This window comes from Mus musculus, chromosome 9 (genome assembly GCF_000001635.26).
Source record: "Mus musculus strain C57BL/6J chromosome 9, GRCm38.p6 C57BL/6J".
NCBI lineage: Eukaryota > Metazoa > Chordata > Mammalia > Rodentia > Muridae > Mus > Mus musculus.
In genome coordinates this window covers 90,000,627-90,143,047 of record NC_000075.6, presented here as the reverse complement: position 1 = coordinate 90,143,047, position 142,421 = coordinate 90,000,627, and the positions used below count along the sequence as shown (strand labels likewise).

Below are 142,421 nucleotides of genomic sequence, written 5' to 3'. Positions count from 1 at the left end.
CCTCAGGTGAACTGGAGAAAAGGTCCTCCAAGTAGAGATTTCTACTGCACAAAGATCTTGGTAGGAAAAGGTTTTCTCTGCTCTCTGAGGGGCAGCAGGGGCGGCCACTGTGAATGAAGCCAGGCACAGCCAGGGTGTGGAAGTTAGAAGAAGCTCATGTAAGCTATCAAATGTCTCCTTCTCTCGCTGCTCCTGGTCACAGATATTTGGAGACGTGGATTAAAGGGAAGTGTGGGTGAGAGGAGCCATCGGTAAGGACAAGGAAGAGAAATGTCTCTACCAGGAAACAGAGATAGAGGTGAGAACCAAGGAAGCAAAATTGAGAAGGCAGAGGGGTCGTGTCAGCCCCTTGAGTCTGAACTGGAGAAGCCGTCTTCCATCTTTGTTATTCTCAGACCTGCAGTGGAGGTGGAAGGGAGCGCTGCCTACAGAGACAGAACTCCCCCATCAGCTGCCTGGAAAGACACCGATCTGTGCACACTTGGGAGAACTGCAAATGTTTGCTCTCCCTGGTCTTTGGGGTCTCACGTTCACTAGCAGAAGGATCCCAGTTCCCAACTCGATAATGGGTGAAGAAGCAGCTGACAGAAAAAGACCTGGATACACTTAGATTGGGATTATGTGTGCAGCCAAGCAATTGCTGGCTGGGAGGACCATCCCAACTCCTGAAATATTTGGGAAGGGTGGGGGTGTGGGGTGTGGAAGTGCTGTAGTCTCTCTTCAGTTTGTTACTGCCTACCAGTTGGCATCTATAGAAACCCGCCAATGGTGCCAAGGGAGCATGCTTCGCTGTTGCTGACTGGATGAGGTGGGGTACTTCCTGTTGTTGGTTCTCCCCTTGCCTAGAGTCGCTGCATCGCCAACGGCCTAGAAGCATTAGCAGGCACTAGTAGTTCGGGGGATGATCTCTAGAGCCTAGCAGCCCCTGAGCACTGGTGGGCCAAGTGCTGGTGCAGTCTCAGCAGCTGCGGTGTCACTTGCTGCTCCGTTACTTCCTTCTCAACCTGGCAGCCATTGCAGACATCCCCGCTCTAGTCTTCAGCTGGCCCTATAAAGGAGTCACGTCACGGTTTTGCCCACGGAACTCAACATGTGTGTGAAGGTTCTTCCTCAGCTTGGTGAACATGGTTTGCTGTTGCACGGTGGCTGGGGCACTGAACCACTGCCTTCTGGCCACCGTTACCCACTGCTGTTTGCCACTCTGGCTATCGTGGGAAATGGGCCTTTCTATTTGTTGCGATCCCCTAATGGCAGTCCAAAAGCATTAATGCCCTATCGCCCACAAAAGATGACAATCACCTTCCTGCGGCCTCTGGCCCTGCCTGGAAGCTCCTCATGGCTGCTGTTGCTCTTCTTGCTGGCAGTCAAGAGGCCTGCCCTGATGGGCTCCTAATCACTCCCGCGCTGGCCCATTGGCTGCTTAACCAAGTTTGGGGTAGTGGGAAGAGAGGGTGTTCACCAAATAAATGTCAATCCCTAGGACTGAATCTACTTGCTAGCCCAGGCCTACCTCTTTCTAGTCTCCATCTGCCTGGTGCTCTCCGAGAGCTCTCTCAAGCCACTGCTTTACTGTCTGCTGTGACTGACTTCTGCCAGGGCCGGAGAGATTTGTGTGAGGGTCCGGCAATCTCCCCACAGACCTACAAGTTGACTCTGACAACTGGGCCCCAGCATGGGTGTTCTTGCATTAGGCCTAAGCCAGAAGTGCAATAAGACCTACCAGGTGCTTCCCAATGTACCAGGTGCTTGCCAATCAGCCCACTGGGCAGATCGGGCTCTCTGGGGTCAGGATGACATGGGACCAGTATTCTGGGATCTCTTGGAGAAAGTCAAATGGCTAGTTGGTGGCAATAACTTACAGTGGACTCTTACCACTAGTCTTCTGTGTGATGCAGGGTGAATCCCTTCTGTCCTGTCCTAAAGAGTGGTGAGAACCAGAGAACCAGGAGGGCCTGCCGTGGCTGGCTGGCTGACTGGCTGGCTGGCTGACTGGCTGGCTGGCTAGCACTATTTCCTGGTGCAGCCTCTGGAAACTCTGCAGTTCTGCTCATCTCCCTTTACAGCCCTGCTTCCTACTTTCCTGCTTTCCTTTAATCTCACAGGGGGGCTGCAAGGAGGAGGTCTGAGCCATGTTTAAGAACCTAGAGTCGGGGAACCATGGGCTCAAAAAGCCCTTTGACGGACTGAAGACTTCTGAGTTTCTATCTTTTTTTTCTTTAAAGTTTTCTTTTTCTTTTTTTTTTTTCTTTTCTTTTTTTTTTTTTTTTTTTTTTGAGACAGGGTTCTCTGTGTAGCCCTGGCTGTTCTGGAACTCACTCTGTAGACCAGGCTGGCCTCGAACTCAGAAATCCTCCTGCCTCTGCCTCCCGAGTGCTGGGATTAAAGGCGTGTGCCACCACACCCGGCTTCTTTAATGTTTTTGTTTGCTTGCTTTGTACAATATATCTTGATCATGTTATCTTTAAAGACTGCTTGCTCTGTATCTTTCCCAGATCCCCAAGGCATGGCTGATCCCAAACAGCTCTGAATCAGCCGTGTGTTAACCCCGCACACGATATGTTACAGAAACGGAAGCTGTGAAGGCAGCCGAAGGGCCTGATGCCTTGGACTTTGGAGTATAAGGTGATGAGGAGAACTGGTCACCTTGTCCCCCAGGCTAGGTGGGACGTCAGTGGCTTACAAAACCATAGGTGGCAGGAACTAGAACAGGTGATAGGAAGCCATGAGAAACAGATTTCAAGCCCTAGCTATGACACTCTGCGAGCTCCTTCCCACTTCCCAGTACCTGGGGCTCATGAGGAAGTGAGCTTCCTGTCTTGGTGCGGATTCTATCAGAGACCCGCTGGTCACATACATTGTTCAAGATTGAAGTATCGCATCCAGCAGCTGTTCTCAACCTATGGGTCTCCCCACCCCTTTGTGGGTCAAAGAACCCTTTTACAGGGGTCACCTGAGACCATTAGAAAGCACAGATGTTTACATTACAATTCATAACAATAGCAAACCTACAGTTATGAAGTAGTAATGAAAGTAATTTCATGGTGGGGGGGGGTCACTACAACATGAGGCACTGGATTAAAGAGTCACAGCATGAAGGAAGGTTGAGAAGGTATAGAGTGATTAATCTCATCAATCCCTTTTAACCCGGAGACCTTGGGGCAGACATGGGACATGTGGAGCCTAGCATTTGTACCTTCCTGCCTAATGTATGCCTCAGCAGTAGGTGTCATCTCTGCTCCCCAAATGTACCTACAGGTAAATCTGAGGGCAGCTGACTCCAGTCCTTTCTGTGGTAGAAAAGCCTGGTTTTTCATACTAACACAGAACCTCCATTATCGTGCCGTCTCCACACACGTCACTTCAGACCATTCCGTGGGCAAGACCAGAATCTATTTATAATTTATACCTCTTTACAAAGGCCTGCTGATGAATCGCATGCTTGATGCTTCTAATGGACAAGACCTCATTCTTGAATGCAGAGGGAAAATCCATTTTTTCAACTGGGCAGTGACCAGTGGTGGCGCACGCCTTTAATCCTGGCACTTCGGAAGCAGAGGCAGACGGATTTCTTAGTTCAAGGCCAGCCTGGTCTACGGAGTGAGTTCCAGGACAGCCAGGACGATACAGAAAAACCCTGTCTCGAAAAAAAAAAAAAATCCATTTTCTCAGGTGGGTGTACCCAACTGGGAATCCATGCAGGAGCTTGGATCTACTCAAATGTCAGTTCAGAGGAGCCCAGCGTCCAGCCCATTTCGTAGCTTCTACTAGGTGCAATAAGAGTTCCTGGGCATTTTATATGAATGATAACATTTCTTTCAATCTCAATGGAAAGGAATGAATGATAATATTTTTTTCAATATCCAAGATAAATGAATCTTAGTCTCTTATAGTACTTGGACATGTAAAAGAGAAAACTTCTTTAATCCCAGCACATGGGAGGCAGAGGCAGGCGGATTTCTGAGTTCGAGGCCAGCCTGGTCTACAGAGTGAGTTCCAGGACAGCCAGGGCTATACAGAGAAACCCTGTCTCGAAAATACCAAGAGAGAGAGAGAGAGAGAGAGAGAGAGAGAGGGGGGGGGGGGGAGGGAGAGAGAGAACTTTTTTTTTAACTAGAAAAGTGAAATGGTGGGGGCTGGAGAGATGGCTCAGTGGTTAAGAGCACTGACTGCTCTTCTAAAGGTCCTGAGTTCAAATCCCAGCAACCATATGGTTGCTCACAACCATCCGTAACAAAATCTAACTCCCTCTTCCGGAGTGTCTGAAGACAGCTACAGTGTACTCACATATAATAAATAAATAAATCTTTTTTTAAAAAAAGAAAAAAAAAAGAAAAGTGAAATGGCTTACATCTATCTCCACACCCGATTTTTTTTCTTGTTTGAGAGTCACTTGCTACAGGAAGAAGAGGTCCCAACCCAACATCCTCCCTTATCTTCCTAAAGTACCCCCTCTGAGTTAGGACCTGCCCTAAGACCTAAGATCATGGCTACCCTCCCAAGTGAACCCTTGACTTATCTGGGAGCCGCACGCACTCTGAATCAGAAAACAAGAGCTTATTAAATAGAATGTCAGGGCAGTGGTCATGTCAAGAATAACAGGTTTAAAACTGACAAGATGGCTCAGAGAGTAAAAGCTAATACTTCACTGGCCTGCTGACCCAGATAGATCCACTGTGGAGGAAGAGGACTCCTGAATGTTGTCTTCCCATTCCCTTTCCCATGCCCACACTGTGACATGCGCATCAAACACACATGGAGAATTTAAACTTTTAAGAACATTGGTGCCGGGCAGTGGTGGTACATGCCTTTAATCCCAGTACTTGGGAGGCAGAGGCAGGCGGATTTCTGAGTTCAAGGCCAGCCGGGTCTACAGAGTGAGTTCCAGGACAGCCAGGGCTACATAGAGAAACCCTGTCTCAAAAAACCAAAGAAGAAGAAAAGGAGGAAGAAGAAGAAGAGGAAGTAGAGGAAGAAGAAGGAGAAGAAGGAGAAGAAGGAGAAGAAGGAGAAGGAGAAGAAGAAGAAGAAGAAGAAGAAGAAGAAGAAGAAGAAGAAGAAGAAGAAGAAGAAGAAGAAGAAGAAGAAGAAGAAAGAGGAGGAGGAGGAGGAGAAGGAGAAGGAGAAGAAGAAAAAGAAGGAGAAGGAGAAGAAGAGGAAGAACAAGAAGAAGAGGAAGAAGACCCAAGCATGTTTTGCTGCCTGGGTGAGGCTGAGCATGTAGTTCCGTTGCTAGAGTACTTGCCTAGCATGCTTGAAGCCCTGGCTTTGATCCCGAGCAGTGCATAAGCAGGCATGGTGGTGAATGCTGTGAGCCCTTCCTTGCCTCGTAGCAACCTCAAGGCCAGCCTAAGACATGTGAAATCCTGTCTGAAAAATAAATCAGCAAATGAAACACTCAGAGGCCTTCCCCAGGAGGGAGTCGGGGAAGGGGAACATTTCCAGTGGCTGGAGAGGTGGCTCAGCAGTTTAGAACACTGACTGCTCTTCCAGAGGTTTTGAGTACAATTCCCAGCAACCACATGGTGGCTCACAATCATCTGTAATGGAATCTGATGCCCTCTTCTGGTGTGTCTGCTACAGCATTCTCATATACATAAAATAAATAAATCAAAATCAAAAAAAGAAAAAAGAAGAGAAAAGAAGACGAAAGGAAAGAAAAGGAAAGAAAAAGATGTTTCCATCCCACGCTGTCTAGCTGTCATTCATCCGGACTCCCAAACTCTGGTCCCTGCGAGTTGTTTTCCCCTAAGGTGCTGGGTGGTTCTGTCTCTCATGAGCAGGGTCCCTTCCTTCACCCATTGAGCAGAAGGTTCTCGAAGTGAGGGCTTCCACAATCTGACTTGGTTGCATCCTCTCCCAATAGCCTCTGGCCTGAAGCAGGATCAAGAGGTTGGTTCCTTAAGGAAATGGAACTGCGTGTGGCCATGTCCCGACCTTTCCACATTCTGCTCCACTCTCCTGATTAAAACGTCCAGTAAACAGGCCTATCCAACCTATCAACCTATCAACCTATCAACCAGCTCTCAGTTTCTCTTGGGTGGGCGCAGGGGAGTGGGTCCTTCTGCTGTGACTGACAAGGACCTCCAAAGTGACACGCTTTATAAAATAAAAATAACAGTGTGTGTGTGTGTGTGTGTGTGTGTGTGTGTGTGTGTGTGTGTGTGTGTGTTTATGAGGTCACTTCTGCAAGGATCTAGTTGTCCCAAATGAATTTTTAGCACTTCCCCTGGGAGGCAGCAATATAGGCAAGGGACCAAAAATGCTGTTAATTGGGTCACCAAGACATAGACTCATAAACCATGGAATGTGTGAGCTCCTGAGCCAACAGCCTTGTTTTAGAGATGTCAACTAGGCCACACAGGCAGTTGATATCACAATCTGCCTCTATCAGTCTAGCAGGGTCCCAGGAGGATGGCAGCCTCCTAGCCTCTGGTGCAGGGTGACCAGCCTTCAAGTATATTCCTGGCCCTGAGAGGTTTCTCAGCATCTCAAACCCTCAGTACTAAAACTGAGAGAGGCCCAGGCAAACCATGGCGGTGTGAGCGTACCGCTGTGGGTCACGGCTTCTTTCTCCTCTCTAGCTCTAAAGCCTCCAGCCAAGTTTCAGGAAAAAAAAATATATTTTTTACAAAGTATCTGAGGCCCAGATGTGTCAGATGAACCCACTGGGATCAATGGTGCGGCCTGGCCTGGCAGGGAACTGGGCAGCTAGCCACCACCCTGCTGTGGACACTTCCACTACCCTACTATGGACACTCCAACACTGTGAGCAACTCCCCCCCACCCACCCCCCTGCAGCCTTGCTCTCTTTACACCAAAGACACGGTTTTCAAAGCTCTGTTGAGGCTGTTTGACTTTGATCTCGACAAACATCTCTTTTGATAAGTACCAGACCCTCACGTGATGCATGTTTGGAGAGTCTGTTTAGCAATATGCTTGGCATGCCTTTTGGTTGTTGTGGAGTTTATGGCAGCCTAGTCAGCTCTGTCCCTAGCTCTTTATGTGGCCATGAGCAAATCTCCACATACCCTGGAGTCTTGGTTTCCCGGTGTGAAACTTGGGAAGTACTAAAATCTGACCCATTGAATAGTACTGGAAATTGACGATGAGATGACTGGAGATTTTCCGGCACACAGTGAGTGCTCAGTAAATAAAGGAGCCTGAAAAGTCTGGGTCTAGTTTGTCCTTTCTTCTAAAGGTTGGGGAGTCAGGCAAGGGGTCAGTGAAGACACAGATTTGTCAGTAGCCAGGAAGATGGTGAGAATCCCGCTGGAACTCCGAAGGACGCTTTTTTTGTTTGTTTGTTTGTTTTTTGTTTTTGTTTTTGTTTTTGTTTTCGGTACCTGCAGTTGCCAGAGTATTGCGGTAGGGGGCAGCACAGGCGGGTGGAGGTGAAAAAATGAGCCCAGAGCTGGAGCTCAAGCCTTTGGTACCCACAGTTACATTACTCCACGGGCTGGCACAGGCAGATGGAAGTGGGATGTGTGCAAAGAAGTTGGACTGATGGAGAAGCCACTGGCCTAGGCATCAGGAACCGTGTAATGTGAATTGAGGATTTGATACTCTGAGCTTCCTCACTCCTTATCTAAGTCCAAATCGATGATTTTTGGTTTTTTGGTTTTTCGAGACAGGGTTTCTCAGTATAGCTCTGGCTGTCCTGGAACTCACTTTGTAGATCAGGCTGGCCTCGAACTCAGAAATCCGCCTGCCTCTGCCTCCCAAGTGCTGGGATTAAAGGCGTGTGCCACCACTCCCGGCTGAAATAGATGATTTTTCAGACTACTTTGTTTTAGTTTTTTGTGTCTGATTTTCTGAACCTGACACTGTGTTAGGTATACAAGTGAGCTATGTGTATTTGCATCGTGGGAAGTCATGGTGGCAGGAACCTGAAACATCTGATTACATCGAAAACAATGCACACGCACACACATCCACACACACACAAGGGCTGTGGAGAGGTACTGTGGATCATTCCTTCTTTTTTTTTTTTTAAAGATGTATGTATTTATTTATTTTGGTTTTTTGAGACAGGGTTTCTCTGTTTAGCCCTGGCTGTCCTGGAACTCACTTTGTAGGCCAGGCTGGCCTCGAACTCAGAAATCCGCCTGCTTCTGCCTCCTGAGTACTGGGATTATATCTGAGTACACTGTAGCTGTCTTGAGATATACCAGAAGAGGGCGTCAGATCTCTTTACGGATGGTTGTGAGCCACCATATGATTGATGGGATTTGAACTGAGGACCATTCGGAAGAGGAGTAACCTCTGAGCCATCTCTCCAGCCCCATGCCTTCTTTTTCATCCCTGGCTTTTAAAGCCTAGAAACAAGTTTCAGGGGGAAAACAAACAAAACAGAAGGGAGATTTAAAATTACGCATTTATTTGCAGAATTACCAGGGTTGAACCCAGGACCTTAAGCTTGCCAAGCAAATGCTCTCCCAATAGACTATCTCCTCAGTCTAATTTGAGATCCAGATACTAGCTCCTTTCTAAATAAAGCAATGAGCCCAGCAGTGGCTGTCCTTCAGATCAGACATAAAGAAGCCAATTTTAGAGGTACCTCTGGTCTCTTCTCTTGCCCATCCGGCTGCTTACTCTAGTCATAGGCAGACCTGGACACCAGAGTTCTTAGAATTGTACTTATGTCCCTTTTACCCAAACAAGAAATACTTCATAATGCTTCCAAAATGAAAGGTTCCATTCAAAAACTTGTAATTGAACTGCACATATGGCCAGAGTGTAGAGATGGATGGTGGAGTGCCTTATCCAAGTATGGGCTCCGCCATTCCCAAGCACTGTGACCTTGAGCAGTTTGCTTAACTAGTTTGCCCCAGCCTCCCCTCACTCTTCCAGTGATAACACCGCCTTCCTCCCAGCACTGTAACAAGACTGCTTGCTAACACAAACACAGTGCTTAGATTAATGAGGTGTCTGAGATGTGGAAAATGAAGGCAGATACAGGAGACTGGACTGCAGGTAACTGGAGGGTTTGAACGCGCCCAGGACTGGTTTGAACTGGAGGGTTAGGAAGCCTAGCTCAGCCATTTGCTCACTTCGAGTTACTGGACCAGCCTTTGAATCATCTAGGCAGAGGCCCTCATGGCACTTGAAATGCCTTCACAGAATAGAGACACTCCAAAGAGGACGGTTATGAAAGTGTTGCTCGATGCTCTTGGCTGGCTTCCACAGCATTCTCAAACCTGCTGCCCACTCCTAGAAGGCTGGAGGGCAGGGTGAGGGGTGGATATTGATCTGAAAGACAAAGAGATTCTGCTGGGCACAATGGCAGCATTGTGAGCCACAGAGCTCACAATTTCCTGTCTGTCCTTTCAACTTGAAGGAATGCCATTCTGGGCCTGAGTGGTGAGATGGGGGGGTGGGGGCAGCCCAACACTCTATCTGCCAGTTTATTTAGGGTAGACCAGGGAGGTAGGGATCTGAAGTATCTTTGTACAACAATCTTCTAGGTGAGAAGAAGAATCATAGACTCAGAGTGGGAAAGAGACATGCCCAGCCCTATAGGGACCACTAAGGATAGCACAGAGACCAAAGCCCAGGAGTTCTATGGAGGCTGCTAGCATGCCTACCCACCATGGCTCATGTCCTCACATCCCCGAAGGGCATTTTAAACACGTATGATTGAGAAATTTGACCTTTTATCCAAAGGAAGTTGTGTATCTTATCATTGATCTTCCTGAGGAGATGAAAAAGCTAACATTTATCTTGTAACTTAAATATTTAAGGTACATCTAAATTTCTATAATGCAGTCGTGGCTTTGTTGTTGTTGTTGTTGTTTCCAGGCAGGGTTTCTCTTGTTTCGCACTAGCTGTCCTGGAACTTGCTCTGTAGACCAGGCTGGCCTCAAACTTACAAAGATCCTCCTGCCTCTGACTCAGGAGTGCTGGGATTAAAGGTGTGCACCACCACTGCCTGGCTCTTCTTCCTTTGAAATAATAAATATGGGGCTAGAGAAATGACTTCATGGTTAAGACTTCACTGCTCTTAACAGAGGACCCCAGTTCAGTTCCCAGCATCTACATTAGGTGATTCACAACTGCTGTAACTCCAGTTCCAGGGGATTTAGCATCCTCTTCTGGCATCCTCAGGTACCTGCAGGCATGTGGTTCACATAAACTCACAGAAGCACTCACACACATAGACATAAAGAAAAAAGCAAATCTTTTGTAAAAATAAAAATAACAGGTTTAGAGCTGGCAGGATAGAGCAAGCAGGTACAGTTGTTTGCTGCCAAGTCTGGTGACCTGAGTTTGATCTTCAGGATCCACATGGAGGAAAGAGAGAAACGACTCCCAGAAGTTGTCTTCTGGCACTCACATGGTACAATCATTCCCCATACACAATATATGTAAATAAGTTAAAATACAGTAAAATAGCCTACATTAATTACATTATTCTAGCTATGATAAAACACCATGACTAAGAAAGGGTGTAAATGTGCTTATGATTCCAGAGAGTTAGAGTCCATAATGGTGGAGCAGAGGCAAGGTTGCAGGAACAACTGAGATCTTACATCTCATGTGAACTGCAAGCAGGGAGCAGAGAGAACCCTGGGCAGATCACTTGGCTCTTAAAGCCCTAAAGCTCACCTCCAGTGGCACACCTCCTCCAACAAGGCCACACCTCCCAATTCTTCTTAAACAGTTCTACCAGCCAGGGCCAAGGATTGGAACATATGAGTCTGTGGAATCTATTCTTGTTCAAACCACCACATAACTTTAGAGATAAATAAAATAAGCAGGGTGGTCATGGTGCATGCCTGCAATCCCAGCACTTGGGAGGCAGAGGCATGTGGATCTCTGTGAGTTGGAGAACAACCTGATCTACAGTGTAAGTTCCAGGACAGATAGGACTACTCAGAAAACCTTGTCTTGAAAACCAAACAAATACATATAGATAGATAGATAGATAGATAGATAGATAGATAGATAGATAGATAGATATGCAGATACAGATGTAAATGCAATCAGTTATGATGGAACATGCCTGTAGTTCCATTACAGGTAAAGGATTATTCAAGTTCAAGAGCTTGAACCCAGTGAGAGAAACAGAGTGAGATCCTGTTTCAAAAATAAAAGCATATCACAAAATTAGCCCCTTTAATCTGTGCAGTTCTCTGTGTGTTTACATATGTGGGTGTGCAGGAAACTGGAAAGGGAATCATGAAAGGAGAGGGAGAGATCTGAAAGGGGTGGAAAGCAGAGAAGGTTCTGCTAAGCAGTGGTGGCATGCACCTTTTACCCCAGCGCTTGGGAGGCAGAGGCAGGCGGATCTGTGAGTTCTCTGAGTTCGAGGCCAGCCTGGTCTACAGAGTGAGTTCCAAGACAGCCAGGGCTATAGAGAGAAACCCTGTCTTGAAAAACAACAACAACAAAAAAGAAAGAAAGAAAGAAAGAAAGAAAGAAAGAAAGAAAGAAAGAAAGAAAGAAAGAGAAAAGGAGAAAAAAGAAAAGAAAAGAAAAAGAAAAAAGAAAAACAAAGAAACAGAACCAAAAAAAGAAAGAAAGAAAGAAAGAAAGAAAGAAAGAAAGAAAGAGAAAAGGAGAAAAAAGAAAAGAAAAGAAAAAGAAAAAAGAAAAACAAAGAAACAGAACCAAAAAAAGAAAGAAAGAAAGAAAGAAAGAAAGAAAGAAAGAAAGAAAGAGAAAAGGAGAAAAAAGAAAAGAAAAGAAAAAGAAAAAAGAAAAACAAAGAAACAGAACCAAAAAGAAAGAAAGAAAGAGAGAAAGAAAGAGAGAGAGAAAGAAAGGAAGGAAGAAAGAAAGAAAGAAAGAAAGAAAGAAAGAAAGAAAGAAAGAAAGAAAGAAAGAAAGAAAGAAAGAAAGAAAGAAAGGGCTCAGTGTTTAAGAGCACGGTCTGCTCTTCCAGAGGTCCTGAGTTCCATTCCCAGCAACCACATGGTGGCTCACAACCATCTGTAATGGAATGTGATGTCCTCTTCTGGTGTGTCTGAAGACAGCAACAGTGTACTCACATACATAAAAGTAAATAAATGTTTAAAAGAAAAAGAAAGAAAGAATTTTTAAAAGAAAGAAAATAGGAAAGATAAAGGAAGTCCAGCATGGTGGCCCATGTCTTTAATCTCAGCACTTGGGAGGCAGAGACAGGCAGATTCTCTTAGTTCTAGGCTAGCCTGGTCTACAGAGTGAATTCCAAGACAGCCAGGGCTACACAGAGAAAGTCTGTCTCAAAATATCTAAAATTAAATAAAATTAATAAAATTAAAATTAAAACTTTTTAAGGGAATTGAATACATGCAATTCAAAAGAAGCCTGGGAAAACTGGGGGCAGGGGGAGGGGACGTGAGCAGGCACAGGGAAGGACAGTGGGGGAGGGGAGGGGCTGAGAACAGAATATACGGGATAGCACATATGTATGAAGATGCCGTCATGATGCAAATACTTTGTATGCTAACAAAGGAAAAAGAGGCAGAATCATTTTGAAGGTGGCTTAGCTGCTTAGAGCACTTGCTGCTCTTCAGGTGACCCAGGTTTGCTTGCCAGCGTCTGCATGATGGATCACAACCATCTGTAACTCCAGTTCCAGAGGATCAGGCTTCATCTTCTGACCTCCTCAGGTACCAGTCATACACGTGGTACAGTCCCAACACACCCAGACACGTAAAATAGTTAGTTTAGAAAGAGTGGCTGATGTGAATCTGAACCCCGGGTGGTTTTAGGTCAGTATCTTGGGGTACTTTCTCTCGACATCATAGTAGAGTCAGAAGAGAGCACAATCAGTGATGGATACATAGGGATGGGTCACTGGAGGAGAGGACTAGACGTGAAGCCTCTCGTTCAATGGTCACCACCACAGGGTGAAAAACAAGAGCCTCATCTGCCTGAGCTCCGAGCACATGGAGAAACCCAGTGTTCTAAGCACCTGGAACCCCGCCTTACCACATCAGGGTAGATAGCAAAGCCTTCCTGGAGGACGTGCCTCCCAACCAGGGGGTTCAGAGTGACACTGAGGAAGGACAGAATGAGAGGCACATCCAAAGGAACACAGAAGTGCTTTGGTTTTCCAGAGACTTGAAAGTACCTGCTTTTGCTGGAACATCTAGGATGGATGGGGGCTGGAAGTATGGAAGAGGTCAGAAAGGCTGAAGCTAGAGTGAACTGGATGTGGTAAGCTCTATTAGGGAGTTTGGACCTTGGGCTTCATCATAAGGCATCCCTGGAGGGTCTTGTTAGGAAGTTCAAGCTGGCTACTAAGATCCACACAGATCACTAAGGCATCTAGTATAGTTGTGACTGGTATGTGCCAAAAGGAGGAGGGGAAGGAGAAGGAGGAGGGGGAGGAGAAGGGGGGAGGGGGAGGAGGAGGAGGAGGAGTCCTACACCATGGAGCGTCACAGGTTTCCTCTCAGCAATCACCAGGGTGACACCAGAAGATAGTACAAGTCCCTCAATTGAAATCAATTTACTGAAAGCCTAAGTGCATGGCTCAGCTGGTAGACCAGTTGCCTCTTGCATTCAAAGAGCCCTAGGTTGAATGTCCAGCCCTACATAAAACCAGGCATGATGGCACATGTTTAGATTACCTGCACTCAAGAAGGTGGAGACAGGAGGAGAAGAGGTTGAAGTGGAAACTTAAGGGTTCTTTGCAAAGTCAGTTGGATGGTGTTTTGCTGGGCAAACCTGTGAAGGAACGTTTCGCTGAAGCAGACACAGGAGAGAGGTTGTTCTGCTAAAGCAAGCATGTGAAAGGACACATGAAGGATTCTTCACTAACGACATGCATGCAATCGGTCTGCCTTGCATTGTGTAGTTGTGCTGCATTTGTGGGACACCATAAAGAGAAATGCACCAAAAAAAAAAAAAAACTGCTGGTGGTGTGCTGCAGTTTCTTGCTGCTTCCTCTGACTCTGGCTAATGGGATACTCGAGCTGAGGTAAGGAACGTGGAGGTCACATGAGGCTTGGAGGGTATAAACGGGACTCCACAGAGTGACAGAGGGAGAGCTTAGCTTGCTGGTACAGCTAGCAGGGTAGTGCTTGAGAGTCTTGGGTTTTCAATGATCTTTGCTCCCCTGAGAGAGGCACAGCTGAAAATGTTGCCTGGTGTTCCTGTTGGTCCCTCTTGCTGATTCGTGATAAGGCTGAGGCCTGGCTGTCTCTGCTAGTTCATGTCACCACTATTGCTATCCCTATTCTAACGAATTGGACTGCTGGTCTATCCATGAAGTGTTTGTGAGTGGATCAAGCTGCCACTGCCTGCTAACCTGTGAACTGACTGCCAATTTCCAAACAGCACAGATAGGAGTTGCTCCAAAGAACCATTTTAAACAAGTCCACTACCCCCAACCCCTACCCTATCCCTGTATCCTTTCTTCCCCACTACTTCTGGTACGTAGTAGGCTACACAGGAGGTTAAAGTGTTTAAGATCCATCATTAACAATAAGACTAAAGTAGGGCATGGTGGTGCACACCTTTAATCCCAGCACTTGGGAGGCAGAGGCAGGTGGATTTCTGAGTTCAAGGCCAGCCTGGTCTACAAAGTGAGTTCCAGGACAAAGGTTACACAGAGAAACCCTGTCTCGAAAAAACAAACAAATAAACAAAAAAACCGAAAAAACAAAACAAAAAGCCAGATCTTGTTTTTTAGAATAAAAACAGACTGTTTTATAAACACGATGCCACGATATCCCTTTCACCCTTTTAATTTTAGACTGTTTTTCATGCATTCCTAGGTTACCCTTAAGCCCTATGTACTTGAAACCTTGAACCTCTTGTAACCATAATTTTTTCAAACCTTATTGGTTTTTTTTGTTTTGTTTTGTTTTGTTTTTGGGTTTTTTTGTTTTGTTTGTTTGTTTGTTTGTTTGTTTTTTCAAGACAGGGTTTCTCTGTGTAGCCTTGGCTGTCCTGGAACTCACTTTGTAGACCAGGCTGGCCTCCAACTCAGAGACCAGCCTGCCACTGCCTCCTCCTGATTAAAGCCATGGACCATGCCTGGCTAGTGTTTTTACTTAAATGCAAGATGGCATTTTATTCAGCAGTCTGCTCTCAGTAACTCATACATCTACACTTTTCCATTTCGGCATGTCCTTATCTTGTCTCTTACAATCAGACTATTACAATTCTCCAGCTAATCTCCATTATGTCCAGGTCGGTTACTACATATGAAAATTATGATCCTCTGGCTCTTTTAACCTAGCAGAAATCATGAAAAGGGATGCGATATTGTAGCTCGGCCTACATAGCTTGTCTAACATGACGATGAGTCTAGGGTTGATTACCAATCAAAACAAAACCGAGGCCAGATATGATGGGCTATGCCTTCAAACCCCGCACTCAGAAGGCAGAGATAAAAGGTCTCTGAATTCAAGGTAAGTCTGGCTCATAGTGAGTTTCTGTTTCAAAAACAAAAATAAGCCAGAAAGCAACAATGTTGCTTCTTCATGATATTATTTTTCTACCCCATACCCTTTCATATCCTGTAGTTAAAAGGCAGGTGGATCCAAACAAAATATTTCTGGTGAGATTAAATAGCACCATTGTTCTCAATAAATACATAGGTATCCATACGTTATGGTGTCACTGATGGTGACAATTATCTCACTGATGTTCTATTTCTAGATTAGGGTGACAGGCAGCACCCAACAGTTCCTGCCGGTCAAAATTCTTTATTTAGACGGTGTTGTGTAACTTTCCCTCCGATACACGAACAAACGTCTGCTTTGATAGGGCACCAGCCAACAGACTCATTGTACCCAAGCTCAGCTTGGTGAGTTTATTGGGATTGTTTGCAAGTGTGTGTGACCCAAAGGCAGCTAAGACAGGGAAGAGCCCACCCTACTCTGGTCTTCAGGAAAGCATAGTTGGAGCTCCTTGGGGAAGGAAGGGTCTTCTGAATCTTTTATCTTTCTAAGCTTCCTGAGTCTTGTAAATTCAGTTAGCTTCTTTTTCAAAGGTATTTTACATAGCAAGTGTGTGTGTGCACACAACAGTCAGTTCCCTCGTGTCTCGATGGGGATCCAGGGATGGAACGCAAGAAATCTGTTAGCTGGGGTTGGGAAGTTAAGTTCCCTTCCACTGAGCCATCTTGTCACCCTTTGGTATCTGCCGAGGCGCTCAAGACTCTCCGGACTTCGGTCCCGAGCTGCGTTGGTGCTCGCGCCAGAAACTTCTGGGTGACAGGCCCCCAAGCAGGTAGCGGGCCAGCTTCCTTACTCTGCTTTACCTAAGGGAACCGGAGACTCTGGCCGCTAGAGGGCCTTTTAGACATTTGTATTGAACAGCAGAAGTTTGCTCGCATGGAGGCAGAAACAAAATACAATTCATTTCGCAAGCAATTTTACAAAAAAAAAAAAAAAAGATAGAAAAGAAACGGAAAAACAGAGAAAAAGAAGCTCGGAAAAGGTAATTTAATATATGGTACACCACTTGAAACAAATTAAAATAATGTCATTCCTTTGAGGGGACCTAGGAAAGGTGACATACCAGCTGCCCGGCTAGCTCAGTCGGTAGAGCATGGGACTCTTAATCCCAGGGTCGTGGGTTCGAGCCCCACGTTGGGCGGTTTAGTTTTCGGTTTTCCAGGTCTCCGCGATACCTGCTTATGAAACCAAGTTACTTATTGTTAAACAATCCAATACTAAAAGAACCATAAAGATGAAGCTAGTATCTTGCTAATGGCTTTTGCCAACGTGGTTGTAAGGACAGAAATGACTACTACAAGTTATATCATATCCGCACCACAAACCCACAAACAACCAGCACCGACGTGATACGTAGCATTTAAATGAGAAACAGCAGGCTGTTTCGCCTAGGAAAACATTTTGCTATTTCAGTGTTCTGTTTTAGGGGCAGCCTAAAATGAAAAGTTGGGGGATATCGTGATATGAAAATTAATGAAACGTAGAGTTCACAAACACTGCGGAAGTGATCTTCAGTTTTTTAACGTGTTGATGAAAGTAAGCTCGAAGAGCAGCGCTATTGTCTTTTTAAACTATAAGACTGCGTTGGCTACGCGCAATCGGGAACCCACCCTTAGGATTTTTTAAAATCCCTAAAAATCCCTTTCCCTACCCCTTTTATTAAAGTTGGTGATTGAAATGGCAGGTTTGTTTTTTTGTTTTGTTTTGTTTGTTGGGGTTTTTTGTTTGTTTGTTTTTTTGGTTTTTTTTTTTTTTTTTTTTTTTTTTTTTGCTTCTGTCCTTTCTCCATAGGTTTTTCCCAAAACAATTCACATAGAGTAAAAGTTTGCTTTTATATACTGACAACTCCAAGTTCTTAGATATTTTCAGTCATCCTTCAATGATTCTTTTTGGTCTTGTTTTTAGTTTTTGAAGACATGGTTTCTCTGTGTAGCCCTAGCTGTTCTGGAACCTGGAACTAGCTCCATAGACCAGGCTGGCCTTGAACTCACAAAGATCTTCCTACCTCTGCCGGGCTGGAATTAAAGGTTTGAGCAACCACCGCCACAGGGTTCCCTCAGTAATTAATTTTTAAATGTCTTCCACAATTAACATACCTTATGATCATCAATTCAAAGAACAGTTTCAGAATGGAAGACAAAACATGGACACTTCCCACAATCAGCAAGCTGAGTTTTTCAAAAGAATAAGAAACAAAACAAGAAAGGAAGAGGGAGATGGGGGTGTGGGGGGGGGCGGGGGGGGCGGGGGGGGGGGAGAGAACAAAGGAGGAGGAGGAAGGACAGAGAATGGGAGGGAGGGGATGGTGGGAGGATCCTCAGGCGTTCTAATTACACAAATGCTCTCTCTCTAAGTGTTATGCAGAGGGATGGAATTCTTCTTAGACCGCAAAGAAGCAACTGTAAACTGATAAGAAATCAGTGAAAATACCATACATCTATTTAATACAGATCAGGGTAATGGGAAGGAGTGTACGTCCACCACGGCCACCTCCATTCCTTACAGCAAAGCCTTAATTCCCACGATCTCAGAAAGCCGTTTTATTTAGAAATAATGTCATAGATGGATGTAATTAGTCTGGATGACGTCGGAGCAGGCTCCTAATCCAGTATGACTACTGGCCTCTTCCCAAAGGAGCAATCTAGACAAAAACATCCGTTTGGAGCAATGGAAGGATATTCAGCCAGAGAACAAAGCGTTGTTTCTCTGAATTAAGGAACACCAGATCCTGTCAGCAAACAGAGGCTGGGGAGAGGCATGGAATAGATTCTTCCTCACTATCCTCAGGACCAACACCCCTCCCAACACCTTCATTCCAATCCCTAAGTTGTGAAATAAGCCATCCCGACTTAGCTTCTGGTGTTTTGTTCTGGCTGCTGCAGGGAATGAATATAATCTGCATTCTAGTTGGCTGGTAATGTTGGCTTCAAACTTACTGTGTTATGCAGTACGTCATAGACAGAGTAGAGAAACTCCTGGTTCTAAAAGAGCACTGGGTGGGAGAGCTGGCAGGTCACAGGTTCCCCAGAACCAACATTTGTTTTTCAAGAATATACGTTTGTTTGTGTCACTTGCAACAGCATCAGAAGCAATCCTACCCCACCCCCACCCCCTTACAAAATGACGACTTCTAAGCTCATGCGCAGTTGGGCAGAATGGGAACTAGGCCCTGTGTCCCTAGTTCCATCACCACATACCTAACTGCTGTGCGTTCTGCAGGTCGTCACAGCCTCACCCCACCCACCCAGAATGAAGGTCAAACTCAGCCTAATCCAAATGTGGCTCGCAGTTTAGGACCTGGAATACTAAGATGACCAGGATGTGTGGAGCAGCCCAGAACCTGGGCTCCCCCCCCCCCCCAACAGAAAAAGCCAGTCTGAGCCGTTCAGCAGGTCCCTGGTCAGGTTACAGAGAGGCCACACCTTTGAGGCCCAAGGCTTAGAATTGTATCAGCACCGGCTCAGCCACTGGGCAAGGGCTGGGTTTTCGAGAAGCAACACTTGTAAAAGCTTAATGTCCTCTTACTCTTGGCGGATGATTTGGGGATTAGTGATTCATTGCATGTTTTGCTTTTTCCATTGATCTTAGGTTTGAAGATTTTATGCTTAGTTATCTATATGTCAAACATTTTAAGAAAATCTGTTAATTCTGTGTGATTCACTTTCAACTATTAAGTGGCAAGTAAAAAAAAGTTAGAGACATCTCTAAATATATATGTATATATATATATATTTAGAGATGGTCTCACTATACTTCCTGTGCTGGCTGGCCCACCTCACTTTCCTGAGTTCTCCCAGACGGAGATATCTTAGCCAAATTAAATGTCTGACCTTTATTTAGATGCTGATTTGGTACGTATGAGGCAATCAGGAAATCTGAACATCCATTAAATACCTGAAAGACATAAAGGAATTATTTACTTTCAAATATTCTGTATGTGCGGAAGGGGCTTTTACAGAGTCATATTTAATCGTATAGAATAAAATATAGATATGCTATCTGCTATGTGTGGATAAATCTCTTTGGAGAAAGGATGAAGGAATATCTAAGAAACATGACTGGGTACACGCTAATAACTGTGGAAGCTGAGTAGTCCAATCTGCTTCTATTTTGGGGGGACGGGTGTTGCTAGGAATTGAAACGAGGGCTTAGTACACACTACCCATCCTCACCTCCTTAACATTTCTTTTAAGACAGAGTCTCATTGTGGAGCTCTGGCTGCCCTGGATATTACTATATAGACTACATCGGAGTCTTAATTGCTTTTCTGTTGCTATAACAAAATATCAGGACCAAGGCAACTTATAAGAGAAAGTGTCTAATTGGCCCATGGTTTCAGAAGGATAGAGTCCATGATGGCAGAGCAGAGGAACGGAGACAGGAGCAGCTGGGAGCTCACACTTGATCTGGAAAGAAGGTGCTTATGGAATGGTGTGAGTCTTCTGAAACCCCAAAGCCTGCCCGCAATGGTGTACCCCCTCCTCTGACAAGGCCACACCCCCCAAACAGTTCCACCAAGTAGGGGCCGAGTATTCAAACATAGGAAGCCGCAGTTCGATACAGGGTTTCTCTGTGTAGCTCTGGCTGTCCTGGAACTCACTCTGTAGACCAGGCTGGCCTCGAACTCAGAAATCCGCCTGCCTCTTGCCTCTGCCTCCCAAGTGCTGGGAATAATGGCGTCTGCCACCACGCCCGACTGCAGCAGGCATTCTCAATCAAACCACCACAACCAGGACCACACTTTGACCAAAAATGCTTTGCGCATATCTCTTGAAATTTTTTTGTTACATTTTAGTTTTGTGTATGTGTTATGTGCCTGCATGAAAAGAGGAAGGGATGGAGGAGGAAGAGGAGGAAGAAAAGGAGGAGCAAGGGGTTGGGGGGGGGGGGGGAGAAGGTGAGGGGGAGGGGAGAGGAGGGAGAGGTAGAGGGAGAGAGAATGCCACAGTGGCATGCATTTGGACAACTTTTGGGAACTGGCCCTCTCCTTCTACCATGTCGGTCCCAGGGATCAGACTCAGGTTGTCAGACTTGGCAGTGAATACTTTTTTGCCCACTTAGTTATCTCTCTGGCCCGGGTACACTATGTGTCTCTTTTCACTCTGCATAAGCCAAAACCTCATGTCAAAATCCTGATGATAAATTTCCCAGTGTGGCCACAATGAAGAAATGACTTGTCTCTGCTTTTCACTGCTATGTGTTTCTTAGGTTGACCTATCAGGGACAGGCTGAACCTGGCTTGTTCCAGCCGCCTGGGCCCAAGCTCTGACACTAACAGCCCAGTATCATCACTGATTATTCAAAAACAATGAGAGCTTTACTTCTTTAGTGCACAAGACAATCGGGCACTGTGGCATTCTCAAGGAGCACAATGAGAAGGGCACTGGGCATGGTGGCACATGGCCGTACTCCTGTCATTCGGCAAACAGAGGCAAGAGAGTAATCCTTGCTGATATAGTGAGTGTGATACCAGTCTGGGAAACTCTGGGAAACATGAGACCCTGTCTCAGAAATAAGGGTTAGGGAGACAGCTCAATGTAGCTTATATTAGGTTCTGAAAATAGATGAAGGAAGACCTCAGACATAGAGAGTATGTAAAAACAGAGTGTGTGATTTGTAGAAACATCTAGCTTGTGGGGGTCAAATATTTTCTCAAACGGTGTTCCCAGACAAAGGCATGTAGGCTTTTTTATAGGGAACTAGGAGAGCTCTCTAGAAGGAGTAGATAATCTAAAATTTCATTGGTGGGTGCTGGGGGGGGCGGGGTCGGGGTCACAGGTGGTCAGTGGTCTGCATTCCTATGTCATGAACTTTTAACCATTCTGGTGGCCCATTCTGATATGTTTTTCTATTTTTGTGGTTACCCCCAGGCTGTTCTTTGGGAAGGGGTTTTTATGATCTCGTTCTGGATTTTACGGTCTGTTCCTAGAGCTGATGTCTTATGACCTAGTTTCTGGGACTTATGGTCTATTCTTGAAGCTAGTGCCTTACGACCTTTTCTGAAATCAGGCTTGGTCCTTAAAATGGAGACAAATGGGGTCCTTAAATGGAGACAAATGAGGTTTATATTGCCCTTTCACTTGATGACCTCAGTTTAAATCCACAGAAAGCAGGAGGTAGGATCAAGTGGCTGAATTCCCAACACTCCTATAGTAAAAGTTTGTCCTTTGGCCTCCATACTCTGTAAGTGGCCCTCATGTGCCCTTACAAATACAACACCACACAAATACACATTTACAAAGATGGATAAATACAGAGATGAATAAAAGTCACATCAGACATTCAAAATAGCTCAGGTTCTACAGAATTAGAATGTCATGAACAAATAACAAATACTCTTACTACTGTTAATACAGGGTGTGAGTGTGTGTGTGTGTGTGTGTGTGTGTGTGTCTGTGTGTGTGTGTACACTATATTTGTGCCATAGGATACTCCTCCAGTCCTGGTGGCAGTCAGTTAAGCCAGCGAACTGGTTTCTTATAGTTTTCAGGAATATAAAATAAAAAGTATAAGCGTATAAATGAAAATAATTCTTTTTTTTTCAGTATTATCTTCCTTGTATTTGTAACATGTTAATACTGTGACAGAGATGGATAAGTCCACACTTTGCAGGAGAAACAGGCTTTGAGATGATCAGACTTTGAAGACACAAGGACTCCCACTCCACTAAAGCAAGTGTTCAACATACCAACGGAGATCTTAGTGCTTTACATGGGTCTGTCCTGGCAGGGAACAAAAGCAGCTAAAGGGAGGCTCCAAGAAATGGTGGAGACACCAATCACCATGTCAAGGTGAGAAAGTAGAAGCTTTACAGTTGGCAAAGTGTACCAATCAAGTGCTGCCCCAGTAGGCCATCAGAGGAAAGGCAACAGAGCAATCGCAGATGTACCATGCATGAAAGGTAATTACAATACATTCTTTAATGACCAGACAATCTATGAGGCAAATTTTACAGTCATTGGAACAAATAAACTAGATTTAATCACTAATGTCCTACCTACTGTCAGTTGTTTCAGTATAAAATAATGTCTAAAAAGTATATGCTTTGAGTATTTACTTTGGAACCCCCTTTGAGATAATAAAGACACTGTAACAAAATATCATTATCTTAATATACATTATCAACACCAATATGATACAGATATATAATTCTCCTTTTCTATATGTATGGTGGAAATACTGCAAAACCTAGAAAAAAGGATGAAAACAGACTGGCCAGAATTCAAATTATTGGACTAATCCATGATACAAATTTCCAAGGAAAACTTAAATAACCCATCATTGCTACATACACTGGCCTATGGAAAGTGCTGTCTGAAAAGAGAAAGAAAATGAAAACTCATTTTTGCTTCAAGTATTTGGTTTGTGCTCTGAATTTTTATTTTATTTTATCTTCACTGTTCCTTATTTTACTTTAATACAGGGTGTCTTGTGACTTTCACAGCTAGCCTTAGCCTCCCGGGCAGCTGGAGTTTTAAGTATGTTCCACTGTACCTGAGTTCACGATTTTAGTCATTAGTCAGATGTAAGAGGAAAACACTTCAAATGAATCATTTAGAGTAAGAATTCCAAACCAAGACAATGAGTGATGTCTCAGAGCTAACCCTGGAACAGTGACTCTCACAGGTCAGGTGCAGGTGACAGCACTTCTCATAGGGCCCCAACTTCTGTTCTCCCATATGTGCATTCTCTCTCATGGGCTATTTTACTTTACAAGTCCTTCTTTCAGTGACTGAAGAGGTGATGTCCAAACGTAACATGAATACACCTGCTAATCCTGAGATGACAGTGGTGGTGGCAGGAGTGATGGCGGTGGTAAACGGAAAGCCATGTCTTTTCACTCAAACTTCTGCTTTAGTTGTTTTTGGAAGATGGCTGGCAGGATAGAAAGAAGAGTCAAAACCATCAGAATAAATACCGAGCTCCAGGAAACAGCTTCCCCTGCTGTTGTAAGCTGACACAGAGTTGTTCCTGCCTTGATTGCTACAAAAGAAGGAGGTGCAACACCTAGAAAAGTGCCAATAAAAAACACTTTCAATGGTACATTTATCACAGGAGATGTAATATTAATAAACCAATTAGGAAGAAACGGTGTGATTCTCAAAAATATAATGTAGTTAATAAGATGTTCTCTGTGACGCTCTACCTGCTGTGACCATTTCACTGCCTTCTCTGTTAGGTATTTGTATACAACGGGTCTTCCAACTAAGTAGGAGAGCATGTAGCAGAATGAGGCACCAAGTCCGGAGCACAAACAAACAAGGAATAAGGCAAGTGGGAAGGGATAAAGGAACCCGGAGAGTATACTGAGGAATATGGAACCTGGGATAGCAAATGTTTGCAAAAAAATATATGTAGCAAAATAAGCAACCAGTACTTGTACATAAAAGGTATCCTTATATTTGGAGAGAACTTTTCCTAGAGCCTTGGCGTCATCCATATCTCTCGGAACCTTCATATTCACCCTCTCTTCCTCACTAAGCTGAGGAAAATTTTTATATACCAAAAACATAACAAAAGCTGCACATGAAAAAATGGACACCAGTATAAGGAGTGATGTTCTTGCTGATCCAGCTTCTGCACAAGGCTTTTCGTTCAGATGATCTTTGCTGCCAGGCGCGGCGGAACCCTGGGTCCTCACTGCCCGGTCCCCGGCTGGGGTCGAGTGCAACATTTCGGTGGGCGATCGATCAGCGACTCTGCCTTTCGCCATGGCTGCTGCGGGGGCCGCGAAGAGCTCCTACTGGTGCCGCGCCCCCTTGAATGACCAATGAAAATAATTCTATACAAATAAAACTATCAGGGCTAGAGAGATGGCTCAATGGTTAAGAGCACTGACTGCTCTTCCAGAGGTCCTGAGTTCAATTCCCAGCAACCACATAGTGGCTCACAACCATCTGTAATGAAATCTGATACTCTTTTCTGGTGTGTCCAAAGATAGCGACAGTGTACTCATATACATCAAATAACTAAATCTTTAAAAAAAAAATCACAAGACATTTAAAAAATAAAACTATCAAATACTTAAAAATATGGTAGGTGCATGCTTTGTCATCAATATATTAAATAACAGAATCTACATCAGGTCTAATAAGTAAATTTTTCAATATCCATTTTATTTGTAACTGTGTGAATATTTGTGTGCCCACACAGGTGAATGCAGATGCCCTCAGAAGCTAGAGGCGTTAGATCCTCTTGGAGTTGTGGTTACAGGTAGTTAAGAGCTGTCTAACAGCAGCTGGAAACACAACTTAGAGCCTTGTAACAGCAGAACATATTCTTAACTACTGAGTCATCTCTTTAGCCCCAAGCACAGTAATTTAAACGCAGTGTGAATGTAAATTATATTTCCGAGATATATGTAAGAACTATTACATGATAAGAAAGAAGCTTCGGCTGGGCGTGGTGGCGCACGCCTTTAACCCCAGCACTTGGGAGGCAGAGACAGGCGGATTTCTAAGTTCAAGGCCAGCCTGGTTTACAAAGTGAGTTCCAGGACAGCCAGGGCTATACAGAGAAACCCTGTCTCGAAAAACCAAAAAAAAAAAAAAAAAGAAAGAAAGAAAGAAAAAAGCTTCGATTTTCTTTCTCTCTTCCCCTTCTCTCTCTCTTTCTCTCCCCACTTGGTGATTTCCCTGGCTTCAGTCCTTGGGGCCAATCAACCTGCATTTAATATAATCTAAAAACAAAAACCAAACAACAAAAAACAAATACAAAAACAAAAACAGTAGCTTCATTTCTACTGGTGACAAAGTCATAGGTTTGCTAATTAGCATTGCCTGCCATCTTTATTTTCTTGTTTTAAAGTAATAGTATTCGTTTTATTAATAGTCTATTACATTTACTTGTTGTATATGTGTGTGTGTGTGTGTGTGTGTGTGTGTGTGTGTGTGTGTGTGTGTGAATAAGAGTCACTGTTTCCTTCTACCATATGGAACCTGAGACTAGAGCTCTGGTCAAAAGGCTTGGTGGCAAGACTTTACCCTCTGGACTGTCTCGCTAGCCCTATCTTTGTTTGTTTGTTTATAATTTTGTGTATAAGTGTTTGCCCTCAAGTGTATTTGTGTACCACATGTGTTCCTAGTGCCATGGAGGCCAGAAGAGGACATTAGATCCCCTGATACAGGAGTTACAGGCAGTTGTAGCAGCCAGGTGGGTTCTGGGGATTGAACCCAGGTCCTCTACAAGAGCAAGTAGCTCTTTTAACTGCTGAGTCATCTCTTCAGCCCCACTATCTTCATTATAAAGGAAACACTAAATTTTAGCTTGAGTATGGAGAAAACAATTGTGCTCATGGGCTTCTAGATTAAGCTCTTCTGATCTAATTTTAAAATGGCACAACAAATAATGACTCTTGTCTTGCAGTCCTGAAGGCTTGAGTTTCAGAAGGTGAGAGGAGAGAACCAACTCCACATAGCCTCCCTCTGCCTCACATGGGGGCTGGGGCACTTGTGCAGATACACACAGCATGCACACAGAATATGTTTAAAAAGAGGGAGGGGCGTGCACAGCTGGAACTGGAGTTTCCCTGAGGTGCCCTGTGAGTGATGGGAATTGAACCCAGGCCCTGAACTAGTGCTCTTGATTAGCCATCTCTTCAGTCCTCATAATGAAATCTTTTTTTAAAAGATTTATTTATTATTTATTTTTATATGTAAGTACACTGTAGCTGTCTCCAGACACACCAGGAGAAGGCGTCAGATGTCATTAAGGATGGTAGTGAGCCACCATGTGGTTGCTGAGATTTGAATTCCGGACCTTTGGAAGAGCAGTCAGTGCTCTTAACCACTGAGCCATCTCTCCAGCCCATAATGAAATCTTTCTAAACGACCATAAACATATTTTTGTTGAGCTGACTCCACGGATAAAAGGACCAGTTGCTAAGGTTAATGGCCTCAGTTCTATACCCAGAACCCAGATGATAGGAGTGAACTGACTCTTGCAAGTTGTCTTCTGACCTCCAACAGCTGCATAACACACAATAAATAAATTTTAAAATTTGTTATTAAGGTATAATGTAGATATGGTAAAGATTATTAATTTATGTGTATGTTTGGACATGCCCCAAAATTCACGTAATCATAAAAGATCTAAAAACCAAGATTCCTTAGTGCCCTTTTTTTTTTCTTCTTGTACTTAACAGGACTTTATTGGTTCAACAATGAACAGCAAAGGAAACATTAACTATCACTCTGGGGGCGACATCATGGAGACATCAAAGTTACCCGTGGAAAAGTACCTCTTTCATATTTATCTCCCTCTACCCACCCTGGACATCCAATTGAACGCTGTCCTGATTTTTTCTTTTTTTTCTTTTTGGTTTTTCGAGACAGGGTTTCTCTGTGTAGTCCTGGCTGTCCTGGAACTCACTCTGTAGACCAGGCTGGCCTCAAACTCAGAAATCTGCCTGCCTCTCAAGTGATGGGATTAAAGGCATGTGCCACCACTGCCTGGCTGCTGTCCTGATTTTGAATCAATGATGAAAATGTTCACTCTTATACCTAGCTTCTTCTGCACAACATACTTCTGTTGATTTAAAATCAGAGAGTGGAAATAACATGTGTGGCAAGGATGTGGGAAAACAGGTATCCTCAACTTGCTGGTTGAAATGTAACCTGAGAAAACTTTTCACAAAGTAGTTTAAAGTACATCAGAACCAGGTTTGGTGGTGCATACCTCTAAATCCAGCACTTGGGAGGCAGAGGCAGGTAAATGTTTGAGTTTTGGCTAGCCTGGTCTACAGAGCTAGTTCCAGGACAGCCAGGGCTACACAGAGAAACTTGGTCTCAAAAAAAAAAAAAAAAAAAAAAATAACTGAAAAAAAAATAGAGACAGAGTTTCAGGAGCTAGACACTGTGAGTTCATGGTCCTCTCAGTCTATATAGCCAGTTCCAGGCAAGCCAGGGTTAAATATATTTAGTAAGACTCTGTTGAAAAGAGAAAAGGCTTTGACATAAAGGTTTGCCTAGGATAATTAGGTAGCTACAAAGTGTGGAAGGGCTTCAAATATCAGGGTGACTGTTTTCTGACTTATCTCCCTAATTAACAGCTCTGATCCTTTGTGTGCAATTCATGTAATTTAGTGGGTACAGGGGTACAGTGTTATTTCACAGCAGAGTACATTAAGGAGTTTTTGAACATAGGAACAATGTGAAGAGAGGTTTTGTTGTTGTTGTGGGTTGGGTTTTTTTTTTTTTGAGTATACATCCAATACTACCCCAAAGAAATAAGATGGCAAAAGATGGTACAAAGGGGTTAAGTATGGAACCTTGACTTTGACAGCAATCCAGGTTTGCCCCCTTTAGTGAGACTAAGTACTTCAAGAGTCAGAAGCTGCAATCTACAAATAGTCATGGGAACCGGACCCCCACCCCCTCCCAACCCCCAACTCCCTCAAACAGGGCATGGCTTTCTAGACACCGAAGCTTCTGGAGAGGATCACCTTCTCACTCGCATCTAGCTTCATTTCTGGCTTCCAGCGCTCTCCTAGGCCAAGTCCTGGTGATGCCGTGGAACTCAGGCTGCAGAGACAGTCCTGTCCTCAGGCCACTTCAACACCCCACCACATTTACCTGGCTTCATTTCCTATCTAAGCATCTGCCCCCCTTGAGTTTTTCCCATCCTTTCGTCACTAGCTAGTGATTTACTTATTCCTTCCTCTTTGTCACCTACAGAAAATAAAAATCTGGGTTTTAACAAGCCTCTGGGGTCTGGATACTTAGAGGGCTGGGGTTGGGGACAGGGGCGGTGGTGGATCGCGGGCGTGGGGGGGGGGCAATTGTCTCCCACTCCCCTCCCCCACCCTGCTGGCGTCATCCGAGGTCGAACTACCAATCCCGGCATGCCTCTGGGCGGCACGGGCGCAGGCTTGTGTGCGTAGCGGTTAGCCGTTGGCTGAGGCGGCGGCTGCGCGGGTCGCGGTGCTGTGAGGTCAGGCGGCGCTGGCAAATCGCGCCCAGGATGTAGAGCTGGCTGTGGCCGACGGCGCGTCTGACGCTGAGTTGGGTGGGGTAGAGAGTAGGGGGCGGTAGTCGGGGGTGGTGGGAGAAGGAGGAGGCGGCGAATCACTTATAAATGGCGCCCAAGCAGGACCCTAAGCCGAAATTCCAGGAGGGTGAGTGTGCCGCTTTGGGGAGAGGCATCTAACGGTGCACGGGAGAGAGGCTGACTCAGGGCGCTGGAGGTTTGGGGGTCGGGGTCGGCGGGGCTTGCGGCCGGGGGAAACCGTGCAGGCCTTGCTTTGTAAGGGGGAAAGGCGCACTGCGGAGGGTAATCTCAGTGCGTCATCCGCGACAGTGCTCGGTGGCGCGAAAGCGAGCCCCCGGCCACGGCCAGGGCCGAGGGCATCTCCGTGCGTGTGGCAGAGCCTCGGCGCTTGTTTGTTTGTTTTTCCGAGAGCGGAGAAAGTCTATTGAAGGGAGGTGCCCGGCGGGCGGGTGAGCGATGGCGACGGCGACGGTTGGGAGGTGATGTGGCGTGGGGGAGGGGAGCAGCGGCAGCGCATCCTCCCCGCTTAGCTCTCGGCCGCGGGCCGCGCGGGCGACTGTGGGCCGAAGGTTCGAGGCTGTTGGACAAACGAGCGGCTCTGTCTCGGCGTTGTGTGGAGTTCTGCTGTTGGGAGGACAGGGGATGGGGGGTGGGCTGTGCGCCCCGCGGCGGGAGAACTGCGTTGTAAGATGGCCGCGGCAAGATGGCCGCGCCATCATGGCTGCCGGCGTCTCGCAGCTTACACGCAGCTTCGGGCCAGATGCAGCGCCCCCTGGCACGGCGATCACGCGCAGACCAGTTCCTCCTCTTGCCTCTGAGTGATGGGTGGGGACAGAAAAAAAAATAAAACTGGAGCCGCCCGAGCGAGTTCCTAGGCTTGCTGTTGCCTGAGGGCATCGTTTTGCTGTTTTTGGAGCTGTGCGCCAGGGCCCTTTAAGTACTCTGTGCTCTGCCGAGCGGTTCTCGTGGAAACAGTTTTTAGTTCCTCCTTAGGGCGTTTCCATCTTGAGATGCATGGCCTCTTTGTCATTTTTAAATACAGTAGTTGCTTGACTGGTTGTAGTAGTATTCGATTTTAATGGCGATTTGAAAGCTAACGCTTATTAGTTGGCTTTGACTGAGAACGTTGCTGATGAACGGTTACTGCTAATGGAAAGCAGTTACTCGGTTCTCACAACTCATCTGTCGAGGTGATTTACTGATATACTAAAGGAAATAAAACTATAAGCATAAAAAGGAACACTTTAAACTTGTTACTGCCAGATACGGCCGTCTGTGTTTATCATCATACATGCTGGGTCCAGGCGCTTGCGTAACTCCTGTTCTAGGATGTTTAACCAGTAAAGTGCCAGACTTTTAAAAGTCTCAAGTTCCAAATCGAAACGTTTTAATTAATCGATGTACAAGGACAGGCGGATCTCTGAGTTTGAGGCCATTCTGGTCTACTTAGAGCTTTTCAGGACATCCAGAACTATACAGAGAAACTCTTGTGTGTGTATGGGGAACGGGGTGTTGCTCTATACCCAGTGGAGGTTCAGGGAGTGTGGAGACCTGCGCAGGTGGATGGATCTCTGTTAGCTCATTGTCCAGTCAGCCCATGGGTGAGCTACAGCTAAAGTAATCGACCATCTCAAAAACTAGTGTGAAGAGTTAGCTACTATGGAAGACACTGAGCTGGCTGGTCCTCACTTGTAGATAGTGTAAGATGGTGTACACTGTAGTTTTGCCAACTCTGCGAAACAGTTGGTTTCCTTTGTAATTTGATGTTTTATGTAGCAGAGCATGCCAAGAGGCCCATAGATTTCTGATTGTCAGAGCACAAAAGCTTAAATCCTTGGTTGATGTTAGAAACTAGAAATCAAGAATGGTTGATAATAACCCAGAGAACATCTAGAAAGGAAACAGTGTTGATGGGATTATTTTGAAATCTTGGTAGAATTTTGATAGTGAAAGGTGGTAACTTTCCATTTTGTTGATGTTTGTGTTGCATTATTTTATGTGTGTGAGTATCCTCAGAAGCCAGAAGGCGGCATTGGATTTCCAGGAACTGGGCCTGCTGGGAATAGAAATGCTTCTCAGTTCCTTGTGTGTGTGTGTGTGTGGTGGTGGTGGTGGTGGTGGTGGTGGTGGTGTGTTCTTAAAAAATTCATCAGCCCAGGGCAAGATTTTTGTCATTTGAGAGTAGAGTGGATCTGAGGATGGAGAACTGCCTTCTTAATTTGTCCTTTCCACTTGTTAGACTGATGTACATCAGTTAGTTAGTTGTGTGTGTGTGTAAATTTTCATTATTCAAAGAGCCTTACTTAGTGTAGTTTTTAGCTGAAGCAGCCAATTTTAAAAAGGTATTTCAGATTAGTTTAAAAGATAACCTGGAGTGAAATCAGTAATCACAGATCTGAGCTTAGTGCTTCTGTTTAATAGTAGCATGTTCTACCCATTTATTTGGGTCTTAGCTTTGGACTGTTGGAAAAGAAAGTCTGGTCAATTATCCATCTTTATTCAATGTGGGCTTAGGTTTAGTGATGCTTTCAACAGTTGAGTGGTACAGAATTTTATAGAGCCATGATGTTAAAGTTACTGGACCTTATTCTAGAATTCTAACAGTAAAGGTCTCTGGTGAAGCTTATGAAAAAAATAGCTTAAAAATCACTCGAGTCTAAGGATGAGTTTGAAGAATGCTCCCATGGCATGCACAGATCATTAGATACAGAGTCGTTAGATATGGTGGTAGGAATCCAGAAGGTGGTCAGGATCAGCATCTCCCTTCTACTTTCACATGTTTGTTCTGTGTTCCACCGGTGGCGAACAACATGTATCACTACTTTTACACACTTGTTCCTGCTGTTTGGATCCTGCTTTGTGAACACTCACAAGGAGTTCTTTACTGCTTACTGGGAAGTAAGAGCACAGAAAAGGATCCAAACATTTGATTGCCTATGCATCCCTTAGTAATGTGAAATGCCTAGCACACAACAGAGCCAGCAAACAGATGCTTTAAGGGCACATTTTAAGAGTGAGGAAAGGGTCTCACCATGTATAGTCTTGGGTATAGAACAGACCGGCCTTGAACTGGAGATCTACCAGCCTCTCCTCCTGAGCGCTGGGATTAAAGTTGTATGCCACCATGGCAGGCCCATAATATATATTTTTATATTTTATAATGTAATTTTTTTTTGTTTGTTTTTTTGTTTTTTGAGACAGGGTTTTTCTCTGTGTAGCCCTGGCTGTCCTGGAACTCACTCTGTAGACCAGGCTGGCCTTGAACTCAGAAATCCACCTGCCTCTGCCTCCCGAGTGCTGGGATTAAAGGTGTGTGCCACCATGCCCGGCCTATGATGTAATTTTTAATGTGGTAGTTTTTCCAGCATTAGACTAGATTAAATTTTATAGTCACATACTTGTTTGGATACTTAAGTGAAATGTGTAGAAAGCAAGTAGGCTGAAAATAATGTAAAATAAACTTGCTATCATCATATGGGATCAGAGTCCAGAACACCTTCCCAATTTGTTTGGTGAGCACAGATGGCTACAAGTCTCAACTGTAGCCAGATTTTCTCTGGATTTGCAAGTGCTGATGATATTGGGTGTGAGTTCCCAGAACTAGGATTGTTTCTCTCTGCGGCTCATTGAAACAGCCTAGCTTTCAGAATACTGAGGAATAAGCATAGGATAACATAACAAATAAACTAAAAACAATTAACCATTCCATCTCCCATGTGTGCAATCAAATTTTAATGTGTAGAGAATATTCATTAAAAGGAAGTGGACAAGTGATTAAACTTAAGACACTTGAAAAAGAACATGTTAAAAGTTTTATTTCGGGGACTGCAGAGATGGCTCAGTGGTTAAGAGCACTAACTGCTGCTCTTCCAGAGGTCCTGAGTTCACTTCCCAGCAACCACATGGTGGCTCACAACCATCCATCATGAGATCTGACTTCTTCTCCTGGAGTGTCTGAAGACAGCGACAGTGTACTTACACATAATAAATAAATAAATAAATAAATAAATAAATAAATAAATAAATATTTTTAAGAAAAGTTTTATTTCCAGATAATTAGAACAAGTGAACTAGCCAAATAGTATGCCATAAGTAACTGCAATAGCATCTATTACGTGATTAAATAGAAATTTAAATTGGTTGTTGCTAGCCATGTGGTGGGGGCGCACACCTTTAATCCCAGCACTTGGGAGGCAGAGGCAGGCGGATTTCTGAGTTCGAGGCCAGCCTGGTCCACAAAGTGAGTTCCAGGATGGCCAGGACTACACAGAGAAACCCTGTCTCGAAAAACAAATAAATAAATAATTGGTTGTTGCTGATTTTGGATGCTAAGGATATGGTAAAATTTGTTTTGAAGTGTTCATGTATAGTCTTACTGTTTTCCCTACTTTTGCTGGGATTATTATCAAGTGTAGTGACTCTTGGAGTCACATCTTTCTGTACAGTAAAGGACTCACAATTAACCTGGCCGTTTCCCACTCTTTTCCCAGGCGAGCGAGTGCTGTGCTTTCATGGGCCTCTTCTCTATGAAGCAAAGGTATGGAACCTGCATTCTTTTGAGAAGGTGGTCAAAAATGTGGGCTAGATCAGACTTCCTAATATTGAATTACAGTATTTTCTTACTTGGATGTAAAAGGTATTTCATTTTTTCATAGGTTCATAAATCTTTCCATCTCTTTGGTACTGCTTGCTTGGTGGTGGATAGAGAGAATCCAGACTATTCTACTCTTCTGACTTTTCTAAATTAGTAGAAGCCTTTTGGTTAGAAATGGCATTAAAGTGATAGGTGAAGGTTTGCTGGTTATAACAAATAGCATTTTATAGTTAATAACTTCAGCAGAAAATAATACTGTCTGTTTGAGCACTTGTACGGATAGGTGTGTGCCATCTCACAAGTGGAGGTTAGAGGACAACCTCAAGTGTCAGTTTCCTCTTCCTGTCTTTGAAACCATCTCTTCGTTGTCCTTATACATGCCTATCTGACCTTCAGATTTGCTGCAGTTTTTATCAGCTTCCATCTCAGTGTAGGAGCGGCAGGATTATAATGAGTTTGGGGGAGTCTTATGAGTTCTGCACTGTAATCCGCTGAGCCATTTCCTCGGTGTGTGTGAGCACGTGAGTTTTACACTTGCTTGAGCTAGCCTCAGCAGTCCTCCTTAACCTCACCTCACGGATGGTTGCCATAGACATTTAACTTCCTATTTGTTAATTTGAATGGTAAACAAGGCACTTTTTTCTGTTTCATTAAGTGCTCCTCTCATATAAAATCTTTAAATTTAGCCAGAGATGCCTGGTGGTAGTAGCTCACACCTTCAATCGCAACACTTGGGAGGCAGAGGCAGAAAGATCTGAATCTCCCAGCCTGGTCTACAGGGTGCGTTCCTGGACAGCCACAGCTATACAGAGAAACCCTGACTGAAAAACAAAACAAAACAAAAAAATCCCAGAGATAAACAACAACAACAACAAACCATTTTTATTTTAATTAAAAATGTTTATAGTGCTTAGGCCTAAACCCAGGGCTTTGCATGTTTGGAAGAGAGCTACCACTGCAGTTACATCCACATGCCCTGTACAACAAACATATTTTACAGTCTAAAATTATTTCTACTATTTTATTTCTGATGACTTTCAGTAGAATTTAGGTTGTGGGTATCATGCTAGTACCTAAAACTGTAAACACTCCAGCCATTTTGTCTATCACTTAGCTATCTCCAAGTCCGAAAATTAACAGCTTCCCTAGTCCTTTGTTTTTTGAGACAAGGTCTTGCTATAGAGCTCAGATTGTTCCTCAGTTGATAGGTAGTTCAGATTATAAATCATGTTCTGACTACCTAAGGTTTGGGATTACATTCATTTCTTTTTATTTTTTAAAATGTTTTTGTGACAAGTGCTCACTGTGTAGCTGTCCTAGAACACACACACTTTATAAAGACCAGGATGCCTTGAACTCACTGGATGACTGCCTCTACCTCCTCAGGGCTGGGATTAATTTTAATGGTGTGTCTGGCCAGGCATTTATGAATTGAACATGAAGGCTGCTTGAATACTTGCCTACCATGATTCAGGCACTGAGTTCAGTCCACAATACTATCACCACTGCCCATGAACAAAACAAAACAGAAAAACACCCCACACATGCAATCTGAATGCTGACACAGGCCTATGGCCAGGGAAGTTGAGACAGAAAGGTTACTTGGGGTACAAAGTTAAGGGTAGCCTGGACAGCTTAGAGAGACCAAAAAAATCTCACAAACTAGTAAACAAGGTAGGGGACAAAGCTCAGTGGCAAAGCAGTTTCCATGAATGGAGCAGTGGCTCAGCCCCCAGTACAGAAAACAAAAGCCAAGCCTCTGGTTCCCTCTACCCCCCATTCCCTCTGTGTGTCTGTGTGTATCTGTGTGTATCGCTTAGAAACAATTCCCAGCAAATTTCTAGCAAATATAATTATGTGAAATAATAAAAATGATCACTCCTTGTGTTTTGAATGTTTATAAGTGAGTCCTTTTGATGATCTTGTTTGGTTTCCCTTGTTCGTTGTATAAACTTTCAGCAGTCATCTGAAGTGGCTGTTTTTCTCTGGCGGCAAAATATTCTGGTGAACATTTTTTTATTGGTGATTGGAGTACATATAAACTATTGTTTGATTTGCCTATAGTGAACACCCTTAAATCCAGGTAGCTAATCATCACTTGTCACAGCGACTTTCCTTTAATAATTTGTTTTGTTTACAAACTACATTTAAGAGTGCATTGTTTACTCACTACATTTAAGAGTACTTTAAAAGCTAATTTAAAAAAAGCAGCATAGAAAGCCGGTCGTGGTGGCACACACCTTTAGTCCAGCACTCGGGAGGCAGAGGCAGGCAGATTTCTGAGTTCAAGGCCAGCCTGGTCTACAGAGTGAGTTCCAGGACAGCCCTGTCTTGAAAAACAAAACAAAACAAACCAACAAAAAAAAAGGCAGCATAGTGTCATTCATGAGAATGAGATTTTTTTTTAAATATAGTTCTTAACTGGAGTTTGCAAAACAAAAATAGCTTTCATTTCTTGACCTTGGATAATAGATTTAGCCTGTTAATTTATAGTAACCTCTTGTTGATGCTGTGTATTTATTTCTAAATTACAGTTTTGTGACTTTATACAGAAAGGTGTACTCAGCACTAGGATTATAAAATCAAACTGGCTAACAGCTTTCAGTTCTCAGAGGCGCTCTGAAAGTTTTACACTATCAAGTAGTTCAACCAAGATTTCATTCTTCGTAGTAAAAAGAACACAGCTGTCATTAGGATGCAAATTTGCTTTTGTCTAAGAAGTGGTAAGATTACGTGTATACCAAAGACTTACTCTTTTTATTTCAGTGTGTAAAGGTTGCCATAAAGGACAAACAAGTGAAATACTTCATCCATTACAGTGGCTGGAATAAAAAGTGAGTATTAGATTTTTAAAAGTATTTTGTCTACTAATGTAACGTACATGTTGAAGCAAGGATGAGTCATTTTTTAGTATGATGAAACTATCAGGGAGAACTTAGCTATTTTGTATATACTTGAATCTTGACCAACTGTCTTGGTTCAGTTATGAGTAGGTGCATGTTTTAGGATGGCATGTGTTTTTTTTTTTTTTTTTGCCTGAGCACAAACTAAATGACTTAAAAATTGTTAGAGGAAAGGTGTGTGTGTGTGGGGGGGGGGGAGTTTTAGAAGTGACAGTTTATAAACCCATTTTATGAAGTTTTGAAACATGCTATTGAAAACAGAAAGTAGATTCATGTGGCTTAGCATAAAATTCTTATTTATAGAATTTAACTTTCTAGTGGCCATTGGAGCTCTTTGTCAGTAGTGTTCTCTTTGGGACCCAAAGGTAACAGCATCTAATAAATTATCCAAGCCTTTTTGTTGTCTGGAATTGCCTGGCTTATTATTTTTACTAGGGAAATTTTAAAATCATCTTTATTATTGATCTTCTGTATTTCAGAGATGGCATTTCAAGGAACTAGCCATTCAGGACTTACTCTCTGCTAACTTGTAATGCTTAGTGCTTTCTCTTGACACTCAGAGTCTGGCCCTTCTTTCCATGAGAGCAGACGCCAACTGTTAGGGTGGTTGCTACTCCTGATGGAGAGGGGGCTTTTGTTGTTGTTTTGTTTTGTTTTTCCTATTAACTTTACTGGCCCTATAACTTTGTTCTAAATTGTATTTAGAGTTCTTATCTGAGTAGCCAGCCAGTCAATTCAGTTTGTTAAAATAGACAAATGCTTTTTAGGTGAGATATACCAAACTTTTAACTTATTTCATTAGTATAATTGTAGAAAGGCCACAATTCAGAGTACACAAAAGGATATTCTGATAACTTGTGAACAAAGTATTTCTGATAGTGGTTAGTGGGTAATGTCAGTATTTCAGAATGATGCCAGTCTTACATGTATTAAGAAATTGGGTCAGGCAGTGGTGGCGCTCGCCTTTAATCCCAGCACTCAGGAGGCAGAGGCAGGCGGATTTCAGCCTGGTCTACAGAGTGAGTTGCAGGACAGCCAGGGATACCCAGAGAAACCCTGTCTCGAAAAAAACAAAACAAAAGAAAGAAAGAAAGAAAAGAAAAGAAAGAAATTGGGAGCTGGATGTGCTGGCACGTGCCTTTAATCCAGCACTCAGGAGGTAGAAGCAGGCTGGTATCTTGAGTTTCAGACCAACCAGAACTATATAGTGAGAGAGACCCTGTCTTAAAAAAATAAAAGCTATACATTTTGATTTTTTTAAGTTGATTATAAGATCTAGGAAACTGACATTTATGTTATGGCTTCTAGAGTATCTTCATATTAAAAAATGAATTAAACTGAATTTCCATCTTTAATAGTTTATGAGGCTTATATTTGTTATTTTGCTAATATCCAGATAAAATAATGTGACATAGACTCTTTCCTCTAGGAAGTAGAATGTCTTTATGCACATTAGGGATGTGAAAGTTAAAAGTCCATATAAAGTGTGAGAGGGAAACAGCACATTCATGGGCTGGGCTGACTTCCCCTTTCCTTGCACACTTCAGTTTAAAGTTTTACTTTAATAACTGAATACGGCTTTCATGCTTCACTCTTGTGTATTAAGTATTTTGTATATAATTATACATGAATATAATGTATCTGTACTTTAGGTAGCTGTTTTTGTTGTTGATTGCCATAAATTATGAAAACTAAAGCCACCAGTTTTCTAGTTTTTTTTTTTTTTTTTCTTTCCTCCTGGTTTTTTGAGACAGGGTTTCTCTGTATAGCCCTGGCTGTCTGGAACTCACTCTGTAGAAACCAGGCTGGCCTCAAATTCAGGAATCCTCCTGCCTCTGCCTCCCAGGTGCTGGGAATAAAGTCATGGGCCACCACTGCCCGGCCAGTTTTCTAGTTGTACTTTTTCAAAAAGTTTTTCCTTTGTTGGATTGTGGTTCATGACAGAAATAAGTGGTATATATAGTGTTATTTATTTAGATCTTGTTCTCTTGGGGAAATGAGGGGGAATGGCCATAGTAGACACTCTGACTGTTGTTCTTAGGAGTGATGTTGCAGTGCACTGAGGGAAACCAAGATATCACCAGTGTCTTTCATAGTTGACTTGCTAAGCGTGCCATTTTAACCTTTGGGAAGTCTTAGAGATGGTTCTTCATTTTCCTTTAAGACTGATTGTTGCTTTGTAGCTACTGGAACTTGCAGTCTCTTTCTGTCTACAGAAGGCTGAGATTGCAGGCTTGTGCCACCACATCTAGCTCGAGAGAAAGTTGTAAAACCACTTCAGAGGCATGCCTGTGAATGAAGTAGAGTGTGTGTGTGTGTGTGTGTGTGTGTGTGTGTGTGTTTGTGTGTGAGTGATTTGCCTGTGGGTTTGACTTTTGGGATGAGTCACAAGTACTTTGGGATAAACTGAGAGTTACACGCTTGATCTATATTTAAATTTGAGTGGCCCTTAATTATTTAGTAGAGAGTCTCAGAATGAAGATGTGTTTGTTTGTTTGTTTGTTTTTCAGTTTCATAAGGATTTTTAGATCTTTGCTTATAAACTCTTGGAGTGCCTTGGTAATTGGATATTGGTCCAAGTGCTTGTTTAGATGTGGTGTACGTTGAGGGGGACAGAATTTCTAAGGTTTTAGGGGTTTTTGTTGTTGTTTTTTTCGAGACAGCGTTTCTCTGTGTAGCTCTGGCTGTCCTGGAACTTACCCTGTAGACTAGGCTGGCTTCAAACTCAGATCTGCCTGCCTCTGCCTCCCCAGTGCTGGGATTAAAGGTGTGTGCCACCACTGCCTGGCGGTTTTAAGGTTTAAAAGCAGCTAAAAGTTGCATCTTTTGATTTGGGGAGGGCAGGGATGTAGTCATTTTTTTACAAAGGCCTTCCTGGATGGGGATGACGTTGGGTGGTGATTGTCCAGCGTGTGTGGAGCCCTGGGCGCCATCTCCAGTACTCACCCACCATATCCCCAAGAAAAGGAAAGAAAAACGATGATTTGTAGAACACTTTTATTCACTTAGAGAAACAGTGTCTTAATATGTAGCCCTTGGCTGATCTAGAGCTTGGTGTATAGACCAGGCTGTCCTGGAATTCATATCTACCTGTTTATACTTCTAGGGTGCTGGGATTTAAAGTATACACCACTATGCCTTGTTGTAGGACACCTTTTAAATACCCTGGTACAGCAAAATCCCCAGTTGTAAACTGGAATTTTTTTTAACATTAGTTTAAATTCACTTAAAAAATCAAAGATACTAAGATTTCTAAAATTTCAAAAAAAAATCATACTAGAATTTGTTGACACCGACATTAAAGTATTCCATTGGTAAATGAGTGGTGATAAAGCTTACACTAAATGCTGCACATAGTTACTGAGACTACTTTGTACTATGCTGTCTGTATCAGAAGTGCTGTGAGGCCCAGGCGCTCTGAAAAATCTTTGAAGACACGTGAGGATATTGTAGCCCTTTTTCCTGTTCCTGAAGGAGCTCCCTCAGTACACCACCCCCTCCTGACCTCTAGGTAAATGCATGTTTTAAAGTTTTCTTTAGGAAATCATGTTGAGGAATGTTTTTTATTTATTAATTTTCCTTTTGGCTATAGAGGTCAGAGGTGGGAATCATTAAGTAAAAAGAGTACTTCAAGTATACCCTTGATGGTGTCACGAATGGAGCTCCATCAGCAGGAGAAAAGACTCATTTTGCTCAAAAGTTAGTTTGCTTCAAAACGTCAGCATTCCACCAGAAAGTTTTGTTTTTCCATATAAGTTAGCAAAAAGCTTGTTTTGTGAGAAGCCAGATAGACTATTAGCTTTTAGAAAGCCTGTAGTCATCCTTGCAGGTTGGAATGCTCCCTTTGAATAGACGAAAGTGAACGGTGGGGTATCTTGGAAAACTGTCCTAAGCCCTCCCATCCTTTTTTAAAGATGTATTTATTTTATATATATGAGTACACTGTAGCTGTCTTCAGACATACCAGAAGAGGGCATTGGATCCTATTACAGATGGTTGTGAGCCACCATGTGATTGCTGGGAGTCAAACTTAGGAACTCTGGAAGAGCAGTCAGTGCTCTTAACCGCTGAGCCTATCTCTCCAGCCCCTATTCTGAGCCTTTTATGAACAGACTTAGTGGAGTCATCTAGGTGGTGAGTATTGTGGAGTTCATTATGTGTTCCTGATGCACCTTTAGCATGTGTGAACTGCGTAACAAGACAGTGCTGTAATTCTGAAAGGGTAATGAATGACCAAGAGACTCTTAGTGACTTTTAGACCTATGTAAAAGTGATATGAATGATCTACATACATAGTTTATTTTGGAATGCTACTTCTAACTAGGATACACGTTGATTAGATTTTTCTTTTAAGAATGGATTTGCAATGACAACTTGTCATTATTTTAGAAAAAGCATGGTTTCTGGATTCCTGTAATTACAGAATTTTTGAATACTCAGGAGGAGGATTAACATGAATTTAAGGCCAAGTTGGGATTCATTTAAAAAGGTCTCAAAAAACTAGAGTTGACAAGGTGGCTCAGTGGGTAAAAAGTACTTGCCACCAAGGGCTAAGACCCAAGTTGGATTCCTATGACCTACATGGTGAAAGAATCAACTCCCAAAAGTTGTTCTCTGGCTTCCACACACATACAAATAAATGTCAAAAGAACAAAATTAAAACATGTTATTTCAGGGAATTCCAAAGTTTTAACTCTTAAATCTTTAAACATTAATTGGAAGAAACCCTAAACTGTATTAAAAATGTACTTCAGTGCTATTTTAACTTGTCTTTTTCAGTTGGGATGAATGGGTGCCAGAAAGCAGAGTACTCAAATACGTGGACACCAATTTGCAGAAACAGCGAGAACTTCAAAAGGCCAATCAGTAAGTTTGATTTGAAAAATGAATTTAGAGATTTTTGGACATGGAATGAACAAAATGGGGTCATATTGGTACCTCCCTCTCTACTTTTGGTAAAATGGTTCTTGGTACTTGTTAATTCCAGTGTTAAAGCTTGCTTTCAAGTAATTACATATTATCTGGGTAAAAAAAATTCTGTTATTTCTGAGTCTGTCTCTAGCAGAGAACACAGTGGTGGAGCTGGGAGTAGTGGCACATGCCTTTAATCCCAGCACTCGGGAGGCAGAGGCAGGCGGATTTCTGGGTTCAAGGCCAGAGTGAGTTCCAGGACAGCCAGGGCTACACAGAGAAACCCTGTCTCAAACCCCCCACGCACCCCCCCCCCCAAAAAAAAAACAAGGAAAAAAAAAGAACACAGTGTTGGAAATTCTAGATGCAAACTCAGTATCTTTTTAACCTCTTCTTGGGTGCTGTAGAGGGCACAGTTAACTGATGGAGAAGCAAAAAGGAAGAAATATTTCCACCAATTAATATCTCTGAAAATACGTTGAGGAAAAGGGACTCAGAAAAATTATTTAAAGGGTAGTTATTACACTTGATTTTTACAATATTTAAAAGATTAAAATTACAACATGGAATCAAGAGAAAGTATTAGAACTGCTCCTGAATTCCCAACCAGGCATAGCACTGGAATTATCCGTTTCTGAGACCATATATTAGTTAATTTGTGCTACATTGACTTTAGTAATAAACTTCTTTTTTTCACTCATTTATTCCTTTGTATGTGGGCATGGGTTTACCATGATGAGATTGTGGAGTTTGGATGGAGACAGTCTTTTTTTTCTTTAATTTTTTCTTTTTTTGTTTTTTCTGTGTAGCCCTGGCTGTTCTGGAACTCAGAAATCCGCCTGCCTCTGCCTCCCAAGTGCTGGGGATTAAAGGCGTGTACCACCACTGCCCAGCCAGTTTTTCTTTCTTAAATGTGGGTTCCAGTTATTGACATCAGGTCAATGGGCTTGGTACCATTTGTAGCACTTTGACCTTTGTTTGGGCCAGCTCTCTGACTCCATATTAGTTTTTTTTGAATCTTTTGATTTCTGTCAGTCTTACATATTTATTTTATATGTATGAGTAATTTGGCTTTTATTTATATATAGGTACTTTGTGTGTGTGCTTGGTGCCTGAGGAAGCCAGAAGAGGGAATAAGATCCCCTCAAGTTACAGATGGTTGTGGGACACTGTGTGGGTGCTGGGAATGAAACTCAGGCCTTCTACAAGAACAAGGAGTGCTCTAAGCCATCTTCCTTGTCATTTTATTTTGTGTGCGTGCATGCGTGTGTGCATGTATTCACCAGTAGATGGCATCAGATCCCATGGGACTGCAGTTGTGATCAGCCATGTGGGTCCTGGGAATTGAATTCAGGATCTCTGGATGAGCAACCCTAGTCCTTAGCTGGAGGGCAGCTCTTTTAAGGCATTTTAACTCTTAATTTTGTAAATAGAGTTAATCTGTACAGCATAAACAATTTGGAACATTCTGAAAGTCCACTTACACTAACAAATAGACAAGGTGTCACTGTTCCAGTCTTGCTGGCTGGGAACCTACTAAGTCGATCAGGCTGCCTTGACCTCATAGGCATCCACCTGCCTCTGCCTCTGAAGCGCTGGGATTAAAAGCGTGTGCCACCATACCTGGCTGGGAAGCTCAGTTTAATACAAATTCTAGATGGAATCAAGCAGGCATAATTTGGTTTTTCTTTCATAAGTACTTCTGATGACTTTCTGATGTTGTTTTTGAAGGGAACAATATGCAGAGGGCAAGATGAGAGGGGCTGCTCCGGGGAAGAAGACATCCGGCCTGCAACAGAAAAATGTCGAAGTGTAAGATTCTCTTCACTCATTTAAACAATATTGCATGCTGTTTTATGGGTATAATTTAAATTTACTATTTATCATAATAAATACATATTTTGTCTCTAATGGACACTTTTAAAAGTGTCAGTGAAAGTCTTGATTCTCAGATGCCAGGTTATTTCAGTAAAATGGACATTGCCTACTTGATTTTCCTCAGCTTCTTCCCTTGCGTTAAAATCCATGCAGCATTAAAATGCATTTAGTGTGCAGTCAGTGGCAATAAATCCTTTTATAGTTCTTAATTTTGAAGTAGAATCTGTATACTCATACAGTTTTTTCTTACCAAGGAAGTAATGACTTGTCAGGTAGTTTTGAGATAATTATTTTGGTAAAGATTACTTTCTCAGTAGTGCTAAAAATACATGTGTAACGTGAGAGTGAAAGAAAAGTATAACTTGTTAATAACTCTGGAGTGGAAGGCTTCTTGGTACCTACAATATGAAAGTTGTGTGTACACACTGTGTCTAAAGGTTCTGTACCTGGAAGTGCCTGTAGAACGATTGCCAAGTACATGATCGTAAATATGAGTAATGCAAAAACATAGGCCACAACTGTTATTGAAGGGTAAGTTTTGTGTTCATGGCTATAGGGCCATTCAGTAGAACAAGGGTGGCCTACCAGTGAGCAAATCGCTAAAGAAAAATGGCTTGCTCTTCCCCAGCGGCTATAAACTGCCAGTGGCTCCTCACCTAAGGGCTCCTCTTGAATCCATGCTGGAATGCTGATTTGCACAGGTAACTGCAGTGCAACAGCCATGTCATGTCCAGAAGTCAGCAGTTCATAGCACTCTTACCCTATCCTGCTTTTACATTTGTTCCACATCCTCTTAGGCTTTGTTCTCCGAGCTACTAAGTCTACAGCCCGGGTCCTGTGGAAAAGCAGCCAATATTCTTAATGACCAAATCATCTCTCCAGTCCCTTAGAATATGTGGTGGGGTGTTTTTTTTTGTTTTGTTTTGTTTTTCAAGACAGGGTTTCTCTGTGAAGCCCTTGCTGTCTTGGAACTCACTCTGTAGACTATGCTGGCCTCGAACTTAGAAATCCACCTGCCTCTGCCTCCGCCTCCTGAGTGCTGGGATTAAAAGTGTGTGCCATCACCGCCCGGCTGGTGTGTCATGGTTTTTTATTTAAGGTTTATTTATTTTATGATGGTTGTGAGCCTTCATGTGGTTGTTGGGAATTGACTTTTTAGGACCTCTGCTTGCTCCAGTCGATCCCCTTTGCTCAGTCCCTGCTCTGGCCCAGGATTTATTTATTATTATAAATAAGCACCCTGTAGCTGTGATGTACCACAAGAGGGCGTCAGATCTCATTAAGGTGGTTGTGAGCCACCATGTGGTTGCTGGGGTTTGAACTCAAGACCTTCAGAAGAGCAGTCAGTGCTCTTAACAGCTGAGCCATCTATCTCTCCAGCCCAGAATTTTTTTTTTTTTTTTGGTTTTTCAAGACGGTTTCTCTGTGTAGCCCTGGCTGTCCTGGAACTCACTTTGTAGACCAGGCTGGCCTCGAACTCAGAAATCCGTCTGCCTCTGCCTCCCAAATGCTGGGATTAAAGGCATGTGCCACCACTGCCCGGCCCAGAATATTTTTTACGTTTATATTTTGACTATAGTCATAAGTTTTAGAACTATAATACAGAACACTGGCAATTTATTGTATGACTCCTACTGTACACTTGAACTAGCTTGCATATGTGTTTAATGGGTAGCATGTAAATAGAATAAGCAAGACTGTTGTTCAGGAATCCTCACTAGAGGAGGCAGTCGGATGAGTGGTTTTAGATGAGTTGAGCACTGATGCTCATTTTATGGTATAAAGCTCGTGGATAAAGGATTAAGTATAAGAACTGGTTCCTTTTGGTTCCCATGAATCATTAGCGTGCATATGCAAGTGAAGTAGTTCTTAATTTAAAGACTAGGTTAGTACTCGAGATCTGCCTGCCTCTGCTTTCCCAGTGTTGGGATTAAAGGTGTGCACCAAAACACCCAGCCTTTTGTTGTTAAAAAATTATTTTTTTTCAACTTTTAAATTGATGTGTTTTGTGGCTGTGTGTTCACAAATGTGCAGACTCCCACAGAGACAGGTGGTTCTGAGTTCAAGGCTAGCCTGATCTATATCTATCTAGATATCTATCTATCTAAAGATTTATTATGTGTAAGTACACAGTTGCTGTCTTCAGACACATTAGAAGAGGGCATCGCATCCCATTCTAGATGGTTGTGAGCCACTCTGTGGTTGCTGGGAATTGAACTCAGGACCTCTGGAAGAGTAGTCAGTGCCTTTAACCGCTGAGCCATCTCTCCAGCCCCTGACCTATATTCTGGAGTTTCAGGATACAAGAGTTACATAGTGAGACTTTGTCTCAAATAATAAGAATAAATCTAAACTCAAGATTCGTGTTTTGGGAAGCAGACAGATATAGTCACTGATAATTTTGGTGGACCATTTTTCTCTGAATTTACCACGCAAAAGAGTTGGAGCAGTTCTGTGGGAGTAATTTTTGTTTTCCTCTCTTCCCAGGAAAACAAAAAAGAACAAGCAGAAAAGTAAGTATAAACTTTCTTAAAACTGACCTATTTGTAATATTTAGATTGTGAGTTCACTACATTAAGCTGACAGCATGTGGTTTATTGACCTCAAGTAGAGATCTCACAGTAGTAGCCTTTGGAGATAAGGACAGAGTGGTTTTAATCTTTTTACCTACTATAAGATGTAGTTGTTTTCACCCACCTGCCTTTGACTTAATGATTCTTTTAGGAAGAAAGCATTTTCAATATGTTATCAAATGTTTCCTAAGTAAAGGGTTAAGTAAGTTTGTTTTTTGGAAATGTGATTCTGTAAGTTGAATTTATGAAATATCTGTAATAGGGAAATGAGAGCTTAAATACTCTTTACATTAAGAATTTGTTAGTTAACCAGTACCACCCCTGCCATGCATACACTTTGTAGCACCTGGAAATGGAGATGGTGGCAGTACCAGTGAGACACCTCAGCCTCCTAGGAAGAAGAGAGCCCGGGTAGATCCTACCGTTGAAAATGTGAGTTTTGTTTGCCTCTGGCAGGCTGGCCTAAGTGATCCTTCTCCTTTACTCCCCACTCCTTCCCTTCCTGTATTTGTGTTTGAGACAGGATCTTGCTATGTGTGCTAGTCTAGAGCGTAAAGATATCCGTGTTAGCTGTGCCTAGTGATGCATGTGGACCCAGGAGGCAGAGACAGGCAAATCTTGTGAGATTAAGGCCAGCTTTGTCTACATAGTGAGTTCCAAGACAGCCAAAGCTACATTGTAAGACCATATCTCAGGGAGCGGAGAAGGGGAGGAAAAGGAGAAAGTCATGTTTGGGATAACCATTTGGATATCAAGAGTAAATGTTCCTGGGCAGTGGTGGTGCACACATTTAATTCCCAGCATTTGGGAGGCAGCTGTAGGCGGATTTCTGAGTTCCAGGACATCCAAGGAGGGCTACAAAGAGAAAGCCCGGTCTCGCCCCTCCACACCCCCCACTCACAAAAAACAAAAAAAAAGTAGATGTGAAGAATCTGTTTAGCTTTATCAGTTCAGAACATTCTGTTTCCGGAAGAGGAAAAAAATGCACTAAGGGCCACTATAACTCAAGACCATCCTTTTCCCGGCTGTGTGATGTCATGGTTTTTTTTTTTTTTTTTTTTTTTTTTTTTGGCTTTTTCCCTCCTACGGCAATTCCTTCTTTTGAGTGGCTCCTTCAAGGAATTAGTGCATGCCTGGTGTCTTAAAGATCAAAAGAGAAGGAAGAAAAGTTTGTAATAACCTTTACTTTTCCTGTTTAGGAAGAAACCTTCATGAACAGAGTTGAAGTTAAAGTGAAGATCCCTGAAGAGCTGAAACCCTGGCTTGTGGATGACTGGGACTTGATCACCAGACAGAAGCAGGTAGCTTGAGAACAACACAGCTGTGGTGGCTTTTAAAGATTTATTATTATATCTAAGTACATTGTTGCTGTCTTCAGATGTACCAGAAGAGGGCGTCAGATCTCATTATGGTTGGTTGTGAGCCACCATGTGGTTGCTGGGATTTGAACTCAGGACCTTCAGAAGAGCAGTCAGTGCTCTTAACCACTGAGCCATCTCTCCAGCCCAAAACTTGTTTTTTTTTATTAATTTATTTTTGTTTTTCGAGATAGGGTTTCTCTGTGTAGCCCTGGCTGTCTCCTGGAACTCACTTTGTAGACCAGGCTGGCCTCGAACTTGGAAATCCACCTGCCTCTGCCTCCGGAGTGCTGGGATTAAAGGCGTGCACCACCACGCCCGGCCCAAAACTTGGGTTTTAATGCTCTTAATTATTGAGCTATCTCTTTGATCCCTTAAAATTTTGTTAAGAAAGTTAGAGGTTGCTGGAGCAGAAATCTCCAAAAAAAAAAAAAAAAAAACCTAATGACGGATACATACGTTTTCTACCTTAATGTTGGCATTAGAACGTTGTTACATGACATGATAACGGAGTATAGTAGAAAGCATGTGACTGCCTACAAGTGACCCTGAATGTAATTAAGGTCCTAGGGTTAATGAATCATTTGCAGAATGTTGTAATAACACTCCTCAGGGAGAGAGGCAGACAAAAGGGCCTTGCCCTAACATAAAACAGATGCCAACGGCAGAACTGCATGGCAAACCAGTGAGGTTTTGCAGTTTCAGAAGTAAGTATACCACTGAAATGCCCACTTCTAGTAAACCATGACTCAGCAATGAATGAATGTTGTATCCCTGGAGCTCCATCTTGGGTGTTGGGGACCCTGTGGATCATTCAAGCATCAGCTTTCTGGGTCTTGTTCACTGATTGATTACTTAGTTTTAGGAGCCTCTCTCCTCCCCTCTGAAGGGACATGTTCAAAATCTAAAGAAACTGGTTTCAAAACAGTCCAGAAAAACTGGAATGTTACTTAAGAGTTGGGTTCTCTAAGTCCAGATTTAGGAACTTCAGACAAACTATTTAAATTGACAAATGACAGATGCAGTGGGAATGGTGGGGATGAGAAGAATAATTGTTGTTAAAGATTCATGAAATTTGAGGTTTCATAGTCATAATTGGAATTTGGTTGATGTTATTTGGTTGACTTATACAGTTACATCTCCCTGCATAGTATCTGTAATCTTGAACCCACTCATCTACTCATTTTGGAAGGAATGTAATTTTTATAAACATTGGTATTCAATTTTTTTTTCTAGCTTTTTTATCTTCCTGCCAAGAAGAATGTGGATTCCATTTTGGAGGATTATGCAAATTATAAGAAGTCTCGAGGAAATACAGATAATAAGTAAGAATGTACCCTTTTTGAGTATACACAAAGTACTGTTTTAGGTATAACTGAAGGTATCCTGTAGGTGCTTTACAGTCGTTAAAAGTTTTACTATTTTGAGGCTGCTGCTGCTGCTGCTGCTGTTGTGCATGCCTTTAATCCCAGCACTCAAGAGGCTGAGGTAGGATCTCTGAGGCTGGTCTACAGAGTAAGTTTCAGGACAGCCAAGGTTACACAAAGAAACCTTGTCTTGAACCTCATTTCTATCCCATAGCCCAAAATTTCTACTATTTTGAAAGCATAAATGCGCTGAGCGTGGTGGCTCACGCCTTTAATCCCAGCTTGGGAGGCAGAGGCAGGCGGATTTCTGAGTTCGGGGCCAGCCTGGTCTACAAAGTGAGTTCCAGGACAGCCAGGGCTACGCAGAGAAACACTCTCTCGAAAAACCAAAAAAAAAAAAAAAAAAAAAAAAAAAGCTTGAAAGCATAAATGCCGCCTTACTTTTATATAACTTTGAAATTGGTTTTAGTTGTTAAGTCTGAGCCATACTTCTTTACCTTTACTCTCCTCAGAAGGGAAATATTTTGAAAGTAATGTTTTTTCTTTTTCAGAGAGTATGCTGTTAATGAGGTGGTGGCAGGCATAAAGGAGTACTTCAATGTCATGTTGGGCACTCAGCTCCTCTACAAGTTTGAGAGACCACAGTACGCTGAAATCCTCGCCGACCACCCGGATGCGCCCATGTCCCAGGTGTACGGAGCGCCACATTTGCTGAGATTATTTGGTAATAAGACTTTTAAGAAAAGTGATTTTTCTCTTTTTTCCCTGTTTTGAGCCTTTAATAATTGAGTTTTTGGTCCTTACTAAATGACAGAGTTAAAATAACTGACAGATGACTATTTCAGTTTGAATCTTTATTTAATATTTTACTTACATTTTTAAATGCCAAACCCTTCTTTGCAAAAGAAAAAAATTTGAAAAATCATTAAGACTGGGGAGATAGCTCAGTTTATAAAATCCAAGTGTGAGGTAATGGTGCACACTTGTGACCACCTAATATTGGGGAGCCATACAGGGGGACATTCTGTTTTCTCACTTGCTGCCTTGACTTAGTTGGTGAACCCCAGTCTGGTGTGAGACACTTAAGGAAAAACATTCAAAGGTTTTGTTTTGTTTTGTTTTGTTTTTTAGCTTAAAAGACACACACACTCAAAAGCATTTAGTTTCATGGACCCAGTGACAGCTCATTTAGTTTGTACATAGTTAATATGTGTTATATTGCTACTTTGAATATAACTAACTTAGTTTTTTGTTAAATAGTGCGAATTGGAGCGATGTTGGCCTACACGCCTCTAGATGAGAAAAGCCTTGCTTTATTACTGAACTATCTACATGATTTTCTCAAGTAAGTTTAATTGAAATCACAAACAGTGGGATGATACTTAAAATGTGAAAGGATAGATTACAGTGATAATTACTATAATAACGTATTTGTACAGATGTTAATAAGGCAATAAAACTATAAGTGACATATATGGGAATCTTACAGATGAAGAGTAAACATGTAAGTGCTGAAGGAGAATGGAGTGACTAAATCTCAAGCTATTAAGACTGTAAAAACATTGTAGGTTGATTTTGTAGTTTTTTACAGTGTTGAGAGTAGAAAGATTAAACTGGTCGGGGCAGGAAGATAAATTTTAAAAAAGGTCCTAGGAAGCATATAGAAATAGTGGTAATGTTTAATTAAAAGTTGAGCTGATGGCTCAAGCCTGTTAAAGCTGAGGCAGGATATTTGTAAGTTTAAGGCCAGTTGAAGTTATTATACTCTTGCACTGAGGCCTGTCTCAATGATGTAATACAAATATAAGTTAACAGTAGTTAACTTATCACTTTAGTTGAATTTAAAAGATTGAAGAAATGGTGATGAAGCAGTTCTAGCTTGAGTATCATGTTGAAGGGCATTTTTTTTTTTTTTTTTGGTTTTTTGAGACAGGGTTTCTCTGTAGTCTTGGCTGTCCTGGAACTCACTCTGTAGACCAGGCTGGTCTCGAACTCAGAAATCCGCCTGTCTCTGCCTCCCAAGTGCTAGGATTAAAGGCGTGCGCCACCACTGCCTGGCGAAGGGCATTTTTTTATACTAGGGAAGAACTTAAAATCTAACAGCTTTTGAAAATTACAAGATTCTCTAAATACACTAACAAGGATACTATGTAGCACTGTGAATTGAAGAAATCAGCTGTAGTGGTATGCATTATTCTGATTCTTGTTGGGAGAGAAACATTTTAATTTGAAAAAGACTGAGACTTCCAGAATATGGATCATAGATACTGTGAATTACTTCTTGAACTTGGTATTGAAGGAAAGATTGGAGTGTTCGATTATTTATGGCCCCTTTTCTACAGTGGTAAGCATTCCTTCAGAGTCCATTTGCAATATAGAAATGAACTACTGTTTCACATTTTGCATTCCTTTATTGTAGGTTTAGATTTGAAATACGTTAGTAGACAACCTTGTACTTAAATGGACAGTCTTGAAAAAGCTATAGACAGTGAATATTGTTTTAGGGTAGTTGGAGGCACCTGTCTCTGGTTTAATAGAGAATAACTTGAGGGGCATTTTTGTTTGTTATATAATCTTGCTGGATTATATATTAATGGTTTGGTTTTTAGGGGAGGCAGTCATCTATGATCAGCATCTATAAACGTTTTCACAATGAATTAACAATTTTCTTTTTAGGTACCTGGCGAAGAATTCTGCAACCTTGTTCAGTGCCAGTGATTATGAAGTGGCCCCTCCTGAGTACCACCGGAAAGCCGTGTGAGGGCGTGCTCGCCCTCTCTCCCTCGTGCTTGGATCTCTGTAAACAGTTTGGTTCTTAGTCCTTCTCTTGTACAAATGATGTACTTTGAAGACCGTTAGTGTATAACAGAGTTGTTTGTTTCCTCTTTGATTTTAAACAGAGAAAATAAAAGGAGTAACTGCTCCTTTTTTCTTCCTTTTTTCATTTCAAAGTTTCTACCAGTGTATCAGTGACGGACAACAGAGAGACATGCTGTAGAGTGTTTGCCTAGTTGACAAAGCTGCTTTTGAATGCTGGTGGTTCTGTTCCTTTGACACTACGCACTTTTATAATATGTGTTAATGCTCTATGACAAATGCTCTGATTCCTAGTGCCAAAGGTTCACTTCAGTGTATATAACTGAACACTCATCCATCTGTGCTCTTTTTTTTTTTTTTAATGGTGCTTAAAGAGCCCATCCTTTGCAAGTCATCCATGTCATTCCTTAGGCATCTTATCTTTGCTCAACTGTTAAAGAATGGTGGCTTGTTTTCATGGGTTTTGTATTTGTGTCTAATGCACGTTTTAACATGATAGACGCAATGCATCGTGTAGCTGCAGTTTTATGGAAAAGTCAATCTTGTAGGAGTTGTTTTTCAGATCTTCAATAAATTTTTTCTTTAAATTTCAAGAGATTGTGTGGCCGTGTTATCAAGATTTTGATTTTGACACATTGTATATTGTGATTGGAAATTGATTGCTTAGGAAACTGGAACTATCGTTTGCGTTGTTTGCGGAAGGAAAAGCTTACTTGGAAGTGGCGTAAACTACTGGTTGTAGGAATTTGTCATCTTGGGCTTGGGTCCTAGCCAAAAAGCTAAATGCCCGCATGGTAGATAGTGCCCTTCTTGATTCAGAATCTTGATATTTTTGAGCATTGGGGGCAATTTTTTTTTAACCTCTAAATATTGTTGGTAGTGTTGTTTAAGGTGTTTGTGAGAGAAATGAGTAAAAATCAGTATGAAACCTGCATTAGGATATTTGAAAAGGGAAACATTGCTATCTTTACTAGAGATATCAGTGATTTGGACGTAGGCACAGAACATTGGGAACAGTTCAGATGGCAAGATCTAGATGGGTACTGGGCTAGGAGGGATTGAGAGTGAGGTAAGTGATGGAATGGAGTGAGTCTCTTGAGCTATGATAGTAGTTAAGTAGTTAAGGATTTCCTTGTGGGGTGGGAGATAGCTTTCTCGTATTCTCGTAATTACCTATTGAGTCTTAGGCTCAATTCCTAGCACAGAATGGGAGTAACCTACCTGTTTATTTGATAAATACAAGGATGGTGGGTTTTTGTTTTTTGTTTTGTTTTTTTCCCTGTGTTTGAGTGCCTGTATGTAGGTGGTGGCAGGAGGGTCGCCGCACTGCACATGAAGAGGTCAGAGGACAACTTTTCAAGAAAGTTGACTCCTTTCACCTTGTACATGGGTTCTAGGGATTGACCACAGGTTGTTAGGCCTCTCCCTGCTGGTCCCTGGCCCCAGGGGTGTATGATAGTTTTCAGTCAAGATGGACTTAGGAGCCATTTAGCTTATGTACCTGTGCTCAAACCTTGTTGTTTTGGAACTTTTATTTTACTGTGTTAGAAGTAATGGCCAGATATGAAAGCACTAGGGAGTCAGGAAGGAGGAGCTCTAGGCACATCCTGCTCTAACATCTAGGGACATCCTGCTCTAACATCAAAGTAAAGTAAGCTCTTTCTTTCATTGACACACAGTTTCTCTGTACAGTGTCTGTTCCAAACTCTGCATTTGGGACTCACTCTATAGACCAGACTGACCTCTTTACCTCCTGAGTGCTGGGATTAAAGACATGTTACCCCTGCTGCCCACCCCATTACTGTATTAATCCTTGACTACAGAGCATGTTTGTTGGTAAGATTGGGGAAGGGTGCTAACCTTGAAAACTCAGTGACCCAAGTTTGAACCCCCAGAATATAAATCTGTGACCCCAGCACTCTTGTACGGAGAGAAGTTGGGGATAGGAGAATGCAAATTATGTGGGAGTTTACAGGTCATCGACTACCAGAAACAAACAACTTCTAGACTCAAAACACAAGGGAAAACAACCTCTCCCCCACCACCTCACCCCAAAAAAACTGGTCAGCTACAAAATGGCTATATTAAGGGTGCAGTCTAAGAATGTAAGACACACTGACCCAGGGTCTACAGTATCTGCTGCTGGGGAGACTGGGATAGGAGGGTCACTGGAGGCCGACCTATAGAGGATTCCCTGTCGAAAGATGAAAAAACTCATTCTATACATGTTACTACTTGAGACTGAAATGGTCCCCATAAATTTATTTGTTAAACATTGAGTCTCTAGCTGGTAACACCACTTAGGAGACCTGTCTGGAAGAAGTAGGCCCATCTGAATGGACTATCCCTCCTGTGCTTCTTGACTTGCCTGTATGTATGTAAGTAGGTTGCATCACAATTTCCTGCCAACATGAGCTGAACCATGCTTCCCCGTCCCTCTGAACTGTATGCCTTGAAATTTGCAGTTGGATTTGCCACAGCAACAAAGGAACATGTTTATGGAGAAATAAAGTTTTGTAGGCTTTAGTGATGCTACTGGGAGACAAAAAACCACAACCAACCAACCCTTAAAGTGGCTATTTAACTTCCTTGTGTGTTTGTGGCATCTATATAAACACCTGGTATCTTGCTTGCATGTAACAAAGTTTGTCCTATTAGTCTTTGTTGAACATAGCTGTACAGGTTGTACTGTTACTGTCTTCTGGCGCTGGCAAATGAAAGAGCAGCCAGTGAGTGCTCTGAACTGCTGAGCCGTCGCTAGGTTTCCCACTGCCTACTCATATTAACACCATTTTTAAAGTTCAATACAGTGTCCCCTGCCTGCCTTGTCTGTTATTTCAGCCAGTATTTTGGTTGGTTTGGGATTTTTGTCTCCCCTCTTGAGTTAGCTTTCATGTGTTGTTGAATGAACAAGGTACATTGAAGAATAACACAGTATATGTATATGAAATAAGGTACTTCCCAGGGGTTGTGTATAAGCATGTATCTACATTTAAAAGTCTAGACACTTAATCTTTGGCCCGTATAACAGATCATAAACCAAAAGACCTTACACTGTAAAATACCAAGAAATGTAAAAGGAAGTTTAACTTTGGGCATATATGCAGGGACAGAAAAAGAAGACAAATTTGAATGAAAATTCATCTGCCTTCAATGTAGATAATGAAATATCACATATAGTTTCAAGATATTTAATCAGAAGACAGAAATGATTCTCTCCACTGTTAGGTAAAAGGTTTGGAATAAAGGAACCCCCTTACCCGAAAAATAAAAGGTCCCAAATTTGATGCTCAAGGAATTCCAGAAAGCAGCCAGCACATGCCCTGGAGCAGAGGTCACACAAAGCAGGCAGTTTGACTTAACCCTTTGAGGTTTGGAGAACCAATTTCCCCAAAAAGCAGTTTGTTGTGCTCCCCCAGCCCCACCCCCACCCCACCCCACTGGACTATGAAATCCGATTCTTAGACCCTACACTGTGTCTTCCTGTTCCCTCATACTAAGGCAAGATTTGGAGACAACCTCTTAGAGCAATGAAGGTTTGTCTCACTGTTTTCAGTTGGAAGAAAAGATATTTAAAGAATAATTGAAAGGAACAAAATGGACGTAGATCAATAAAGTTATTCCCCTATTCCACCAGTATCAAGAACAAAACCATAGTGTGGTACACCCATATTTAATGCAGCTTAATGGGGCTGATGGTCCCCCTTTAGAAAAGTCCTCTTTAGAGCTATGTGCGGTGGTGACTTTCAGTCCCAAGACGACTTTTGAGGCCAAGCTGCTTTATATAGCAATACCAAGTTCCATAGACTATTTTTTCTACACAGTCTACATAGACTGTCTATTTTTTTTTTAAAGGCAAATGTGTTTTATAAAAAGAAAAAAGCCAAGGATTGGTTTGGTGGAGGCTCAGTATGGTGCTGGGGAAGGGGGTGCCTCTCTGGGCCCATGCTGAGGCATCCCAGCCACACAAGTATAGTATAGAATAGAGTTTACATAGATTATGGGGAGGGGAAGGGGGAGTAGAGATAGAAAAAGGGAGAGACAGGAGAAGTGGCTGTGGAGACAGGGAGGGGAATGGGGGAGAGGGGACTGGAAGAGGGGGTAAGAGGAAGAGGAGAGTGAGCAAGGCAAGCAGCTCCTTTTGTAGTGAGTCAGGCACACAGGGAACTTTGAGGCGGAGCCTAGAAATGCTGACAGGAAATACCCTTCAAGATGTAGATTTGTTGACAGTTTGCTGTTGTATAAATGGGGGATCCAGATTCTACCGTTGGTGACTCAAGCTGCTTGCATCTTACAGGGAAGGGATAAATCCTTCATTATTTTAGAAAAGTCATTCTGACAGTGTGAGACATTTATATACTTTCTGTATTCAAAGCTGAAAAATCTGCATTTAAACCACAAGGTTAAGTCCAAGAAACAATTGACAGTAAATAGAAACCCCAATCTGATACGGTAGCATAACCTGTTAGCTAGCATGTGCGGGTCAAGATCTCCCAACCCTGGGTATCTAAGAATGATCATTTCTTTTTTTTTTTTTTTTTTTTTCCATTTTTTATTAGGTATTTCGCTCATTTACATTTGCAATGCTATACCAAAAGTCCCCCATAGCCACCCACCCCCTCTCCCCTACCCACCCACTCCCCTTTTATGGCCCTGGCGTTCCCCTGTACTGGGGCATATAAAGTTTGCGTGTCCAATGGGCCTCTCTTTCGAGTGATGGCCGACTAGGCCATCTTTTGATGCATATGCAGCTAGAGTCAAGAGCTCCGGGGTACTGGTTAGTTCATAATGTTGTTCCACCTATAGGGTTGCAGATCCCTTTAGCTTCTTTGGTACTTTCTCTAGCTCCTTCATTGGGGGCCATGTGATCCATCCAATAGCCGACTGTGAGCATCCACTTCTATGTTTGCTAGGCCCAGGCATACTCTGACAAGAGACAGCTATATCAGGGTCCTTTCAGCATAATCTTGCTAGTGTATGCAATGGTGTCAGCATTTGGAAGCTGATTATGGGATGGATCCCCGGATATGCTAGTGTCTACATGGTCCATCCTTTTATCTCAGCTCCAAACTTTGTCTCTGTAACTCCTTCCAAGGGTGTTTTGTTCCCACTTCTAAGGAGGGGTATAGTGTTCACACTTCAGTCTTCATTTTTCTTGAGTTTCATGTGTTTAGGAAATTGTATCTTATATCTTGGGTATCTTAGGTTTTGGGCTAATATCCACTTATCAGTGAGTACATATTGTGTGAGTTCCTTTGTGAATGTGTTACCTCACTCAGGATGATGCCCTCCAGGTCCATCCATTTGGCTAGGAATTTCATAAATTCATTCTTTTTAATAGCTGAGTAGTACTCCATTGTGTAGATGTACCACATTTTCTGTATCCATTCCTCTGTTGAGGGGCATCTGGGTTCCTTCCAGCTTCTGGCTATTATAAATAAGGCTGCTATGAACATAGTGGAGCATGTGTCCTTCTTACCAGTTGGGGCATCTTCTGGATATATGCCCAGGAGAGGTATTGCTGGATCCTCCGGTAGTACTATATCCAGTTTTCTGAGGAACCGCCAGACTGATTTCCATAGTGGTTGTACAAGCCTGCAATCCCACCAACAATGGAGGAGTGTTCCTCTTTCTCCACATCCACGCCAGCATCTGCTGTCACCTGAATTTTTGATCTTAGCCATTCTGACTGGTGTGAGGTGGAATCTCAGGGTTGTTTTGATTTGCATTTCCTGAAGACCCAGAAATGAACCCACACACCTATGGTCACTTGATCTTCGACAAGGGAGCTAAAACCATCCAGTGGAAGAAAGACAGCATTTTCAACAATTGGTGCTGGCACAACTGGTTGTTATCATGTAGAAGAATGCGAATCGATCCATACTTATCTCCTTGTACTAAGGTCAAATCTAAGTGGATTAAGGAACTCCACATAAAACCAGAGACACTGAAACTTATAGAGGAGAAAGTGGGAAAAAGCCTAGAAGATATGGGCACAGGGGAAAAATTCCTGAACAGAACAGCAATGGCTTGTACTGTAAGATCGAGAATTGACAAATGGGACCTAATGAAACTCCAAAGTTTCTGCAAGGCAAAAGACACCGTCAATAAGACAAAAAGACCACCAACAGATTGGGAAAGGATCTTTACCTATCCTAAATCAGATAGGGGACTAATATCCAACATATATAAAGAACTCAAGAAGGTGGACTTCAGAAAATCAAATAACCCCATTTAAAAATGGGGCTCAGAACTGAACAAAGAATTCTCACCTGAGGAATACCGAATGGCAGAGAAGCACCTGAAAAAATGTTCAACATCCTTAATCATCAGGGAAATGCAAATCAGAATGATCATTTCTTAAGACCTGCATGCTCAGCTGAACCGCTCTGAGTTTGCCTGGGGTTTCTTGTGAGGCAAATGGTTGAAGTAAAAACTAAAAGACAGCATCGATGACTAGTCAGATCCTTCAAGAATGATTAAAAGAATTGTGTGTGTGGGTGTCTTGCTTGCAAGTATGTCTGTATCACTTGTGCTCCTGGTGCCTATGGAGGCCAGAAGAGGACATCCTGGGCTGAGACTACAGACAATTGTGAGCTGCGCTGTGGTGCTAGGAGTCAAAGCCCAATCCTGGAAGAGAGCTGCCGGTGCTGTTAATCTTGAGTCATCTCTTTATACCCAGAAATGATTTTTTTTCCTGCAAAAGGGTTTCATGTCACTGCCATCTAACCATGCGTAGAAGAGGTTGACCTTAAACTGATTGTCCTGCCTCAGCCTCCTGAGTGTTGGAATTAAAGCTTCAGCCATTACACCAAGGCCGTGGTTTTTCCTGATACCGAGGGTATAATGTACATGGTGCTAGTGCTAGGAATGGTATTTGAGGTCACTAAAGAAAAGACAAAATGAGCACCACAATAGTTGGGGTGCTGGCTGATAGCAAATGGGTTGAGTCAAGAAATGACAGCTGGAGAGATGGCTCAGCAGTTAAGAGCGCTAACTGCTCTTCTGGAGGTCCTGAGTTAATTCCCAGCAACCACATGGTGAGTCATTCAACTGGAATGGGATCCGATGCCCTCTTCTGATGTTTCTAAAGACAGCTACAGTGTATACATATACATAAAATAGTTCTGGGGGGGAAAAAGACATGACAGCCTGGCCCTTGTGACCAGTTCTAGAAATCTGAACTATAGCAATGTGTTTCCTTTTGATTTCTCCCTCCTCCCCTCCATTCATTCCGGAGGATTTCCTGGTCTGTAGTTCAGGCTACATAGATCTTTCTGCCTCCGGAGTTCTGGGGTTACAGGTGTCCAAAGCGAGAGCTGGGTAGTCTGATTTCAGCCTGAAGTGTTTGTTGACTGTTGCTGGTGATAATGTGTGGAAGAGTGTTAGGAGGGCAGTGACTGGGTTTATTACATAGATACTAGGCCTGGGCTTTTATCCTGTACTTTGTGACCAGGCAAGATGGTCGAGCAGGTGAGGAAAAGCACTTGTCCCACGTGCAACGAGGGTGCAGCCTTCTGGGCACATTTGGTGTAAGAAAAGAACTGATGCCGGGTGTGGTGGCGCACGCCTTTAATCCCAGCACTCGGGAGGCAGAGGCAGGCGGATTTCTGAGTTCGAGGCCAGCCTTGTCTACAGAGTGAGTTCCAGGACAGCCAGGGCTACACAGAGAAACCCTGTCTTGAACCCCCTCCCCCCCAGAGAAACAAACTGATTCCTGACCCCTCTCATTCTCTCTCTCTCTCTCTCTCTCTCACACACACACACACACACACACACACACACCCTCATAACTTGGTGATTTCTTCTGCAGTTGAGTCATTAGAGGGAACCTTGAAGAGTTGAAAAGCCTTCCGACTTGCTGCCTCTATCAGCTCTTGGCCCAAGACCTCATTTTCTGAGCCTAGGCAAAAGGAAGGCCTCTGCTCGCTCTCTCCTTCAGTGGACTCCTAGTACATCACGTGAGACACCTCTTGTCAGTGATGCTGCCCACTTAGCAATTTCAGACATAGCTTTGCTGAGGCAGACTCATGAAAAGACCATTTGATAATTAAGACAGTGGTGGTTAGATTTGCTGTCCCTCCCCCTATCCTCTTTTCCCCCACCCCTACCCCTCACTCCTCTTATCCCAGGCTGATCTAGAATTAAATATATAGCCTAGGCTTATCTGGTACTTGGGCCCCTCCTGTCTCTTGTCTTCCCAGGTGTGGAGATTATAAGTGTGCACGTTCCTAGTTTATTTTGATTCTTTGGGAAAGCTTTGTGAAGTGTATTTTCTGGTATTCTGGTTTGCTTCACAAGCTTACAACTGGGTAGTTTTTGTTTTTTCCCCTTTGAGTCAGGGTTTCTCTGTGTAGCCCTGACTATCCTGGATCTGCCTGCCTCTGTCTCTTGATTCATTAAAGCCACATATCACCACTACCCAGCACAACTCTATAGCTAAAAGCAACATCATTTTCTTTTTGGTTTTAGAAGTGAGTTTTCGGGGGCTGGTGAGATGGCTCAGTGGGTAAGAGCACCCGACTGCTCTTCCGAAGGTCCGGAGTTCAAATCCCAGCAACCACATGGTGGCTCACAACCATCTTTAAGGAGATCTGACTCCCTCTTCTGGAGTGTCCGAAGACAGCTACATTATACTTACATATAATAAATAAATCTTTAAAAACAAAACAAAACAAAACAAATGAACAGTAGGGTCGGGCATGGTGGTGCACGCCTTTAATCGGGAGGCAGAGGCAGGCGGATTTCTGAGTTGGAGGCCAGCCTGGTCTACAGAGTGAGTTCCAGGACAGCCAGGGCTACACAGAGAAACCCTGTCTCAAAAAAAAAAAAAAAAAAAAAAAAAAAAAAAAAAAAAGAGGTTTCTGTGTTGGCCCTGACTGTCCTGGAACTCACTCTGTAGACTAGGCTGGCCTTGAGAGATTTTTATGCTTATGCCTCCAAGTGCTAGAATTAAAGTTATGTGCCACCACCATAGTCCAGCATTTTACACTGGGTCATGTGGAGCAAATCTGTAAACCCAGCTCTAGGGAGGCTGAGACAGGAGACATACTGCATGATTAAACCCAGCCTGGACAACATAGCTTGAGTCAGGACAGGTGCCAAGGACCAGCCTTGGCTAGGTCAGGTTCCGGAGGGAGGGGTGTTTGGTAATAGCAAAACAAATGAGTCAAAGTCAAATTGTGGGTCCAAGCTGATGGCCTAGGTTCTGAGATGGCTTTCTAGATTGCTCAGACAGCTTTTTTTTTTTTTTTTTTTTTTTTTTTTTCTATTTAAAAAACTGGTTTGAGATAGCAATCTCTGCTAGTAAAAATTTTAAAAGCTATCTGGATAGCTCATGGGTTTTCTGACCAAAGTCAGAAGAGCTGCTATAAAAAATTTCTTGAATCTTCCCACCAAATCAGGATTCCTGTTAGAAAAAGTTCTTGAGCTGTTTTTATTTTTCCAGAGATCTTCAGATAGCTTTCTTCAGAGAAAAAGTTCTAAGAAAATACTATTGCTTTCTGCTAGCTCACCTCATGCAGACCAAAACCCAAGTTTTTGTTTTTGTTTTGTTTTGTTTTGTTCTTTTTTTTTTTTTTTTTTTTTTTTGAGACAGGGTTTCTCTGTGTAGCCCTGACTGTCCCCAGAACTCACTCTGTAGACCAGGCTGGCCTCGAACTCAGAAATCTGCCTGCCTCTGCCTCCCAAGTGCTGGGATTAAAGGCATGCACCACCACTGCCTGGCAAAACCCAAGTTTTTAAAAATTTATGTCAATTCAGTTATTTATTCCAGGTTTCCTTTTGATTCCCCTGGGAAGCAGCATCCAGAACCCCTACCCCTTTAAATCTTAGGAGACCCCAAGCACACATTTTCTTTTAACATTGTAAAAGAATTTAGAATTTAAGCACAGATGGTAAACTATGGTGAAGAGGGATACATCCTGAAATCACCATCTCTATCACATCTGGGCCTAAACTGTGTCCCAGGCTGACCTTGAACTCAGGTATCTGTCTGCCGTTGTGTCTTTCTGGAATGTCCTCTGTTAACGTTAATAACTATGATAAGCATAAGTCACCTGATGGTGGAAGTGTGGCTAATGTCTCAGCAAAATGAACCCTCGGGACTGCCCTTAAGGCTGTGGAAAAGAGCTGGGCATGGTGGCGCACACCATCAGTCCCAGCACTTGGGAGGCAGAGGCAGGCGGGATTTCTGAGTTCGAAGCCAGCCTGGTCTACAGAGTGAGTTCCAGGACAGCCAGGGCTACACAGAGAAACCCTGACTCAAAAAACCAAACCAGGGCTGGTGAGATGGCTCAGTGGGTAAGAGCACCCGACTGCTCTTCCGAAGGTCCGAAGTTCAAATCCCAGCAACCACATGGTGGCTCACAACCACCCGTAATGAGATCTGATGCCCTCTTCTGGTGTGTCTGAGGACAGCTACAGTGTACTGACATATAATAAATAAATAAATCTAAAAAAAAAAAAAAAAACCAAACCAAACCAAAACAAAACAAAAAGGCTGTGGAAAAGAAATCTAAAAAAAAAGCTCAAAATATATAATTTATCAACTATGCAAAAAAATAAATAAGGAGCTTCACTAATCGAAAGGAACAGATACAGCTACACTATGAGCCAGCTTACCAGAAAGACACAACGGCAGACATATACCTGAGTTCAAGGTCAGCCTGGGACACAGTTTAGGCCCAGATGTGATAGAGATGGTGATTTCAGGATGGATTCCTCTGAGGAATATGAAAATATGTAGGTTATTATACAAACCAACCTTATGCTCATGGCAGCCATTAACACTCTGGAGGTCCACATCAGCTGGCCTTGTCCCAAGGGTAGGAACTGTGTCATTATTTCCCCACCAAGGCCATGTGGGACCCAGCAGACAGGCTTCCTGGATAGTTCCTGTGACAGGTGTGATGTGGGTGCGGTCTTAGCTTTCTGCCATGCGAGGGCTTTGGCATGTCACACGTGATTCAGGGTGAAAATAGCTAACCCATTTAAGGCAGAGCCTCAACAGTTCATTTCAACACTGTGACCACCTAGGAGCCTGCAGTTACTGTTGTCCTCTGCAAAAAAGCTTCTCTTTATGGGCATGAACATAAATATTTTTTGTTAATTTTTTAAATTTGTTTTTATGTGCATTGGTGTTTTGCCTTTGTGTGTCTGTGTGACGACGCTCTGGAACTGGAGTTATAGAGAGTTAAGATCTGTCATGTAAGTCCTGGAAAGTGAGCCTGGGCCCTCTGGAAGAACAGCTCTTATCTGCTAAGCCATCTCTCCAGACCCCTAAATACAGATATTTAGAAGGCAGTTTTCATTTAGCAAACTTCCCCCCTGGTACCTATGGCCTCCATAAAAACAACCAAATTTTTGTCTTGTATATGTTTTGCTAGCATGTATGTATGTGTACTGTGTAGGCACCTGGTGCCCATGGAAGACTGAGGAGGGTGTGGGATCCCTTAAAACTGGAGTTCTAGATGTTTCTGAGCCATCACGTGCCTACCAGGAATTGAGCCCATGTCCTCTGCAAGAGCTGCCTGTGATCTTAACGGCTAGATCATCACTGCATCCCAGTTTTCTGAAAAAAATGACGTAATGATTTCATCACATATAGCAGCAAGCACACTGCCTGGTTTTATAATCACTATTCTGATTGCTATAGTCTGTAAGAGTCTAGGCACTGCACTGTAGCAATGAGAAGACAGGTCTATGAAAGGGGTTTTGTCCATTCTCACATCTCCTGGAATATAGCTATTAACCACTGTTTGCAAAAGTGGTTTTTTTGTTTTGTTTTGTTTTGTTTTGTTTTGTTTTAACGCCATGGTAAGGATGGGGGGGGGATAGATATCTTACTGTGCTAATCAAGTATTCTACCTTGAGTTCCATCATCTATCACCTCAAATGAGGCATTTTGGGGGATGACAAGGTTGCTCAGTGGGTAAAGGTGCTTGTCGCCAAACCCGATGATCTGAGTTCAATCCCCAGGGTCCACATGAAAGTAGGAGAGAACCAATTCTCACAACTTGTCCTCTAACTTCAATATATTCATTGTGGTACCTGCATGTCTACACACATACACGTGCACACATACAAAATAAACAATTGCAATACAAAATTAAAGGAGGAAGGGCCAGTGAGATAGTTCAGTGGGTAAAGGTGCTAGCCCACAAGACTGAGTTCAATTCCCAAGAGCGATGAGGTGGAGGAAGAAGACAGACTCCTGAGGGTGGTCCTCTGCCCTGTATACATGCTTCGTGAACATGTGTGTGTCCCCTCGCCCCTTCCTAAATAAAAATATAATTAAAAGCTTAATTACATGTAAAGATGCAAATATAAAATAAAAGGGGGATCTTGCTGGGGTATAGGAGTTTTTCACATATTTCAGATGCTAGACCACCAAGGTTTTGCAAATCCTGTTGGAATTTTCACTTTATTACAAAAGCCTTCAGGATGATCTTTCATTTTTCAGCTCTTAAAAGAGTATGTGTCCTTACGGTTTGCTTTATATAGGGTGCCATTTATGGATAGAATGGTTTTGCTTCTTTGAATGTGAATACCCACCCGTTCTACCATCCTCCTATCTGATTGCCCAGGCTATATATGTCTTAGTTAGGATTTCATTGCTGTGAAGAGACACCATGACCCCGGGAACTCTTATAAAGCATTTAATTGAGACTGACTGACAGGTTCAGAGGTTCAGTCCTTTATCATTATGGTAGGAAGCATGGCAGCATCTAGGCAGGCATGGCACTGGAGGAGCTGAGAGCTTTACCTCTTGTACCGAAGGCAGTTAAGAGAAGACTAACTTCCAGAAAGCTCCAGAAAGGTCTCAAAGCCCATCGCCACAGTGACACACTTCCTCCAACAAGGCCACACCTACTCCAAGAAAGCAACACCTCCTAATACTGCCATTCCCTGGGCCAACCTTACTCAAACCACCACAGTGTATAATCTGCTGTACAGAGCTGGTGAGAGCCAATTCCTGTCTTGTGTCTGTATCTCACCATTTACATGTTAGCCAAGGGTTTTGTTTTCTCTCTCTCTCTCTCTCTCTCTCTCTCTCTCTCTCTCTCTCTCTCTCTCTCTCTCTCTCTGTATGATCAGTGCACAATGTTTGAGACTTTTACATACTACACTTGTACTGTGTCATTGACTGAGCTATAGCCTCACCCAAATGTTACCTTTTTTTTTTTTTAAGTTGCATTTATTTATCAAAAAAATTGGAAGGACTCAACTGGTACACTACTTGTGACAAAGGTGCCATATCACAGCCAGATCTTAGTAATAACTAGAGTATAGAGGGGCTCTAGTTTTGCAATTATTTTGTAAATTTAAAATGGTGTTTTGAAAGAACATGGTAATTTAAATGGAACATAGTAGTTTAAAAGAACATAGTAGTGAGAGTTCAAATTAAAGTAGTTTAATTGTGAATTTTATGACACCTTTTATTGAATGGTAAAAAACATAGGCCAGTAGTGTACACCTTTAATCCAAGCACTCAGGAGGCAGAGGCAGCCTGGCCTATGCAGGGAGTTTTAGGCCATCCAGGGCTAGCTACACAGTGAAACTCCATCTCAAAAAGAAAAAAAAAATCTGTCTTCTATTACTGATGTATGTCTTCATTTCCCATTTTTAAAGATTCTTTGAAGTTAATTATCCTTAATTTATGTACTACCTTAATGGGTGACATTTTATATGTCTTTAATACAAAAATAATCTCTTCTTGATACTTGTTTATAAAGTGGATTTTATCTTGCAGCTGATGAGATGGCTCAGGAGGTCAGGGCACTTGCTGCAGCCAAGCCTAGTGACCCGAGTGGGAGACATAGACCCTTCATTGTGGAAGGCAAGATATCCACAAGCTCTCCTCTGACCTCATGCATGCACATCCAAAATAAATATATTTTTTTAACTTTAAAAAAAATTATGTGTATTGATATTTTTTTGCCTGCGTGTATGTTTGTGTAAAGATATTAGATTTAGGAGTTACAGCTAAGTTATGAGCTGCCATGTGGGTGCTGGGAATTGAATCTGCGTCCTCTAGAAGAGCATTCAGTGCTCTTTACTGTTGATCTATCTCTTCAGACCCCAAACTAAATATTTTAAAATTGACTAAAACCCAGTAAAATTTAAAAACTCTTTACTCCTTCCCCAGGTAAACTGAATATTTTTTTTTTTTTGTTTCGAGATTTTAGTTGGAAATATACTACACTTATATTTCTACTTCTAGCAAAAGTCAATTTACATTAATCTTATCACTTGAGAATATACTTACTGTGCTCTGTGCTTTTTTGGGGTGTTTCATAATTTTCTTGTTGTTGGTTTTTTGAGATGGAGCTGACCCTGTAACCTTGTCTTGCCTGGAACTTGCTATGTAAACCAGGCTGGCCCTAAACTCACAGTGAAAGTGTTGGGACTAAAGGTGTATGTCACCACACCTGCAAAGTTTTTTATAATTTAATTATTTTCTTCATATAACACTTTGGGTAGTTATTCCTAGATACCATTTTGTTGTTATATAGGTTTTTTTCTGATTTTGTTTAAATTTTTAAAAATTTTTAAATTAGCCATTTTCTGAGTTCTTTTCCATTTTCGTTTGTTTTGCTTTTCCATGGAGCTGGGGTTTGAACCCACGGCCTCATGAATGATAGACAAGCATGGTAGCTAGATTGCAGGTTCATTTTGAGCAGTTGTGGTGTCCTTGGACCTTGCTGCTATTTCCTGTCTTCAGTGGGTTTCTTCTCATACCACTCTCCATTGACTTGGGAGTCTTTAATACACCTAGAGTTATACTTTTATTTCATGTTATTTTTTAACTATGACAAAATTTTTTTTAATCATGTTTAGGTCTTTTCAGTATGTGTGTGTGTGTGTGTGTGTGTGTGTGTGTGTGTGTGTGTGTTGGCACTAGAAATTGAACTTAGAGCCTCACACAGTCTTGGCAAGTACTTGACAAGTATATTGACTTACATAGTCTTGTGTGTGCATATGTATATGTATCATGTATGTGCATACGTGTCTTGAGTACACTTGTGTGCTGAGGCCACCAGGGTACATTAAGTACCTTCTATATTGTTTATTATATATGTACATATATAATTTTTGAAAATTATTTTTGTCTGTGTTTGTTTTGCCTGAGTACCTGTGTACCATATGCATGCAATGCCCTTGGAGGCCAGAAGAGGGCAGCAGATCCACAGGACCTGGAGTTACAGATGGTTTGGACCTGCAATGGAGGTGGATGCTGGAAGAGTTACAGAGGGTTCTGACCCACCTGTGGGGGTTCTGCTCCTCTGGAAGAGAAGCCAGCGGAGCTGCCGGTCCAGCCCGCCATCTTATTTTTTGAGACAGTCATCTCTCCTTGCGTATGAGCGTGCTGTTTACGAATCTGCCGGTTTCTATCCCCAACACTGGGTTTGAAGCACACGTGGCCACTCCCAGGTTTTATGTGGGTGCTAAAGACTTAAACTCTCGTCATCCTATGTTCACAGCAGATGTTCTTACCCACTGAGCCACTTCACAAACCCCACAAGTCCTTTTGAGTTTTTGAGACAGGGTCTTACTAAGTGACCCAGGCAGGCCTTGAATTTATGATTCATATGAACGGCCTTGCCTAGATGGTGATGATGATGATGAGTGTGTGTGTGTGTATGTGGGTTGACTTAGTTGTAGTGTCTTATGTAACTAGAACTTTCTAATAGATTAAACTACAATTACATTTGTCAAATTTTGTCATGAACATTTTTTTTCCAATTAAGTTTCTAGCTCTCAGGAGGCCCAAGGGCTACAGCCGGCTGTAGACAAGCCCCTGGAGCTGAGAGGCCTGCAGAATAGCCTCTAGAAGAGGGCATGCGGTGTAGAGGACAGGGGCATAAGGGCTACCCAAAGGAGGGCCTGCTGAGGAAGTGGTGGGGCACCCCTACTGGGAGCCAGTGACAGCAACAGCAGTCACAGAGATAGATGAGATCTTGGCTCTACCCTGGTTGTGCCACATCCTGGCCTATTTGCTCCATTCTTCCTCCCCGGGTTTGGAAACAGCAGAATCTCTAAACCTGCTCTCCCTCCTGGGATCTCCATCTGGCAGGCATCAGCACCCGAACCATACTCCAAGCAAGCAAGCGATGCTTTCTCTGTCCAGAGAGATGGAATTGAATGTCAGTTAGAGACCTACGCCCAGGGAGGTATTTACTGTGTGTTTATTGAATACACAACATAGAAAAGGTAACCATTACAGCTCCCAGTACATGAAGAGAGCTGGAAAGAGAGACGATTCTAGGTCCACGTGGGTTTGGGTCATTAAAAAACCACAATCCAAGCGTATTTCTGGTGATGATGTCACGTGGGTGGGCTTGTCGCTATTCAAGTTTGTCCTTCCTGTCTTTAGGCGTCTAGACTCAGGAGTGAGAGGGCCTCTGGGTGGATTTCCACACAATTTTCTCCAGGGTGGCATTCTCATCGAAGGACCAGTTCCTCCCTTGGTCTGCCAATCAGTTGCCCGTGCAGCCGTGGCTTATACCTGAGGAATGGGATAGGAGGCACAAGCAGCCAGGCCACACATGTTCTTCCCACGTTCAATGAGGAAGTACCTGGGCAGAGAGAAGGGATTGAGGACTGATTAGTAGCATCTTCGCCTCAGAACTTTCTAGAATGTTCTGGTGCAAACCAAAACTTGAGAGATTAGGCCCTCTGTATTTCTTCACAGAACAGCTATTTTATCAGCAGGAAATGACTGGCCGCACTTTGTAACTAAATTCTTCCTTTTTCTCCTTGCATAGCCTACTTCTCCCCGGAATTGATGGAGGTTCCCTTCTTGCTGCTGTCTGGGTCCTCATATAGCTATCTAACAGCCAGTATGGCTTCCTAAAAACAAAAACTCTCCTTCTCAGTTGTGTGTGTGTGTCTGTCTCTTCATCCTGATTCAAAGGGGGTGGGGGTGGGGGCTGTCACTCACTGTAACGAATTCACTGATTTCATTTCTCAGACCCTTCCAGAGGTTGGTTTTGTCCCAGCAAGACGTTGAGGTCTGCCTGTAACCTTCAGTTACAGACCTCATTAGCTGATTAGTGTCCTGTCCTTTGCAGACTTGTTGGGACCTGGGATCCTATGATGGGGAGGGTCTTGCTAACAGGACCTTGGCATGTGAAGGTTCCATTCTCATGTTCTCCTTTCCCTGGCCTGGTAGAGCTTGCTGTCCAACTCCCGAAGACTCTTTAACTTTGAAGTAGTGATGCCTCCTACCACCGGACGCCTCAGACATCAGCAACAAGGGCTTACCCATTCTCCCCCCACTGGGAGCCCCAAGAGTTTTTCACAATCCAGTAGAGTAATCCATTCTGTTCTCCATAGCCAACCGCCAGGACTGCATGGTTTACTTTATCTGGAGTTTTATGACAGGATTTACTGGAAAAGAAAATGAAATTTATAAAGGCTTGGAGTATAGGGCGGATAAAGGCAAGGACTGTCACAAACAAGGGCTCTTTAGTGCTGTAGAAATGATTCCCACTGGAGGCAGGCTGGTGTGTTGGGTCTCAATTAGCTACGGCTCAGCCATGATGGAGTCAACAAGTCTCATCAGTTCTCAGCCCTTCTGCTTCAGTAGTCTCCACACGATCCCACTCCATGTGAACACTTCTGATTCCCGGCAAGGGGAGGAGTCCCTGCTGCACTTCTATAGGCTGCAGTACTGGACTGGAGTCCAGCCACTGCTCTGCTGCTTCTGCGTTCCTTCGAAAAATGACCTTGTACTTAGGGCAAATATGTAGGCTTGCCCTTTAGCCTCTGAAAAACTCTGGGACTTCGAGAAGACAAACTGCAGTGGCCACATGTTGATTCAATGGGCATGGAAAGAAAGGGTGTGGGGGCATAAGTCTTTAACCCTAGTACTCTGGAGACAGAGGCAGGCAGGCAAACTCTGTGAGTTTGAGACCAGCCTGGGCTACAGAGAGAAACCCTGTCTCAAAAAAGAAAAGAAAAAGGAAAGGAAAGGAAAGGAAAGGGAAGGGAAGGGAAGGGAAGGGAAGGGAAGGGAAGGGAAGGGAAGGAAAGGAAAGGAAAGGAAAGGAAAGGAAAGGAAAGGAAAGGAAAGGAAAGGAAAGGAAAGGAAAGGAAAGGAAAGGAAAAAGGAAAGGAAAGGAAAGGAAGAAATCAATTCCCAAGGGCATACAGAAATTAAGTGGACTTTGAACTGTCATCAGAATGTGTCACATTCAGGGCAAGGTGCTGAACGACGGACAGTAGGACCCTCTCTGCTCTTAGAAAGCTTTGTTTGGTAGGGGGCAGTTGGCAGAGGAAGCTGCTCTGTAATGGACTGCGGGATGTGCCAGTTAAGTAGGGGATAGGGGCCCCAAGGAGTGGGACCTAAACCAGTAGGGTGGGAAGTGAAGATTCCTTGAGGAGCAGGGGTTATATATGAAACTATAAGCCCTTCCTCATGGCTCACATGAGGGAATAGGGGCAGAATGAGCTTTGTAGGAGAGACAAGAAGGGAGGTTTGTTGACAGATGTGTGCAGAGGAAGAGGGGAGCAAAATCACCAAGAACCCTGGGTAATGGGGAGGGAGGCCTTGGCTATTTATACCCAAAGCATCATAGGGCTAGGGAGATGGCTCAGGGAGGAAAGGTGTTTTCCACACGAGTCTTGAGCATCTGAGTTCAGATTCCCAGCATACATGGGAACATGTGTAACAGCCAGCTTACTTTTGGAATCCCAGTGCTGGGGACGTGGTGACAGACAAATTCCTGGAGCACATTTACCTGCCAGACCAGCTAAACTATTGAGCATTAACCAGGGCTAGTGAGAGACCCTGTCTCAAAAACTAAGAAAGTCATCAGGGAAAACACGTTAGATTGACTTCTGACCTCCACATACATACACTACATACACACACAAGTGCATGTGCACCAACATAGTTATGTTGACTTCTGGCCTTCACATGTATATACATGCATACTTGGACAGACATGAATATATATATATACATATATATACATATACACATTTATATATATATATATATATATATATATATATATATATATATATATCCTCTTACACAGAAATTTTCATAGACAGAAAAGCACTTCAGAAGGATTCTGGGTCCAAATGGAGGAGAGGCCTGGATGTCTATTGTAGGAGAGACAGATGTTAGGAACAAGCCAGTGAGGAAGCATCTAAAGATGGGATGGTATGGAATAGAGAGGAGAGGAGAGTGAGCAGCCTGTTGTGGCTCTGGCCTCTCGCACAGCATCAGGGATGTGGGTCTGCTAACAGACATAGATGCCTTCAAGGAGCCCTGGGTCAGGCAAATGCAGGGTTGGAGGTCTCCATGGCCGAATTGGCAGGGTCTAATAACACTCAGATCTAAGCATAGGTATAATACTTGGAAGGGACTTGGTGGGCCATGGATGTTCCTATCAAATAGCTGGCAGTGGATTTATGGTTGTATAGAGGGCTGAGGGCAAAGCCCAGAAGAACATGGACATTCTAGGGGTAGCTGGAAAACAGAGAAGATGGAGGAGCCTGGAGAGCAGGGGGAGTAACTAGATAGACTCTTTGCTGAATGTGTTCCTGTAGCCCAATGGGCAGCCTAGGGACTGTAGAAATCCCATACTAGACATGCCACGGGGGGAGGGGACACGGTGCAGCTCATCAATAGAGCGACTGTCTACTAACCATGAGGCTCTGGGTGATAAGGTCTCTCTCTCTCTCTACGGTCTTCCTGAAGAACCAGATAGTGAACTCTCTAGCATAGAATTCTGATGTCTGAAAACAGCTATTTTTCCTTTCCCATTTTTGATCCTTTTTTTGTGTGTGTGTGAGACAGGGTCTCATGCTGACAAGACTAGCCTTAGCTCTACACGTAGCGAAGGATGACCTGAGAGTCTGATTCTCCTGCTTCCTCCTCCTCAGTGCTTGGATTTTAGGTATGGACCATCACACCCCATTTATGTGTTGCTAGGGACCCACCCCAGGCTGTGCTGCCTGCTAGGCAAGCCCTCACCAAGTGAGGTACATCTCCAACCCCATCTTCAAATATTTGGCTGGATGTAGCACTTCTGTAGATGACCATAGAGCTCTGGGCATGGATTTTGGCCTTAGTCATGACTTAGCCATCGTGGCTGGGCCTGTGGCATCCTTCACTACCTCTCTTTTCTTTGCTGGGTTAGAGACTTGGTCCCTGACACTCAGAGCTGAAGGAGACAAAGAGAGGTACGCTAAGTCTCACAAGTATCTAATTAGGAGTCTAGGTTGAGGCAGAGACCGTGCGCGGGGTTTGAGGAGGTCCATCCAGTCTTCTCCAGTCTCCCTCTGATTCCCCTCCCCCCCCTGCCCCCTCAGCTTACCTGGAGTAGACGCCACTTTTATACATCAAAAAATCTTCAGTCACCTCAAAGGCGAAGCTCACAGGGTTGTATAGAGCCACAGCCTCAACCATTGCAGCCTCGTCATTCTGTGGACAGACAGAAGGGCTGACAGACATGCAGGGCATCTCCCACCTCCCCTCCATGTTTATGGCCTGTTGTCTGAAGGTAGGGGCTGGAGTTCCAGAGCTGTGCAGGTAACCTTGAGGGACAACAACCCCTGACATTGAGCAATAATGCAGACTCCACCTTCTTATGCAGGGTGTCAGCAAGCACCCTTTGGATTGAATTTTGTTATTTTTTGAGATAGGGTCATAAGTGGTCCAGGCTGGGCTCAAACTTGTTACCTCAAGCTGAGGGCCATACTTGTGGCCCTGAAGCTGAGGATGATCTTGGACAATCTTCCTGCCTTCATCTCTCAAGTGCTGGGATTACAGGCTTGAACTACCATGCCTGGCTTGGATGAATTTTATCTTTTAGAAACCTTTTAAAACAGGGCATGATGGCACACACCTTTAGTCCTTAGCACCTGGGAGGCAGAAGCAAGTGGGCCTCTGAGTTCAAGACCATTCTGGTCTACATATTGGGTTTTAGAACACCCAGAGCTATATAACAGACTGTCTCAAAACAAAAAGTAAAACTAAACAGATTGATGGGGACGGAGCACGTTAGGCGAGTGTTCTACACTTATGTATGTCACTATGCCGTGTCTTTGTTGTTGTGGTGGTGGTGGTGGATCAAACCTAAGGTTAAATCTCATGCGTGCTAAACAAGTGTTCTATGACTAAGATACACCTCATTTAGATTTTAATCTGGCTTATAGTTCTTCCTCCCAAACCAGACTAGCTCCCTTGTGGCTTTGGCCTTTGCCCTCCCTTTCTGAGCGTCTGGAAATCTCTCACTTGTCTCCCTGACAACCTCACACACAGTTCAGCCGTTCATTCTCTCAGTCACAACTGACCACTGAGGCCATCCTACGAAAGATGCAGAGATGAGTGTGACGCTCTCGCTTCAGCTCCACATCCAGGAAGACAATCTAGGGAACCTCATGGGTGGAACAGAGATCTTACAGATCCAAGGATAGGCAATAACTATACCGGGGTGGAAACAAGACCAGTCAAGGCCTTGAGCCTTCTGAGCAGGACCTGCCATGTTGGTGGGGGAAAGCAAGAAGGGAGTCATGGGAACTTTTTGGAGGCAGGGGGACAGCAGCAGCCAGAAGCACTTGGTAGACCTCCAAAGTCTCCCTCCAGGGCAAAGGTGGTTCCCCTACTCTGTGTTTTACAGCAACCCAGTTGGGAACAAAACTGAGAGGGAGCCACAGTAATGAGATGCTTAGGAGTGGAAATGATGCAGGAGATTCAGTGAGTTGAGGCCAGGGCTCAGAGAAGGGAAGCAAAGCACAGAAGGAGACAGAGTGCAGAACTCGGTGTGTCCTCGCTCAGGCAATGGGTTCCTTCCAAGTATGGCTAGACTTCTTGGGAGCACAGGAGATCACAGAGGCCTGCCGCGTTAGGGCAAGAACCTCGGTGGCTGGCACTGTTTCAACGCTCTCCCTTGTCCTGTCTGAGAGTTCTGGCCTGCTCTCTGGGGCTCTGCTTGTGCTCCTGACGTGTCTTCCTGGGAACCAGACAAAAGGTAACTTTTGAGTGCTTCTTTCACTTCCTGGTGGAGTCCAGTGGCCCAGAGGGCCAGTCTTGGTGGGTGTGTTAAAAAAACAAAACAACAACAACAAAAAAAACAGGTTTCTTTCTAGGAGACGATAATATCTCTATTGCAGGAAGTGAGCTGTATTGCTGAGGTGGTTAACGCCAGTTCTGGAGTGACATTCCTCAGTCAAATCCAGCCTCACCTCTCAGCTCCTGGGCACATTTTTAAAGCTCCTCTGAGACTTAGTTGTCTCATCTGTCAAATGGAGTTAATAACCACATTCCTGTCATAGGTTATTTGGAAATGAGGCCCATCGGGTGGCTTTATACTGCCCTAATCACTCCAAACTGTTATTGCTATGGGGAGCTTGGCATGCCCTTTCTTTGGATGGTAGCTGCTGTCATTACAGAAAGTTCATGTTTGTGCCACACGCCCCCTTACCTGCATATCACATCTGCACACGTCATGGAGGTTTCTCACATCATACACACTCCTCCCTGACTGAGCCCATGCCTCCCAGACTCACGAGGCCACTCATGCATGCTCACACGTTCTCTTGGAAAAGCAGGGTGTGACTGCGTGTTCAGGAATGCTGCCCTTCAAGTATAACAGACATTACCATCTTAGAGTGGCCCTGATCAGACTCAGTAAGATTTGACTTGCTGGTGTTCCCTCATAGGAGGGGGAAGGGAGGTTCATGAGACTCTCCCCCGTGGTTGCAGATATCTCCCCCCCACCTGCCGAGTCTCTGTCAAGGCTATATAAACTGTCCCAGCTTCATGTGGTCTCTGCAGGTTCTAGTGTACATAGGAGGTAGCATGTGCTATCTATGCAGCTATATGGAGTTATTATCATCTCTAACATGGGACATTTTGATGACACAGCCGATTTGAGGTTATTCACATTCCTGTAAGTAAGCCCAACAAATTCACAGGCTCACCAAGCTAGACTTGGGTGCACTGTGATCATTTTGGTCTGTTGTGGGTACCCTAGCTGGTGTGAGCAGGCATCTGTTACTATCTTACGGGAAAGCTCCAGGTGAGGTGTGGCAGACCTTATTAGAGCAATGATGGGTTACTCTCTTTCCCTCAGCCTGGGGGCTGAAAGGGAGACCAGCAACACAGGATACACACAGCCCCTACCTAAGCCACAGGCAGGTGACAGGGGTGGGAACAATACTGTGCCTTTCAGACTTGAGGAAGGCTGGGGCTGCAGCAGATCTTAGTCTGGCCTGACTGACAAGCGCATGCCCCTCACCTCCCCATGTGCAGACTTGCCTGGGCCAGCCACGAGTGCAGTGGTTCTCAACCTGTGGCTCACGACTCCTTTACGGGGTGCTGTTGAACGACTGATCAGTTCACAGGGGTCACATATCAGATATTACCTTATGACTCATACCAGTAGCAAAATTACAGTTATGAAGTAGCAATGACTAACTTTAAGGTTGGAGGTCATCACAACAGGAGGAACCGTATTAAAAAAAGGTGGCAGCATTAGGGAGGTTGAGAACTACTATGCTAGAGGGATGGTGGGGATTATTGCATTTTAGACAAGAAAACAGACCCACAGGCACAAAGTCCCCCATAGACCTGTAACCCAGAACCCAGTGCACCCCCTGTCACCCCATGATTCCTTCCTGTCTTTCACCACATAGCCTTTATATGGTGAGCAGGGGTCAGCAATAACCCAGATTCCTCCATCTGTGACAAGCTTCCCAAAAGAGCTGCTCTTCTGGCCTCCATAGCAGAACACACTCCCTAGCTAGAGCTGGACGCAGTACTCACGAGTGTGATGTTGACAACATTCTTGACGAATGCAACAGCTTTTTGGGGGTTGAATCTGCATGAACTATCCTGTTCGGGGTGAAATAGGGAAGAGAATACAGATTAGAGATGCTTAACCTTCCAACGTGGGATCCAGCTCAAGGGGAGGTCCCAAGGCCTGACACTATTACTGAGGCTAAGGAGTGCTCAGAAAAAGGGACCCAGCATGACCACACTCTGGAAGATCCAACAACCAGCTAAAAGAGTCAGGTGCATATATTTGCATCCAAGCAATGGACAGAAGCAGCTGACTCCTGTTGCTGAATTAGGGAAGGCTGAAAGAAGCTGAGGAGAAAGGCGACCCTGTAGGAGGACCAGCAGTCCCAATTAATCTGGACCCCCAAGATTTCTCAAACACAGGACCACTGAACAGGCAGCATACACCGTCTGATATGAGGCCCCCAACATACATACAGTAGAGGATTTCCTGCCGGGTCTGAATTTATTCAGAGATGATGCACCTAATCCTTAAGAGACTGGAGGCCCCAGGGAGGTTAGAGGTCAGGTGGGGTGGGGGTGGGGGGTGGGGAGGAGGTATGGGATGTGGAACAGTCACAGGGTGGTCGGTGGGGGGAATAAACTATGGGGTGTAAAAAGAAATTAATTAATTAAAAACAAACAAACAAACAAAAAAAGAGAGATGTTTAGCCTTCAGCTGAGGTCACATTCTCCCTGTGAACATTGAAAACCTTTTCTAAGCAGCCTGCATGCACCACAGGGACAGTGGCACTCCAGAGGGACTTAGAAATATCCTGGTCCTTAAAGGAGCAGGAGAGACTTAGTCAGAGCCCAAGGAAGGACCTGACTCAGCAGCCCAAGGAAATCAAGAAAGAGAAGTTGAGTTGGACCTAATCTAGCAGGATTGGAGGAACAGTCCAGGGAACAGTGCTGACCAGAGGCAGGCAGAGATTAGGTCATCAGACAGAAACTGGGGGAAAGGGATGTGGTTTGTGGGAGCTGGTAATTGATAGGCCTAATCGTGGGAAAGACTTGGCCTGTGACCAAGGTAGGTATGTAGGTTGAGCTGGTCAGAGAGGCCCAGGGCGAGGGCAGATAGGTATTTCCTGATGAGGAGGCCAAATTCTGGATGGAGGTGGACACAGAGTGGACCAGTGGAACCACAAAGGAATAAGCCAATATGAGTTGAGGGGGGAGGGTCCTGAAGAAGGGCATTCATAAAAGAGAGTTGATGGCTACAGGAGCAGTTGACAAGAGTTCCCTGGTAAGAGCAGAGTTCCACAAAGGCTCCCAATTTGAATGGCAGCAGGATGGAGGAGGATAAGGGTGAAACTGAGAGGAGACACAGCTGAGGCCACCCACAGTTACCTTGCCTATGTAAGGGTAGCTGTCTTCTTCCATGATGCCCTTGTTGTATAGGATGTACTCGAAGGCCTGGCTGGGGAGACCTCTGAAAGAAGGACACACTCATAAGCTCTTCCAGGTCTTGCCTCACAGACAGGACTGGGCATTGGGGCTGAGGCTTGGTGATTTTTGCCCTTGCCCAGATCACTGGGATTTTGGTAGGGCACATTCTAGTGGCAGAGGTTTCTGAGAGATCAGCCATGCATCCCTGGTCTCAGCCACTGGAGTCTGAGTGAGACACGAGGGCCCCTCTGGGACAGAGGCCCCTGTCAGGAGAAGCAGGCAGCCCCTCGGGAGGCAGATGGAATCACCATCACCACAATGGCTTCCGTTCCAGGCTTCCTCATGGCTGGTGTTCCACAGACAGCCTGCCTGATCCTTCATGTCAGCCCCAGGTGGTAGCTACTACCATGCCTGGGCCACAGTCTGGATTCAGACTTTAAAGATTCTAAAGGCCAGTCTTTCCTATCTTACTACCTCCCATCAACAAACCAATGAGCTAACCGATCAACCAATAAATCACTCAGCAGATGCGGTTTTGTGACGCCTTTGCTCTTTTCCCTATAGCCCATGTTGACACCTGACCTATGACATGCTCGTGCATGGCTTCTACAACTCTGAGGAATGTCTACATTGTGTGTTCTATTGTCTCTTGGGTGGTCACCTGTACCTAGGCCCAAAGGGGCCTATGGTGGGAACTGGAACTTGAAAAGAAAATGGCAGTATTCAGGAACTGAAGCAAACAGACTTCAAAAGATGATAGGACTCCAGCGTGGCCAGGAGTCAGCCTCTTGCCGTGCACAGGCAGGTTGAAGATGGACAGAAGAAAAATAAAAATTGAGGGGAAAGTTAGTACCCGGCAGGCTGTAGCATCAGCTCTGGATGGATCCCTGGACTCGGGCTAGGACAGGGCTTTCTGCAAGAGACCCTGCTAGTCACTGCTGTCAGAGAAGATGGCACATGAGATGTCCCCTGAGGAGCAGTGAAGGCACATGGGTCTGATGGGAAGTCAAGGATGAGACTATGCCCTCGAGGACCCTAGGGGACACTTTCTGCATATTATATGCGCAGAAACCTGTCTAACCACCCAAACTCGCAGAGAACAGCTCACATGGACAAAGAGAGGTGGGTAAGTGTCACTGTGAAAATGGGAGCTACTTCCTAGTAACTTATTAAGAGGATGACCAGGAAGCTGGCACAGTACAGCTTTATGCATGGACACATTTCCACACTTGATCTTAGCCAAAAGGCCGAGAAGCGATGGACACATTTCCAAAGCTCTCAGAGCTCTCGAGACTGGGGCATCTGTGCTTCAGGGAATGTGTCTAAGGACCCAGCCATGTGTGAATCTGGAGTTTGGAGGGTAGTGTGTTTCTTCCTCTATTGATTCTTTTGGCCACTTGTCCTGAAGCTTTGGTGACTGGTGAGGCTGATCATGCTAATCATGGGGCTGGGTGACATCTTGGAAGGAGACTGGACTCTTAGCCCTAAACCTTCAGCTGTGAGATCCTTCAATTCTCTACCCATGGGGGTGAATGGGATTTCATGACTCTAGCTACTACTAAATCAAACAGCAGCAAATGAGGGAGATGAGAAGTGGGGAGCACTCCCACTCCCGAACATACCCTTTGCAGCCATGATTGTTGAAGGCTTGGGCACAATCCACCAGCTGCTGCTCAGCCTAGAGGAGGAAGCACAGACCCTGTGAGGAGATGGCTGGGAGGCCCGTGAGGTGCTGCTGTGAAGCGTCAGCATTCACTAGCCCATTTACATTTGTGGCCTAATTAGTTTTGTGTGGTGACGATCCTGTATGATCTCTGAATATCCCAGAGTGTCTGCCCTGCAGCTGGTACATGCTGGAGGTGGGAGGGGTGTGTGTACTCAAAATGACCTGGCTGCCAAGCAGGTGTGAGGACACAAATAGGTCCTCCTCCCTCATGAGCACCTCCTGTAGAGGTATACACAGTATGCACTGGGCATCTCAAGGAACTGTGCTAGAGGGAGAGGTGTCAGGTCCAGAGCCACTGCCCCATCACTCCTGACTTCTCTCTTCCCTATACTGTGGGACAATTCTGTCACTTATAAGACCCTTCCCTTGGGGGTTAGTGGGTAGACAGATAGGCCCTAGCTCTCCCCTGCATGAAGATAACAACGCATGGGAAAGGGCCCAGCTCCTAGAATGGGTATCTCCTAGGCAGTGCTGTCCAGAGCTCTTATTGGTAAAGTACCAGGCTGAAAAACTGAGGAATGTGGACACCCACATTGACTCAGGAAGAAGCCCTTGGGGCCTTTCCTCACTCCCATTCTTTTTTGGGAAGACATTAGCTGAGCTTCTCAGGCTAAATGCCATCAAGGTTGGAACCATGAGATCCAATGGAAATCAAACTCTTAGCTGACACCATGAAGGAGCCTGAAGGCCCAGGCCTAGTGCTGAGAGGTGGTCTGTTCTTTAAGGGATGGCATAAGGCTGACTTCTTACCAAAGACAGCATTTTCCCACTGGCAATAGCCACAGCTGACTCTAGGGCCCCCGTGGTAGAGAAAGTCCAGCAGCTGCCACAGGCCCCCTAGAGAGAACACACAGAGTAGAGGGAGTCAATGAATGTGCCCTCAGGACATGGCTCCACCCACCAGTGTGGGAACCACAGAGCAGTGACAACCCAAGCCTTGCAGAGGAGAGAACTAGAGAGATGAAGGATGAGGCAGCATCAGGGGATGCTTGCAGAGGTGCTGTGAGCATCTGCGTTCTCCATCCTAGTACGAAGTTTGACAGCATGGCTCGTTTGGAGGGAAAATGTGGGGACTGCCGTGCGTACCTGATTTTTCACTGGCGAAACAACATTTCCTTTCTTCCTCCAGTCCATGGAGGAAGGGTAGGGGCCTGTACCTCGGAGGTAGTTACTTTTGGTGGCTGAGCAATTCTGAAACAACCAAATACGTACTTTTCAAGGGAAATGTAATCATTGAAAAGGAATGAAAGGTCTGGGGTAGGCAGTTCAGTGGGCAAAGTGTTTGTTGGCCCTAGATGAGGACCTGGGTCCCCACAGCTATGTGACTTTGTGACCCTAGTGTTGGGGGTGGGGCAGGAGACAGGCAGATCCTGGGGACTTGGATCTAGCTGAACAGGTGGGCTCCAGGTAGGGGTGGAAGTTGGGTGGTTGTGGCACACACCTCTAATCCTAGCACTCAGGAGGCAGAGGTAGATGGGTCTAAGGCCAGCCTGGTTTACACAGGGTTTGAGGTCAGCCAGGGCTGCTTGAGACCTTGTGTGAAGAAAAAAATGGTAAAGGGACTGGAGAGATGGCTCAGCGATCAGCAGCCGAGGGCACTGGCTGTTCTTCCAGAGGATCTGGGTTTAGTTCCCACCCACATTAGGTAGCTAACAACTATAACTTCAACTTCTGGGGCTCCAATACCTTCGTCTTCTGGCCTCCATGGGCACCCACATACATATGGCACAAACATATATGAACAGACACATATACATGTACTCCTAAATACATAAAAAATAAATCTTAAAAACAAATAAGGTGGAGAGCACTGAAGGCATGCTAACTGTGGCCTCCCATGTGCACATATCGGTGTGTGGGCCAGTGCACTCACACACACATCCACACAGGCATCCCTCACATGGGTGTGTCCATCACACACATGCATATACGCCCATATACACACACAACACACACATACGCCATACACATGTGCATCAACCAAGCACATGCATACACCATACACATTCAAGTACACATGCATATACACACATACAAAAGGGAATGAGAAATAAAAATTTGAGTGTGGTGTCATCCACCGAGCACTTTTGAAGTCGAGGCAGGAGGATTGGGGGTTCAAGGTTAGCCTTAGTTACATAGTAAGATCCAGGCCATAGTCTTGCTGCAACTTGATATGCCATGGCTGGTTGATATTCATGGAAGACCTGCCCTTTTCTGAAGAGAAACAGGGTGGATTGGGATCTGGGGAGAGGGGGGATGGGAGGAGAGGACAGAGAGGAAACTGCAGTGGGGATATTAAAAAAAAAAAAGTCTGTCTGAAATTCACTTTTAAGTGGGCACCTGTATTTTATCTGCTCCTTCTAGATTATGGGTTCATGTTGTTAAGACCAGAGGCCTGGACTGAGGGGCTGCTAAGGGATGGATACTTCTGCTCCCCCAAAGGACCCATAGGCATGGCTGGAGAGAGGGCTGAATCTAGCTGGAAACCAGGCTTAATGTTTACTTCACAGGTTTGAGTGAAAAGACCCAGATTTATTTACAATGAAGTACACTAACCTGAGGCTCTGACCAAAGGAATTTGTGTTTTATTTCAGCAAAGCTCATATCTGAAAACTGGTTCAATGCCACTGAAAAAGAAAAAAAAGGAAACCAAACTAAACAAAGCCGCAGCGAAGTAGAGGGTCATAGTGAATCACTAACAAACAAGAATCCCTTTTCACCCATGTTCTTTTTATAGCCGCTACAACTTGGCTTCTATAAAATTCTATATTTTAGCTGGGTGTGGTAGCACACGCCTTTAATCCCAGCACTCGGGAGGCAGAGGCAGGTGGATTTCTGAGTTCGAGGCCAGCCTGGTCTACAAAGTGAGTTCCAGGACAGCCAGGGCTATACAGAGAAACCCTGCCTCGAAAAACCAAAAAAAAAAAAAAATTCTATATTTTGTATGATTCAATATAGCAAGTTCAACTGATACTGTGCCTCTGAGAAGTTCGGGCAGACAGACATGTCCCAGAGTTCCTGGTGGATGAAGTAGATAGATTCCCACTGTGAGGCTGACAAATCCCAGGTAAAGAGTAGCCATATCTGTGCAGGTGTCTGGATGCCTGTACCGTATCCAATGTTCAGTTCAACCCAGCCGGTTCAACACTTGCCAGTTCTACTTCAACCCAAGTCAGCCCTTGCTCTAAGGTTATAAGCAAGTACCAGACAGAAAAAGGCAGAAGTTCTGTTTTCCTTTCAGTTCATGCTTGCAGCCCAGAGTCCCTTTAGCTGGGCTGCCATCATTCCTCAGCAACTGCAGTGATCAGGCTAGACGTGTTTCTAGTGACCCTCACCAGGAGTGAAGCTGGATGACGGCAGAGACTGCTCATGGGCTCAGAGCAGTCTGAGGTTGCGGCAAGGCCTCACATCAACCCAGACAGATCTTGGTTGTGTGTGCTGTACCCTCAGATGAGAGGGGTAGGGCAGGACTTCTCTAGAGTCTTTTGTAAACTTCTCTACTCCCGCAGAAGATTACCAGTACCATCTACATTTATATCCTGTACAGAACCCGGATTCCCCAAAGACATCCCTGATTCTGAGTCTCTGCTCTCTATGCCTGTTAGCCCTGAGCAGGTCCTTTTTACCAGCCTATGCCACTACTCATTTTCTTTCCAGATCTGAGGTGTTCCCACCCCATCTTCTCCCAGAGGCCTGGAGGAATCAGGGCTTCCCAGTACTTTTAAATGTGTGGTTCCTCTGGTTGTGGGCTTGAATCTTCCTCCAGTTGTTGGCAAACATCTGCAGTCTGTGGTTGTACTCCACCGAGCTGTACGTCTTTTGATGCTAAAACAAAACAGGTCCTGAGAATAGGTGAGTGAAACTTACCAGAGGGGGTCTTTTTAGAGACTTCCCCATCCCCCCAGCACTCCTCCAGGGTGTCATGGATGTAGACTGATGTCAAATGTCCCTAGACAAAATGATCACGAACATCTAAGATTCCTATCCTACCTCTACCTCCCAAGTTCTGGGATTACAGGCGTGTGTCACCATGCCTGGATTACATGGCGCTGGAGATCAAAGTGGAGTTCTGCGCAAGCTAGGCAAGCACACTACCTACTAAGCTGAATCACCAGTCCATGGGGATTTTCATTCTGCCACTATCTCAGGACAGATCTACAGTTAGATGAGTCTCTGTTCTTGTTCTCTACTGCCAATATCAGGAAGTTATAAAGGACCTGTGGCTAGAATGAAGCCCACACAACTGTCAGGACATCAGTTAAGAGTTCAGGAGAGCCAGGAAGTGGTGGCTCATGCCTTTAATCCCAGCACTTGGGAGGCCGAGGCAGGCGGATTTCTGAGTTTGAGGCCAGCCTGGTCTACAGAGTGAGTTCCAGGACTGTCAGGGCTACACAGAGAAACCCTGTCTCAGGAAAAAAAAAAAAAAAAGTTCAGGAGATCCCAGTGAGGAGACCTGCCAAGAGTAGGTAGCCCGCAGACACCATGACACATTGCTGAGCCAAGTGTATGGCTGACCCACCATTTTCAAAGCTGTACCTACTGATTTTCCCAATAGATTCTCCAGCCACTGTGCAAAGTGCTCTGAAGACAAGCCACAGTAATGAAGAGAAGGCATGGAAGGCTTCTGCCAGGCTCATTACTGGGCAGCACTATTTGGAAGGTCACTTCACTGTCTCCTTCCTGGAGTTTGGCCAGTATGAATCATGGAAAGACCCGGGATAGACAGAGCAAGGTTGGACAAGTGCTCTTTTGTCTCAAATCTGATTCAGTTCAGTTTGCTAACTGGAAGCTTTGTGACAAGAGAAACTTCAAAAGAAGAAGTTGGTCACTGACCTGTTTCATCCATGACTTAAAGTGAAACTTTTCTGTAAAGAAAAAAAAAGAAAAAGTTATGTTTGCACATGCCTCGTGATCTTGTTGAGGCTACAGCCTAGTAGGGCACTGGAGAGCTAATTTGCATTTTATTAATTTATCATTATTACTACTATTATTATTATTGTGAGACAGAGTCTCACTCGGTAGTCTCGACTGGCCTCAAACTCATAGAGATCTGCCTGCCTTTGCCTCAGAGGGCAGGAATTAAAAGTGTGTGCCACCACACCTAGCTGATTTGCATTCGCAAAAATAGCAAAGTGGAGGTTGGGGTGGGTTATCTAAAGCTTGAGTTCGAAAAGGAACTCAGACTCTTTCTGCTTTATTGCCACAAGAGATTTTGAGAAACTGCTGTTTATAAGTGGTATGTGGGGGAGGTGTGTAACCTTGTGTGCGCATGTGAAGGCCAGAGCTGACTAGATGCCTTCCTCTTTCTCTCTCTACCTTATTTCTTGAGACAGAGTGTCTGGAAGAACCCGGAGCTCAGCTATTTGGCTATACGGGCTGGCTAGAAAGCCCCGGGATCCTTCTGTCTCTTCCCTTCAGCTCTGGGGTTATAGGTGTGTGCCCCACATCTGACTTTTTATGTGGGGCTAGGGATCAGAACTCAGGCCCTCACACTTGGGCCATAAGCACTTTACCCACTGAACACCCCCATCAGTGGTATATGTAAAAGTTTGAAATTATATTGATTGATGTGTGTGTATGTGTGTGTGTGTGTGTGTGTGTGTGTGTGTGTGTGTGTGTGTGTATGTGTGTACGTGTCAGAAGCTAGCTTTTAAGAGTTGGGTCTTTCCTTTCACCAAGTGGATTGTAAGGATCCAACCCAGGTCTCCAAGTTTGGTAGCAAGTGCTTGGAAAAGCAGAGATCAGTCAAGAGAAAGATTTCCAGCTTTCATGAGCTGTGAGCCTTGCTCGGGAGGATTTGTGTTGATGCAGCTTTGTTATTTCCGTTCCTGTAACTAATTCCTTACCCACACTCCAGGAAGTCATCCCAGTACAACTCCCTGGCTCATCAAGTTGGACTTTAGTAGTATTCACTTTGTCCTGTCACTGATTCTCTGTCTAGGGTGAACAGGTTTTTTTTTTTTTTTTTTTTTTTCTCATGTCTAGTCAGAAATAGAATTTTGGAGTATTGGGGATATTTTATTGTTTCATGGGGTACAATTTACATGACTCTGTTCAATCACGGAAATTCACTGAAGTCCATGTTTAATGGTCAGGGTACTTCTGCCACTACAGTTCAACATACAGTTAATTGAAGACTTGGATACTTATTCTCCTGAGATTTGGGATTACAGTCGGGTACCACCATGCCCAGTGAGAGCAAATGGGTCTATGGTTACTGCCATTACTCATCTTTGTTGCCTAAATGGAGCCACAGGTAATGGGAAAAGAAATGGGTATGGATGTGTCTCCTATAAAACTTTACAAAAGCAAGCAAACCAGGTGTTTGTGGATTCTAGCTATATCCTTCCTTGGACACAATTTAAAATTTCCATTTTTAAATTTAAGTACCTGCAAAAGATGTGTTCCAATGTATTATGTGTGTGTGTGTTTTAAAGATTTATTTATTTATTTTATTTATATGAGTACACTGTAGCTGTCTTCAGACACACCAGAAGAAGGCATCCGATGGTTGTGAGCCATTGCTAGGAATTGAACTCAGGACCTCTGGAAGAGCAGTCAGTGCTCCTAACTGCTGAGCCATCTCTCCTACTGTTATGTTTTAAATTTTTATTTTTATTTTTTACAATGTGTACATATGTTGTACCTGAACACACCATGGTGTGACTATAGTGGCCAGAAGCAAATTCTTGCCCTCTACCACACGGACTCTGGGAACTGAACTCAAGGTGTTAGACCTGGTAGCAAGCACCTTTCCTTTCTGAGCCATCTCGTTGGCGCTTTACATTAAATGTTGACTTGAAAACAAGACCATGGCTAGGGAGATGGCTGAGCAGTTAAGGCACTAGCCATGAAAGCAAGAGGGCTGGAGCTTGGATCTACAGAACCTATTAAATGCCAGTCGAATGTGGAAGCTAACCTGTAGTTCCAGCCCGGGGTGGCCGTGCCAGGCGATACCCAGAGTGCATTCGGCAGCACTAGCCAAATTAGTTTGACTGACAGACTTGGCCTCGATGAAGAAGGTAGAAGAACAATCAAGGAAGGTTCCTGACACTAACCTTGGGCACCCACACATGTGTATACGCATGTGAGTTCATATGTGAGAACATACATACACACATATACTGCCTTACACACAAACACAAGAGTTGGATACCTTGCTGGTTGTGGAGGTTCAAGCTTGTTAATTCTAGCTCTGTGGAAGGAGAGGAAGGAGGAGCTGGAGGAATTCAATGGTCATCTTGGCTACATAAAAGTTTCCATCTCAAAACCAGACCACCAATAACAACAACAAAAGAGTTGAATATTCACATGAAACTCAAGAATAATGAAGACTGAAGTTTGGACACTATGCCCCTCCTTAGAAGTGGGAACAAAACACCCATGGAAGGAGTTACAGAGACAAAGTTTGGAGCTGAGATGAAAGGATGGACCATCTAGTGATTGCCATATCCAGGGATCCACCCCATAATCAGCTTCCAAACGCTGACACCATTGCATACACTAGCAAGATTTTATCGAAAGGACCCAGATGTAGCTGTCTCTTGTGAGACTATGCTGGGGCCTAGCAAACACAGAAGTGGATGCTCACAGTCAGCTATTGGATGGATCACAGGGCTCCCAATGGAGGAGCTAGAGAAAGTACCCAAGGAGCTAAAGGGATCTGCAACCCTATAGGTGGAACAACATTATGAACTAACCAGTACCCCGGAGCTCTTGACTCTAGCTGCATATGTATCAAAAGATGGCCTAGTCGGCCATCACTGGAAAGAGAGGCCCATTGGACACGCAAACTGTATATGCCCCAGTACAGGGGAACGCCAGGGCCAAAAAAAATGGGAATGAGTGGGTAGGGAAGTGGGGGGGAGGGTATGGGGGACTTTTGGGATAGCATTGGAAATGTAATTGAGGAAAATATGTAATAAAAAAAATAAATTAAAAAAAAGAGTTGAATATTTTATATATTTTCTTCTCCTTGAACACCTGCCTTTCTGTCTCACACAAGTTTAGCCTAAGAAAGAATACTTATATTAAATTACCCTATCTCCTTTTCTGCAACACAAAAGTTCAATTAAAATCATCTTTGCTTCCTAATCATTATAAAATTATTCTAGATTAAGCAATAGTCAAAATTATTATGAAGACCTTGATTTTTTTCCCCAAATACATTTTACTCTATGAAAAGTCATTGTTAAACCTACAGAAGTAAAACTTGGGTGGAAATGTATCTTCTGAATGTGTGTTTAGAACAGCATCTGGCTAACTAGCCCAGGCTAGCCTTGAATTCACAATCTTTATGCTTTAGCCCTTTGAGTGCTGAATTGCAGGCATCTGTAATCTGGTCAGATGGCTAGTTTGGAAGTAAAGGGTCTAGTCTGGTTTCACTGGCACCATCTGCGTCCAGATCATTTGGGATGGTTCCATGTTGGCCCAGGGGATTCCTAGGGGTCTGTGCCAACGCAGCAATATGAAGGTCATTGCTATGTGACAGCTACATCTCTATCTAAAAGCTCCAGACTTGCTCCAGAAACTAAGTCAGGACCATAAGGGGGAGGGGCAGGGAGAGGAGCATATTTCCTTAAGACAAGGTCTGAGGGGGGTGCAGGGGATTCCAAACCCAGGTTAAGGGCCTGCTGTGTGGCTGAGGCCTTCAGAGAAGACAAATCTCAGCTGAGGACCAGGTTTCTCAGCAGGCAGGATTTATAGCTAACTTGTGCCTCTTGCAGGTGGTGGTGGTGGTGGTGGTTTCCAAACCAACAAGAGGAAGAAAGCCACAGAATTCTTCAGTGTTGGTGGATGAAAGCACAGAGGACCTCAGACCCATCCCAAGTTTACTCTGATTTAAATGAAATTCATTTCATCAATTTATTTTTTTACATGTGTGTGCACAGTGTGTGTGTGTGTGTGTGTGTGTGTGTGTGTGTGTGCGCGCGCACAGTGTATGGTGCACTGTATACTCACAGAGATGTCCCAAGTTTTCCTTTCTTGCACTCCACTTTACTGAGGAAGGGGTCTTTAATTGAACCCAGAGCTCACCGATTCTAGGTAGTCTAGGTAGCTTGTTTACCCCAAAACCCTTCCATTGTTGCCTCCTGAATACAGTGATTACAGGTAGCTGCTATGTCTGACCAGCTTTTACACAGTTTGGGGGATGACTCTGGCTCTCAGACCTTTATACTAAGGGCTTTACAGACTGAGCTATCTCTTTAAAATGAATGTTTTTACATAGGGCTTGACACATGCCTGGAATCTCAGTAGTTGGAGGATAGACAAGAAGATCAGGAGTTCAAGGTCATCCTTGGCTAGTAAATGAATTAAAAACAGAAACCCAAAAAGGCTGGAGGGGCTCTCAGGGTCCCATCTCTGCCTGAGGATTTATAGGTTAGTTAATAGTTGTGGGGGTGGGGGATTGGCCGCGGAAGGAAAGATACATTTTCTTCAGTGGTGTAGTGGCTGGTAAGGTAAGGTGACCATGTTTTTGATAACCCTAATAAAGCCCAGAGGGTCACAGAAAGATACGAGGGAGGGAGGAATGAGGAGAAAAGGGGATGGGGAGGGGGAGAGAGAGAAAGAGAGAGAAAGAGAAAAAGAGGAGAGAAGAGAGAGAGAGAAAGAGAGAGAGAGAGAGAGAGAGAGAGAGAGAGAGAAAATGAGAGAGAGACTAAGTTTCTAGACTGATTTCGCTGATACAGTCTGAGTCCGGATCGTTTGGGATGTCTTCACACTGCCCGGGAGATCCCCAGAGACCCAAGTCAGCACAGCAATATGAATTTGCTACGTGGCATTTATCTCTCTCTCTGAAAGCCCTAGTTCCAGTGAGTTACAAAACCAAAAAGAAAGAAAGACAAGCTGGTAAGAGAAAGTAGAAATGGGAGGGGGAACAATAGAGGGTAATGAAGGCTGAAATATATCAGGATATATTATAAACACTCATGAAAATGTAATAATGAAACTTATTATTAAGTACAATTAATATATGCTAATAAAATCTTTTTTTTTTTTTTTAAAGGAAGTTTTGTGTGTCCTGCGGAAGGACCATCAGCAGGGCTAGGAAATCCCAGACCACCATCTACTCTCAGCCAGGGGCTTTGATTGACCGGCTCTTTACACTTAAAAATGGCTGGCGCGCTTTAACTTCTGTTTTCACTGTCCATAAATAAACATCTATTAGAACCAGCTACCCGTAGCTGCGTTCGTTCCACAGGTTCCAAAGGTTCGTTTGTAGCCTTTAGGAGTTGCTACAGAGACCAACGTTGTACACAGTAAAATATTTACTGGTTAGTCTCCTGCGGTTGCACTTTGCCAAGAGTTGAGGCGACTTTCCCGAGCCAGCTTTTTCCAGGCACACCACAGACGCTAGGGTTAAAACTTCTGTGGGTGCCCCATGTTCCGCAGGGCAGGGAGTCACCCCAGCACGGCACAGTCGGACTAATAACCCAGGCAGGGCGATCCCCGGGGAGGCCAAGTCCACGGAAAGTACAGGCTGGGATGTCCCGCTCCCTCCCGTGGTGGGACAGGAAAGTTTTGTGCCCTTAGCTGTCCGGCAGAAGGGGCTGAAGGCTTCTGTATCTAGATCTGAGCCAAAAGGACTCTAGGTACCTGCCAGCCTGTTCCTCGGATCACGCAAGACGCGTGTCCCCCGAGACTAGCCCGTCCCTGTTCTCCCTCCGGTGCCCTCGGAGCCCTGCGCCCCACTTTCTCCCTCCTACCTATGGCGTTCACGGTCAGCTCGGCGGTGGCCCCAGTACTCAGCAGCCAGGCCCCAGCGCACAGCAGCGGCAGCGCAGCCCACATCTCGGCGCTCACTGCCCGGTCCCACCGAGTGCCCTCTGAGCCCAGCCTGTGGAAAGGAGGTGGGGCGACTCTGGCCTCCGCCTAGGTGATGATGGTTCCTCTCCTGCCCCCTGTGGCCATTACACTCCTGCTCTTGGGAAGAAGGGTTCTCAGGGTCTGACCCTGAAGGCTAGTCCCTGCCAAGTGGGAGGAAGCGCAGCCTAATCCCCAGTTTCCTGTCTGTCCCCATCTCTGGTAACTCCGTCTCCGTGAAGGTTTCTTGAACCATAGCTCCCTGGCCTTCCCTATAGCTTGAAATGACTTAACCAGAGGGCTGTCTGGACTGCTCACCCCCAACAGGCATTTGGGTTGCTTCCAGGCATTTGCGTTGCTTCCTCCTCCTTCCTCCTTCTTCTTCCTTCTTCTTCTGTTTTGGTTTTTTGAGACAGGGTTTCTCTGTACTCACTTTGTAGACCAGGCTGGCCTTGAACTCAGAAATCCACCTGCCTCTGCCTCCCAAGTGCTGGGATTAAAGGTGTGCGCCACCACACCTGGCTCTTTTTTTCTTCTTACAGTCCCCATATAGCCCAGGCTGTCTTTGAACTTGTAACCCTCCTGTTTCAGCCTCCTTTACAAGTTTCTCCTGGCAGCCCATGGCATTTTGATGAAGGCAGAATGACCTTCCTCTCCTGAGATTCTTTGGTCAGATTCTGTCTTTCTAGTGCCGGGGGAAGAGATTCCAGAAGTCTTTTAGAATTAAGTATAGTAAGGTGGTTCTCTACCTGGGGGTCAAATGACCCTTTAAAAGGGGCCACCTAAGACCATCGAAAAACACAGATATTTATATTATAATTTATAATAGTATCAAATGTACAGTTATGACATAGCAACAAAAATAATCTAATGGTTTGGGGATCACCATAAAATGAGGTTGAAACTACTGGTCTAGTGGCTTTGACCAGTTTTCAGAATTCTATTTAAGAAGCCCTGAGGCTACGGATGTAACTCAGCGAGCATGGTCCATCATGCACAAGGCTCTCATATAAGCCTTGAATAAGTTCAATGCCTAGTACTCCTATAAACACACACACACACTCCCCCCCACCCCCCCCAAATAGCCAAATAGACAAACCGAACCAAAAGCCACCACACAAAGGCACGTCTTTCAGATACTCTGGACATGTGGACACTGAATCTACACTGATCGGTTCTGACAGGCCTGGAGTATGGCTCCAAGGACAGATAGTGTGCAAAGGGCTCCCATTTTAGGATATCTGACTTGATGTGTGTACTGGCTGGTTTTGTGTGTCAACTTGACACAGCTGGAGTTATCACAGAGAAAGAAGCTTCAATTGAGGAAATGCCTCCATGAGATCCAGCTGTAAGGCATTTTCTCAATTAGTGATCAAGGGGGAAAGGCCCCTTGTGGGTGGAACCATCTCTGGGCTGGTAGTCTTGGTTCTATAAGAGAGCAGGCTGAGCAAGCCAGGGGAAGCAAGCCAGTAAGGAACATCCCTCCATGGCCTCTGCATCAGCTCCTGCTTCCTGACCTGCTTGAGTTCCAGTCCTGACTTCCTTGGTGATGAATAGCAGTATGGAAGTGTAAGCCGAATAAACCCTTTCCTCCCCAACTTGCTTCTTGGTCATGATGTTTGTGCAGGAATAGAAACCCTGACTAAGACAATGTGTTTCTGAAAGAAAATGAGATTTTGTATCTTGTAATTCATGTAAAAGAGTTGTCTATGAGTCTAGGCCTGGGGCCGAGAACAAAGCAGAACAGACAGGGCTGTTGTTAAGACAGTCCTAAGAACAGCTTGATTGTACAAGCAGGGCTATCTTGTCTGGGTCAACACCACCTGGCCGGAACCTCCCCTCTGTCTACTGCCCCTTGACGCCAGGTAAAGTCATACATCAACTGGTTGCTATGTGAGCAAGATAAGCCCCCAGCCCACAGGAACAAAGTTCTGATGCCCTTTTTTTTTTTTTTTTTTTTTGGTTTTGGTTTTTTGAGACAGGGTTTCTCTGTATAGCCCTGGCTGTCCTGGAACTCACTTTGTAGACCAGGCTGGCCTCAAACTCAGAAATCCACCTGCCTCTGCCTCCCAAGTGCTGGGAGTAAAGGCGTGCGCCACCATTTTTTTGTTTGTTTTTTTGTTTTTTTCTGATGCCCTTTTGCTAACATGTAATCTTTCTGTTAATGTTTAAATAAGCCAATAGTGTGTCACTATGCTGAATTCCACACCCCTAAGCCCCTTACCCCATAAAAATCCCTAGCTTTCCTCTTTTTTTTTGGGGGGGGGTTTCGAGACAGGGTTTCTCTGTATAGCCCTGGCTGTCCTGGAACTCACTCTGTAGACCAGGCTGGCCTCGAACTCAGAAATCTGCCTGCCTCTGCCTCCCAAGTGCTGTGAGTAAAGGCATGAGCCACCACGCCCGGCCTGACCCCTAGCTTTCGAGCCTCGTGGCCAACATCCTTTATCTCCTGTGTGGGATGCATGTCGGTCCCTGTAGCCTCCCCTCCCCCAGCCTTAATGGTTCCACAGTTTACACCTGGATGGAGCTTGCCGGCTCAATCGTTCTGCCACGCCCACTGCTGGAACCTGCTGCTTTGCTGTTTGGAGCCATACACGTGGTCACCCTGCTATTGGACTCCAAGATTAATTGGTGGGAATTAGGCCCCTCCCCCTTCCTTCATAACTGAGTGCCGGAATAGTAAAAATTGAACCTTGAGCAGAGACCTTTGTCTTGGTTCCTTCCTTATCTCGCGCAGCCCAGCCCCTCTTCTCTTCCAGGTTTCCAAAATGTCTTTCCAGGCTAGAACCCAGGCTGTGATCTGCTGGCCGGACACAACAGGTCCGGAGCTCCGTAATTAAACGTCCTCATGTAATTACATCAAGAGATGGTCCTTCGTGATTTTTTGGGTGCACGCCGAATCGGGAATTGGGTGGGGGTTTCCCCACTAGGTCTAACATTTCAATTTTGAGTTTTGAGCTCTTTCCAGGATGGCAGCTTCAGTGACCTGCGGCTCCAGTCAGCAGAGCTTCTGAGGGGAAGCAGCTGGCATTCTGAAGCAAACTCTGTGAGGCAAATGGCTTGAGCTGTTTTGGTCTTTGGTCTTTATTATGTAATGGGTTTTATTTGACAAATGGTCTAGCCCAACTGTTGGCGAAGGTTGGCTTTTGAACACATTTTCAGTAAGCTGGGCAAAGCCGTGACGTTTGATAAATTGGATATATAGTAAAACGTACTCTTGATTTATATTGTTTTCAACTACAGAAGCTGAGGAGCATTTGCGTTTTATTTATTATGCTTTTTTTTTGTTTTGTTTTTTGGACAAACACATGCATGCATGCACTTTCAATTGTGGTCATGCGTATGTGCAGGTGTTTCATGCAAGTGAGTGTGCACATGCATATTGAGGACCCAAGTTGCCTCTGGGTGTCTTTCTTGATCGTTTGCTTTATTTACTGAGCAGATTCTAGCTATCCTAGCCAGTCGACTTGCTGTGGTCGTGCTCCTGTTCCTGCCTCTGGAATGTTGCGAGTAAGCAGAAGGCACCAAACCTGTTTGTGTTTTAGTGGGTTCTGGGGATTTGAAGTCTGGTCCTCATGCTTGGTGGACAAGTATCTTACTGATGGATACTCTGAGCCACCTCTCCAACTCCTGCACTTGCACTTGTATCAGAAGAAGAAGCAGATGCTCTTTCGGAAGAGAGGACAGCATCTCTGAAGTGAGCCTGCACAGTTGCTATGTGGACTGTAAGTTCCTGGTCTGATGAAGACATCCTCTATTACAGATGTCCTACTCTGCCTGGTGTGGAGACTGCCTCCCCATTCTGTCACTCTGGTCTTCTGGAGAGCGGTAGGTTTTAAGGTCCCTGCATATTGAATTGGTCCAGGACTGGTCCCATGGCTTAGCAATTGTAGATCATCCAGAGGGCAGAGGCTACTGGGTTAGTGAGAAGTGGAGGGGTTCCCACCTGGTCTCTTGGGTACCAATGTGTCATTCTAGAGTTACCACAAATCCCACCTGTCACCTGAACAAATGGTTTGCCCTTAGAGGCCTACAGTTTCCTCATCTGCAAAATGGGTTAAGTGACCTTGTCTCCCAGCAGGGTTAAATATATTCACAAGAAAAATGTGGTAGGGGAGCCCTGAGCATGGCCACATGTGGGCTTCTTCAAAGTCCAGATGCAGTCTGTGTTCCAAGCTTGTGGCACCTGATTTCTATTCTATTTTACTTTTTATTCTCGCAGATATTACATCCCGATCGAAGTTTCCCCTCCCCACTGTTCTTCCAGACCCCCCTCACTTCCCCACTCTCTTAGACCCACTCTTCCTCTATTTCCCATCAGAAAAAGGCAGGCCTTCCAGGGATATCAAATAAATATGGCATACCAAGTTGCAATAAGACTAGGTACATCCCCTCATATTAAAACCAGCTGAGTCAAGCCAGTAGGAGAAGAAGGGTTCCAAAAGCTGTCAAAAGAGTCAAGGACAGTCACCCCCACTCCCACTTGTAGGAATTCCATCAGAAGACCAAGCTATACATGGGAACATATATTTAGAGGACCTAGGTCAGACCCATGCAGACTCCCTGATATCAGTTCTGTTTTTATAAGCTCCTATGAACCCTGGTTAGTTGGGTCTGTGATTTGTAGTGTCCTTGACCACTCTGGTACCTACAATCCTTTCTTTCCCTCTTCTGCAGGATTTCCTGAGTGTGTTTGGCTGTGGGTCTACATCTGCTCCCAACAGTTGCTGGATGAATCCTCTCTGATGGCAATTATGCTAGGCTTGGGTCTACTAGTATAGCTTAGTATTATTAGGAATCATTTCATTGACTTTCTTCTTTTTCTTTTCTCTTTTCTCTTTTCTCTTTTCTCTTTTCTCTTTTCTCTTTTCTCTTTTCTCTTTTCTCTTTTCTCTTTTCTCTTTTCTCTTTTCTCTTTTCTCTTTTCTCTTTTCTCTTTTCTCCTCTTTTCTCTTTTCTCTTTTCTCTTTTCTCTTTTCTCTTTTCTCTTTTCTCTTTTCTCTTTTCTCTTTTCTCTTTTCTCTTTCTCTTCTCTTTCTTTTCTCTTCTCTTTCTTTCTCTCTTTCCTTCTGTCTGTCTGTCTGTCTGTCTGTCTTTCTTTCTGTCTTTCTTTCTTTTTGAGAATTGTGTTTGGTTCTGTTGTGGGACTCTGGGCTATCCAGCCTCCGGTTCCTGGTCTTCCAGGAAGTGTCAGGAGTGGGCTCCCTCTCCTGGTATGGGTCTCAAGCTGGACCAGTCATCGGTTGGCCACTCCCACAACTTGTGTTTCTTGGAACCTGCTTTGATGGTGAATTTGTTTGCCCTACTGAAGTCAGCTGGCATCTGCCTGTGCACCTGTGAGGATCTTGACTTCTTCGCATCTGCAGTGAAGATATTGAAGGCTGGTGCTGGTGGCAGGTCCCTTTCTTCAGGTTATCTGAGTACTGCCGGAAAGGGACTTTACGTCTGAAATTGACCCCAAGCTAATTGACCTTAAAACATGATCATTTTGGGAGCCTTGCAATCAATCACAGGACCCTCAAAGGCAGAATGTTATAGGGTATCCACTAGAGAAGACTGCTTGCTCTACATGGGTTTAAGCCAATAGAAAGTTTTTATTAGCTGGCCAGAGATTATTTCAGGGTGAGCTTTTAAGCACAAAACCCATATTCTTGTTGACAGAATTCAGTTAACAAGCACAGTTAGCCAGAAGCAGAACCACAGAAGCCAAAAGCAAGGTTAGTACATTTAGAGACTTTCCCAGAACTATGGGCTTTGATGGATTAAGTCTTTGTTTTCATTTAGCAGGTGGTGCTCTCTCCTCAATAAGTTTTGTGGCCTGAGTGGTATTTTCATAATTGGAGTCAGTTGTGCTAAGACCTGGGCCGTCTGAGGGTCTGAGACCCTGTTACAATAGGAGGAACAGAGGTGAGGGAGAAAATGAGGTCAGAGGAAATCAGAAGAGGAGGGAAAATTGGGCAAAGAGGAAAGACTGGGGCTATAAATCAGTTGTTAGTGTATTTGCTTAGCATGCAGGAAACCCTGGGTTTGGTCTCTAGTTTTAGCTGCCGGGTGGGTGGGAACGCCTGCCTTTAATCTCAGCACTCCAGGAGGCAGAGTGCCTGAGCTTCAGGCCAGCCTGGTCTACAGATCAAGTGCCAAGAAAGCCAGGGCTATAGGGAGAAACACTGTCTTGAAAAAAAAAAAAGCAAAACAACAAAATCCCTAGCAGCATATGACATGTAGCACAGTAGTATGTGCTTATCATTTCGGCACTCAGGCAGGGGAATCAAAAGGACAAAGGCATACTAGAGAGTTACAGTGAGAGGCCAGGCTAGGCTACAATAGACCTTATCTAAAAAGAGAAAAACAAACAACAGCTACAGACTCAGGAAGGGGTGATGCAGGAAGTGAGCCAGAGAGCTTAGAATCCCAAGAATCAGAAGGCACAAGCCAAGGAAAACAGGTGGACTCTTTGGGCTGGAAGGGCCTTGCTTGACTCCAGCTAAGGAGTCTGAGTCCTATAACAACACAGCATTGAGTTCTCTCAACAGTCGTAGTGACTCAGAAGCTAGTTTGCCTCCAGGTCCTTGAGAAAGGAGAACTCTCCCGGGCACTTTCTTTCTTCCTTTCTTCCTTTCTTCCTTCTTTTCTTCCTTCCTTTCCTTTCCTTTCCTTTCCTTCTTTTTTTTTGCTTTTTTTTTTTTTTTTTTTTTTTTTTTGGTTTTTCGAGACAGGGTTTCTCTGTATAGCCCTGGCTCTCCTGAAACTCACTTTGTAGACCAGGCTAGCCTCAAACTCAGAAATTTGCCTGCCTCTGCCTCCCAAGTGCTGGGATTAAAGGCGTGTGTGCCACCACACCCGCCCGGCTTCTTTCTTTTCTTTATTAGATAATTTCTTCATTTACATTTCAAATGCTATCCCAAAGTCCCCTATACCCTCCCCACTGCTCCCCAACCCACCCACTCCTGCTTCCTGGCCCTGGCATTCCCCTGTACTGGGGCATATGATCTTTGCAAGACCAAGGGCCTCTCCTCCCATTGATGGCCAACTAGGCTATCCTCTGCTACATATGCAATTAGAGACACAGCTCTGGGGGGTACTGGTTAGTTCATATTGTTGATCCTCCTATAGGGTTATAGACCCCTTCAGCTTCTTGGGTACTTTCTCTCCCATTAGGGACCCTGTGTTCCATCCAATAGATGACTGTGAGTATCCACATCTGTATTTGCCGGCACTGGCATAGCCTCAAAAGAGATAGCTATATCAAGGTCCTGTTGGCAAAATCTTTCTGGCATATGCAATAGTATATGGTTTTGGTGGTTGTATATGTTTCTAGGTTAATATCCGCTTATCAGTGAGTGTATTATCATGTGTGTTCTCTTGTGATTGGGTTACCTCACTCAGGATGATATCCTCTAGATCCATCCATTTGCCTAAGAATTTCATAAATTCATTGTTTTTAAATTGCTGAGTAGTACTCCATTGTGTAAATGTACCACATTTTCTGTATCCATTCCTCTCTTGAGGGGCATCTAGATTCTTTCCAGCTTCTGGCTACTATAAATAAGGCTGCTATGAACATAGTGGAGCATGTGTCCTTATTACAAGTTGGAACATCTTCTGGGTATATGCTCAGGGGAGGTATTGCTGGATCCTCCGGTAGTACTATGTCCAATTTTTTGAGGAACTGCCAGATTGATTTTCCAGAGTGGTTGTACCAGCTTGCAATCCCACCAAGGTTGTTTTGATTTGCATTTCCCTGATGATTAAGGATGTTGAACAATTTTTCAGATGCTTCTCTGTGAGGAGCCGCCCTCACATTCGTCATTACAAGATGGTGCCGACATCCTGTGTTCTAAGTAGTAAACAAATAATCTGTGCATGTGCCAGGGTAGTTTTCCACTCCATGTGCTCTGCCTTCCCCGTGACGACAGCTCAGTCGATGGGCTGCAGCCAATCAGAGAGCGACACGTCCGAGGCGGAGGACAATCCTCCATAAAAGGGACAGGGTTTTGCCATTCGCTCTTCTTCTCCTCTTGCTCCTAAAGAAGTAAACAATAAAGCTTTTGCTGCAGAAGATTCCGGTTGTCCTGAGCGTGTTCTTGCCGGTGGGGACAAAAGCTCGGGATAAGTGGTGCCGAAACCCGGGAACTACCATCACACTGGCACGAGGGAGATCCCTCGTTCGCGAGGCAAAACCAGAACTGCGAGACACATTACGGTTTTACGAGGTATGTCTGGCCTTGAACTTTCTCTAGTGTTAAAAGCCCTTTTGTTCCTTTTCACATGTCAAAAAGTGGTTAAGGTAGGGCGGAAAATTCTGGACAAAATTCAAGACAGTCTCTCAGAGGTAAAGCGGAGAGAGAGGGAGAGTAGGAACAAAGAAAAAACATGGTGCACCAATTAAGCATTTCCACAGGTCTTGAACCCGAAAAAAAGTTAATGTCAGGGAAGAATACCTGAAGAGAGATTAAAAGAAAGGAGAAGGAAAAAGAAAAGAAAAAAGATCAATCAACGGAGGTTTCTAGGAGAAAGAACTTATACCCACCACTAGATGAGTTTAAACAGCTAGCTCTTAGTAACTCAAAATCAGATGAAGGACTTAGCTCCTCTGAAGAAACGGACTTGTAAAAAAAGCAGTTCGTTATAAGGGAAAAAGGTACCAGCAAGATAAAAAGCGAGCTACTCAGTCCAAAAAAAGACAAAAAGTGGCGAAAGCCAGCTTGCTACTTGGCCTCCGGACTGTCGGCTTCAGGGTCCTAGTGCACCTCAGCCCTATGTGCAGAGGTACCATTCAAAATCTTATGTACAGAGATACCATTCAGATTCATTCATTCCAAAAGAGAAACAAAAGAAAACACAACAGACATTTCCGGTCTTTAAAAGAGCCGAGGGTGAGCGTATTCATGCTCCCGTAGAATATAATCAACTCAAGAAATTGACAGAGTCGGTCCGCAAATATGGAGCCAATGCTAATTTTACCTTGGTGCAGTTAGACAGGCTTGCCGGCATGGCACTAACTCCTGCCGACTGGCAAATGATTACAAAAGCCGCTCTCCCCAGTATGGACAAATATATAAAATAGAGAGCTCTATGACAAGAGGCTGCACAATCGCAGGCCTGAGCAAACACTGCTGCTTTGACTCCAGAACAGAGAGATTGGACTTTTGACCTGTTAAGGGGTCAGGGAGCTTATACCACTGATCAAACAAATTATCACTGGGGAGCTTGTGCCCAAATTTCCTCCACGGCTATTAAGGCCTAAAAGGCGCTCTCCCAAACAGGTGAAGCCATTAAACAACTAACAAAGATCATACAGAGACCCCAAGAGTCCTTCTCAGACTTTATGGCCAAAATGACGGAGGCAGCAGGGAGGATATTTGGTGATCCAGAAACAGCTATGCCTTTAATTAAACAATTGGTTTATGAACAAGCTACACAGGAATACAGATCAGCAATTACACCTAGAAAGAGTAAGGGGTTACAGGACTAGTTAAAGGTTTGCCGTAAGCTTAGAGGGCCGCTTACTAATACTAGATTGACAACAGCCATTCTACAGGGAAAGAGGCGCTCAGATTCAACTGAGCTCAAACTTTGCTTTAATTGTGGCAAACCAAGACATTTAAAAAAAGACTACAGAGCCCCTATAAAAAAGACAACACCAGGACTGTACTAAATGTAAAAAAGGATATCATTGGGCTAAGGACTGTCGTTCAATTAGAGATATACGAGGCAGGCTCTTGCAGCCTACAAGGTCTTATTGTCCACCCTGGAGTTGTAGATCAAGATTATAAAGGGAAACTTCAGGTTCTCTGTTCTTGTCCTCAAGTTGTCTTTTCTATATCACAAGGGGACAAAATAGCTCAACTAATAATTTTGCCAAGCCTACATGGCTGTTTTCCTTCCTCTGGTATTCCTCGAACTGCCAGAGAGATTGGTTCTACTGGAAATGATTCTAATTACTTAATAATGCCTTTAGATTATCAAATTTTACCTACTCCTCATGTAGGGGTAAACCCCCGTGGCGTCAGGCCATTACAGGTCTGACAAATAGATGTCACACATATTTCCTCCTTTGGGAGAAATCAATATTTACATGTCTCTATTGACACCTGCTCTGGTGGAATGTTTGTCACACCTTTAACAGGTAAAAAAAGGCTCTCATGTTATACAGCACTGCCTAAAAGCCTAGAGTGCTTGGGGCAAGCCCACAATCCTAAAAACAAACAATGGGCCAGTTCAGCAAAGACTGCCATTGCTTTCTGCCTTACCAAAAAATTGGGAGATTATAATCATAGATATTAAAGACTGTTTTTTCTCTATACCTCTGTCTAATCTGTCTAGGCAGCTTTCTTTGTATCTTACAAAAAATTGGTCTGAAAGATTCGATGAGACCCTTGAGGCCCTGAGAGCGGCTGTTCTCAGGATCAACTCGACACGAGTAGACCTGTCATTGACAGAGGGTCTCTCCTCCTAGATTTCATCTGCTTTTTCTTATTTTAAGGAGTGGGTGGGGGTAGGCTTGTTTGCCGTGATCCTATGCGGTGGAGCGTTGCTTTTGCTCTAGATGGTCTGTAAACTTAAAGCCCAAACAAAAAGAGACAAAATGACAATAGCCCAAGCACTTACAGCATTAAAACACGGTACCTCCCCTGATATATGGTTATCTATGCTTAAACAATAGGTCGATGGCCGCTCAGCTCTTACACCCCACGAGGCTAGTCTCATTACACGAGATAGAGTGAGTGTGCTTCAACAGCCCGAAAGAGTTACACGGCTAAGCACTGCAGTAAAAAGGCTCTGCGGCATATATGAGCCTATTCTAGAGAGACATGTCATCTTTCAAGAAGGTTGAGTGTCCAAGTGTCCTTCCCCCAGGAAAAATGACACAAGACCAGACCAGGACCCCTCCAGGTAATGAGCCTAAGAGAAGGTTTTGTGTATGGCTCCTTTACCTACACACTGGAGATTTGACCTCTATCTCCACTCTCATTAAAATGGGTGGCCTATTGCTCTTAAATAAAAAAAAGGGAGAGATGTGAGGAGCCGCCCTCACATTCGCCATTACAAGATGGCGCCGACATCCTGTGTTCTAAGTAGTAAAATAATCTGCGCATGTGCCAGGGTAGTTTTCCACTCCATGTGCTCTGCCTTCCCCGTGATGACAACTCGGTCGATGGGCTGCAGCCAATCAGAGAGCGACACGTCCAAGGTGGAGGACAATCCTCCATAAAAGGGACGGGGTTTTGCCATTCGCTCTTCTCCTCTTGCTCCTAAAGAAGTAAACAATAAAGCTTTTGCTGCAGAAGATTCCGGTTGTCCTGAGCGTGTTCTTGCCGGTGGGGACAAAAGCTCGAGATACTTCTCAGCCACTTTCATTTTGATTGTGGAGACCTCGAGAGCAGGGAGTGTCATAAAGACCATGTGATCTCTGAACCACGGGCTGTTTGGTAATATATGTATGCGGCTCCAAGCTGCTAGGTCTGTAGCAATGAGTATGTAGCAATGAGGAAGTAAGACATGCAGTCAACTGAGTTCATGGCCAGCCTGGTCTACAGTGTGAGTTCCAGGACAGCCAGGGTTACACAGAGAAACCCTGTCTCAAAAAACCAAAAAAACCCAAAAAAACAAAACAAAGACATGCAGTCAAGTGCCTTCTTATGACAGAGGCTGGAGAAAGCTTAAGAGGTTTATCATAGGAGAGGTCAAGAGAACAGGCTCTGTGGTTTAAACTCACTGCCTCCAAGTGCCACAAGCTTCACGGGAATGAATGTTGGGAGTCTGGACTCTTTATTCTCATCTAGATGAGGTGACTGAGCCTGTGAGTGACTTGGCTAAGACCCCAGCTGATCTGGAAGTGGAGCATGGAATTCCTGGATAACTGAGCACAGAGCTCCAGGCTTAGTTAGGAAAGTGCAAGCATAAGGAATTCAACTGAGTTCAACTCCCAGCACCTATATACAATCTGGGCCTAGTGACTCAAGTGTATAATCCCATTACTGTGAGGAAGAAGCAGGCATATCCTTAGTGATTGAAGGCCAACCAGCCTAATTGAATCATTGCACTCCAGGTTCCAGGGAGGGTCCTTGCTAGATAAAAACAGGGTAGATGGCATCTGAAGACCACACCCAAGGTACTTTATGTTGAGCTTTGTTTTCCACATGTATCACACACATGTACACACACACGTACACACACACGTACACACACACACGCACTGTGAAACTGTGACAGTGGATGAAGGAAACTGAGACTTGTCTACCTTCCTAACTAACCTTCTAGGCCTAGAATCCCAGGCAGCCTCAGGAGGGCATTTGAGTGCAGCCAATGGCAGCTTCTTGACTCTAAGGCCAAGCTGCCTGTAGAATGCCTCCTGGTGGCTAGTCTCCACTCATTTTTTTTTCCTCAAGGCAAATTTGCTGCCTCCCTGTCCCCCAACTTTTTCTCACCTCAGACTGTTACCCTACAGTCTTCCAGAGTTAACGTCTTCACAGTAGCCTGGGTGGGGAGCAGATTCAACTCTGGGCTCAACTCACGGTGTCTCGCTATGACAACAGTGACTGTAGGAACAAGATGGTGGTCACTGGTCAAGTGGAATTTGTCGTTTGGTGATTGTAAAAACCCTGCCAGGTTTCTTTCAATAATTTTATTTTTCAAAGTTAAAGATATGCATATTATTGTGTGTGGGTGTGTTTGTGTGTTGTGTGCATATGCGTGCCACAGCACGTAGAAGCAAGAGTAAAGTTTGTAGGAGTTGGTTCTCTCCAATTGTGTGGGACCCAGAGTTCATCCATCCAGACTCAGGCCATCTGGTCTACTGGCAAATGCCTTCACTTCCTGAGCCATCTAGCTGCCCTCCCTTTTTAGTTTTTTTTTTAATTAGACTATATTAATTACATACAATAATAGATTTCATTATGATGTTTTCACACTTGCATAAACTGTATTTTGATTATATTTATCCCCACAATTATTTCTTGACCCTGTCATGGCACTCAAATCCATGGGGAGAAAGCAGAGATTTAGACTCAATTTAAATTTAGATTAAATGAATTTATTCTTACTGCTAGCAGAAGGACTTAGAGCCAATACAGTGTGTTGTGCAGAAGTGGAGGCTAAGAGACATATCAAGGGCAGACAATAGAAAGGTATGCATTACAGATATCTCCCGAACTCACAGACGGGCAAGAAAGTTGTTTTACTTCCTTCCGTGCCTTTCCTTCCCTCTGTAGGATGACAAAAAGGCCATCAACCCTTTTCCATAGCGGTAAGCAGATTTTACAGAAGCAAAGGTGGCTGTCAGCATCTCACCTCCCATTATCTTATCTATTCTTATCTCACTTGCAGGCCACTAGGATCTCCCAGGATTTCCAGAACAGAAAGGTCAACAGCCCTTAAGTGATACCTGGCTCCTTATTAAGTTTCTTTAGTCATCACGGGACCTGTGTAAATTATTACTCATGTCTGAGCACTCAGGTGACTGGGATAGAGCAGTTCACTCCTAGGCAGGAAACTCAAAAGGGAACATCTCATGCCTGGTGTTGGGGTATTTGTTAGACAGTCTCTAGCTTCCAGGCAGCTAGGATGAGGGTCTTAAAGTCCACACCCACAGTGACACACCTACTCCAACAAGTAGTTTCACTTCTTGGGTCAGGCATATTCAAACCACAACACCATGGAAGAACCTCCACAGTTGGTCACCTAATACCAAGTGGTCAGCCTTGAAATCATACACATTCAAGTACCATTATATAAACTGAGCAGGATTATATATATACAGTAATTAAAAAATAGAGCTATGAATTTGAGAGAGATCAAGGAGAATGTCAGAAGGGAAAGGCGAAACAATATAATAGTATTTTAATTTAAAAAAAGTCAATGGTTGGTTACTTTCATAACAGACTTGCCATGACTGTACTACTGCACATGTCATGTCTTGCCTGGGCAGTTGGTAACGTAGCACACAGAGCCCACAGCTGAATAAGACTACTGATGTCAGCTTCCCCCCAAGCTTCCAGAGCACCTTCCAGCTCTAAGGACTCTCTCACAAGGAGGAAGCTTCCGACCAAGTTCCAGCTTGATTGTGCTAGATCCTGAAAACAAAGCAGGCGGCATCTTCAGCAATAGGACTTCTTCTAAACAGACACAGCTCAAAAACACAAAGACCTAGAGAAGCTGAAGAAGTCTAATGCTGAGTGTTGGAGCTCTTTCCATTCGCTAGTTTTATACACGGGGTAAGAAATACGTAGAGTAAATGGTTGGATGCCGACTATGGGAATGTACATACAGATGACTAGAAAGTAGGGGTGGAAAACAGCTTTATGACGGGATAATACATGACTGGATGGATAGATGAGAAAATGAGTGGATGGGTGGAAGGGGAAATGGGTATATAGATTAAAGGATCGATGGATGAATGCAGAGACAACTGACCAAGTGTGTGTTGAGAATACTAATGAATACAGATATATGTGGCAAAGGACAAACTACAGTTTATTTATTTAATCAGCTATTTTTGAGACAGGGTCTCATTATATAGCCTGGAACTTGCTATGTATATGAGGATGCTCTTGATCTCACAGAGATCTGCCTGCCTTTGCCTCCTGAGTGCTGGAATTAAAGGTAAAGATCACCATTCCTAATATTACAGTATAAACACATTAATAGCCTTTCTGTTCTCTCTTTGTCTGCCTGCCTCCCTCCCTCCCTTCCTCCCTCCCTCCCTTCCTTCCTTCCTTCCTTCCTTCCTTCCTTCCTTCCTTCCTTCCTTCCTTTCTTTCTTTATAGAGTCTTGACATGTAGCCTGAGGTTGTCTTAAAGTAGTGATCCACCTGCCTCAGCATCATAACTACTGGAATTTAATATGTACTTATTATGGGGCTGGCTTTATTGTCAGTTTTACAATCCGGCAACCCTTCTGCCTTTAAGTAGAATGAGGGTTCTGATTGGCTACACAAAGATGGAGAATATTTGGAAAACAACAACCCCCCCCATATGATGGACAGTGGTGGCACACACTTTTTATTCCAGCACTCAGAGGGGAGAGGCAGGAGGATCTCTGTAAGTGTGAGGCCAGCCTATGGAGTGAGTTCTGGGACAGCCTAGGCTACACAGGAAAACCCTGTCTTGAAAATCAAAAAGACTAGATAAGAGAGGATTAGCTTGTCAGTTCTTTTTCTTGCAAGGTATGTTGGGGTAGGGAGGGAGAATGATAGGCAAGTTACTAATTAGCACTAGATGACTTGGTTGTTTTGTTTTGATACACCACTCCCTATGAAGTCTCAGGCTGGCCTAGATACTGAAATAGTCCTCTTGCCTTAGCTGGAATTACAGGTGTTCACCACCATGCCCAAAACTTACTTTTCCGTATGTAAGGATTAATTGAAGATAGAGGGAACGTTGGTATCACAGCAAATGAAACTGGCCTGTTGAGAAAGGAAGCCATTACTTCTCTCTTGCCTACTTCCCATCATCTGGGCCACTGAGTCTTAGCTTCTTGAGGTTTATTGTGAGTGATTGTATTTTGACTCCAGGTCTTGGCTGGTGGGGACTAGTACAGGGTCTTAGTCCACAGAGGTGTGAGTCTTCTGTAATTTTCATCTAACGGGCAGGAAGGAGCTTCAGCTACCAGAATGGCTTAGGTTGGATTGTAAAGTAACTTGGGCCTTTTGTTAGCTCTATTTTAGATAAGATGACATCCTGCTTAGCCACTTTGATCACTTCCTATCACCGTGGGTCAAAGAAGAGCCCTTGGAAGAATGTTTTCTGATTGCACAAGGCAGTGTTTGTCTCCGGGGAGGGCAATAAGGATAATAGCATCTCTTGGCTGAGCACCAAAAGCTGTACTCTGTAACCTAGCCTGTGGAGGAGCCCAGAGGCTGGCCTTACATCACAGTCCAGCCTGGAGGAAGAGTAATGTCATGCTGTGTAAAGCATCCTCAGACTGTGTTCACTTTACATGGGCGCTGAAGAGATGGTTCAATAGGTGAGAGCACTTGTCGTTCTTGCAGAGGACCTGCACTTAATTCCCAGCCCCCACATGGTGCCTCACAGCCATTTCTAACTCCGGTTCCAGCAGATCCAACAAGCACACACATGATGTGCTCATATATACAAGATGACAAAACATTCATGCACAAAGTAAAACAAGTAAATCTATTGAAACTAAGAATGGGATGCATTGCTATGTATGGATTATCTGACATTACATATCTTTTATTTTTTAGCTGGGTATGATGGTACAACTCTGTAATCCTGGCACTTGGAAGGTGAAGGATTACCCTGAGGAAAGCCAGTCTGGGCTACATAGCAAGACTGTGTCTCAAAAACAAAATTGATTTAAAATGTTTGCATTAAACAAGCAGGTATGGTGGTGTATGCAGTAGTCCCAGTACTTAGGATTGAGAGGCAGGAAGATGGAGAGACTGGAAGAACCTAGTGGGGAAACCCCCACTCAACTCCCAAGAATCACGAACAGAACACAACACCTTGATGTAACAACACGAGGTAGTTTAATGGCGGAGCTCAGGGTCGAAACGTATCTCACACAGGAGACAGTGGATTCGACCACGAGGCTTGGAAGCTAGGGGTTTTTATAGAAAAGGGGTGGGGCTGGGGGAGGAATTGGTGCAGTTTCACATGATTGGTCCATTTAAACATCAGCAGCCTGTTAACATTTAACTTAGGTCAGAAGGGTGGGAGATAGGGAGATGCCGGGCCAGTCTGGAGATGTAACAATGGGCCTGCCTGGGCATGTCCTAGCCTGTTCTGCTATGTTCTCAGCCCCAGGTTTCAAAGCTCACAAACAACTCTTTGGGCTATTTGACATAAATTACATGAATCACAGGTCTCAAGTTTTATTTCCTTTCAAGACCAAGGCAAGTTTGGGTCAGCCTGGGCAACATGAGACATTGTTTCAACACTTCTCCTCAACTCATATGTATTGCATAAGCCAGGTATGGTGATGCACACCTGTAATCCAAGCACTTGGGAGGTGCAGAAGATATATCAGACATTTAAGGCCAATGGGGTAAGTCTGTGTCTTAAGCCACTGCATTAAAATATGACGAGTGTTAACCACTGAGTGGGAATTCTCGTAAATTTTGCAACTGGTGTGGCTCATGGCTCTCTTTCTAACCCTGATCTCATCACCATACATCAACCTATAGACATTCCTATAAGTTCTTTCTGCTCCATTGTGTGGGAACCTATCCAGTCTCAGCTGGTTGCCCATCTGCATCGGAGGAAGGTCAGAACTTCAGAACACATCTGCCTCCAGTTTTCTCCTCAGGGCCTCCTTTTATTCTGTGATGGTGCAAGACAGTGCAGAGGTTCCTCCCTCTTGTATTCTTGATGAGGCCTGTTTCCAAGTTTAACTAGAATCTGGTCTCCTTGATGGAGAATTCCATGGAAAATTACCCAGCTCTATTCTAGGAGCCAAAGGTCAGGATGTCCTAGCTAACTTATCTTAGCCTTTGTTAAAACAGCGTGCTGGTGCAGAACCTCCTTCTGCTATTTATCTTAGCTGCCTGTTTGTTTGGAACCCCTCCCCAGCTGCCTAATCACTTATTTTAGCCTCAGTTAAAAGTGTTGGCTTCAAACTGCTAACTCTATGAAGGCCCCTCTGCAGCTGCCGAACTAGAAGCCTCCATGAGGCCTCTCCCTGTAAGAACCTCATATTCTGTATACTTGGGACCACACCTAGGTCCTCAGACATTAGGATGAGGTCCCAGACAGCTGGAATAAAGACATTAATTGGTTAAACACTGTGTCTGAGTGGTCATCTTTTCTGGGCTCCCTATAATACTCCCATTATTCATAAATTCTCACTACGTACACACTCACGTTTATTGGAAATTTTAGATCCTCTGTGACACATCTCTACTCAGATTATACTGATCACTACTGCATACATTGTCCCACAGTTCGGCTGCCTGTTCTGGGCACAGAGCCACCTTTAACTCTCCTCTGTACTTCTCTACAGCCACACCCTTCTTACCTACATTGGAAATCCCCTCTTCCTGAATTCCTAAGCTAATTGCCCGTACTTCACACTGTTGGTCTTGTTTGATTCTGTCTGACTTATAGGGCCTCCTGAGGAGCCTGATTAAGAACACTCTTGCATTCTTTGGCTGGTGGTAGTCTGAGAGGCTTTGCCTATACCATACTGTGGGCTGGAGGTACAGGAGATCCACAGCGACCCTGTACCTTGCCTTCATTGGTGACAAATGGAGGGTGACATTCTTAAACATTCAAGGGCAGAACCTTAAACCCTGGGCATTGCTTATTCTGAGTCAGATAGCAAAAGGCTTGTTGGTATTGACTGTGTTGAGTTTTGGGTTCCAGGTGACTTGAGATTTGGAGATATTGAAGGCCTACAGGGAACAAAGTCAGGCACAGAGGCTGTACATTTGTGGTTGGGGTGGGGTTGAGTGGCTTGTGGGCCCAGACCCTTGTGCAAATCAAGGAGACTGTCCTGGAGACTGGTGAGCACTCTCCCTGTGGGCAGAGTTCTGTGGTTTCCCTTTTTGGTACTCAGAAGTGGCCCGGACTGTTTCTGGTCCATGAGTCACTTGGTCTGAGTATGGGCCTAAGTGCTTGGTAAACTTCCAACATCACAGATAAGGTGATAAGATCTGAGGAAAGGCCTGACTGCACCTTCATGGAATCAGGTTGGCTGACAGGGATCAGCAACATTTCGCCATCGTTCCATGATATGGTACTTCCTGAACCATTACATCTCCAGTTGGCCCTGCCACCTACCATGGCCCCACTCAAAACATCTGTCCTTCTTGTTCTCTGCACACCTCAGCACATTCCCATTAGGGGTCTGACTTACCTGGGATAGTTGGAGATTCCTTTCTACCAGGAGCCCTGGATTTCTATTAAGGGATTGCTTTTATTTGATTTTGTGCTGGCCATGGAACCCTGGGCCTTACTCTTTCTAGTAAGGGCTCTCCAAGGGCTGGAGTGCAGACTTCTTCACAGACGTGGGTCCTGCACAGGAGTTCAGACCTTCACAGTTTCCCACTGGTGCAAAGGCTCCCCTCCTTAGGCAAATTGGTAAGTGTCTGCACCTGAGAGACCAGAGCCATCGTCTCAGCCTTAGCACCACTGCTTTATGGGCATAGTACACCCAGCCCTGAATTCCTGGGCTCAAGTGGTCCTTCTGTCTCAGCCCTGGTACCTGGGACTTCAGGTGTGCTTCACTGCCTGGGATTTTGGTTTGACATTGAGTTTAAACTCACACATCATAAGCAAATGAATCATTTTAGGCTGGGCCTGGTGGTGCATGCCTGTCTTTCCACCACTTGGCAAAGGCAGCACTTTCAAACTCTGAAAGTTTGAGGCCAGGCTGGTCTACATGGTGAGTATCAAGTCAGCCAGGGATACATACCAAGAGCCAAAAAGAAACCCAAACAAACAAGCAAAAAGAACAACAATAATAATATCCCAGCAGTTTAAAGTGTGCAATTCAGTGTGTTTAGTATGTTATAGTATTACAGGAGCATTCATTATCTTCTCTTTGGTTTCAAAACATTTCTACACTTCTCTGACAGCATTGTTGACAAAAGTGGATCGGAGTGTTAGCAGAGGGGATAGGAATGGCAGGGAAGATGACAGAAGTGGCAAGTCAGCATGGTAGGGTGTGTTGGAGGTGGGTGCAGGGACAGTGCCTTGACAGTTGGCTCTAAGGGTCTAGCGTGTACAGACTGGGTGGTGGCAGCTGGAGCTGGAAGTGTGGGAGTTACCTCACCTGTGGGCTTCTCAATGGAGTCATCCGTGTAGGAGTCAGGATGTGTGTTACCTAGGAATGCACACACAGGAACTCACTCCATGGGGCAGGTGGGTGAGTCTGGGTGGCTCCTTTATACTCCTCACCAGGACTACCATTGGGAAAGACACTGTGGCCATTAAACAGGATGAGAATAAGCAGCTTGGGGGAGGGGCAGCCAGATGTCGGTGGCACCATTTGCCATGACATGAAACTTCCACCAAAGGACACTGTGATGATTAACCTTCTGTTTGTTTGTTTGTTTTTGTAAGTATCAACCCTTAATCCCAATTATTAATTTCATACATAACAGCAAACAACAACAAGAAAACTCCAAAAGCAACCAAACAAAACACCCCTAAAAAACCAACTCCCCTTTCTCATTAAGAGCCAAGCCCCAGGCCTCTAAGCCCCAACAAGGTCAGTGCCAGCCACATGAAAGACTGGCTTTAAAGGTCATTGGTGAAATGTAGTAGGGGCTATCAACACAAAGGATGGCTGGGGAAAGTTTCCAGACCATCCTCAGTGGAAAGAGACAGAGCTTTGCTGAGGAGCAAGGTTCAAGGACTTGCCAGGGAGAACAGAAACTTCCCAGGGAGAACCGAAACTCGGCAGTGAAAGCCACGACGGGAAGAAGCCAACAGCACCCATGTCCCAACAGCATGTGGCTCTGGTCTCACCTCCAGGGGGAAATCACCAGGCATAGGCTGGCTGCAGCCTGGGGTGGGTCATCTTAGCAACCAAGAGAGGAACCAAAAAATAATGTGATAGGCAGATGAGTCTTTCCTAGGGCAGCATTAGGCTCAACAGCCACAACTCCTCCTCTGGGGCTATTCTCTGAGAGTCTTCTCTGGGGACAACAGATGGAAAGAAGCTGGCTGACTCTGTGCTGCCTCAGCATAGCTGTACTGCAGGACCTGCTGAGGGCTGAGAGCTTCCTGGCACCAGAGACCTCCCTTGGCTTTCCCAGCACCGTGAGCTGGACAGAAGACTTTGAAAAGTAGCAGAGGTGGCACACGCGCAGGGCATGCACGGTGTGGCTCTTGGTTTTGCACCAACGACTCCCACATTTCCCATCAGGCCCAGCCATTTGATGTAGGCAGCTTCCAAGAAGTACTCCAAGTATGCGCTGGTTATCTTCATGAAGTTCTTGCCTGGGGACACCAGCTTCAAGGTACTACAGAAAGCCTCTCTCTGGAAGGTCTGTTCCAGTGCGTCCACCACCATTGTCTTGTTCTCGTTGGTCATTGCTGTCATATGCCAATGACTGCAACATCCAGGGACTCTTGTACCACATCGTGGGGCAGGCAGGCAGGCAGGCAGGCAGGCAGGCAATCAATATGGCTGCGATGTACGTCCTTGGCATCCTTAACAACTAGGAGCTTGTTCTAGGACATTTAAAAGCACCAGACTTGTCTCATCAGTTTGGTACTTTTCCTCCCTGAGACCATGGGCCCAAGACTAACCTGGATCTGCACCCCCCCATGTCTTGCTGGGGGAGCCAGGCTGTGTGGTGGGCAGGTAGGTGTAATAGCTCATAGCTGCTTTAAATTGCAAGTTGCACTAGGTACCCTTGACTGCCTGCTGGTTAATCTTGACTGTCAGTTTGATGGGATTTAGTATCCTCATGGAAGCAAATGTCTGAACATGTTTGTAAGGCAGTGTCTAGGTTAAATTAATCTAAGTGGAAAAAGACACCCTGAATGGAGGTGGCTTGGGCAGGGGTCCTGAACTAAATCAAAAGAAGAAAGTGAGCTGAACACATAGGTTCCCCTGCCATGATGAACACTTTATTCCTGGGAACTGGGTACCAGAATAATCTTTAATCTGTCTTTGCCAGGTATTTTGTTTCTGTAATGAGAAAAGTAATTAAGAAGGATACTAAGAAGAAGGCATCAGCTTTTACAGTATGCTGTCTCAGAGTTGGATAGGGCCCTAGAAAGCCAGTCAAATACAGACACACCAAAATCCAAACCTGTCTTCCCAGGAATTAATATTCAACCCAGAGTAATGTTGTCTCCCACCCCCTCTCCAGAGCTGAGGACTGAGCCAGGGGCTTTGAGTTTGTTAAGCAATTGCTCTATCTGTCTAACTCCTGAAATATTTGCTTTCTTGAGAGGCATTTTGTACATTATCAACAAACGGTCTACCATGTCCCATGTCAGTCAGATGTATAGGATGCTGTATTAATGGATACTTTAGTTAGGGTTTTTATTGCCGTGAAGAGACAATGTGACCACAGCAAGTCTAATAAAAGAAACTATTTAATTAGGGCTGGCTTATAGATCTGCAGTTTAGTCCGTTTATTGTTATGACAGGAAGACATGGTGCTGGAGAGATAGCTAAGAGTTCTATATCTGTTTGAAATCTCAAAGGCTACCCCTAGTGACACATTTCCTCCAACAAGGTCATACCTACTCCTACAAGGCCATACCTCTGAATAGTGCCACTCCTTGTGAATCTATGGAACTCATTTTCATTCAAACCACCACAATGAGAAACACCAGTGTACCTGGATTTTGCCTTATTTACAAGTTCAGCATCTTGGGTATTGCTAATTTGGGTGTGAAGTTTGACTTTTAAAAACATTACATTGGAGGATACTTATGGGCTGGCAAAAGACTCAGTGTAGAAAGACTCATGCTAAACAAGTTGACAGCTGGAGGCTGGGAGCCCCAGCACCACATAAATGCTGGGTTATCAAGATAGCATCTTGCAATGCCAGCATTTGGAAAGCAGAGACCGGAGCTCTCTGGAACAAGATGGCTGTATAGGTGAGTTACATGAGTTTTAGGTTCAATGGAGAAACCCTGCTTTCCTTTCTATAAAAGAGTTAAATACTATCACAGGATGCTGTAGTCTTGGTAAGCAGTGGGCTTCAACAGAACAGACTAAAAACCAAGTTAGTCACTCATATTCAAGTTTCTTATGATCAACCCTAAACTAAGCTCTTTATTTGACCTGTAGAAGCAAGGACTGGATGTGGTAACATATGTCTTTAATCTCAGCACTGGGGAGGCAGAGGCAGACAGATCTCTATGAGTGAGTTCAAGGCCAACCTGGCCTATTCAGTGAGTTCTTGGCCAGCCAGGGCTACATAATGAGACCCTGTCTCCAAACAACCAAACCAATCAAACCAACCAAAACTAAAATAAATATACAAAAGCCCTACAAAAAACAAAACAACAAAACAGAACCATAGGAAGGAGAGATGACAGCCAAATCTTCAAACAGATTGGTCACAGTAAAATGAAATTCCTTTGGTCCTGAGAGCTTGCTTAGAGGTTTTAGACAGGGAGAGCAGATACTCATATTCTGAGTCCTTCTGTATTTGGGGAAAGCAAGCAGCTTCAGGGGGAATGTACACAGTGTGATGAGGGAGGAAGGGGACACCTGCTTAGCCAATCAAATCACCTGCATCAACCCTGGCGACCAAGGAGGTGACAGATGTCATGGCCAGATCATCCTCACATTTCTTTTTGTCTTAATCCTCATACTGGAAGTTGCCTGATGCTAAGCAAATAATTTTATTGTTTTGCTCTTTCTCTTTTGTAAGAAAAGCAGCGTTTAGATAACCAGGTGACCAGTCAGCTTGTGCGTGTTCATATGTGGGTCAGCAAATGCACGTATGTGGAGGTCAGAGGTCAACCTCCAGTGTCATTCCTCTGCTCCTGTCCACATTGGTTTTTGAGACAGGTTCTCTCATTGCATGGAGCTCACTAATTTGGTTAGACTAGAAGGTCAGAGTCATAGTTTGAATATGCTTGGCCTAGGAAGTAGTAGCACTATTTGGAGGTATGGTCTGTTGGAATAGGTGTGTCACTGTGGGTGTGGGCTTTAAGACCCTCATCCTAGCTGCCTGGAAGTCAGTCTTCTGCTAGCAGCCTTCAGATGAAGATGTAGAACTCTCAGCTCTGTCTGCACCATGCCTGCCTGGATGCTGCCATGTTCCTGCCTTTATGATAATGGACTGAACCTCTGAACCTGTAAGCAAGCCCCAATTAAATGTTGATCTTATAAGAGTTGCCTTGGTCATGGTATCTGTTCACAGCAGTGAAACCCTAACTAAAAGAGTCAGTAAGCCCCAGGGATTTTTCTGTCTCTAGGTCTGCATTACAGACCCATGCCACCATGCTTAGCACTTCTATATAGATTCTAGGAGACTAGGCTAGGTTCTCATTCTCATACTTACATGGCAAGCACTTCACTGACTGAGCCATGTCTTAGCCCTGTTTATTTTATTTTATTTTAACTTATGTTTTTAAAATTACTGTCCTATGTAGCCCAGACTTGACTACCCAACCTTTGTGCTTCAACTTCCTGGTGGGAATTACAAATGACAGCTACACCTTTTTATTCTGTGTTAAGTATTTTAAGGTTGAGTATTTATCCGAACTACTTTTTATCAGAAGTGTTTTATGGTTAAGAATTTTTTAAATTTTATTTTATTTTTAATTCATTTTTTACACGTAATATGCCACTCCCTGTACCACCCCCCCATCCACCCTCCGACTGCTCCAAGTCCCACACCTACTCTCCACCCCACCCTGTCTCCATATGGATGCCCCCATGCCCCACCTCACCTGACCTCTAAACCTCCTGGGGCCTCCAGTCTCTTGAGGGTTAGGAGCATCATCTCTGAATGAACACAGACCTGGAAGGTCCTCTACTGTATGTATATTGGGGGGCCTTATATCAGCTGGTGTATGCTGTCTGGTGGTCCAGTGTTTGAAAGATCTCAGGGTCCAGATTAATTGAGACTGCTGGTCCTCCTCCAGGGTCCCCTTTCCTCAGATTCTTTCAGTCTTCCCCAATTCAACAACAGGGGTCAGCTGCTTCTGTCCATTGGCTGGGTGCAAATACCTGCACCTGACTCTTTCGGCTGCTTTTTGGGTCTTTTTCAGTCTTTTGGCAGTCATGCTGGATCCCTTTTTGTGAGCGCTCCTTAGCCTCAGTAATAGTGTTACTATTACTAACCTAGGGACCTCCCCTTGAGTTGTATCCCACTTTGGGCCTGTTGCTGGACCCTCTTTTCCTCAGGCTTCTCTCCATTTCCATCCCTGTAATTCTTTCAGACAGGAACAATTATGGGTCAGAGGTGTGACTATGGGATGGCAACCCCATCCCTCACTTGATGTCCTGTCTTCCTGCTGGAATAAGTTCCCTCTCCCTACTGTCAGGCATCTCATCTAAGGTCTCTCCCTTTGAGTCCTGAGAGTCTCTCACCTCCCAGGTCTCTGGTGCATTCTGGGGGATCCCCCCAACCTCTTATTTCCTGAGGTTGCCTGTTTACATTCTTTCTGCTGGCCCTCAAGGCTTCAGTCCTTTTCCCTCACCCAATACCCCATCAAGTTCCCCTCTCCCCTCCCCCATCCCATCCACTTTCCCTCCCAGGTCCCTCCCAGGTCTCTCCCTCCCTCCCTCCCCACTTGTGATTGCTTTCTTCTCTCTACCAAGTGGAATTGAGGCAACCTCACTTGGACACTTGTTGAGCTTTTTGAGTTCTGTGGATTTTCTTTTATTTATTTATTTATTTATTTATTTATTTATTTGGTTTGTTTGTTTGTTTATTTATTTTTTTGCAGTATATAAGACGAAATATCTGGGGACATGGAACCTAAGTCTAAAAGTGAAATTTGTGCATATTTCTTTTGCACCTTATACATAGAGTCTGAAGGTAATTTGATATGCTATTTTAAAAGTTACTTAAAGTGTATGGGTGTTTTGCTTGCATTTGTGTCTGTGCACCAATTGTCAGGTCCCCGGGGACTGGAGTTTTAGATGGTTGTGAGCTGCCACGTGGGTACAGAGCACCAAACTCTGGAAATGCTGTAGAGGAACTCTTTTTTTTTTTTTTTTTTGAGACAGGGTTTCATGTAGCCCTGGCTGTCCTGGAACTCACTTTGTAGACCAGGCTGGCCCCGAACTCAGAAATCTGCCTGCCTCTGCCTCCCGAGTGCTGGGATTGAAGACATGTGCCACCACGCCCGGCTGTAGAGGCACTCTTAACTGTGGATCCGTCTTACCAGCCCCTGGTGCACCATTTTGATGTGCTTGTTTTTGACAGTGCTCTATCTCATTAAGTCAACTATATAGGTTTCCACATGTGGTGCCTGGTGCTGCGTTGGAAATGAAGGAGTTTTAGGTTTGGGGACATTTTGGACTTTGGGTTTTCAATGAGTGATTCTTGGCTTGTGTTGGCTTCTCTTGGTGCTGTGACTAAATTCCTGACAGAAAGCAATTCAAGAGAAGAGTGGATTTTTGGCTCATGGCTCAGGGGACATAGCCCATCATGGTGGGGGAGACATGGGGGCGGGAGCATAAGGCGGCTGGTGACATTGCCAGTTGTCAGCTGCTTCCTCCCGTTACCCTTTGTGTCTAGCCCCGGATCAGTCTGTGGAAACCCAACTGTATTTAGGGTGGGTGTTCCTGCTTTACTTAGGACCTTTCTGGAAATACTTTCTCTCCCTGACATGGTTGGAAGTCAGCCTCCTAGGTGATCCTAAGTCTAATCAAGTTGACTGTGATAATTAATGACCACAGTGGTGAAGCTGAAGGTCAAATCTAGGCTTTATCCTTTGGAGATCTTTCTCTCTCTCCTCTGCCCTTTCTTTAGCCCCATCATAAGTGAGAGGAGGGAACATTCATGGGGTGGGGTGGGGGGACTGAGGAGGAGTTAGAGAGCCAGCTGACTTCATGTCCGGGGGAAGGCGGGCCCAGGAAGCACTTTAGGCCTCACTTGCAGTAGGCTTTCTACCTGTGACTGATGGTGGTGGTTATGGGTGGAGCTGAGGAGACTTTTGAGGTGGATGTGGGCCCAGAACTCACACCTACAAAGACCGAATGCAGTGACCAGTTACCTCCTCCAGGGGGCAGTGCTCAGGCCTTTCCCATTTGCTGATCTGCTCGCCTTCCCCTGTAGCCTCACCTGGATGAAGGCTTTGGAATGTGCCATATGCGTAGACATGGTATTATCAAATCTTGAGTGCTCTTCCATTTGGAATCCTTTTCTCTGGGCTTCCATTTATTTGTTTGTGTGTGTGCACACGTACACACATATGGGACACAGTGTGCATGTGGTCGGAGGACAACTTACACAAATCTGTTTTTTCCTTATGAGTCCCAGAGATCGAACTCAGGTCATCAAGCTTGGCAGCAAGAGCCACCTTTGCCTGCTGAGCCATTTGCCAGCCCTCTCCCAGGCTTCCCATGGCTTGATTTCCTCTGCTGTGCTCCTACCTCTTTCCCAACAATGTGAACACCAGGGTCATCACAACCTGGTGTTTGGATGACATTTTCCAAGAGAACTTCTAGGGACACGTCTACTGAGTCTGCTTTTCATGCTGTCCAGTGTTCATCCTAGATCAGGGGCAGCACGGTGCTAGAAGGGTGGCATTTGGTGCACAGGGCATGGTTCTCAGAAGAGAGGACCCCTTTCCAGCCAGGTTTACTGGGAGACAAATGGGGACTGTTGAGAGCTGTGACTTTGGCAGAAGAAGCCACTTTGGAAATTGGCATCACTGTCAGCAGGTATGGCTTTCCCCTCCTCTCCCCCTCCCCCTCCCCTCCCTCCTTCCCCTCCCCCACCAGGTTATAATGACCACATGGAACAGGCTGGGGAGGATGCCTGGGCAGTCTGAGCCATCCCAGGGGCCTGGGCTGGGAGGGATGAAGCAGGACTGGAGTTTGAGATTTGTGTCATATTGGTTCTGTCTCCTTTTCTGATTGAGATGAGGGCTCGGGAGGGCTGACAGGAAGCAGAGTTGTTGGAAGAGGCAGGCGTCACAGAAAGGGAGGCAGAGTCTGAGAGTGCAGACATCTATATTTTGAGTGCAGACATTTGTATTTCGGTTTTACGGGACAAGAAGAGATAATATATTCTCGGGGAAGCACACGCTGGAGAACAAGTACAGAGGCACGCGACGATTATATACAATAATCGTAAAGCAGGTGTTCACAGAAGCAGCTGGGGGGCAGCTGGCGTTACGCTGCGGTGCCAGTGGGTGGGGAGAACAGCCTCATGTGGGGAGTTTTGGTTCGATTAGGAGCGAAGACTCATACAGGCTTTCTTCGTCCAACATGAAAGATTCATCCAGTAAGTACTGAATTACCTGAAAGAGGAAGGAACAATAGAATTGTGGGAAATCCCAGGCTGTGGGTAAGGGGTATCTTTTTTTTTTCTTTGAGACAGGGTCTTATTCTATAGCCCAAGGCTGACCTGGGACTCACTATGTAGCCCAGGTTAGCCTTGAACTTGAGACCACCCCTCTGTACTAGTTTGCCAAATGTAGAGATTACAGATGTACATCACCATGCCTAGTGGAAGCAAACCGTTTTGTAGATTGAGGACATACATGTGCGTGCTATAATATTTTGGCCTCCTCTACTCCCTGAAGGGGTCTTGTTACGTGACAAGGTGAACTCTAGTTTCGAACACAGGGTCCTTTGCCTCAGTTCCCCAAAGGCTGGCACCACCATATTTGGCTGTGTTAATACAAGTTTTCTTTCCATCTCCTCTTCCTCCTCTCCTTCTTCTTCCTCCTCTTCCTCCTCCTAGTTTTCAAAACAGGGTTTCTCCGTGAAACAGTCCTGGCTGTCCTGGAACTCACTTTGTAGACCAGGCTGGCCTCGGACTCACAGAGATCTACCTACCTTTGCCTTCCTTGTGCTAGGATTAAATGGGTGCACCACCACAGCCAGCATAACTTTTCTTTTTTAAAAATTATGTCTTAAGATTTATTTTGTGTGTATTTTGCTGCAGTTGGAACTACTGAATTATATCCATAGCTCCTATAGTCTCCTAATAAACAGTCTTAATAGTGATAAACCACACGTGGTAGGAATGGGCCTCGACTGCTTTTCTTTTCTTTTTTTTTTCTTTTCTTTCTTCTTTTTTAAGTGATCACTTGAGGAAATATTTTGGGATTAAGCAAAGCACACAGCTCCTTGAAAAGACTAATTGTTGAATCTAAGTGATGGGTTGACAGGTGCTCACAGTTCTTTTAATGTTTCAGTTTGAACAGTTCCCTACCAATGTCCTGTGGATATGTTTACCCACACGGTAGGATAAAACAGTACTGTGAGACTCATCTCATCACAGGTCTTGGGGAAAGGCCTGTGTCGGGCTCCCATGCTCGAGACTGAGGCAAAATGTTAGCATGAAAAATTGAGCATGGTCACTCTGGGAAATTCAGTTGTCTTCACTCAGGCCTGTCTACTTTACTCCGGATTCTAAGTCCTGGCTGATTTCCTGCTCATTCAAGGAGGGATCAGAGCTCTTGACCTTACAGGCACCCTCTGGATCCAAGGTTCAGGTGTTTGTCAATTTGGAAGCAAGCATGCCTTTCTCCCTCCACAGAAACCAAGAGCAAGAAGGAAAAAGAAATGACACCTGTATTCTGTGCGTGAAAGTATAATGATAGCTGCTTCAGGGGAAACCAAGGCCTGTTGCTTTTGCTTTGGGGAACTCACTCTGTCACCATGAAGGTCGGAAGCAGCTGGATGCTGATTGACAGTAACAGATGAAATTATTCCTATGTCTTATCAATGGCTCACACCCTGTGTATCTAGGAAGACGACCTTTTGTCTGGCATCACTCAGCCCTGTGGGTGAAGACAGGGTGACTATGACCTCATCAAATGAACTAGTCTCCTAGCTCTATCCAGGAGCTTCATGGACGGGGATCCTTCTAGAATATATTAGTGTACTCTGCTTCTAGAGCAGACTGGCCAGTTCTTCCCATGTGACCACAGAGTGCAATTTCCCTGAGATGTTTTCCTTAACCTGGAGACTGGTGGCAAAACCATCCCTGCAGAGTCACTCGGGAGGTTTGAAGGAGCAGTGGTGTTTATTTGGTCTGAACATCAGAGCTTGGGAGAAGGTGGTAGGAGATAGAAGAGAGCGTTGAAATTTTGAGGATAACTTCTGAGACTTTCAAGGGTGCCATGTTCACTACTACAGTGTTTCCGGATACAGTGTGTGAGAGACACTAACATAGTTCCTCCAAATGCTGCTAAATTTAAATGGATAGTTATGTCTTAATATTATTATTTTCTCTGTGCATATGATATGTGTGTATGTGTGTTTGAGTGAGTGTGTGTATGAATATAGGTATGTGCGTGTAGAGGTCAGAGGACAACTTTTTCATCCATCCTTGTCTTCTTTGGGTCTTTGCTGTGCACAGCTTAGTTGGCCTGTGTGGTGGTTTGAATAAAAATGGCCTCCACAGGCCCATAGGGAGTGGCACTATTAGGAGGTGTGGCTTTGGAGTAGGTGTGGCTTTGTGGGAGGAGGTGTGTCAGTAGGGAGTGGGCTTGAGGTCTCAGCAGGGCAAGCTTGTCCAGTGTATTGCTGTCACTCTCTTCTGCCTATGGACCCAGATGTAGAACACTCAGCTGCTTCTCCAGTACTATGTCTGCCTGCATGCCACCATGCTTCCTGCCATGAACTAAACAGCCAAACCATAAGCCAGTCCCATTTAAATGTTTTCCTTTATAAGAATTACTGTGGTCATGGTGTCTCTTCACAGCAATAAAAGCCTAAGACAGTCTGAGTGTCTGGAGATTTTCAGGTTTCTGACTCCCAGTCGTAGGGGTCAGAGACTCCCATCTTGTCATAGGAACATGGTGCTTAGGAATACACGGTGAACAGGCACCGTGACTGGATCTTATGGGCTTTGGGGATTTGAACTCGGGTCCTCATGCTTATATAACAAATTGTTTTACTCGTTCAGCAAGTGGTTCTCAACCTTCCTAGTGCTGGGACCCTTTAGTTCCTCATGTTGTGGTGATCCCAGCCATAAGTTAGTTTTGTTGCTACTGTTAAAAATTGTAATGTCAATATCTGTGTTGACAGATGATCTTAGGTGACTCTCGTGAAGGGGTTGTTTGTCTCCAAAGAGGCTATGATGCACAGGTTGAGAACCACTGTGCTAGGCCATCTCCTCAGTCCTTAATATTCTTCTTTATTATAGGCTAAATGATGTGTGGCTAGGGATGTAAGTCAGGTGGTAGAGTGCTTGCCTAGCTTGCTAGAAGTTAATCCTAGCCCTCAGGAGCTTGCTAGATGTGGTGGGAAGCAGAGTGAGGGCAATCTTTATGAGTTCAAGGCCAAGCTGGACTACATTGAGCTCCAGGCCAGGCATAGCTTCCTAGGGAGACACTGTCTTTAAAAAAAAAATAAAAGTAACAGAGAGACCACATACATTTTTGGGCTAGACTGTGCATGTGTGTGTGTGTGTGTGTGTGTGTGTGTGTGTGTGTGTGCTGGAGACTGAACTCAGAGCTTACAATCTCAGCACCTCTGGCTGGAATCATCCTGAGCATCATGACACTTCCTCAGCCATGTCCCTGAGTGTAAGAGTTATCTTCTTATAGAGCATTTCTATGACAGTCATGACACGTAACTGCCAGACAATGGTATTTATCTGATATACAAGTCATATTCAAATTTCAAGTGCCCTTTAAATCTTCATACAGTCTTTAGAGTACTTGTACATTATTATTATGTGTGTATACGTGGTGTGTATGTGTGTGTGTGTGTGTGTGTGTGTGTGTGTGTGTGTGTGTGTGTGTGTGGCATTCATATGCCACGGTGTGCGTGTGGATATCAGACGATAACTTTTGGGAGTCAGGGTCAGTTCTCTCTTTGCGGGTCTTGGTGTTCTTTAACCTAGGGTAATATTGTGTGTGTGTGTATGTGTGTGTGTGTGTGTGTGTGTGTGTGTGTGTGTGTGTGTGATTGATTTTTTTCTTTTTACGCTACTAGGTTGGATTGAACCCTAGGGCCTCAATCATGCTAAGCAAGCATTCTACATTCTACCACTGATTGCTACTGTGGTTTTACTTTTTTATCTATTTCCCTTCAGAGTGCAAACTCATGCAGACAAGTGCTATCTATTTTGTGTACTGTGCTACGTGGCCTGAGATAGTACTGGAAGCACAGTACTCCTTCTATAAATGTGTCTATTGAATGAATGAAAAGCAACATACTAATGGCCCAGTTAGTTCTCCATAGATCTTTTCTACATGACAGAACAGAACAAGGCACAGAATTAAATTTTGTTGTCGTTTTTTGAGACCCGTAGCTGTGGCTGTCCTGAAACTCACTCTGTAGACCAGGCTGGCCTGCCTTGACCTCACAGAGATCCACCTGCCTCTGCTTCCTCAGTACTGAGATTAAGGGTATGTACCATCATACCCAACAATGCTTTGTTGTTGTTGTTGTTGTTTTTGTTTTTGTTTTTGTTTTTTTTTTTTTGAGATGGGGTTTCAGGTAGTCCAGGCTGGCTTCAAATTTTCTATGCAGCCAAGAATGTCCTGGAACTTCTGATCCTTTGCTTTCACCTTTTAAGTGCTGGAATTATAGGTCCAGGCCACCAGGCCTGGATTTATGCCAAGGCAGGGCCTTATGCATGTTAAGCAAGTACTCTACCACCAACATCACCAACTCCAACACAAGATAGTTCTTTGGGTTTGGTTAGTAGCAGAGAAAGACTAAAGTGAGCTAGATGTCCATCCACATAAAGGATTAGTGAGAGGAATGGCTTTCTCTGCCATTTTAAACAAGAATAAGGACTCTGTCACAGGAAGAAGTGACTCCAGACATATGGGAAAACAGAATGGTGTTGGGCTATGGATGGCAAGTGACACCATAGTAGAAAAAATATGATGTGTTTATGATCTGTCCTGGATATAGACTTGAGAAGCAGCATACTCTTGTCTTTGGGAGAAAAGCCTGTGACTTCTGCAACGTGGACGTATAATGCTTTTCAAGAAGAGAAGTATCTGGGATTGGGGATATGGCTCAGATTCCTGACTTCCATTTGCAAAGTCCTAGTTTTGAGCTTCAGCACCATACAAAGGGAGCATGATCAAGTTGGCCCAGCTGGTAAAGGTACTTGCTGACAAGCCTTGTGATATAAATTTAATTCCTAGAATTTATATGATGGAGGGAGAAAAGTGACTCCTACAAATAGTCCTATTTCCATAGGCACTGTGGTACATGTGTATATGAGCATACACATACATGCACGTACACCCTGTAAACTGAAAAACAAGCAAAAGCACAACTAACCAACCAACCAAAGGGGATGTTCGGAGCCACCCCCTAGCCTTGTAGGAGTGCAGATGTTGTTTTAAGCCACTCAGGGGAAGTGAAACCAGGCAAGAATTACAAGGAAGGACCAACTTGCTTAATGGCCAGGGAACAGGAATAGGTATGGCTTCTGTAAGGCAATGGCATATTTAAGCTGGAGCGTTAGGATCCTTGAAGGGTTGAGGGAAGATGCTTCGGGAGAAGGCAGAGCCTATGCAGACAGCACCACTGGGAAGGGATGGAGAGACCTCTTACCTTTGGCTGGGGGTCGATTTTGTAGGTAGTCTGCTGAAACTGGCGAATCTCTCGGATAATATGGGAGATCTGCAGGAAGGAGGAGGGGTTTTAGAACAGTCTGTTCTCTTGTGTTGCCTTGTGGCTGGAAAGGGTCATTGGTAGCTAGCTATCTCTGAAGTCACATTGACTCCTGGAAAACTCTGCTGGCTTTCTTTACACCAGCCACCTGTTTCCGAGGTGAAATCTGTCTGTGTGTGGGAGAGCTGTGCTAGTGTGTGTGTGTGTGTGTGTGTGTGTGTGTGTGTGTGTGTGTGTGTGTGTGTGTGTTTTAAAGAGAACGCTCTTAGCCAGGGCTGCAGATTTCCCAACACCACTACAACCAAATGTCAGGCTTCCAATCAAAGTGGGTGCCAGACGTGTGGGTGTCTAATGTGTGCACGGCAGGATGCAAAGCATAAGGGCTTCCCTCCATCACCAAGATGGAGCTCCTCGTTTGCGTTTGAAAGATATCCTTTTTTAAATGTGTAAGCACATTTTACCTAGTGGGTGCAAATAGAGGCTCTTTGGCTGGGGTGAGTGAGAGACATGGACAGCTAGGAGTCCTGTGCCTGCTCAGATAGGTCTCTTTAGATCCTCTCACTCTCATGGCATGAATCTACTAGAACAGATTTGAAACTTGCTTTCTTGGGTGGTGTTGCTGCAGGGTGATTTTTCTGTAGTTACACAAAACAAGCATTTCTGTGGCCAATGAAGGGCGAGATGTGAAGGTGAGGTGGGCTTTGAGGTCAGACCCAGCTCTTCTTTGCACATAGGTGGGTTATCTTGACCTCACCCATCCTCCCCTGTAAGGAAGGGGGACTGGGCTGAAGTGGGAAAGGCAGGAAACACAGGGCTAAGGACATGAGCGTCAGCCATGGTTTTTACTGGAGGCCTCAAGCCAGGCACAGGCTGTGCTGGGGCAGAGAAAGGGTAGTTCAGTCTGGAGTGGGTAGTGCCCCCATTCGCCCAGCGAGACTTACCATTCTCATCTTGGAGAAGTTGACCAGGCCGTCCTCTGTGTAATTGGGTGTCCCCTCCTCGATGAACACCAAGTCGGTGAGATACATCCCCAGGTAAGGGACACAGGGTGGATCACAACTTGGAAAGAAATGGCATCCACAAAAGTTTTTTACTTAAGGAAAGGAACTTCTGCTGAGAGCAGAGCACTCTGCATGCAGGTCTTGCCTGGCTAGAGGCAAAGGGGTTTATAGTTATGAAGAATCACAGGGCACACACAGGCCTTGATAGACCCCCCCAGCCAGGCTGGAAGGTGGGCTAGATAGTATGAAGCTGCCTGGGCCCTCACGCGCAGGCTAGGAGAAGGGGTCTTATTTAAATCTCCTCCCTCTATGACCCCAAATGCCTTTCTTTACTTCTCTGGCATATGCACAGTGGAGTCCCCCAGCTGTTCCCCAGCTACCTCCTGGTTCACAGTTTTTCCACTGTTATTCTGTGTTCAGTCACCTCTGGGGAGGCCGTGCCACCCATGCCCAAGTTCCAGCAGTCACTCAGTGCGGCGTTCCCAAGACCTGTCTTCTTGTCACCTAGGCTTGAGGGCCAGAGCAGAAAACCCTGGCCCTCTGACCATTTTCCTGGAAGTGTCTTCTGGAAAGGGTGGGTGATTCTCAGGGTCTGTAGTTATAAGAGATTGAGACTCTGGTGCGACGGACCAGGCCTCTGATGTGTAGCTCTGAGCATGGGCTCATGTCTGTGGACCATGGCAGCTTTCTGGTACCTTGGAAGGGTTCAGGGGGGAAAGGAATAATGGGATTGATGATGGAGTGAGCAGCCGCTACCCTCCTCCCTTCAGCAACTTTGGGGGACTCCTGAGATAATGCACCACGGCTCAGCACAGAGAGATGCCAGAGGAATTGTTCCTCTGGCTGCTTGAAACTCTTGCCATGGTGGGAAAATGGGGGGTACAGACCTTGAACCTTTCTCCATCTCCCCTGTGCTGGGACTAAAAGTACCATCCCATCTGATTTGTTGTTGTTGTTTTTGCCACTGGGTCTCTCTACCTAGCCCTGGCTGTCCTGACCATGGAACCTGATTCTATTGGTACTGGGGATCAAACTCAGAGAACTAAGTAAACACTCTACCAACTAAGCTATATTCCTGGCCTAAGATATGACATTCTGAACTGCCTAGGAGGTCATTAATAGATAACTATCTAGTAAGATACAGCATTGTCCCACTGTTAAGAGTTAATCCAAATGGACCCGTCAATCACTTGGACAGGGAAATGCTTTTTAGGAAGCTGTTCCAGAGATCTTTTAGAGTGTGATGCCTAGCTAAGCATGTGGGTCACCACAGTGGTCCCCTTCTTGTTCATTCTCATCCCTTTGGCATGTATCATAAACTCTATAATGAACTCTATAGGTCTGTATATGTCTTTTATACTGCACTATAAATCCTGCCTGAAATTTTTAATGGAAATCACTAAGACCAGTAAGATGAGGAGTTTCCAGAGTAAGAACCCAGTGACAACATGCTGAATAAGATTCCAGGGACTTATGAATGGGGTGGGGACCCACATGGGAGAGTCACTACAAGACTCTTTGGGTGGGTCACCATTTCTGCCTGAAGACTGTTGCCAGGTAATTATCTTCTGCTTTTTGTTCCTTTCCTGGTGAAACAAACACCCCAGCATCACTGGACATGGTTTGCTCTCCATCTTCACAGGGCAGATCTGCCTTACAGAAAGACCTTGGTTCCCAGAAAACCCCTGAGCACTCTGCCCTGTGCCACAGGCAGCAGAGGGTTCTAGGGGAGGCACTTACACAGGCATACAGGTGACCTGAAAGGGAAGACAGTCAGGAGAGGGTCAGACAGAATGGGAGCCACGGAGACAGTTAGGTAGCAGTAGTGGTTGCAGTGGATGAGGAAGCCGTGTGAAGGAGGCAGATGGAGCAACGCCCAGAGGCAGACGGACAGTTGGTAAATGCACAGGGGCAGCTTCGTATAAGCACAGTCCACAAGGGCTCCAGGGAGCCCGGGCGGAGGAGAGACGGCCGGATAGCACAGATGGGTTCAACATCTGTCTGAGGACATAAACAAAGTTGAAATGGTCAAGGCAATGGCACACTGAGCTAGTGAAGGATGGATAAGAGGTAGGGCAGGAAGGAAGCAAGAAAAGGAGGCAGGTGAGGCTGCCTGGGAAGAAAGAGTGAGCAGGGCATTCCAGCCAATGTCAAGGGCTGGAGTTGTTGGCTGTTCCAGGCCAATGCACTCTTACTTGCTCTGGTCAAGAAATCCCTTATGGAAGGGAAGAGAGTATTCCTGGAAGTTAGAGGGGCCCAGCATCTCCAAGGTCCAGTGAGAAGCCAGCCATCCAGGAGCAAGACCGGGACAAACGAGGGTGGAACCTAGAATCGACGCCTGAAGAAACCATCTCTTGGGAGTAATAAAAGCAGAGCTTTGTCTTTTCAGAGCCCACATCTCTTGAGTATGTGGCTAAAGTGAGCCAAGTTGTGGCTTTCTTGTCAGCAGTACCTGAACCACATGAGACAGTACCCAAGGCAGACTGCAGAGTACTGGTCTTGGAGACCAGCGCAGGCCAAATCCAGGCTCTAATGCCGTGGCCACATGACCCTGGCATGTGCTCCCCATCTTTTGTTTAAGAAGACAGGATGGAACGAGGTATCTTAGGGTTAGGGTTCACAATGTGTTGAGATGTTTCTGGTCGTCCTAAGTGGAGAGGTGTTATTAACATCCCATGGAACAAGGCCATGGTATGCCTACAAAGCCTACCATGTACCAGGAAACTCTTGAACACAGAACCATCCTGGTGCAAATGACAACAGTCCTGGAGTTGGGAAACCCACAACCCAGGAAGTGTCTATGGGGGTTCAATGGTAATGGTCAGGGAGGTGCCCTGCAAACTGGATGATAAAATTATCAACTCTTGGTAAAACTGCCTTTCTTTGATTCTAAGATGCAACTGTTAGTAATGTATGCACTTGTTCTGATGAGAATTTCTTCATACGAACAAGAAACAGCAGCCTTAAATAAACTGACTTACATATTGCTTATTGGAGTTACTAAAATGGAAAATTGCATTCAAGAATCAAGAAATCTGGCACCAACTCTATGATCAACCACGGATAGTTGCTCTGGCATTTCTCTGGTAGGTAATGGATGGCAAAGTGATCAACTGCTGGGGTCTGGAGAGTCTATAGGTCTTGTGAGTAGGCAGAGGGACAGGCAGAACTCCTGCGCGGACCCATTGTTGCATGAAGATGCCTCTGGAATGCGGGCTACCATTTTAAACACAACAATGAAGACACAGCACTTACTTTCTCAAAGACTCTCTGAGGTTCTTAAATCTGCCATCTGATGACACAAGCTTTTGGAGCTTGTCAAGCAAAGATTTCGTCTGGAAGGAATCAGAAGCATTTAGTAACATTCAACACACACCCAGGCCCCAAGCCCCGGCTTTAGCCCATCATCCAACAAGCTGATCTTGGGGCTCCAGGCCACATTTGCATTTGAAGACTTTCTGTGCCTCGCAACCTCATCACTGATCTCCTTACGAGTTAGGCTCAGTCTCTGTCACAAGCACCTCTCTTCACATATATTTCCCAGAACACCAAAGTGACCCTGGAAACTGGTGAGATTCTTAGAACTGGTGATCTAGAAGGACTTGGTGAAGGGCATATGCATTTAGAGCAGGAAATAACTAATAAGAATTTTCACGGTCATGAGTTTTTGTTTTCAGTGCTGAGAACTGAATCTGGGGCTTCTGACATACAGTGTAAATGCTTTGCCACGGAGGTATATGCTAGCCTTTAGGACATTTCCACAAGCTGGACAGAATGGATCTGACAATTTTTCACACCTTTATTCTGGTGGGCCAGGAATGCCATCCATGGTCAAGAATTGAGGAAAAGGTTGACAGAGGAACGGATTATCCAAGAGGGAAAGGCTTGGGTGGAAAGGGTGACATGCTTCGAAAAGGGTCTGTAAATGATCATCTAGGCCTGGGCTACACATGAGCTGGGCAGAGGGTAAGCCGCTGGGGTTGTCTGGCGAGAACAGCTGCATTCCCAGGAGAGTGCCCTGCACTGTCTCTGTGCTCGCTTCTCTACGTGCTCTATGGGATGTCTCTTTGAAGTGCTCACTTCCCTTAGTTATAAAAGGGAGGGAGGGATTACATTTCCCCTCCAGATCTGGCCCACAAACTCCAGAATGTAGCCAAGAAACCATGCCGAGATGGCCACCCATCACAAGACCAGGAGTACTGATCAACCCCAGATGGACCAAGTCACAGGCTACAGTGTGTGCAGTCACAGAACATGGCAGTGTGGACATCCATGCTGATGGATGCTCAGCGTGTGCCCTTTGAGGGGGAAGACAGGACAGAGATGTTGACTAGTTTGGCTCCTTCACTAGAAAGAGTGGGAGCTTCGGTGTTTAGATTGGCCCTGCTCAAAGCACAAACACATTCAGATCCAATGACAGACATGCAACTCCATAACAGAATCTACACTAAGTTAAAGCACGTGACTGAGTTTTCTTTAAAACCAACTTTCAGCACCTTGTAATTCGTAGGCTAATCTCTGCCAGAGTCTTGGTGACTATCCATACCAACTCTTCTTATGAAGCTACCCTCTCCTCTCCTTGTCCACTCATGTGCAGAGAAATGACCCAGGATGGATTCAGGTCAGATATGGGGATTTAGCAACAGATATGGGACCTTCTCAGTCTCTGTCACCCACCCTCAGCATACACAAGAGCAAATCCCCATTCCTTAGATATTCCCTAAGGGTAATACAAGGGTAGATATGGTAGATTTTGGAAGATGGATACTTTGAAGCTATGAACATGCATACAGGCTATTTTTTAGTGTGTGTGTGTTTGTGTATGTGTGTGTGACTTGTGAATGTATGTAAAGGTTGAAAGACATGCCTCAGGAGTCCGCCTTCTTCCATAGGCTCTGGAGATTGAACTCAGGTCACAAAGCTTACACATGAACCACTTTACCCACCAAGCTATCTCATTGGCCCTATGTAGGCTACTTCTGTGGAGGAACCATCTATGGCTCTGAGCAGGACACAATTTGTTTCTTCAACAGCCTCATGCCTACTGTGTACATGTCTTTGGGCTGCTGTACTCTATCCAGGATAGAGTTTGGAAGGCCTTAGAGCTTTATTATTGTGTTCCTAAGCACATGATGTGCTTAGATTAGACCTAGAGCTCCCACTTTCTAATGCTCCCTGGGGTGGTAGGCCCCTGGGTCTTGAGGGTCTCTGGACACCAGTGGGCACAAAAGGTAGAAGCTCTAGATATGTTACTGGAATCAAGGAACAAGCAAAGAGTCTACATCAGGAACATTGTCAAGAAGGAAGACACTTCTGTGGCCTCCAAAATACCTTGTTTTTCTGCTTATCAAATCGAAGACATCAGTGATGAAGAATATCTCCTCCCAAAGAGGCTAAGGCACATAGGGAGCTTAAGACTGGCTTTTGTCCCTACAGATTGAGCTTCCCTTGGGTAAGGAACCACAGGCACAGCATGTATTCTTGCTGTCCCATAGTCACATTAGATACTTCCTCAAGGGACAGAGATTGTTTGAAAGATGACGGGGAAGGGAACTGAGAACAGAAAGGAGAAACACAAAATTTCAAAGCACATTTGACCTTCCTGTAGGCCTGGTCTGCATTTGGCATCATGCTTTATTGAATTAGACTGACATACTGAAGAAAGTGATAAAAACGAGACTTGTTTCAGGGTCTTTAGGAAATGTGACCATCTTGTTGGGTCACAAGAGTCCACAGACTACCTGCAGAGAGATAGTGAACCTGTCTTTTGTTGGAAGGGCCATGCACATGGCCTTCCAGAAGCCATCAGAGCCAAGTACAGTGTAGGTGCATAACTACTGCATCAACAGAAAGTCCCGAGAAGCCAGCCAGCAAAAGTTGAGGCCTGCATGTACTTCCAGAGGTAACTTTACTTTTATTAGACCAGGACTGCTGGCTCCTGTTTCTGAACGATGTTCTAGAATGCAGGCCAGGCTACATACACTGACCACTAACTGCTCTTGCTTTAAATTCTTGTGGAAGAGAATGGATAATTTCAGAATGGCCATGGTCCCCATATCCCTTGACTCCACGAGGATGGTAATGCTGAGGAAATATAGCCAAGAAATACAGCATGTGCATTCTAGGAAGAGTCTCGTGGGACAGGAAGTGAAGCCCAGTCTAGGGGATCCCTAGAAAAGGTGCCATAATCCAACAGCACAGGGAGGAAGGAGTAAGATATTGAACTGGAACAGCTCCCTATGACACAGGCTAATCCTTGACAAGCCATATTGACTCAGAAGACTTGGGGCTTCTTCAGGGTTTTGTTCAACCCCTGACTTCAGTTTATGATAGCATGTGCCCGTGTGGCCAGTTGTCCCTGAAGTCCCCAGCTTTGATTCCTTCATGGATTTACTAACAATAAAGATATCTTCCATGACTCTAACTCTGATCTGGGCATCAAGTGTGCCAATGAGGAAGAGGCCCAGTCTCACTGAAATGTAAAGGGGTGGTCCTATAGAACTGAACTGTAGCTCAGTTGTGATCAGGGGCTAGAGTGCCTACAAAGCAGGGAAGGACAGAAGACAGGCACATTACAAAGCTTTCCTGGTTCGGATGCTTATCTAAGTTGGAAGGTTTATGGAGCAGAGGAGTGCTAGTAGGGGTAAGATCACAACCGCTGATGGTTCAAGGAAGATAACAAGAAACAGGCAATAAAGGGAAAATGAAGGAGATATAGAATGCAAATCTAGAGGCCTCTAGAGGCTCTCTCAGCTAAAAGACCGCAGATGCCACTGTCACCTGATAGACGTCTTTTGAGGCTTACTTATCCCTGGTGGTGCTTGTCTCTTCTCTTGCAGAAGTGTGAACCAGGGTTGGGGCACCAAGTTCACCAAGGAAGTGCTGAAGTGCCTCATAGTGTGCTTTGTTAAAGAGACTTCTCCTTATGAGCTACCCCTCACGGCCCTGTGCACAGAACTTTATTGCCTAAGAAGATCCACCTAAATGCTTTTTCAGAATCATGCTCTGTATGAAAAGAGATCAATTTAGATTTAAAATTACCAATTATCCAGTAGGTTACAGTTATCTGGATGGCTGGTGATATTGGAGTCTTAGAAGGGAATATCTTAGCTACTCTTCAAAGTCTGGCTGAGAGTCTTAGGAAGTTACTTGTCTTGCATTGAAGATGTATTGGTACCAATAATTGGTGCCTTATGGCTCCCACTTTGGGATCTTAACTGCCCAAGTAGGAACTGAAGTTTCACAGGTCCACTGCCACATCTGTGGGTTGGATATCTGGTCTTAACTGACACTGTTTTCCTGGAAATCTGAACCCTCTGCTCAGTCCTTTGTTCACGCCTGTTAATTCTGGTTTCCCTGCTCCCAACCCCAGCCCAGGTCCCTTTGGCAGCAGTGCCAGCTTTCTGTCCGCACCTGCTTAGAAACTTTGAGCCATGTCTTTTTGAGACGGAAGATGGCGCTGCGGTTGATGGAGGAGGTGATCTCCAGCACAGCATTGTAGTTGTGCAGGCAGCGACATATGTCGGCCACAGCCACCCACTTCTCGATGGCGCTTGCCCTTGCGCTGATGTCCTCGTTTCGGATAATTTCTGAAGCAATGAAGTTACTGACCTTTAAGCCAATGCAATAAGATAGGAAAAAAGTATGAGGAATAAATATTGTAAAGATAACGAATCATTATTTACAGACACAATTTCTTGTTAAAAAATCCCCAAATGACGAACCAGAAAACTATCAGATGCTTAATATAAAAAGGAGACATTGCCCTATAAATTAGTGATGCTCAATGAAAAAACACAGTGAAGCTGAGGATGGTAGCAATCCCAGTACTTAAGAGGGCTAGGCAGGAGGATGTCAAATTTGAGGCCAGCCTGAGCTACATAGTAAGACCTTACCTCAATAATATAAGATTTAAAAAATAAGCAAAAAATAGTGACAAAGATTTTTGCCACCCAAATAACAAGAGATCTATGAATTACCTCGAAATTTAAGTTAATGAGAACCACATAGGATGTTTCATGGGAGAAAAAAGTTATTGGAGGATGTAAAATGCTTGATTAAGAACCAGTCTTTCATAACTAACCTATGAGTCCAGTGTAAAACAGTTAAACATCCAGTGGAAATTGCTTTGGAACTTGATAGAGTGACTCTAAAGTTCATGAGGAAGAATAAACACGTGTGACAAGCCTGATTCTGAGTGAACTCCCCCCATGTTCCCTTCTGGAATAGGAAACATACTTGGTCTTACATATGCAGTAGGCTGGACTTCCTTGGAATCCTGCTCCCTGCCAACAATCACATTCATACTTATAAATTATGTGTGAGTTACAACTGGAGTGGCTAAGGGGGCAGGGAGCTGGGGCCCAAGCATCAGGAAACTAGAATTGCAAGGAGCTGGGGAATTGGGAAACATCTGCTTCCCTGCATGTTGCCTTGTATCTATAATATTTTTAAAACAGAAAATAAATGAAGTATAATAATAAATGAAAGCATTGCAACGAAATAAATGCATTTATTTGTATGCTAGTAAAAATTAATAAAGTCTCTCAGAGGATAAAAGAGGTAGAGCCATGCTACCAAGAAACCTTTTCTAAAGCAGTTGCTATGACATAGATGCCGTGAAGGGAGGTTGAATTTTATTTTCTTACATTTGTTTATGTATTTCTGTGTGCATGTATGCATGCAGGAGGATGGGTTGGCATATCCCACAGTGCATGTGAGAACAACTTGAGGTAGTTGGTTTTCTCTTTCTACCCTGTGGGTTCCAGTATGGAACTTTGGTTATCAACCTTGGCAGCAGGTTTTCCCACTGAGACATCTTGTCAAAGTAATTAAAATATCTTCCCACATAGAAAACACTGGGATAAAATCCTTTTAAGAAGAAGAACAACAACAACAACAAAAAAAAAAAACCACTTTTTTTTTTTTAATAAAAGAACAAGTCAGTGAGATTCTCCACAGGAGAGAGAAAGAAAAAGAATACTTGTTAATTTATTCTACAAAGCCACCACTGCATTTATACTAGCACCAGAGGCAGGCAACACAAGAAAGAAAAATCAGGTATCCGGTTATGCATATGCTATGGCTGTGTTAGGTTTGTGCCCGAGGCACAGGGCCTTTGAAGATTAGAAAATCTACTGTAACTCTCATTTACCGTATCAATGGATTATAGGAAGGAGGAATCAGATGACCATCTCAGCAGCTGGAGAACAATCTTTGAATAAAAATCAATTTATGAGCTGCTCCTGCAAAGGACCTGGGTTCAGGTCCCAGCACCCATGGTATGCTGCTCACAACCTGTAACTACAGCTCTAGAGGAACCCATGCCTTCTCTGGCCTCAGTCAGCACCTTCATGAATGAGGCATATCATAATATCCTCATAACATAAAAATCCTCAGGCATACACACATACACGCTAAAAATAAATAAAAATAAAAAAGTCAACATTCACGGTAAAAATTATTGGCATTCAAAGAGTAGAGAGGGATCTTTTCTAACTGTATCTCCTCTTATATAGGGGGAGATTAAAAGCTTTTTCTGTAAAAGCAAGAACAGGGCCCACAGTCTCCATCTGCATTCTACATTGTCCTGGAGAGAGCTGGAGTTGACTGAGGCACCAGGATGCAAGTGTGGGTGGTGGGTGGCTCCTTCTGTTTTGCACCCTGGATGTATGCTTGTCTTACCCAAGTCTGGTCCTAGTGCTGGAGATCCTAACAAGCACCAGTCAATAGAACAAAGACATTAGAGGCAAAGAAATAGTAAGAAACTGAGACCCAAGTGAGTTGAGTTGGCCCTGGCTACACAGCTGAGAGCGGTCCTGCCCTCCACTCTGGTGGCCTTACCAATGAAAAGCCTGGCACAAAGGCACTGTGGTGGGCAGGCATACTCACATGGTTGAAGTGTTTGGTGGTTTTCATAATGTAAGGTGTCCTTTCATACTTCTCGGCCTTCATCCAGCCCTGGCCAAAGAACTCTCTGCAGGAAGGAAAAAGATGGGGCTTAAGAGGCTAACTGGATAAAATAACCGCAAACCAGTTCCAAGCAGTGTGTTGTGGCACAGGGGACCTCATGCGGAAGCCACAGACTGCCCATGTTGCTAAGTGACCAGTAGAGGTGCTTCAGTGACGTCCCACAGACTGGTGAAGCTTTGGGGAGGTAACATCTGTGAACATACATCTTGCTCTTGCTACCAGCGGGAGGCAAGAGTAATATTGCTTCCACATCCTGGGGGTTTGGAAATCTCCAGGCCAACCCTGTCACCAGGTAAGGCTATACTCATGTCTGTGAGGCTATGGACATGCTTCTGGAAGGCAAACTAAATGCACCGAAGGCCCTGATGATCTGTGGCCTCAGACATGGTGACGCCAATATAGAGAAATTGTTACATAATAATTATTGGCAATTCAGAGAAATGCCTTGTTTGGGAGGAAATTTAGTTTAGCTTTAAAAATAAAAATGAAAACAGAAAGCCATCTTAACTTAGAATGCATGGCTAAGGACACGAACCGTGTTCACAAATGCATGCCGGTTATTAGGTGAAAAGAGAGACATAAAATTGTGTAATTACAGGGAAAACCAGGGTGACTACAGACAGGGCAGGGCAGACAGAAGCAGGCCTGAGGCTTCATCAAAGTCTAAGGCCATTCCTAAAATTTGTTTCTAGGACTTGTACACACACACACACACACACACACCACACTGAGAGAGAGAGGTAGAGAGAGAAACACACATACACACGTATACATACACACTTATGCCTATGTGCAAATAAACATGAACTCTTTCTGCAGTCTCAGAAAGATGATTCTAAATTAGAGATACTTCCAGAAAAGTGTGTGCATGGGGAGAAAGGGACGTGTTTCCATGTGAACAGGCAAAGGAGGGGCAAGAGAGGAGAGTTCGTCCCAAGCTTTGGAGAGTTCACACAGCTAGAGTCAGACATATGCTGAGGAGGGAGGAAGAGGGAGAGGAGGCCGCAGCCATACCCACTTACTCATAAGGAATACTCTTGAAGACAAGGTGATCCAGCAGGGTCAGCTGCTCTGCTATCTCCAGGGCTGGGTGGTTTTCGAAGGGCTCAGTCTTCACACCCTCCGTCTGAGGGAGCAAGGTCAGAGTCAGGCCCGTGAGGTGGTGCCTATGGGCTTTTGATACTTTCCTGAGAGGAATCTCCTCTGAGTTCTGGTAGGTGGCTAGGCTATCCATGAGGAAGCTGGTACCCTCTGCTCATTGCACCCTGTGTGTGTGTGTGTGTATGTGTGCGTGTGTGTGTTGTGTGTGAGTGTGTGTGTTGTGTGTGAGTGTGTCCTGTGCTCCCAGAGTACTCTTCCTGGAGGAGGAGGAGGTGGTTACCTACCCTGTAGGGAGCCACCATTACACATGTAGGAAGGAGGCCACAGACTGCCCAAGCTTCTCAGATGAGTAGGCTAGCTGGGAAGCAAGCTTGGGTATCTGATCCCAGCTGCGATGGACCACTTCCTCTGGGTTCTGCCTGGTCCCAGGCAGGTTCAACACAATTTTTCTTTGAACTTCATTTGCAGCTGTGGGGTCCTGAGTATGAGTTGTACGAGAGGCACTATTCCTGTCTTGTGAGCAGATGACAGCTGTCTGACCCAGTCCTCAGCTACTGTGTCCCTGACTTCGGAGGTTCACTGATGGACACTGCCTTTAAGATTATCTGTCACCTGGGCCTCCTTGACCTGGGGACACCCTTAGAGAAACATTAGTCAGGGACTGGGGCACCCATGGCAGGAGTTAGATGAGGGTGGACACAGGGAGGCTGATGGGCTCAGGAGTGTAGGAAGGCCTTAGGCCTGCTGGATTTGGGAGTTGGGGGTGGGAAGGGGAGCAAGCTATGCTGCTGTTGGAGGAGCCCGTGTTCACTGAGGGGTGAGTCAGATTAAAGGCTTCAGTACCTTGGGGCCAGCTGGGTCATACAAGAGTAGAGGGGAGGGCTCTCAGGTAGAATAAGCTTAGAGCTGGGCTTGCCGGTCATTCCAGATTGTCACTTCCTTACACTCACTCTACCTTATCCCGAAGTTTCAGAAGCTGGCTGAGTGCCCAAGTGGCCCATCTACATAGATCAAAGGGAAGTGGGGTCCACCCACATGCAGAGAACATGCCATTCCTTGAGGCTGAGTGTTCCGCTACTCCCCTCCCTCCACTTCTGCCATTGCTGAGGTCTGTACTGCCAGGCTAGCAGTAGCCACTCGGGACAGGCGGGCCTGCAAGCATAGACCTGGCTCAGGGGGCTTCACAGAGCAGGGACCTCATGGAATAACAGATTCTCTACAGTAGCAGATCAGTCATGGGTGTTTCTTGGCAGTCACCAGGGCAGAGAACAGAAGCCCAGGTGCAGGGGTGTGGGTGGGTGGGGGAGCACAATACCTTTGGGGGAGGGAATGCGTTCTCAGGCAGGCAAAGGGGATGTGGGCATGAGGAGAGAAAGGCTTTGAGTGGCTGGCTTGTAGGGCAAGACCTCTGTGGTGGGTGGCATTTCTCCTGTGTGCTCTTTGGGATGAACCCTCCAAAGGGGGGGCAGCTTAGCCTTGGGGATGGGCCCTCCAAAGGTGGGCAGATTAACTACACTCACTCCTGAGGGTTCTTTGCAGGTATCTCAGGGCTGGGTTCAGGATGATGGGGCTCTGAGGCTCACAGAGGAATCTGGGGGGGGGGGGTCATGCTGGGGTGTGGCCCAGTGGCCCAGTAGTCCAGTGGTTTTAGGTGCTTCATAGAGCTAGCCTTCTCCTCACTTTTGATATTAGCCAGGGACAAAGTGGCTTTGGAAGTAGTCAGAGTGACAACTTCTGTCACCTTCCAGAAGGCTTGTGAGAACTAATGTGGCAAGCCAATTTTCTCCTGCCCACTGGGGCTGCTGGCCTCCATTAAGCTGGACCTGTCACTCAAAGGCTTTGGGAATCCGTCAAGGATTGGGGCAGGCAGAGATAGGACTCAATGACCTTTTGTTCTAGAAGAGCCCCAGAACATTTACAAAGCAAAAAGGGCTCTTGTTCTCAGGAAGTGTAAACATTCCAGCCAGGCCCCTATTGGCAAACAGCAGCACAGGGTATTCTAAATGTTGGGTACGTGGTGAGGAAGGCTATTTCAGTATCCTGAACCCAGAGGATCAGTATGCAACAAGTGGCACTTGGATGCCACCACCTTCCCTGCCTTAGTGTGGGGAGGGTGGGCAGATAGGGGGTGCTCCAGGGAGCACCAGCCATACAGGGTTATTCTTGGGCCAGAATGTGGGTAGGGTACTGTGCTTTCATGGAGAGGTGAGAGGAACTCTAAGTCATTATTACACTGGATACTGCTGATATACTAACGGTCACTTGCCAGCCTAGAGCTGAACTGGAATCATACTGAATCCAACTCTGGGGAGGTCAGAGTGAGTCTGTCATGAGCATCTCCAGGCATCAGAATTCAGTGGCCAGGAGCTTTGGATTGGTTCACAAAGGCATTCTGAATGTTCTAGCCACGTGGTGGAAGCACTCGGGGCCCATTCCCTTATGGCATATGAATCCACCCCTAGCTCATGCTCTTCCACAGTGAGCACAACTCTCTCTCTCTTGAGGTCCTGTCACTTCCGGACAGGTTCAGTGAGCACATCGTGACTCCTCAGGATGAGGTGCTGTGGTACAGGGGATGAGTTTTTCCTCTGGGGTCAGCTGCAGCTGAGTGTGAACAGCTCTCCTGCCTACCACTTCCCTCTCACACCTCTGAGTGGGTGACTTAGGTCTCTGTGCCTCCGTTGCCTCATTTGTAAAAAGGGGTAGTGATGCAAACTTGCAACCTCACTGATAAGTGGATCTGGAGTCTTTCAGAATCTAATGTTCTCTAGCACACAGGCATCCATCAGGGGACCCTCCTTATGAAGTATGAAAGAGAGAAGGGAGGGGAAAAGGAGATGAGGAGGCATGGTGGGTGAAGAAAAGTGGCAGTGTCACTAGTTAGATATTGCTCCTCAGTTAAGAAGCAACTCCCTAGGCCCTGGTGCTTGTCTAGAAACTTTGCCAATGTAATGAATTTACAATGAGGCTATCAGGGTGGGTCAACATTACTGATGTCCTTGTAAGATGAGAAATACGGACGCAGTGGACAGAGACACATACACAGAAGGAAGACAACACAAGGACACAAGAGGAAATGGCTCCAGGACTGTTCTGGGTGGTTTTGTGTGTCAGCTTGACGTTAAGTTAGAGTCATCAGAGAAGAAGGAGCCTCAGTTGAGAAAAATGCCTCCGTGAGTCCCAGCTGTAAGGCATTGTCTCAATTAGTGATCAGTAGAGAAGGGACCAGCTCATGGTGGGTGGTGCCATCCCTGGGCCTGTGGTTCTAGGTTCTATAAGAAAGCAGGCTGATTAAGTCAGGGGAAGCAAGGCAGTAAGCAGCACCCCTCCATGGCTCCTACATCAGCTTCTGTCTCGAGGATCCTGCCTCAAAGTTCCTGTCTAGACTCCCTTTAATATGGAAGTGTAAGCGAAATAAACCTTTTTCTTCCCCACTTGCTTTTTGGTCACAGAGTTTCATCACAACCATAGAAACCCTAAGACAAAGACTGGAGTGGGTTTAATCTAATGCTGCTTGTATTATGTTAATTTGGGTCCCCCAAATTGCACGAGAATCTGCACATCTGTATGTAAGACACTGAGGGACCCTGCTCCCAGTTGGTTTTGATTGGTAAATAAAGTTGCCGGCAGCCAATGGCTGGGCAGGGCAGAAAGAGGTGGGACTTTTAGGATTCCCAGGCTAGGAATGGAGAGAAAGGAGGGAAGGAGAAGGAGATCCACTATGCCAGGAGAAGGTGGAGGAGAGGGGGGATGCCACACTTGAGAAGATGCAGGACAGAGAGTATAGCTGCCATGTAGGAGAGAACGGTCCTCTGAGGGCTGCCTGATTGGTTTTCAGTGCATCAAAGATGGAATATAGATTTTAGTAAGTAATGACTTGGGAATATTGGAAGGAGGTGGATTAGCCACATGGAGGTTAGGAAGTGGCCCAGTTATTGAGCTGTTTAAGGCATATAAAAATATAAAGACTGCGTGTACGTCTTTCATTCAGGAACCCAGAACCCTGGGGCAGGCAGTGAGGAATGTGCCAGCATTGCCAGGATGTATTTGAGTATTTAATTGGAAACTGCTACAAAGGACCTTGGAGACATGAACTGTATTGATTCAGCCATGAGGTAAGAGTACTCTTACATGAGGTAAGAGTAAGGGTTATCAGCAGCTGGCAGAGGCAAGTAAGGGTCCTCCTGTAGAGTGCATAGACCTGCATACATCTTTGTTTCAGACTTCCAGGATCCAGGATAGGGAGGAGGCACCCTTTCCTAGTTTGTGCTACTTAGTCACAAAGCCACAGGAAATGGATGCAAGTGATGGTTGTGCTAGGTCAGGGGGACATGAAGTAATGAGGGTGAGGAGGATGTTGCCTTGGTGATCAAATGAGATGGACATCCTGCTTACCATCAGTATGACTTCTTCCAGCATGCTATGTTGTTCAGTTGTTTCTTCTAGGGTCAGAGTCCTAGGGAGAGGAAATCATGTGAGTCCCAGTGTACCTCTCTGGTAGATCTTCCCTACCTGGCCTGTCTTCTATCCCTCTGATCCTTGCTTACTGCCTTTACCCAGAAGCACTGTCTCTCTCTACTGCCCCTATCTCCCTCTGCTTTACTGACTTATTCCTGATCATTCTGTCTGGGAAAAAGGCCCTTCCCTAGCCTCTGAGTTCCCTACACTCTGTTCTGTATGTATGTGCCAGGACCTAGAGAGGCACAGGGGCCTGTGGCAGGTACTTCTGTGTGCACATTGGAATGATGGGATACACATGATGAAGTAGTATCAGACTTGGAGGACCAGAATGGACAGGAGATATTTCTTGATGGGATATCCCTCAGGCCTGACTTGATCAGAGATAAGGTGACACTGTCGAATGGAGTCCCAAGAGCCCAAGAGAGGATTGTGTTGATAGAAGTGAGGGAGGTTGGGACCAGACTAACTAGAGTGAGTCCTAAGCATTAGTGGAAAGTAAGGATAGACCTCTCTATCCCAAGCTAACCCAAATCATCACTTGCTGTGATAGGACACATGGGCAAGACATGTGAGAAGATTTGGGGTGAATAGAGTGGTAGGCTCTTGGTGGCAGACCAAAGGCCAGGCCTGGGGTATGCATGGAGAAGCAGGGATAGGTTTTTAGGGATTGTCTGGAGGGAGTGGAACTCTGTTACATCCCAAGAAATAGACACTATGAGAACTGGCTCTCTTGAGGACTCACAGCAAAAGAAGTCCCACTGGACACAGTTCTCTGAGTTCCCAGGAGAACCTAGAGGGAGACTACAAGAGCCTGGGTCTGCTTGTGTGCATGAGTATGTCTGTGGTCATCCAGTTTACAGGTTCTTTCTATATATGTCTCTTCCTTTCTGTCTTCCTTCTTTCCTTTCTCTTTCTCTTTCTCTTTCTCTTTCTCTTTCTCTTTCTCTTTCTCTTTCTCTTTCTCTTTCTCTTTCTCTTTCTCTTTCTCTTTCTCTTTCTCTTTCTCTTTCTCTTTCTCTTTCTCTTTCTCTCTCTTTCTCTTTCTCTCTCTCTCTCTCTTTCTCTTTCTCTTTCTCCACACACACACATACACACACGCACACACGCACACACACACACACACACACACACACACACAGAGAGAGAGAGAGAGAGAGAGAGAGAGAGAGAGAGAGAGAGAGAGAACAAGAGAACGAACTATAGATGAGGAAGGGCCTATGATATCATAGGACTGTGAATATGGAAAAGTGATGAGGCCTGTGCAGGGATAGAAAGGGGGCTGGAGACTTGGGTTGCAGGAAGTACCAAAACTGGATTTGGTAGGAAGTCTGGGGAAGATGTAATGATTGGCGTGTAGAGGTGGCTGGGTGGTGGTAAGGAGAAGAATTCTTCCCAGGTTGGGCTGGAGAAGCCAGCCTGAGTGGGAACAATGAGAGTGGGTTGGAGGCTGCTGTTCCACCCACATCATTTACCTTCTGAGAACCTGCAGAAGCTATGTGCACCATCTTACTTAAGCCTTACTACACCCTTGAAGCCAGCATTGTTCACCCATTTTTACAGAGGAGAAAATGAGGTTTGGTTAAGGGCATTCCTCTGGTCAATAATGAGTCACACTGGCTGAGGTAGCTCGGCTTTGGGACTAAGTGAACCCTGACTTCTGCTAGAGAGGCAGGCTGGGAGTCAGGTACAGCACAGGTCTGAGGCCCAAACAACTTAATGGAGTTTAAACCAATAGACATTCCTTGAATGCCTGTGAACACGGTCCAATAGAACCTCTATAGTAAGGAGAGGAGATGGCCTAAGATAGGGGCCTCTAGCCAACTGAAGCTCTAGGAACTGAGAGATACACATTTATTGTATTCAATTTTAGAGCACTGAGATTTAGATAATTGTATGTAGGTAGTACCTATCACATTGGATAGCATACTCTGGACAGGTGTTAGCCGCCGTCGACATACTTGGGGAAGTGATACAGTCCCCATGCCCAGGCCCAACAGTGTCTTATGTGGTCCTGGAAGGCTTTACTATGGAGCCAAGGATGACTCTGAACTTCTTATCATTCAGCCTCCCAAGTGCTGGGATTACAACGTGAGAGATGGGATTGCAGACATGCACTACCATACTCAGTTTATTTGGTAGAGCAAGAATTATACCAACTGAGCTATGTCCCTAGCTACATCCAGGTCTAGTGAGGGGTGGGAAGAAGAAAGAGCAGGAAGTCCACACAGCACTCACTCCAAGCTTGTCTGCAGAGTATGGTACATGGCTCCTAAATCTCTGGGGGCCTATATCTACCCTAATACATCTCCTGCCCAGGCAGGCTACTATGGAGGTACAGGGCAGGGCCCTGTCCCAGAAGGTTATCCTCTTACCTGATGATGTTGGCTGCTGCCTTTCGCTCTTGGGTCAGAAGGTCTGGGTCATGCATGACCTCCTCCAGGAAACAGATCACCCTGTATTTGAGCGTATCGTCGGTATCAAAGTCCTGTGGGAAGATGGGCATGAAACTCTGGCTGTAGTTATTCTGGCTGTAATTTCTCTGCAGTACTTTAGGGCCAGGCTGCAGAACAGAGTTTCTATTTCTGCCCATGGTGGCTGCTCTGCTTTTCTTATCTTGTCACTATTTCCTGGAAGGCCACAAGTGGGACTTCCAATGTCTTAGGCACAGGGTACTGGGACAAGACCAAGATCGTCTCTCAGTTGCTGTACTCCTAAGTCAAGGCGGCCCAAGCCTACCTGTACTCTAGCTGTAGACAAGTGGCCAAACAGGCCCCCTGTCTTCTTGACTGTCCTTGCTTTTCTTCCCTGGGGAACTCGAGCAGGCCCTCCTGGGAAAATGGGGATCTTTTTCTCCTGTTGACCCACTGTCTGCTATCACTTACTGACACTGGGAGGCAATTGTTCCAGGAGCAGAGTCTCACCCACCTGGGTGTGCTTGGTGACCCAGTGGCGGAGCACATTCAGCACACGATTGGTGGCAGCTCTGCGGATCACAAACTCCTTGTCGATATTTCTCTGGTCAGAGGAAAAGCCTGACGGTGCAAGTGGTAGAGAGAGAGAAAAGGACAGGAAGTTGAGCTTATTTCTCTGGCATGATTCATCTGAGGACCTTGGAGGGAAACACTTACTGTGTTCCCGGACTCAAATGAGAGGCCATGAAGCCTCAGGGTTACAGTTCCTCAACACCCAACCTCTGCCATACCTGTTCTATCTAGACGGTTCGGGAAGATTCCCCCAACAAGATTATACAGGGTACCCGAGACCAGAGCTCTCCAGGAACCCCGTTCTAGCCTTTGGAGTGCAACCGTTGCTGTGGAAGTGAGAGATGGTAGGAAGGGTTCTGAGGGCTCTCTCCATTGATGTTCTTGGCCTGGAGTAGAATTTAGCCAAGGACCAAAGGGGACTTGGTAGGGAGAAGGGGACTCCAGGATGGCAATACAGCACTGGTAGCAGCAGTTCAAAGTGAATGGAGGGGAGGGTAAATCAAGGGGTACGTGCATGTGTGTGTGTGTGTGTGTGTGTGTGTGTTGGATAAGCTAAGGCTGCCCTTTAAGGGATTGATGAGCAATATAGCTCAGACTTTATTCCATTAATGATGGAAAGTGAAAAGAACAACAACAAAAAAGGGGTTTATCCTAAACACACAGTTGCCCTGGCTGCCGGTCTTGGTATGCAGAGCCTTGCTGGTATAGAAAGAAGGGCCCCATCTCAGTCTCCATAAGAGGACTGGTCAACAGGGTAAATAACAGAAAGCAAGGCTTCATGTCCAGGGAGTGAGGATAGCTTGCTAGAGCAGGGAGCTCTCCAGAGGTGGTGTGTGTGGACTCACCATGGCCTCCACAATGTACATCAAACACCCAAGGAAGGGCAGGTCCCATGCCTTTAGCTGTGACCCCTGGCACAGGACCATGGAGAAGGGAAGGACCCATAAGCAGGAATGTGCACATACCTGTGTTGGCCAAAGACATCCTTCGAAACACCTCCTTGTTTGAGGGGCCTTCATTGGCTCCTGCAGTCGCTATGGCAAAGGCAGAAGTAGCTGAGAGAGTGCTGCGGTTATTGTCCACCAGATCACGACACGTGGTCATCAGGATTCCATTGTTGTAGTTAAAGAATGGAAACTCTGTGGAAAGGGGAGAACTGGTCATCAGCCATTCCCCAGTCCTTTTAGGCAGGTAGTCATTCAAGCAGCAAGAGAACAGCCCAATCT

The 142,421-nt window shown here is 44.8% G+C and overlaps 3 protein-coding genes, 1 non-coding gene and 2 pseudogenes across 10 annotated transcripts in view; 2 read left to right on the top strand and 4 right to left on the bottom strand.

Annotated features, from left to right (window-relative positions):
* The first annotated feature begins 16,466 nt into the window (after positions 1 to 16,466).
* On the top strand, positions 16,467 to 16,539 carry n-TKctt18. Its single transcript has one exon. It is a non-coding gene; the product is annotated as a tRNA-Lys (tRNA).
* Tmem41b-ps (transmembrane protein 41B, pseudogene) lies at positions 21,885 to 24,169 on the bottom strand (annotated as a pseudogene).
* Positions 28,228 to 51,379, top strand: Morf4l1 (mortality factor 4 like 1). Of its 3 annotated transcripts, none has more exons than NM_001357780.1 (13): positions 28,228 to 28,512; positions 32,876 to 32,922; positions 35,746 to 35,813; positions 39,280 to 39,393; positions 40,662 to 40,748; positions 42,525 to 42,605; positions 45,159 to 45,184; positions 45,588 to 45,676; positions 46,444 to 46,545; positions 47,839 to 47,927; positions 48,521 to 48,693; positions 49,230 to 49,314; positions 50,646 to 51,379. In NM_001357780.1, exons 1-13 carry the CDS (start codon positions 28,473 to 28,475, stop codon positions 50,728 to 50,730), a joined length of 1,086 nt encoding a protein of 361 aa, NP_001344709.1. In that variant the 5' UTR covers positions 28,228 to 28,472; the 3' UTR covers positions 50,731 to 51,379. The 3 variants fall into 3 exon arrangements, with proteins under 3 accessions (NP_001344709.1, NP_001034236.1, NP_077751.1); NM_001039147.2 differs by having other exon boundaries at positions 39,277 to 39,393; NM_024431.3 differs by lacking the exon at positions 39,280 to 39,393.
* A 15,573-nt stretch (positions 51,380 to 66,952) lies between these two features.
* Ctsh (cathepsin H) lies at positions 66,953 to 88,781 on the bottom strand. 3 transcript variants are annotated; one of them, NM_007801.3, is made up of 12 exons: positions 88,414 to 88,781; positions 82,538 to 82,569; positions 81,424 to 81,529; positions 80,261 to 80,331; positions 78,791 to 78,895; positions 78,455 to 78,541; positions 77,601 to 77,656; positions 75,940 to 76,021; positions 74,575 to 74,643; positions 71,123 to 71,229; positions 68,055 to 68,180; positions 66,953 to 67,366 (listed from the first exon to the last, which is right to left on the bottom strand). In NM_007801.3, exons 1-12 carry the CDS (start codon positions 88,496 to 88,498, stop codon positions 67,291 to 67,293), a joined length of 1,002 nt encoding a protein of 333 aa, NP_031827.2. In that variant the 5' UTR covers positions 88,499 to 88,781; the 3' UTR covers positions 66,953 to 67,290. The 3 variants fall into 3 exon arrangements, with proteins under 3 accessions (NP_031827.2, NP_001299578.1, XP_011240962.1); NM_001312649.1 differs by lacking the exon at positions 81,424 to 81,529; XM_011242660.1 differs by lacking the exons at positions 66,953 to 67,366; positions 68,055 to 68,180; positions 71,123 to 71,229 and adding an exon at positions 74,092 to 74,138 and having other exon boundaries at positions 88,414 to 88,748.
* On the bottom strand, positions 109,163 to 109,796 carry Gm17944 (predicted gene, 17944; annotated as a pseudogene).
* Rasgrf1 (RAS protein-specific guanine nucleotide-releasing factor 1) overlaps positions 116,069 to 142,421 on the bottom strand; it is a 117,472-nt gene continuing 91,119 nt past the window's right edge. For 2 of the 3 annotated variants that reach the window (NM_011245.2, NM_001357743.1), the window contains exons 17-27: positions 142,161 to 142,334; positions 141,137 to 141,243; positions 140,584 to 140,696; positions 138,146 to 138,206; positions 133,672 to 133,775; positions 132,569 to 132,653; positions 130,091 to 130,288; positions 125,933 to 126,012; positions 122,618 to 122,735; positions 121,617 to 121,685; positions 116,069 to 116,377 (exon numbers count right to left, since the gene is read on the bottom strand). In NM_011245.2, the coding sequence (NP_035375.1) occupies positions 116,285 to 116,377; positions 121,617 to 121,685; positions 122,618 to 122,735; positions 125,933 to 126,012; positions 130,091 to 130,288; positions 132,569 to 132,653; positions 133,672 to 133,775; positions 138,146 to 138,206; positions 140,584 to 140,696; positions 141,137 to 141,243; positions 142,161 to 142,334 (1,202 nt within the window). In that variant the 3' untranslated portion in view covers positions 116,069 to 116,284. Of the gene's footprint in view, positions 116,378 to 121,616; positions 121,686 to 122,617; positions 124,679 to 125,932; positions 126,013 to 130,090; positions 130,289 to 132,568; positions 132,654 to 133,671; positions 133,776 to 138,145; positions 138,207 to 140,583; positions 140,697 to 141,136; positions 141,244 to 142,160; positions 142,335 to 142,421 lie in introns of all 3 variants that reach the window. The other variant, XR_001778822.2, reaches the window with a different exon arrangement.

Excerpts from the sequence above, each read along its gene's own strand:
- Morf4l1 (NM_001039147.2), top strand. The coding sequence starts at position 28,473 with ATGGCGCCCAAGCAGGACCCTAAGCCGAAATTCCAGGAGG. Across the intron at positions 28,513-32,875 it reads TAAGCCGAAATTCCAGGAGG|GCGAGCGAGTGCTGTGCTTT; the intron begins GTGAGTGTGCCG and ends CTCTTTTCCCAG. Across the intron at positions 32,923-35,745 it reads CTCTTCTCTATGAAGCAAAG|TGTGTAAAGGTTGCCATAAA; the intron begins GTATGGAACCTG and ends TTTTTATTTCAG.
- Ctsh (NM_007801.3), bottom strand. The coding sequence starts at position 88,498 with ATGTGGGCTGCGCTGCCGCTGCTGTGCGCTGGGGCCTGGCTGCTGAGT. Across the intron at positions 80,332-81,423 it reads GAGGAACCACACATTTAAAA|TGGCATTGAACCAGTTTTCA; the intron begins GTACTGGGAAGC and ends TTTCTTTTTCAG. Across the intron at positions 68,181-71,122 it reads AAAAGTGGCGTCTACTCCAG|TAAATCCTGTCATAAAACTC; the intron begins GTAAGCTGAGGG and ends TTTCTTTTCCAG.